The following is a 144,179-nucleotide window of genomic DNA, read 5'->3' as shown; positions in this document are numbered from 1 at the left end:
CAATGAATTAAATTCCAGTGAGCTCCAGTGCTGGCTTAGGGGTTTGTTTAGAAGCAGCCATTGCTTACCGAGCATGCACATGGGGTGTCTGAACAGCCCTGTGTCCACAGTGTTCGTCAAGCCAGCTGAACACATCTCCTTCATTGAAAATAGCAAGGAGTGGGGCAGGGGTTAAGAAGCATTTTCTAGAGGGCACCATGCAGCTATCCTGTGAATTAAAGTGCCTACGATGGCTGGGGTTTTATAAGAATTCAGCTCATTGTGTATTATAAAACAAAATAAAACATTGGGTGCAAGAATATTAACGGTGAATCAGCATTTTTGAATTATACCAATGTAGTGGATTACTTCTCTGAAATCATGTGTGTTGAGGATAATGAGAAAAAATAGAACTTTTAGTTTTTGAATATTTTTTCAGTGCTGCTTTGGATTTCTAAGTGAAAAAATAAGCTGTATTCATTAAACACGTTATTATTCTGTTTAGATACAGCATTTATTTTTGCTGTACAGTTTGTAAGACACCTGAAATGTATATGTACATGTGTACCTGTAACTGCTGTATTTAGTTCTTCAAAATGGTTTTACCAACAAAACAATTTGGTTTCAAAGTCATTTCAGTAAGAGTTACATGAAAGCTGTTTATCAAATGCTACCTACTGGAGAACACTTTCATGAGCATCCAAAAGACTTCGAGTTCCTGTGGATAACCTAATTTACATGTGAAATGCTTTTCATCATCTTTCCTGTGAAGCATCAAATGAAATTTTGATTTAAAGACAATCACGTTCATTATAATTTAAGTAACAGAAGGGTTTTTTAACCTAATATGTATACCAGGAAGAAAAATATCAACTAATGTGAGCATAGTTGAACTACATGCAACCTGGCAGCTTGAAGTGATCTAATTATTCCATTCTATAGGTCAGACGTAAAGACATGTATACAATGTCTCAAAACCAATCTTCAAACCAAGAGTGATTTTTTAACCGTACAGTTAAGGCTTAACTGGTCACTTTACACTATGGTACATGATAACACTTCTTTCTCTAACCTGCCATGATTTCAACAGCATACCTCACACTACACAGACCAGAAATATATGACATACCGAAGCACTACCCTACTGCCAATTAAATACTGCTAATAGTTTCATCTTTTGAAGAGTTTCCATCTTTCTGGAGGGCTTTTCCATATGTTCTTTTGCAGATTCTAGGTTGGCTAGTTCAATGCAACCCCTGACCTAACCAGTATTTAATTAGCCAGCAGCCAGTTGCCCAACATTAATGCTACCCTTATTGCTGTTAATGTCTGTAAGAAGTTGTATATATAACATACTGTATGATGGATGTGGTCTAAGTGCTGTAAAACATTTTCTCCCTGTATATTATGTGTCTCAGTCATAACTGATTGCTTGTCAGGATCAATAACCACACTGTGTACATAATATGTGAATATGTTACATTGGGAATTTCAACCACTATTTCGTTAATGAAGAATTAATTTGTAAAATGCACTGACATAGCCATTAAATGCAACTCATGATTAATGCACAAGTTAATGTTGCCTCAGGGCGACAGTCTTAGGCTCAAGACATTGCCTCTCTAGTATTCATACTCATTGTCTTTGCTTGCTACAAAGCTGCAAAAAAGACAACAAGCCTAAGAGTAGTGTGCCCTCAATCCCAAAGAAAATGCACATTTCTTTGAACTTGTGACATAACGGACCATCATGATATAAATGATATGTAAGAAAACACGATGGCACTATGGTTATTAAGTAATACAGCTCTGTGTTATCTGTTCACTGGACAACTGAGCCAAATTGACTCTTCTCAGAAGTAAGACTACACATGCAACTACTTCAACTTGGACTCCTTTCCTAGCACTAGAATCCACTAACCAGCAAAATCTATAATATAGACACTGAACATTAAAGAATCAACCGACTGAGAAGATAGCTACTCATTACCTTTAACATACAGGTTAAACATTTACACAAATGCCTATTTCATTTATGCCAACTAAAGGATATGAGGTACCATCACAACATTTTGAACCAAAGCAGTAGTGAGATCACTATCACTTTCAGTATCAGTACAATTTTACAGTCAACTACTCTTGTTAATTCTTACGTGACTTCTAAACACAAACAAACCTGAAGGAAACTCAAAGTTAGACGCAGAGTTAGTAAGGGAAGGTCACTGTTTTTCCTGTCCCAATGTACAATTCACAATAATCTCCTTTGTGTTGGAAAAGATTATGCGTATTTTAATGAGGCATTTTAAATATGGTAATTTATTCTGGTGACATGACTTCACAGAGATCTCTATTTTATCTCTGCCTGATTAGTACAGATGTATCTATTTAGAGGTGACAACAGATCTGAAACGCTTTCTTTTTAATCAGCTCCTCGTGCTGTGAAACTACAAGCATGCAAAAAAACCTCAAATATGTACGCAACCAATTATGAAACAAACTGGAATTATGTCCCATAGTATACATGCTGTGGGAAAGTATTTAAGGAGCTACCCACAAATGAAGCTTAATATCTTTTAACTTTCAGCTGGGTTACTTTCATTTTTAAACACAGTTACGAATTAGTATTTGAAAAGAATTCTACCAGTAGTACCAATGGCACGATGTTGATAGATAGACTGATGGTGAAAAAATGCAAAGGGGTTTTATTCACTAAAGGGAGGTTTTTCGGTTGTAGTTTCAATTCCCTCACTTCACTATTCATTATAAAAGATCAACACTGGCAGGCTTCTCCAGAAAGAATGTCTCAACTAGAATAATGTATAGTTCAAGGGATGAGGAGACTTTTTGATTTACAGTCAAAGAGTGATGATGCTTTTTGACGATTTGCATACAACACACTAGATACCTTATGCCAAGATATTCTATCTCAGATGCTTTGTGGAAAGTTAAGTGCAGTCCCCCTGAACTCACAGCCTTTGAGAGACGTGAAAATGAGACACCATGAAAATTAGGCAGCTACGCATGATCTCCCAACTTTACATGCATGTTCTATCACACCAAGGTATACGAACCTCCAGCTCCAAATCTACGTGGGTGGCAGACCTACAGACAGAGATATCAGATGAAGATTGGTCTATAATACTTCAGAATGTTCATACCTTCACTGCATGTACAATTGTCAAAGGAAGGATCTATAAAATAATTTAATGCTGGTACCTAGAACTGCTAAAGCTGCAAAAGATGTTTTCAGGGACAACTGACCAGTGCTTACATGGCTGTGGAGATAGAAGGGATTGTTTACACTCCTAGTGGACATGTATAAAAATTGCTTCACTGTGGAAACATATCTATAATTTGTTATCCAAGGCTCTACAGGTCAGAGTAGATCCATCCCCAATAGTTGCACTACTGATATTCAATTATACCTAGTATACAGAGTATGTGCTTTTACAACACCGGCCATTGCGTGTCATTGAAAAGGGGAGCCTCCACTTGTCTAAATTTGAAGTAACATTTGGCTCCTATTTGTGATGGAAAAATATTACTGCTACACTGAGGGACAGGCTGCCTAAATTCCAGGTCATATGTTCACCGCGGCTCACCCTCACTTATCACCAGAGCAACTTCCCAGCCTTTGCCCATCTAGAGGATGTAATGTTTTCTTCTCCTTTCCTTCCTTGTACCTGCTTTTCTTCTTTTTCTTCTCTTTATTTATTTATTATATATGAGTTTTGCATTTACTATAGTTTAACCTATCCACACCTAGAAGTTAAGACGTTATTTTACAACTATTATTCTAGGATCGAGCCATGGGATTCCATTCATGTTCACAATTTATATTGGAATTGTACCCCTAGGTCACTGGTAGGCTTTTCTACCCACTGTATGTAACATTTACCAAGGGGGCCATGTAGATGTTGTTTCCTTTTTGTTACTTTATATTTGTGAGTAAGCTTTAGTTGCTGCATACATAATGGAAAACTCAATAAAATCTTTAAACAAAAAAATCTAATAAAAAGTGTAAAGAACTGTTTAAAATATATGGCCAGTAACCATTGGTCAGCAGAACTTGAATTGAAATACTTACAATGCTTGTGCACCAGCAAGCAAAAACACAAATAAAAAGACAAAGGTAATTTGGAATGTCTGTTGAGAATTAAATCTCACTCCCTTATTAATGCATTATGAATGGCAAACTCATAGTTCATCATTTATGCTGCAAGACTAAATTTCCCTTCTCCCTATCATGTACTTTTTAACAAAAAGAAATCTATATGTTACTGGTTTGAGACAGAGTATAGCACATAACTCTTGTGAGTATAAAAATAATCATTAAGAGCGATGCAAAGGAATGTACAATCTCTTTCAATTGAATCTCCTCCTTTGTGAGTTTCACACAGCAAACACATCCTTTCTCTGCTCTTGTAGCTTTCAAAAAAAAGATGTGCTGTATAGACCTATTCATCTTCTTACTGCGTCTTCTTCTTCTTTAATCATAACTGTTGAGTTGAGTGAATGGCATTGCAGGATCTAGAAAAGTCATAGCTAAATTGGCAAGGCAGAAATACAAATTTACCAAAGACAGATGATGATTGTACAATTTCACTGTTGTACAAATGAATTTCACTAACATGTATTTAAGGGCTGAATTGTGGATGAATCCAGGAAAGGTCTTGTAATCTCTGTTCCTTACAAGTGCTTCTAAAGTATGCCACCTAAGACCTTAGATATGCTGCATTTTTAAAAGCAGGAAAGTATCATTAGTACATTCTCTAATGATTAGTTTAGTTTTCATATATTATATGAAACCATATAAATAGCTTACATTTCCTAAGGGCTTTTAACCAATATGTGGCATGACAGTTTTTGTAGTTTTGGTAAAATTAAATTTAGGTGACAACCTTTTAAACAGCATTTATATAAAACACATCTAATCCAGTACTGTGTAGGTATGAAAAAATGCTGTAACATAAGAATGCATTCAAAAATAGATATGCTAATAGTTTATCATTATCATTTGACAAAATGCAAATTTAGTGAACAGAAGAAAAATCTAAATCAAATCAATATTTGGTTTAACCATGCTTTGCCTTCAAAACAGCATCAATTCTTTAAAGTACACTTGGACACAGTGTTTTTTAAGGAGGTAGGTTGTTCCAGACATCTTGGGGAAGCAACCACGGTTCTTCTGTGGATTAAGGCAGCCTCAGTTGCTTTTCTCTCTTTCACATTATTTTAGACAGACTCAGTGATGATAAGATTAGGGCTCTAAGGGGCTATACCATCACTTCCAAGGCTCCTTGTTCTTCTGTATGCTGAAGGTAGTTCTAAATTAATTTGGCTGTACGTTTGGGGTCATTGCCATGCTGCAGAATATGTATATGCCTGTAATTTTCAGCATCGAGGAGACCATTAATTCTAACAAAATTCCCAACTACAGTTGCAGAAATTCAGCCCCAAACTTTCAATGAACCTATACTATGCTTTACTGTTGCCTCCAAAGGCTCATTCTTATACTGCTCTCCAGTCGTTCAGTGAACAAACTGCTTTCTGCTACAGCCAAATATTTCAAATTTTGACTCATCAATCCAGAGCACCTGCTGCCATTTTTCTGCACCCCAGTTCTTGTGTTTTTGTGAATAGTTGAGTGGCTTGGCTTTGTTACCCTGTCAGAGGTAAAACTTTTTGGCTGCAAGTTTTTCAAGAAGACCGCTTTTCTGACAGTAGGTGGGTGTACCAGGGTCCCACTGTTTTCTGCCAATGCTAAGCTGATGGTACTGCTTGACATCTTTGATTTGCACAGGGAAGTAAGCATGATGTGCCTTTCATCTGCTGCAAATTTCTGCTCCAGGTTTCCTTGGCCAAAACAGTGGCTATGTAAGGGAGTGTAACTCATTTGATGTTGGAGCCCAGTAGCAATGGAACCACTCTTGCTGAGGCAGACACAGGAGGGGGACTGGAAGTGAGACAGAACCCCTACCATTCACAGGCACAGGTCGCACACCCCTAAGGCCGGCCCTGACTCCAGAGAATGGGTTTCCACTGCTTTTGAATCCAAGGTGATGTGCTTTACACAACTTCAGCAGATGCAACTGAACAACTGAATTAATGAATATGGCACTATTAATTAACCTAGGACCATGCCCACAGTATTATATTTATTCAAAAATATAATTTATTGTTAAGAGAAAAATCTGTAAGATTTCAATATGATCCATGCACAATACAAAATGTAAAATAGAAAATTATCTTTATTACATGTCAAATTATAGCATGATATGGAATACAGTGTAATACTGATTAGTTATCAAGTATTAGTTACTGGGTTTTGGATTTAACACCAACAATGATGTAACAAGTAAAACAAAGCACGTTGCATTAAAATCCCAGATTCCTCAAAATGATACCACATACAGTGTGTGTAACTACAACTATATCAGCTCCAAATAACAAAACTAACTGGTTGTGTTATAACAGAACAGTAGATGCTGTGATTTAAAGGGATATCACAGCATATAATAGCTTACTAGTTACAACATTACTTATCTGAGAAAAAAGTCTACTTCTGTGCATCAACAAAAAGCATGTGGTTATGAGGGATACAAAGAGCATAACACACATTAAAAGGTTTAAAAAATAATTGGATATAAACAGGCACGGATTTAGTCTTCAAAGTATCAATAACACAAACCACTCCCATGTTATCACAATTTAACAGTAAACTTTTGTTAGCCCACAACTGACCCCATAGCTTAAGGTAATTAATACTGCACACAATTCCAATACCACCATATGTGTATTCCAACCAGCTACATACCATGAAAGAAACCAACTATCTACTGCCCACCTACCCTGCCAGAATACACCACATGCAGTGTTCTCTCTAAGCTATGCGCTTATGCGCGCGCACGTAGCTTTTTTTTAGAGAGCGCACACGTCCATAAATTGTGTGCACAACAGTTTTTCCCCAAAAAAGAAAAAAATTATAATTTTTTGGAAACTTTATGCGGCGCGGATATTGTGCGCACAAAATTTTTGCTCTGTAAAAATTTTTGCACAAGAGAAATTTTCTGCGCACGCCAACTAAGAAAAATTAGATGGAACATTGATCACATGCCTAAAAATGTACTATCTATAATCTTCTCCTGGCAAACTGCAGCACCATTAAATGTTTTAAGATACAAATCTCAAACCTTCAGATCCTCCTTACCCTGATTAGACATCCTAACATTGTGATTTGGTTCCTTTTGTCCTGCTATTACTTTAGCCATGTGCCTTGAAAAAACTTTGCCCATAGGCATCCCCCTTGTTGGAAAATGTGATAAAACCAAATAGTGGCTGAAAACCTTTAACTATTTTCTTTGACCTCAATACGAACTGATGCATAAATCTTAACTTCATGATCTTATCTGTAGATACAAGCCGGATTATTTTCAATACTCAAAAACTGTAAAGATGTAAGCGTATATACTGTGCTAGCGGAATTCCAAAATATTCTACTAATTCAAAAATGTATTCAACAATGTTAAGCACTCACTGCTACCAGCTTTACAAATGAATAATAAAATAAAAAAGTCTAATTAATGAATAACTGAATCCAAACCAGCTACTTGATTAATTAAACATTCTAAAATAGATGCAAAAGCTTCAAATTAAAAACAAAAAATAGCACAACCCACTGGTAAACATTTGTCAAAATAAAATGACCCCTCGAATTGAAAACCTAATGATGAAAAACAATCCAGGTTAATGGGAAAAAGCCTTACCTTTGCTATTAAAGCATTTTCCCCCACAATGTCTAACCCATGTTAAAGCATCTTCAAAAGAAACATGATGCACCAGGAAATCCAACTTATTCATCTCATCGTTAAGTTAATTTAGGGAAAGATTGATGATGAATCAACCTAAAGGCACATATTTCCTTCTTTGGCACTTAGCCCAAAGGAGTCAAGCAGAAGTTAGGAAAATGAGGATGTTGTAAAGGGCCTTTAATTCTTCCCAAATGCAATTCATTTTCGATTTTACTTTTAACTATTTCTCTATTACCCTCAACTGATTTAGGATTATTCCCACATATAACATCCTTACCTTTAAAAAGCTATGAGCAATAATTCACACATCTGCTTGTTTGAGTATTATAAAGGGGAGTAGTTTTAACCATTCCACAGGAGTCACCTCCTTTCTATACCTGTTACGTAACCCGTCCTTTACAAAAACATTTCAAAGCAGGATGATTTCCAGTGCAAAGTGTACATTCATTTTTAAATGTAAAAAAATTGCTTATTGATACATTTGTTGGACATTAACCCCTTGGGGCTTGTAATTCGAAGAGACTGTGGCACCATTATGCTCTCCCATGTACCAACACCCTTCACACACCACTAAAATTTATTATGCGCTGATAGCTTTATATGCTTCCAAAACTGCTTCTAGATCTTAATAAAGACCCAAACTCTCACTATGCTTCTCACAAAAAACTACTACTACGACTGTAGCAAAACTACGAAAAGCCTGCAACTACTTGTTAAAAGACCTAGCTACTGGCCTACGTCTATCTCATCTGGATGCAAAGACAACATATCAACATATTCATCATTCAAAGTTACTTCCAAACAGCACAAGATAACTATTTTTTCATACATGACTCATTCACTATACTATGCCTATTACTAGGAACACTCATTTGACACATTTTATCATTATTACCATACCTGGGAACTTCTGGACTCCGGCTACCCGGAGCCTTCCCTTGCGGGATATGGCCAGGACTGCCCACTAACATCAGCGGACCTCCCACTGACGCCAGTGGAGACTCCCACCAATGTCATGGGACATCAGTGGGCAGTCCTGGCCATGTCCTGCAAGGGAAGGCTCCGGGTAGTCTTGACCCGGAGAAACGGCGCTTCACGTGGCATTCTCTGGGCAAACCCAGGGAGTTCCCATGTATGATTATGACCCTCAACAGACTTAGATTCAGCGCTGTCATGCTCCTGTAGATCAGCATCCTAGGTTGTATCCTGCAGCTACTGAGAATCATGCATTACCAACAGATGCTTGTATAAATGATCTTGTTGTGTGCTGCAGAATTTCTCTTCATGCCACTCACACTGATGCTGCCTTTTCCCAGTATTCACCCCTTTCTTGCATAGAGAATGGGATATTTTATGACAAGAAACCGACCTTCTAACATCCTTGTTGGCCCACTGATCTGGTCATACAGCACCCATGTTCTATTTGTGACATATTTGAAGCCAGTCGGGTTGTTTGGGGGCTAAAAGGCCACATTTGGGAAGTGCTTATTTTTTAAATTGGAATTTTGACATGTGGTCATCCTGCCCCCATGTGTTATTTGGGAGATCTTTAAAGCCAGTCAATTAAATTCACCCCATCAAATTATATATATTTTTTAAACTAGACACCCCAGGGTAGTCCAAATGCTGCACACATTTTACCACCAGCCTTTGTCAGTTTTCAGTAGTATTTTATGGTGTGGTTATTCCCCACACACCTCGCATAGGAACACCATTTGAGAGAAGAAAGAGATCTACACCTGTTTAAACTCATGACGTGCCTGGCACGTCATTTGTCGTCAAGGGGTTAAAATGGTATCTAAATCGATAAACAATAATAATAAATAGAATAATATTGTGACAAAGCAGGAGGATTCGCCATAGTAATTAATTACATGTTCCTTGTATTGCCTCACTTTAACCACTTTGCACAAGAATTGCTCTGCATACATATCTCCTTGGCCTGCTAAAAGACAAGAAATGGAAATGTTTTATGTATCCTGCAGGCAATTTACATCAACGCTTTGTTTTTTTGGAGGACTGTTCCAAAAGAAACACCTTCAGCCAATCAGAGCTAAGTAACCCTAAGCTGGAACAGACTAGTTCAAAGTAGCTAGATTCTAGACGTAACTAAGGAAACGACCCAAGTTGTTTGTGAACCCTGGGCCTGTTGAGATGTTGATCCTGCATACAGCTCCCTATTCAAGGCTTGTGCACCTTAGACTGGCAGTAGCTGCATCGTCAGTATCTGTGGAAGACTTATGCAACAGCCTTGCCCCAGATTCTCATCTGAACAGAAGTGCAGGTTCCCAGTACAAGGTATCTCTGCCTTCACCTCAGGTAGCGTTACCTGAAATAAAATAAGGGGCTCACCAAGGGCTCACCATTTGTGACTGGATAAAACAATCTGTGAAGGGACTGGAGTGTTTAGAAGACATCTTCAGTGGCATACCCACCAATTGTTCCACTCTATGTGGGACAGTCTCGATTTTACCACTTCATCTAGTTGTCTAGCTCTGCCTTTGTCCTGCTTTTCGCAAACCCTTCAAATATTTTCCAAATCAATAACAGCTTCCACTTTTCTGGGGAGGCTTTCCAACATATTAAAGTGTTTCTGTTGGGATTTTTATCCATTCATCCAGTAGAGCATTTCTGAGGTCCAGCACTGATGTTGAATGAAAAAGCCTGGCTTGCAATCTCCATCACAGTTCATCCCAAAGGTGTTTGATGGGATTGAGGTCAGGGCTCTATGAGGGCCAGGTAAGTTTTTCCACACCAATCTCATGCAACCATGTCTGAGAACTTGCTTTGTCCACTGGGGCGCAGTTATGCCGGAATCAAAACGGCCTTCACCAAACTGCTCCCACAGGAAGTATAGTACTGTCCAAAATGTCTTGGTATGCTGAAGTATTAAGTTCTCTCTTCACTGGAAGTGGGGGGCCTAGCTCAACCTGAAAAAAACCCATATCCCTCCTTCACCAAACTTTACAGTTGGCACAATGCAGTCAGGCAGGTAACATTCTCCTGGCATCCGACAAACCCAGACTCGCCCATCATACTGCTAAACAGAGAAGTGTGATTTGCCACTCCAAAGGACACGTTTCTATTGCTCCAGAGTCCAGGGGTGGCATGCTTTACACCACTCCATTAGACACTTGGCATTTTACTTGTTAATGTGAGGCTTACATACAGCTATAATATTGATTAGGTTACACATAACTGGATAACTGAGATCTCACAAGCCCATTTTTCTGTCTAAAAATGTTTATAAATGCCTTTGATCAATCTAATACAAATAACCACCTGAACCTCTTTCATCATCATCATCATCATCATCATCATCATCATCATCACCTGCCTAGCTGAAATGCTGATTTAGAATATATAATTATTATTATTATTATATTAAATAATAATTTTTTATGTATAAAAAGAGCTACATTGATACTTAAATAAATATATGCAAAAAGTATATAATAAGGTACAGGAACATAATGTTTTCTGATTTTAGATGACATAATCTGTGAACACAATATTACCATGTAATATAGTTTCTTCACTGTAAGTACATTTAATGATATGTAAGCAATCTTCAGGGGATTATCTGGGTACAGTATGCTTGTTTTTCCTAGTATAGCTGCAGAGCTTTAAATATGATGGCAACAGTCATTATCTATGCATTACTGTTCAAACAGATAACATATGCTTCTTACATGCCTCATGGGAAGTATTAACTGAAATATAAGTTTTAAAAAAAGTCCTACTTCGGGTAGACCATTGGAAAGTTAATTGCAAGCCTGGGAAACGTGACTTCTCTAAAAAGTCAAGTTGTCAATGGAGTCAAAGGGTTAACTTAACTGAGGTGACATAACTTAATATGCAATTTCCGACACCGAATTTTGTTTTCTGACTGCTCAATTGAAATTCTGAGGGGCTTCTTTGATTTGGCAATTAAATTCAAGGGGCAGTTCCAAAGGAAAAGGCACCTGCCGCTTTCTGAGCTCATGTTTCATTTACAGCAGCAGCATCTTAAGGTTTAGGAAGAGATTTAGACTTAATTTTGCACTGCAGGACCACCAACAACAACAACTCTACACCAATAGTTACACACATTCAGCAACATGCTATGGGACTGAATTTCCAAAAATTGGACCATTTTGATTAATTGACTCCTCAGAGGAAGGTGATAATGCAGCAGCAGTAGTAGGGCAGATAGACACATCCGACCCCATGGTATAGGACACTGAATTTTACCCCAAATTAGAAAAATTTGAAGACGAATTGGAATAATTAAACACCCAGAGTAAGAAAGGATAATTAGCCATAATGAGCCACTAGAGCAGAGGCAGGGACAGATCCATTCAAATTGTAGAGGATTGTATAGGATCAAATTTCCCAACTTCCCCTTAACCCTTGGGTCACATAGGGTGTCCAGTGTGGGTCACATAGGGTAACCAGTGTGTAATCTAGGGCAGCTGTGAGGGCCTGCATTGCAAGCTCCTCTATCGGCCTTCTGATCATCTCCATGTGTAATGTGCTGCTCCACGGTCCACTCCACCATGTCCAGGGTTCAACAATTGACTACCTCCTGATGTAATTGGTGCTGGGGTAGACGCACCTCCTTCTGTTCCCTTTTCAGCTGCTGGCTTGCATTCACACAGCGGTGAAAGTGCCTGTCAATCTTACAGAACGTTTTCGATCAGTTTCGACAGCCTACACTTCCTGTTAAAATAGCTGCCCTCCTGTCATCCTGTGTGCCTACATCAGTTACTTTTTTTACACTCACCAGTGTGCTGTCAGTGAAAGAAAGGCATGCTGTGCACTAGTGGCCCTCCATATCTTGAAGGCGAAGTGGATGGTCTGTCCCACTGCTTTGGAAAGCTGGAGATGCTTGCAGTAGTTGTGGCACCAGTGGCAATCTATGCCCTGGATCCCACAAAGTCGACAGCACATAGACCCCTCTGAATCCTTGGTTGTAACTCAAATTTTCCCTTCGGTAGGAGAAGTAGACAACATTTTAGCACTTCTAGAGCGAGAATGTTTGGTACTGCTGCTGCATTCGGCTTATGGTAGTTCTGAATCCAAGCAACTGACTTAATGCTTATTTTTTGCATCAATATTTACTAATTATTTTTTTGTTTTGTGTTCTCCACAACCTAGAAGTTTTGCCTAAAATTAATTTTTAATTGAAAAAATCAGTCTTAAAATAAATAAATTATTACACGAAAAGGAAAAAATACTTCTGCTACAGTACCTGTATAAGTGCATAGCAATTATGAACTAATACTATATACGCTACAGATTATCCAATCCACCCCACCCCATTACATTTTCTGCCCTACACTATTTCAGTATGGTAGATGAACAACGATTCAGCCTCTACTAACCAACTTTCACACTCCAACTCTTATCAGTCTCTAACTGCTACTAATAAATTAAAATGACATCAGGTCTTTTATATATAATGCTTGTCCCTTCCCCTTGTGAATGCTAATTAGTAAGTATAAAACAAAGTAAGGAAAAAAAACCCACAGGCTGTTGGACCCATCAATCAGGGCCGTCTTTAATGCAGGTCAAAGTCCTATGTGAGCAATCTGGGTGCCAGGACTGGCCTTTGGGGTGTGCGACATTGTGATCAATGTCTGCAACTTAGGGTTTCCATGCATTATTTATTTGATCTATACCTTGAACGCTGAGTCTGCTTGTGCATTTTTAAATTCTATGGCTGCAAGGCTGGGTTTGTGTGTTATTTAGTTGCTCTATAAGTGCAATGCTAAGTTTCATGTGATATTTATTACATGGTTATTACAAGGTTTTTTTATGTCTTATCCAGTTAAGCTGTACCTGCAATGCTGTTTCCATGTGTTATTTATTTGATTTATACCTGAATGGGGAAGGGGGCACCACGGAGGTGGCCCACGCAGGGCACCTGAACACCTAAAGCTGGCCCTGATCACGACTCACACGTTTTAGGTTACTAGCCGGACCCGCATCATTCATTTGCTATGCGAGAGACTTAAGAGTGCGCTCCACCCCTGCCCTGGGCGTGTGGCGTGAGGACATCTCATGTGGAGTCACATTATTTATCAATTAATTATATGTACCCTCCTACACACAATCCCTTCCCACTTTACCTCAAGAAAGACCACCAAAAGATTTTCCATTTGTATTAATTTTGTTTTGTTAAGAACCCTCCTTGTGAATGCATTTTGTCTAGTTCATAATATGAGTTTAAGAGTGACCATACAAGTGCTTGTGAGCTGTTTTATAGACCAGCCTGAAACCAATTCAAAAGATGACACATATAAATCTACCTAGCAAGTAGTGATGTCGAAATTTTCAGGCAGAGAATTACGTTCCCTTTCCATTCGGTTCGGATATAAATCGGGTTGCATTTTTAATTCAGGAACAAAATTTGTTGCCTTGTGTCCACATTCACTCTTATTCACTGTTACAGTCTCTAAATATTTTCGTACCTTCTCTGCTGACCACTTCTGCATCTTCTTGCTCGTCATCTTCTCTCTTTCATCTTCTTTCTTTTATCCTCTATCTTTGTACGCGTCTCAGCGGACATAACCTGGTATGAACTTACACCAAAATGGCGGAGCTTCCAAAGACACCTTCATCACCTCTGCCCAGATTGGAGCATCAGGGAAGTGGACGCCACCAGAGGCGTCATTTTGGGGGCAGGACGCATCAGGTTATGTCTGATCCTATCTGTGACTTGTTTATTGCCTCTGTAACAAAGGTTAATAATCCAGTGCACAACTGATAAATGGAAAGGATGATTAAATCATTGGTGAGGTGAATACTGTTGGATGAGGACAGAGGGGTTTGAAAAACAATTTAAGGCTGTTCGGTAAAACTTTTAATAAATAAGCACTGCATAATAAATGCAGTGCTTAAAAACCATGGAAATCTTTTCTTCAATGTTCTTAATTTCAATGTACAAACCATAGGGTAATGACACGGGGTCAGCATTTACAGAAGCTGTAAACTATTTAATGTACCTTAATGGAATGTTAATTGAGAGAAAATCTTGTTTTTATTATTTTGATTATATGCTGTTGTTGATTACAGTGGTTAGGCTATAATAATATGTTTGCTTGCTTGTTTACTTGAGGCAAATAGGAATATTTTGATGACTGGTCCTTTTTACTGACCTCTAGTGTATCCTTTTGTTTTGTAGCTGAATTTTCCTGTGTTCTTTTAGAAAATCAAGCTTTTGAAAAACATTTTTGTACTTTTACTATATTCCATCTCTAGGTATTGAATAAAAGTAATAATTTGTCAATTTGTTTTACTAATTTTACTGATTGCTAGTTCTATTATACAAAGGAAATTTGGGTCGATTTATGGGGTTGGGCTCTGTTTATAGATAGCTTCAGTATAGTGTGCTCATACAGATGACTCTATAACGCTACAAGGATTGTTAAAACATTTTTGGCCATCCTGAATGGTGACTTAACATAGGACATTGGACATAGAAATGGCATGTCCTCATTTGAGCTGGTTTCAGAGACATTTGCATAAACTGTTGTCTCATTTCCAGTATATAAAAGACTACATTTCTTCTTTTTGTAGGAAATCTTATACTAAATATTTTCCTCAACATCAAAGCTAGACAGCTCAGTGTACTGTGAAAAGCCATTCATATTACACATTAGTGAATAATAAATATAAGTTAGAAATATGTATATACAGGTCTTGTAATTGTGTATGTTTTTAATTCTTTACATTCTCTAAGTATACTATAACAATGAAAAACTGTAGGCGTTATACATAAAGGTATATCATGTATTAATATAGCTTTAAGGTTTTATCAGATGCATTAGGGGGGTTGCAAAGGATATCTGGTTTTAGCACATAAGTTGAATTTAAAATGCCAAGATTTCTTTCAGAAGAACTAAAGCTTGTTTGTTTCATTTTCAGAAAATTTAGTCCATATATGATTGTAATTACCTGAAATTTTAAAATATGTGTCATTTAATATATTATCATTGTGGAGAAGTAATGTGCATACTGTCTTTAATAGAATGGCAATGACTAATTTTGTTAATAGGTGATTTCAAACCGAAGACAGAATTAAAGTAATTAAAGTAAACAATAATCAGGCAAAACATTGTAACCATTAAGCCTTCAACAGAGGTAAATTAAGTAGTTTACATTTGAGCAAATCCATCAATTTGGCAGAATTCCATTAAAGAACTTTTAAACATATTTTTATGGTCATGATACTCCAGAGCTGAGTCTGACTATTTAGTGACTATAATACTTATTTATAGTAAGTTGTCAGGATGCTAGGTATTAAAGTAGTAAATCAGCGCCTCCACTTTTTTAATGGGGTGCAACTTCTCTAAAAATTATCTTTCAATAAGCCATCTAAAAATTAGACTTTTTTTGGGAAAAAAACACTTACTTTGCAAACTAAATGTGTACTTACTACTAAGTGATTCAACTCCCTGGAAACATTGTAAAGTATTAAGCACTGAGTATTACTGCTCCTCACAACAAAGGATGTTTACAGTTTTAAATCATCGCTTGTCTAAGCAGATCAACCCAACCCTCTGGGCTGCTTATTGAGGTCAAAGTAGTTAAAACAATTACCGTATTTGCTCGATTATAAGACGAGGTTTTTTCCAGAGCAAATGCTCTGAAAAATACCCCTCGTCTTATAATCGGGGTCGTCTTCTCAGACCCCCCAAAAAATGTCTGCTGGGGCCATGCTGCTTACCGGTCGCGAGCAGCGTCTCTTCTGTTAGAAGCAGGAGGACAGGAAGCTTGCAGCGTCCTCACAGAGCTCTATCTCCCCCTCCCTCCTCTGGGGGCGGGGCCAGAGAAGTTGCTCTACAGCCGGTCCCCTGCAGAAGTCTTCGAGTGAGAGATCTGCAGTTCAGGTAAGGGGGTGGGGGAGGGTTTTTGGGTAAGTATGTGTGATTAATGTGTGTTTAATGAGTATTTAAATGTGTTTGTGTGTGATAGCATGGATGTGTAAGGGGGGTGGGGGTTGTAGCATGGCATAGGGAGGCTGTAATCCCACTACTATCATCCCCAGGTTCCAGCATGTACTGGCTGCCTTGGCTTGATAGGAGTGTGATTGCTGTTAGCAGTTTGATATATATATATCAAACTGCTAACAGCAATCACACTCCTATCAAGCCAAGGCAGCCAGTACATGCTGGGTTAAAAGGCATATCATGGGGCTGAGTGGCATATAGGGGGTTAAAATGCATTTCTGGACCTCCAGAAATGCATTTTAACCCCCTATATGCCACTCAGCCCCATGATATGCCTATATACCTCCAGAAATGCATTTTAACCCCCTATATGCCACTCAGCCCCATGATATGCCTTTTAACCCCCTATATGCCAGAGTGGCATATAGGGGTATAAGGCATATCATGGGGCAGAGTGGCAAATAGGGGGGTATAAAGCATTTCTGGGGGCAGAGTGGCATAACTGGGGGGGGGCAGGTTGGCAAATAAAAGGAAATTTAAAAAATATATTTTTCTCAATCATAGCTTTTATTAAACATGAAAAAATAATTTACATGAATTAATATTTACTGGTAAAACTTTTTTCCTATAGGGTCGTCTTATATTCAGGCTTTTTGTTTTTTTCCTAAATTAATATTTTGATTTTGGGGGGTCGTCTTATAATCGGGGTCGTCTTATAATCGAGCAAATACGGTATGTTCATTTAAACAAAACTCACCATACAAATGTGTCCAGATCCTCTTGATACAAATTGCAACACACCCTTTACATGTATATATTTAAAAATGTACAGATTATTGTGCCATCGATATTTGCTAGCAACTTCCTACAATGTATCCAGGTAAAGCACCACAGTATCAGTGTTCATTGGTGAAACCATCTTGTAGTTGCATAGAAACAATAAGTGTAGCAATGAAATGGTTTTTATATGGTTAATTCACCATTGTAGTAAATTACTGACAAACTTCCCAGATAGCAATTATGGGGTAAAGTAAAAAACAAAATAAAACAAACACAAAAGTGCTGATGCTCTTTTGAGGGCAAAGGGTGTCACACCAAATATTGATTTGATTTAGATTTTTCTTCTGTTCACTCACTTTCCATTTTGTTAAATGATAAAAATATACTCACATCTATTTTTGAAAGCGTTCTTACTTTACAGCATTTTTTTCACACATCTCTAAAGCTTTTGCACACATTTTTGCAATATTTATTTAACAAATTGTGTCCCTTTATCTCCATGCCTCTGTCTGTGTATTCATTTTAATATAGTTTAATGACCACATTGAAATTGTCTTGCGCACCATTTTATCCACAATGCTTCTCCTTCGCCCATTTTCAATAAACTGTGCCTATTTCTGCTCATGTCCTTCTCTTTTTGTACTCATATCCTGTCTACATGGCCTATTATGCACTTAGTTAACTTTGAAAGCTATGGGGGCTTAGTAAGTGTTTTGATGACTCAATAGACACCTCTGCACTGTTTATCATGGATATAGGGGATACCTTTGTTAAAGAAAGTTGCAACCTTTGTATTGTCCAAATGAAACATAGATCTAATGTATTCTAATCAGACAAAAATGTACTCACAGTATGACTGTACCAGAACTGCAATAAATAAACTCCATATAAAGTGATACCCTTGTTCTAAAAAAAAAAATGGGCTGGTCTCTTAAATGTTTACAAGTTTAACATGGGTGCTTCTACCTCTTTATAATAATATAATGAATCCAAGACCAGAATATTAAAATGTAAGATGTATATAAAGTGAGAAGGTGGCTTCAGTGCTCATATACTTTTTGGTTCCAATGGTCCTATGTGAGAATACTACATTTTGCTGATTCCCTTATTAATGACAAATAATCCTAAAACTAAGATTTATGGATTTCATGTGTATCATCATTACAATGCAACACTGACCTTAGACTGTTTATTTGTTATACAAAGATAATGGCTGGTGTGCAACTAGGCAGCTACCTCAGTGAATCATTTCATACATATTCATGTATTCATAAGGCAAAAGTGGAAATGTCCAGGTTGATTTTTTGGACCCAGTCTAGCCCTGATTAATATTAAACATTGTTGAATGGTAAATTATAAAATAAGACCATTAACACTTCAAATCTGATATTATTCTTTTGTATATTTCACGTCCTTTTACAAGAAGATGTACATCTAGAAAAATGGTGATCACAAAATGTTAATAAACACTAAAACCTTGTGAACTTTTTAAGAAAAAATATCCTGAAAAAGAGACCCATAACTTTTGGTATGCTTATGAACTGCTACATGTAGCACGTTATGAAATGCAATATGTTTTTTTATGTTGAAAACGGGATTTTAGAGCTGACAAAGTGAATGGTAAATGATGCATTCAAGAGAACTTTAAACTACACATTTATCTCAATGTGAATAACCTTTTTAATGTGCTCAAATAAGAAAGTAGAGGTTTAGTTCCAGAACCACTTCTCCAGATTGCTGACAGATTTGTATTCCTGATGTCTTTTAATGTGGTCACATGCTAGACACGCATGGGATTCCCAGAAATGAGACAAATTCACCGTGAAGTGTCGTCTCCAGCTAAAGTATCCAAGATAACGCTCTGTGTCTTTATTCAGCATTAAAAGGTAATCTGCCAGCTCCCTTGGAGAAAGGAAATCTTCCACATGAATAAAGGAGTCCGCAGGTATGTAGTTCTCGTAGTTTTCTCTTGGGGGGCCTAAAACAACTGGTACTGATCCAGCCAGTAAAGCATTGTACAGCTTTTCTGTTATGTAATCTTTGTGGATTGAATTTTCAAAGGAAAGGTAAAATTTACAAGTTGAGATTGTAGGAATCAGGCTTTTATCACTTAAGTATTCTCCAAAAGCTTGACCAAAAGTTAGAATTTCAATGTACTTGTTGAGTTCATTATAATATTTTACTCGAGCGTGTTCTGGGTTCCAGTTGCTAACAATCCAACATACCAGCTTGTCTTTGCTTGGCACTTCAAACTCAAAAGGTTTTGTGCTTACGACCATGAAGCCATAAGGCACTTGAATGTCTGAATCACGCCTGTAAGTCAAAGTCAGATTAAATAAGTGCTCAATACCAGTTTTTTGTGGTGTGTGAGTTGGTGATTCCAAGTTCATCCAAATCCATTTCTGGAATGGTGGTCTGAGCTGCTGGGGAAGGTTTGTTAGGTCCCAGGTTATATCTCTATGGTGTATTAGGACTGCATGGGACTTGTTGTACAGTGTGCGGTCAGTCGTTAAATGGCACCCATGTATATTAAATAAAGTCTTGCAAGATGTGAGTTCAAAAGTTTGTCCAAAAGGCCACACCCAAATAAGAATGATGGTATCGTTGTAATAATCCCTTTTAGATGAGAAAAAATTCTTCATTTTAAGAACCGAATTAGCTGATTCAATAGGACTGGAGATCCAGTTATTTGTAGGTTTCACATATATCAGTAAACATACCATGAAACAGATCAACACAATGCTGATAACTAAAAATGGTCGGATTATGCCTTTAGATGGTGATGTCATAATTTGCCCTGAAAAAAAGCAAAATAAAAAAATGATAGTTAATATCACTGATATTTTGGGCACTAGACATCTGCAGTATACAATGGCAACACATCATTTTGTTCCATACAATGTAGTGCCTGGAAACAAGCAGGAGTATCTAAACTGGGAGTCATTGTCCATTTTTTGGAATGCAGTGTAGTATCTGTCAATATCAGCACTTCATTCTAAGTAAAATTCATCAGACAAGTCCAACTGAACTTAAAAATAAGCTTTTCTTTAGGAACCAGGGTTCAACCTATAACATCCTTTTAACCTGTACAACGAATGGGACCAAACCCCAAATATATATGTGAACAAATTATTAACATTAGATGTCACATATGGGAACATCTGATATGTCTCCTGATCGCTCATGAAGTGACAGTTGACTGACCTCAGATTGTTAATCTTTAGGTCGGGGGAGTGGTGTTCATGTTACGCTCACTTTCCTTGCAGCACCACACACCATTAACTATAAAAGTATATCTGTTGATTTGCCCTGATTTGAAAATGATCCTGTTTTATTTCAAATGGTTTTTTTTTAACTCTTACCTAACTTTAAACCTAACCCTAACTCTTTCTGATACCTCACTAAATAATCCCTACCGCACTAATTATAAAACATATTTGAACCAGTAATGATTAAAAAAAACCTTACCAGTCTGATTACATCAAGCAGAGCATTATTCTTCAGAAGTATAATTTTTAGGGAGCTACTGGTCAATTCAACGGAAATTAAATATTCCTGTAAGAGAGCAAGCAAAAATCAGTCAATCGAATAAAGTTTTTTTTATATATTGTGTAACAAATTCTGAATTTTCCATGTTAATAAACCATTTTTCGTCATCTTCCACTAGCAGTGACCAATAATATAGGAACTAATCTAATTTCTTATATTATTGGTTGTTTATTATCAGATGTTAATATGTTTCAAGCATTAGGTTATGTGATATTACATTGGACATACTTTTTGAGACACATTTAAATAGATCTACGGATTAAACCCTGTGGGATTCATGAAGTACATTGGTGGTGATGGTTGGGGTATGTGGCTGCCTCCGGATCAATAATATCTTACAAAAGGTTGAACTTGATGGACTTCCTGTAATGAGTTCTCCCACTAGGCATCATACCACTCTTGATTACATCTGAATGACTGGATATTGCTCCTGTCAAGTGTCACACTATGATGGGTGTTTTCATCTAGTCTGACACAATTCCAGGTGCTTTCAGCTACACTCACACACACATCCACGGCAAGCTTCCCGCCATTGATGCGATGCAGGTTTGTACAATGTTAAGTGGCATGATTAATTCTCATCTCCTAAAACTCTGCATATGTCACACAATATCTGTTATTCATACTGTATCCTCCTTACTTAATGGATGATTACAAGCAGGTTTGGCCTTAAAGGAAAAAGGTAAGCTCCACACAAGAAATAAGAAGCTTAGTAACATAAAATAATACTATTTTTTTTTTTTTTTTTTTTATTAAATTTTATAACAGAAAATAAAAAGACAATAACATACAAACATTCATCCTTATAATATACAAAACAGTACTAAAAAAGTAAAATTAAAACATTCAAATACAAAACAGTATCGAGACCAAGTTGTTTACCATATCGGCTAGGGGGGAGAGAAGAGGGGGAGGTATTAATAGTATATGTATATTAGCATAGTAAATTAATTATAATAAAAATTAAAAATAATACTATTGTAATGTTTCTTACTACATGTTGTGGCCCTTTGTATCCTCCCTGCTTGCTAGAAAAGTCATTCATTTGTTTAATCGAGTAAACTAGTGTAAAGTATAACCAAGACAACAAATACAATGCTACTATCTCTCGCTATGATATGACTTTTCAAACAAATATGACTGTTGTATATGACAATAAATGTAAAGTATGGTTGTTATAAAATACTTCAGGACCATGGACAGGGACTTCAATTGGTAAATTATGTTGTGCTTATTTTTGTTTAAAATGTTTTAATTATTTAAAGTGGACTCTCATTTTAACTAATAATTAGATAAGTAATCAGCACTACGCATTCCAATAAATGCAGTATACTCACAATACTATTAGAAACTTGAAGAAAACTTCTCTTCTTATTACTAATCTCATTTAAATCACTGTATTCAAAGAAATTTAGAATACATAAAAATACAGAATTTGATAACAGCAATCGGGCTATTCAGTCTGCTTATATTCGTCCATGTTGTTGAAACCACAAATACTTCACCTCTACCGTTTGCCACTTACCATTTCTCTTCTGTAAGGTATATATGTTAAGACACTTTAGTCATTTCTAATAAGTGTTATCCTGCAAGCAATTTCCCAGTGCAAAGTACTTGAAATGAAATCTTCAAGCCTTACTGAAAACTGGAAAACTCTGACAATAAACTGGCACAAAAGTACAAATGGGGGCTGCTTCATTCTTCTATTATGTACATTTTATGTAAACACACATCTCAAGTAAAGTGTGAAGATTGTATCCTTCATTGTTGTCATATCCCTTTTTTTGTTTTTTTATAGAGAATGCCTTCCGTGTAGGGCCTGTTTTCTGCTGGCAAAATTGGAAACAGCAAAAATGCACCGCTCCATTTCTACCTTTGGAAAGTTAATGTAATTTGTTTTGTTTACACTTTGTTGGATAAGTCCAAGTGATTTACTTTACATCACTATCATGGTAGGGTAAGAGCTAAAATGTGGCTCAGTAATTGACCTCCTGGGTGCCTTTCCACATCATGAGTTATATAAACACTATTGCCTTGTGTCTGCACATGTCTATGCGTACATGCTTATACTTAATTCACTATTTCTTTTTTTTCCTTTTAAATGTTTTTATTGCATTATTCACAAACATCGACAATAACGTTCATTCATGTTTCAAAGATAAGTACATTGTAAATTGTTCTTATTTTACTTTAAATAAGTAATTATTATTTTAGATATGAATCTCCATAGATTGTGTGGGGATTACAATTCTTCGTAATCTACTTTACTTGTACACTTAATCTATTGTACACATTTATAGAAATTACCATTATTAGTAAGCCTGTGAGACACCAGCTGCTACTTTAATAAAGCTCATCTTATCCACAGCAAGTATAGTAATGGGACTTATACTGTATTATAAATGGAATCCTATAGACATTAGTTTCCTAATCCAGATGTTCTCATCAACCCTGTAAAGAAAGCTTCTCTTTTTCTGGCTGCATACCAAATAAACAAGTGATACTGAAGCTTTGTGCTAGTTCATTTTTCACTTGTCATTAGAATGAAGTGTTTTCTGAAAAGCTGTATGAGAATTTTAGAGTAACCTTGCACTTTTTTAAAAAGTTGATCGATTTATGCTGAACTGCGCTAAACTAGCTCTGGGCAATGGTGTTACAAAAAAAAATGCTAACATATTATCTCAAATAGGGAAAAGAAAAAAATGTCGGTGCGCTAAGCTAGTCACAGGCTCAAATAATACAAATGTGTAATACGAGGCCTACCAAACAGGTGTAAGCATGCTGCAAGAAACAGTGTATTGGCTGTACAATGTATACAAGAAACAAAAACTGTCTGCGCTTCTTACCCTAATAAAGTTGGCAACAGATATATAAACATAATATAAATGAGAGGTTTTGGTTATATGAATTGGCCAAAGCATAATTAAGCTCACCCGCCACGTCAAGGCACACTCTCAATAGGGTGAGAACCTACTCTCACCTCCTACATAGTGGGCACACAAAGCAGTTTATACTGCTACCAAAACCTTATTAATGTGTTGGGGGAGGTGCAATTAAACCTCCTCCCTATTAACCCCTGGACAGCAAGCTGCAACCAGACTGAGGAGGAGCCAACCTCAAATATGTGCAAACAGGGAAAAGAAAAAAATTTCGGTGCGCTAAGCTAGTCACAGGCTCAAATACACTGTTTCTTGCAGCATGCTTACACCTGTTTGGTAGGCCTCGTATTACACATTTGTATTATTTGAGCCTGTGACTAGCTTAGCGCACCGACATTTTTTCTTTTCCCTGTTTGCACATATTTGAGGTTGTTGGCTCCTCATCAGTCTGGTTGCAGCTTGCTGTCCAGGGGTTAATTGGGAGGAGGTTTAATTGCACCTCCCCCAACACATTAATAAGGCTTTGGTAGCAGTATAAACTGCTTTGTGTGCCCACTATGTAGGAGGTGAGAGTAGGTTCTCACCCTATTGAGAGTGTGCCTTGACGTGGCGGGTGAGCTTAATTATGCTTTGGCCAATTCATATAACCAAAACCTCTCATTTATATTATGTTTATATATTTGTTGCCAACTTTATTAGGGTAAGAAGCGCAGACAGTTTTTGTTTCTTATATTATCTCAAATATAAATTTTTATTATAATATATAAATATATGCATATACACCGATTATTCTGATTATTCATATTAATGTGGATCTGACACTTTTCTCAGATGCTACGATTTTACATTCCAACAGAAATCATGTTGTGTTTGTTAAAATAATCAATGTATATGTAACAGGAATATACCATGTAAGTATAATACTGGGAGCAGCAATCATATCTTCCTTTGTTCCCAAGTTCCAAGTGATCCCTATTATTTTATAAGGTTTTTTTTTCACATAGAGAGGAAAATAATTAATATGCTAATTCTGTCACATTTTGCCAATGATTTCAGTTCCTCTAATATTAGATCCCCTTACCTTTTAAAAGTGCAAGATGGTTTTGATAAATGGATTTATTGATTCTAAAAGCTGGGATAGTGACAGTTCATCTTTAAACAAAGGGGCTGATGACGCGACCTGATTTACTTTGCATTCAGTGGCTACATTAGGCTCACCGAATATTCTCTTTTCCCTGTGGTCCTTTTAAAAATGCTGTACAAGGACAAGGATGTCAGGAATACAAGGCATTTGTGCCTCATTTAGCTCCTCAAAGTCACAGTTTATTTTACACAGCAGAAAAATGTCTTATTTAGCTTCCTATGCAATTTACATGAGCATATAAAAGGTTCCCTTTTCTTCCATGCACTATACATGCCCCCCCCATGTGTTTTCCCATAACGCTTAGCATCCACATGGTTCTACGTTTGCCTTTACTTAATTATACTCATTTAATCAAGAAACTGTTCTTTCTAACTCAAGACATTTCAACTGGTGTTATTTAGTGATGTTCCTTATTGAAGCATTTATTGTAAAAACCAAAACCAGAGGCTCACATATAAATGCTATTGAATATGCATTTAGCATCCTTGGTATATGTAGACATTTAGCATATGGCTGAAACTCTATTTTTCAACCTTTGTCCCAAAGGTTGAACGTTGGATTTTCAAACTTTGTCTCAAATAGGGTCTTCTATGAAGGTTTTACCCTATTTTTCCAGTCTCAAATATTTTATTCCATTATTTCATGCATTTTTGTTGACAAAGGCAGTTCATACAACATGTATGTAATGTATATTCTAGTACAACAACCCCAAACATTTACAAACGGGAAACAAATCTGGCTACAATTTACTATGTTGATCACCACAAACATAAAATAATGTATTATTGCTCAATTTAAATATGTGCTTGTGTTGTTTTTGTCCATTCATAGTTCTATCTTTTTAACATTTCTAGTAAAATGATGTGACTCGCTTTGATGTGGTTTCAGCTTGTCTCTCTCTCTCTCTCTCTCTCAAGGGAGAAAGAAAATTCTATGGTACATTTGACTGTCTTTTCAAGTTACTTACAGTTAGTGAACCAGCTCTGGAAGAAAATCACACATCGACTGATGTCAAAATCAGATTACCCTGTAGCAGGCTGGTTATTTTCATGACCGTCTTACCAGTCTATCCATGAATTAGTCATTGAGGCAAACAGCAACCAGAAAAAATAAGAAATTATTCTTCATCGGAAGGCCCAGGCCTAAAGACCAACCACTCAACATATCTAGCAACACAGTAATGCACCAAGCACACTTCAGGTATAAGTGACACTATACAGTATATTTCATACTGGGCTGAATTCCATTATCTTGTTAAATGTTATCATTAGAAACAAATAGCACATATGTGATACGAGTAACTGTAAAGCAGTGCTGGTTATTTGAAGATCAATAAACAGACATCAAGAGTGTGTGATGACAATTTCTGTGCAAATACAACATTTTATGGGATACAATTAACATACTTTTCAATCATAAAAAGGTAGTAGATATTCTGCTAATTCAATTCATTCTCCCACATTCATAAAGGCACATGTAACAGATGGATAGACAGCTGCAAAGAATAAGACTGTCAAAATCTTAAGGGTATGATCATCACGATTGGTGCTTTTACTTTTGTTTCCATTTGGAGCATAGTGATTCATTGCTGTTATTCATTGCTGTGGATAATCGTGATACATTAAATATTAATGATTACAGCTGCAAAGAATCATGACTTTAAGGTCATACTAATATATGGGGAAGAAGGAGACAAGATGAAAAAAGACCAGGCTAAGGAATGGATTCATGTTTTAGATTTGTAAGAAGATGGCAGTGCTGTTTCACCTTGCAAATAAGATAAGTCCTCCTTAGAGATCAATTTCACTTGTAGCGATACACACCAGCATCAGCTCCATTGTTTGCCCTCTCATTTATTCTATGGTAGTTCCATAGTGTGCATTTAATGTTTCAGGTTGACATATTACAAAGAAATACCTTAAATCTATGCGTCATAAGCCTATGTAATAAACAGACTGAAACGGTAACATAGGAACATATAATCTGACAGCATATTAAAAACCATCCAAACTTTATTATGCTACATTTAAGACTCTGACACTCTAGTTTTAGATTATGATAACTTTAGATTCTATTATTTCTTCTCCTTTGAAAAAACTTCCCTGTTGTTATATCCCTTTCTATATTTAAATACTGGCCTTATAGCAGCTTTTCCCCTTTCCCAGACATTCGTTATGGCAACGCTTGTCAAAATAATAATTATTTTTGAGGAGTTCCAAAATAAACATATATTTATAGCAATTTCTACAGTATCGTTGGGTAACGTTAAGTCCCTGTTGAGAGCGAGTACATTCAAGAGAACATATCTCAGCACACTTCAGAAATAATTAAAAGAATTGCCTGGCTGTACTTCTAGTGCCACTGAATGGAGATTTATCACAATCCCCAGAGGAAAAGCATCAGACATGTGGTAGCTGTTCATACCAAAACTGGTATATTTTCGGAGTAGTAATTTTCTCCATGTAATTGTTCTAAATGTGGAAGCTTTTACTCCACATCTGGTTTCCGACTAAATGGAAAAAAATATAAATACAAAGCACCAAAAATAATACTCCTTTAACTACCTCGGTACTAGAAACATTTATGACACTAGAATTGCTAGGACATTTTACCAGGGTACAGTATGTAGATTAACCCCCTAAATGATGTGTTACAGTTTATACTTAATGAAGCATGGCAGCAGTTTTGTCAAGCATTATTCCTGATTTTTGGAAACTCATGATATGACCCATGATGTGTTTATTTTTTGCAAATATGAAAATATGCATCACTCTTTCCAAAGAAGAAGGTTTTCAAATTTAATATTGTGGGACTGTAGCTTTCATAGTGTCCATGAATCCCAAAACCATGCCACAAAGGCATATGTCTATGAAAAGGGTTCAATATATTACAATTTATGCAGCCATTCCCCCACCAACCTTTTCTAAAATTTGCAATTTGCAATTTTGTTGAGGAATTTCCTAAAACAAGCCCATACCATCAATGCATAGCATACATAGGTATTTATGTTCCCTTACACATTAAATATTAATATTATTTATTATTTTTGGTTGTCGGTCAACTGAGTGGTTTTCTATTTTTTCATGCTTATTAGGAAACATTTTATTTAACCGTTTTTAAGATTTGAGTTACTAAACACTCTTCCACCCATATCAGTGAAATTGGAGGGTGAGGCATCAGATGGACTCTTATGTTTCTACAAAAGTTTCATTTTACTTTAAACCCTCTATCCCATTGGTTACAGGATAGGCTCTGTGCCACAAATATTGTTATTTTAACACTTACATTCCACTGGGAAAAGGTACCAGAGGTATGCCCTATATCCCAAAGAAAGTTGATATTGTAAAGAAACATGATATTGTATTCAAGATATATTGATATCTTAAGCAAGAGATAGCATGTGACTTTTGCGAAGTCTGGTCAGTCCTGCCAATGCTTAACTTGACTAACCAATTGAGTGTATACTGTTCTGTACCCATCCCACTGGCTCTTATCTGTTCACATTTAAGGTCTATTATTATTCAGTGATTTTTGTATTCTGCATGTGTATACTGATGTATATGTAAATAATGACAACGTTTTTACGGTATTAAACTCATTTGGTAAACACATTTTCTTCATTGCTTATGTACAATTAAAAGGTTAATATTTATGTTTCCGGGAATGCAAATGACACAGATTCATTATTATTTCATATTCACTGTTTTCCTAATTATGTCATAATTGCAAATGTAAAAATGTACAGTAAAATGCCTCATAGTGCAATGTGGTTTCTTTGATTTTATGTTAACAGTAAATATGTTGGAATAAAAGCTTTAGATTCTTCTGATAAATGTAGGCTAGCAGAATGGTTCCAACTTTTTCAGTCAAAATTATTTGTTTGTTGATAATCAGGGAGATAACCAGAGATAATCAGGGAGATAAAAAAAATACACAGAGCTGCTGTTATAAAAATTAGAAATGAAATGAACGTTGTTGACTTAATTAATTTGAGTCCTTTTTTACATGCTGTTATGATAACGGTTATATTTAAATGCACAATGTAAAAAGGTAAAATGCGAAGCAGTACGCTTGTCAAGTAATTTAATATGTGACTAACTGTGAGCACGCCAAAATGTTCTTGAATCAAACAAAAGATGACAAGCAACATTCAGTCACCTGGGCTAAGTCAAATTGAATAATATTATTCCTAAGATTCACTTTTGGCACATAGATTGTACACACTGGCTGGTCCTTCCTGGCATTCATTAGGTATCCAATACAATGGGAAGGGTCGTGGAATGGTGGAAATCCAGATTAAAGACCTCGACTGAATGAATGTATTTAACCTATCTACTGCATGTGATTTTCAGCAGTTAAGGTAGGTGTTTTGGATGTAATTGTTTTAAATGTCTACCTCAAGAAAGCTGAGGTATGTGTCTCAATGGAGTCCGTTCACTAAACTGGGAGTCCACAGGAAATGGCTACAAAATGCAGGTTGGTGGCAGCAGACTTGCACAAGTTGGAGTAAATTCACTAAACCTAACTTGCATTTGTAAAGAAGCATTTTGAACTCTGAAGTTGAGAGATGGTGTACTCACAAGTTGCCTTGTATCCTGCATTTGCAACTCTCAGGTTAATGCAAGTTGCTATTTAAACTCACTTCAACTAGACTCTCCAACCGTCTAGTGTATGCTAAAGTGATTTTTTTGATTGATTTGTCTTTAGTGAATTTGAGAGTTTTGTTCCACTCATGCATTTTCGCAGGTGCAAGCTCACATTTTTAGCCAACTTGCACACCCTTTCAGTTTAGAGAACAACCCTGTACCATGATGACAAGCTAAAAAAAAATCAGACTGTCTGTTATTGTTATTTACAAAGGCTTTAGCACATAATGCCAAAAATCAACAGTGGCCTGGTGACCGGTCTCTACAATCCATTTTTATCAGTTTTACATAGATTTAATTAGCTGCATTGTTCAATGCATCAATGCTTATCCCAATGTCTGTTCTGCACAGGGTTTCCTCAAAGCCTGGGCACTATCCGTTTGGTGAAGAAGGGGTGACTTATATGGTAGGGAAACTAAAACAAAGTTAGAAAGGTTTTAACACGTGTTTGATTTATACGGCTATATATAGGTCAAAATTATGCTCTGTTACATTTTTTTAAAATTAAGCTTTTGTTTTTTTGTAATGACTCCCATTGGGGTTGATACATGGAGAATTCAAACACGAGCTATATCTGCAACAGAGTTAAATGTAGAACACTTAATAGAACACTTAATAAATCATCTTGAGTGTTATAACCTTGGTTTGATCTTATTGCCTGATTCAATACAGATTATGCTGTTGGCATTCCAGTGTTACTAGGGCATACTTCCACACTTACAGTAAGAAAGCTGGACCTCTAACATTTGGACTGGGACTTTAAAGAAGTACTGACCCAGCATTGCCTGTCAGTCTATAGTTGTTAGTACAACTTTAATGCAAATTGTAGCAAACTGATCCTTTTACATTTTCATGATACCCCCAAACACATGGGGAGATTCTGCAGAATTTGAACAGAATTATAAACTGTGATAATGTGTTTTTAATAATGTGTTGCCAATAAAAAGTTTAGTTACTTATGTATATAGTAGAAGATGTGAGGATGTTTAATATTATAGAGACATTCTGGCCATTATACAAATTACTTTAATGCACTTTAAATTAACATTTCAAACACTTGCACTTACATAAGATATCCATGGTTATTTAAGTAATAATAATAATAAAAAAGAAACAAGGGACTCAGAACCCTCTATTAACCAAAATGACTGACACTCCTTTTCCCTACCCCGTGGGTAGTGTGGGTAGTAAAATCAACCTTAGGGGAGTACAGTCCCCGATAATACTTGAAAGAACCCTTTGAAGAGGCATGGACTTCATCTGACCCCTCTCCCCTCCTACCCATCCTGCATGATAGAGGGAGCAGTGACTGTAAAATAAATACATAAATAATACTAATATTTTAAAAAAAACCTAAAAAAGTCTTACCCACCTTTCACTACCTCCAAGACTACCTCCCTCCACTACCACACTTTGGGTACCAGGAGAGTGGATAGTGAAAATCACTGTTCATCGTCATGATTTTTAAAGGGTGCAAAACTTGTTGGGGAAAAAAAGACTTTAAGTAATCTTTTCAGCAGCAATCCAGTAATGATCAGCAAAACCATTGATCATTTTTGCCAAGGAAAGGATCATAAAAAAAAACATTTTAAAAACCCAAAGGCAGTGTATTAACTAATGGCCTCTGGTTGTGCGGAAACATTTTATATAGACCCGCGCACCAGCAACACTAAGTGGTTTGAAGATGCATTGCACCTTCCGTTGAACCAAATGGATCTCATGGACTTGAATGGGCCCATGTGACTCAATGGAGGATGCAAGATGCAATGCATCCTTAGAGCTGCTAGTACATGACCATGGGCACATGAACAAGTTCCGTTTTCACTTTGGTTTTTGCTGTCAGAAACTGTTGGCAGATCATTTGGATAAAATGCTGAAGTACATTTTAAAAAATAAACCATTGTTAAAACTGGCATTAATGCATCACTCGTAATTACAGGACTCTTGCTTACCAGGGGTGGAATGGTTAATTACTCATGCACTGCTGGATGGTAAAATTGCACAGTAGATGGTATACGCTAAGCTGTCAAAACAGCTTTAGAATATATCTAAAAAAAAAAAAAAAAAGCTAACACAGTGTTTTTAAAATGGCCTTTCGTGTACTAAATATGAACCATACCAAAAATATGAATCAGTTTGGTAAGGTCAGAAAAAGTCTAGATCTATAATAAAAACAATCTCTGCTGTACACTTCTTAATGATTTTCCATGTCTTAAAAAAAGAGAAAAGAAAACAGGGGACGGGGTTCTGACGAAACTCACAAATATACCTTTCATCAATGCAGGCAGTCCTAGATTCACTTGATACTGTCAGAAGCTGGGATTAAATCAGCCCAGTTGCAATTAATCTCCCTGAACCTCTCTGCTGAAATCTCACTCTGCTGGAAAGCGCTTCTGCCTACAGTGTTATTAATCACAGGCTAGATATTAATCAAATTTCTTCAGCACTTTGGCTCTTAAGAACTTTTCTACAGAGTTCTCCTGATTTGAAACTGATGAGATCATTCTGACCTCAGCCCTTCCTAAATCCGTACACTCTTATCAAGAAAAAAACATGTTATTTTTGTATGCTCAGTAAAACTATTATCCAAGTGTAAAGGACTGTCGATAAAAGAGACTGAGACAAATTTTTGTATTTGGAAGTGATATGCCATCTATTGACGCAATTTTTTTTTATCAGACAGTACCATGGAATACACAGTTTATCTAAGTAATTCAATTTAATCAACAGTAATTCATCTCGATATGGTCATAAAGGACTTTTCAATGGTTAAAAACTCAGATAATACATTTCTCTGACTCTGCTAGCCTGCTAGCTGTGTCTTGTCAGGTGTCTGCTCTCTGCCTATAAAAGTCACTTCATATCACTGTATCTTTGCCAGATTTTTGTGGTTCTTGTCTGAACTTCGATCGGGATCAATTTTTGGGAAGATACAGCACTAATTTTAGCACTTGCTCATAAACTTTATTTTATTCTTTTTGGACTTTTTTTTACATTTTGCTGGAACTGGATGGTTCCTCTGATGCATAATTCTTTTTAAATGTTACCACTTTTTTGTTTTTTAAGCTTTTTTTTTCCCATATTTTTTTTTTATTATTTTTTAAATATTTTTATCACATTGTAATTAGAAAGCTGGGCTCCATTGACTTGCATGATTGAATGCAGTGCCTATATTCAACCTGCAAAGGGAGCCAGAGTTCTTTAGAGGGCGAACTTTTCCACCGTTGTTATTTTTTTTAACGGACACGTCGCCATCTTGCGAGTGGCAAAATCACTCGCAGTGGCGGTTGTGACCGCTCTCCGGTGCTGTCTGATGCTTGGGGTGGGCTGCGCTTGGTGGCCTCTGAATACACTAAGCTATGGATAGCCACGGTGCCAAAGCAGCTCTGGTGCAGCGTCATCCCCCTGAAGGGATTAACCACTGGTGTCTCTGCAGAAGAAAGTGCATCTTGGTGGGAGTACCCAGTAAGGGTATAGGGTGCCCTGTGACAGGTTGGGGCAAAACAGAAGTTAGAAGGAGGATGTAGTTGTTTGGTTGTAAGCAATTGCCCAGACTTTGCAAAACCAATGCAGTGTTTCCAGACAGTATGTTACAACTTCTTGACTGGGCAGATAGCTGGATTTCATGTCAAATTTTGCTGTGGGATCATTTTAAATAATGAAACATTTGCATAAATGTCCTGCCTCAATACTTCTGACAGAAACAGATGCGACATAAGAGGGGGGCCACATAAATCAGCAACATACTCCTTCTTTGCAGTATAGTTTGACTCAGGTGTGTCCTCTCAACTGATCCGCACAATGCTTTCTTGTTTTCTAATCTCTCTCAGTAACATGTTATCCAAGCATAACAAATGTAAATGGTATCCATCAAAGTATGGATATATGACAATAATTAATTATGTGTTATCTGCCAACATGATGTGTAAAATTCTACTGTATATATGCTGCCCTTGCCTTTTAGGTTATGGAGCTCTTGTTTCAGAGGGGAATGATTAGAATACTCCAGTCAGTGTGGTGGAAGGATCACCAGGGAACTCCAGAGGATTCTCCATATACTGTCATTTGCACCTCTGTTAATTCCTTTTATAAAGATGAAAGATTCTTCTCAGAAAAAGCTCTAGTTGGCTTGATTGACTTCTGGCTGACACAGTTTATTCTTATGTTGGGTAGTGTGGGTTTATTTGTGAGGCTGCTTTCTAACAGACTGATACCACAACAAATATCTGGAATTCAGTAGGAGAATGCAGATCTCTGCTGATGTTTGTGTTGAGGGTCAGGCAGATATATAGACAGACAGATACATAGATACAATTGTTCAGTGCTTTATGCATCAACTCTGTCTTTAGTACATTTGTATTATATTTCATTATATTTTGCAATCATCCTTTAAAAAAAATGAAAGCAAGACCACCTGCAGCTTGATTGAATGAATCTTTTCATTTCTATTTTTTTTATTGTGCCCTTCTGACAGTCAAGGGGGGTTGGGGGTGGAATCAGACATCAAATTATATACTTGTATTTTAAAGCAAATGATGCAGCATAATACAGCATTTATGACAATGCTGCCAGATGTTGCCAACAAGCTCTGAGCAGATGTAACACCCTGAAATCGAATGAGGAAAATTGTGAGTAAGAAAGAATCGGAATATATTTGCTCTAGACACAAGTGCCAGCTTTCCATGTTCATCAAAAGAGCCATGATAACAGTATTGATTTTTAGACTCGCAGAGAGAACAGAGAACAGGAACCCAGATGAGATTTTATAAGCTTTCACACAACATGTTACGGACCAACATAGCGTCTATGCTCACTGTAACTCTTGGAGAGTACAAAGCAAATGGAAAGTTTCTCTGAACTTACTGATATTCTGAGATAGAATTAACTTGATTTATTTATACAGCCCAGGGGTCTCTTCTGGCGTACGGATCATTTCTTATTCTGTAGTCAAGCTAAGGAGCTGATCAGAGCTGACCAAAAAGAGCGTCTCAGCCACAAGCAGATGTGTTATTTATGAGTTAGCTAAGAAATAAACTGTATGCTAATTCTTCAGAGGTCGGCAGGAGAAATGCATTTCAGCACATCACCAAGTTAAGATAAATTGAAGACAAGACCTAGCACCCTTTTGAATATGTATTCATTGGGTTCACTGCTCATTTCTGCTGCAAGATTATGTAAATACCACTGGAGCCCTGAACACCAATGGCAGGAACAAATTAGATAACGCAGTCTTTACATTCTACTTATTCAGCTGAAACGACACAAAATGAAGCCGAAGGTAGGAAACATTTGCAGATCATATGTGGTATGCCTATTCCTATGTCTATTTTCAAATGAAAAATACTTAATACTTAAAATGAAAAACAAAACTCAATGATAATTGAATGGTTATGTGCGGTGCTATATAAATAATACTGAGCTCTGTCGCCAAAGGTAAAAGAATCAGCAGGTTTAGGTACAGTCCATGGGCTGCATATGAACACCCAGAAAAACTATAATGAGAAATAACAACTTCCATACAAATAGAAAATTGGCATGCTCAGATGACTACTATTTAATGTACCTCTTCAGAAATGCCCTGACAGTATGGCAACTAACCAAGGGGTCTCTCTCAAGATGGCGAGAGTGGTGCTTAGTTTGTAGTCCACCTCCTACTTCTCCACTTTTGACCTTGCCTGCTGGTTGCTGGCACTGTTCCTAATGACCCACATAATCTTAAAGAGTGACTTGCAGTAGAGAGAAAGCACCTAGTAATGGTATTTCACTTTTTAGATAAAGTGTTTTTTTCAATGCTATGTTGTATCATCTGTAGTGGGGTAATAAGGACATCATACTTTCTCCCTCCTTTCTTAAGAACATCTTGATAACTGATGTGGGGACACAGATGGAAAACTAGATAGATCCTTGATGCATAGATTTTAAATGTACATTCACAGTAATGACTTGGCTGAATACCAATAGAAGAAAATGATTAAACTGAAATATGTCAGCGACAGTTAAATTGCACAGAAACTGTAACTACCGTATTTGCTCGATTATAAGACGACCCCGATTATAAGACGACCCCCCAAAATCAAAATATTAATTTAGGAAAAAAACAAAAAGCCTGAATATAAGACGACCCTATAGGAAAAAAGTTTTACCAGTAAATATTAATTCATGTAAATTATTTTTTCATATTTAATACAAGCTATGATTGAGAAAAATATATTTTTTAAATTTCCTTTTATTTGCCAACCTGCCCCCCCCCAGTTATGCCACTCTGCCCCCAGAAATGCTTTATACCCCCCTATTTGCCACTCTGCCCCATGATATGCCTTATACCCCTATATGCCACTCTGGCATATAGGGGGTTAAAAGGCATATCATGGGGCTGAGTGGCATATAGGGGGTTAAAATGCATTTCTGGAGGTATATAGGCATATCATGGGGCTGAGTGGCATATAGGGGGTTAAAATGCATTTCTGGAGGTCCAGAAATGCATTTTAACCCCCTATATGCCACTCAGCCCCATGATATGCCTTTTAACCCAGCATGTACTGGCTGCCTTGGCTTGATAGGAGTGTGATTGCTGTTAGCAGTTTGATATATATATATCAAACTGCTAACAGCAATCACACTCCTATCAAGCCAAGGCAGCCAGTACATGCTGGAACCTGGGGATGATAGTAGTGGGATTACAGCCTCCCTATGCCATGCTACAACCCCCACCCCCCTTACACATCCATGCTATCACACACAAACACATTTAAATACTCATTCATTCCATTAATCACACATACTTCACACATTAAACACACATTAATCACACATACTTACCCAAAAACCCTCCCCCACCCCCTTACCTGAACTGCAGATCTCTCACTCGAAGACTTCTGCAGGGGACCGGCTGTAGAGCAACTTCTCTGGCCCCGCCCCCAGAGGAGGGAGGGGGAGATAGAGCTCTGTGAGGACGCTGCAAGCTTCCTGTCCTCCTGCTTCTAACAGAAGAGACGCTGCTCGCGACCGGTAAGCAGCATGGCCCCAGCAGACATTTTTTGGGGGGTCTGAGAAGACGACCCCGATTATAAGACGAGGGGTATTTTTCAGAACATTTGCTCTGGAAAAAACCTCGTCTTATAATCGAGCAAATACGGTATTTCACTTACCCCTCCGAAAGAAATAGGCATGTTGTAGTTTTCCTACTGTGTTGTCATAAAAAAATGTTGAGGCATTCCTATACCTCCCCAAATACCCTATCTCCTTCCTTATTACTGCAAACCTGTGACATTTCAATATTCTAAACATCACTAGCCATGCTGTTTAAGGAAAGACAAATAATGAATAAACAAATACTGTATCAATATTTATACGATTTGCATATGTTGGTGGTATTTTTTATCGAGCTGATGCATTACCTTTATTCTTCTTCCTTATTATAAACAAATTGCTTGTTTCTGAATGGAACAGGGTTGGCCATTGTTATTTCAGGTTCAGGATTTAGAGCGAAACTCCATATTATGCACAGACCAGTTCTAAAAAAAAAAAAAAAAAAAAAGACAACTCGTAAGGCTCCGCTATTATAAAAAGGAAATGTAGAGACTGTACTCACTCTTCATATCAATATCAATAATGGATTTATATAAAACGTATCATACTAAAACAATTAGGAAAGAAACACTACAGTAGTTCCAACCTTTTGGTCTTGTGAATATTATGAAACACTTCATACTTCATTATAGAATTATTGTTTGCAAAATTATACTGTATTACCTCCCACAATGCAACCAATGTTAGCCCTAGCCTTCTTTGACTGTAAGAAGTTGACAGGTACTAAAACACAGATTATGGTAGATATTGGGACAGCTACAAGTTATTAGCTCTAAATTTAAAGGGAACTCCCACCAAGTTTTTATTATTACTTGACTCATTATCATACTACCTGTGGCAAACAATACAATGACTCATTCTTAATCAGTCAGCATGACGCTCTCACTAATAAAAGTCTATAGAGGTAGGGACTTTATTAGCACTGCCATGAATAATCAGCTCAGTGTGGCATCTGAGCTGGGAAAGTCATCCAAAATGCCACATGATTGACAACAATGGCATCCCCCAGGTCTGCAGATGAAGGAAGTATTTTGGAACAAAATGTGGCGAAACCTTCTGGCACCGGTGGGAGGGTAAGAGGTTGATGGTTCCACTTGATTTTACCTGCCCAATGGGCCAGCCCACCCCTGAACAGGCTACAGTAGTGGACAGTGGGATGTCTGCAAGATGTCTGGGCTCTTGTATTATTGGGCTATTTACTTGGCTTGAAAGTTGCCAACCTTGTTGTTAGTGCATATCGCTTTTACTTATTTTTGTTGTTTACATTAAACAAATGGAAGTAAAGTATTATTTATTAATGAGTAATGTCATCCAGAACATTAGCCGTAACAGAAGTGTTGATGAAGGGTGATCAATGTCAATGCTATCATAAATAAAACAAAAGAGTAATTATCTAACCAACATTTTCACAACTATAAGCTAGTTCACCAATAAGAGTTTCTTACAACTTCTCATATTTTGACCCATAAAATTACTCATCGTTTGGAATTATTTTTTCTTCCACTTTTTCATCAAGTGTACTTTATCCACAATAAAGTCACCTTGTCACTTAAGCCGACCCACAGTATCACCCACTGATACTATCAGTCCCACCCACATCCGCCATTAATCCCACCTACCAATGACACTGACCCCACCCACATATGTCAACCACCTAGCTGAAGGGGGAGGGCTCCGGGTGCTAGAGCCAGAGCCCATTCTTGATTATTGGCAACAAAAACACCAAACGAGACTTGATACAATGCAGGCCATAAGTTTTTATGTCACACATTTTTTAACATTTGGTTCTGTCAATGACAATGAGGATAATGTGCAAATCACTTCATTTTGGGGTATAACCACAAACCACTATAAATGCTGTAAGGAGTATAGCCCTTTTCATACTTGGATGATACATCCTGATGATGTTCCTTGTGGCTCAACAATATGCATGGGACAGATTTTTTAGGTTTTCATAACTCCATTTTCTCTCTTTGCTGATTTTAAGCGGCATGATTACTCATCAAGAGGACCATGATGGTGTCACCCACAGTGCAAGGCCTTTTGTACCCTCAGAGAAAACATTAAAATGCCATTGACTCAGGCATTAACATCATATTGCAAAATCATTGAGCTATTGATTCATTGCAGATGCTGTCAGCACTTATGCACAATTAATTCTAGCTATGCATTTTATGTTTGAAAGATATACCGTAGACAGATGCAGTCTGAAAATCCCTAAATATTTAATCTACCTGTAATCACATCTTGGTGCCCATGAAACCTTCACAATCTCACCGGCCAGTGCTGTCGATATCTGTTTAGATATTGGAGGATCTCAGGTTAGAACACGTGTTTATTTAACACTATATAAGTCAGAGGGCCTTAAATGTAAATTTAGTAAAGTGCTTCTACATGGGGCTTATCATCCAAGCATCTATCACTTAATGCAAGACCAAGTACATAGCAGAAGGTTATGCTGAAAATTATTTTGCAATTTTCATACTGTGGGATATGGATTTTTAGTGAAGTGAGTGATTGTCTAGATCAGTCAGACATTCTCGGATGTACACTGAAAGCCTGACTGCACTTCCTCCAAAGCAAAACTAATACTCTGTTTTTCCAGCAATGCCTGCTGTTGAATGCTAAAACCAAGATGCTTACAGCACTGTCTTCTCCTAATTGGATAAATCTTCTAATGCTGCAAAAGAAATCTCTTGATTTGGACAGAGCTCTTAAGCTTGTCTTAAAGTGTGCCCAACAGCCATACAGTCTGGCTGGGACTTTTTAAACAACTTAACTCTTACTGTCAAAACTGCTTTGAAGCAATGATAGATCCTGTACATCAAAGTTTTATACAAGGACATTACTGTTCTTGTTATTTTTTTTCTGAAGAATAAACTGTAACTGTGTTATAGTGTTCCACTGGTAGTGCTCAATATATGTGTTCTACCTATCTTTTTTTTTACTTTTGTCTGCTTCTGTATAATTTTGTATAGTAGAACTACCACAATTTACAGAACTGTAGATATTTCTTATTAAATAAGTTGTTAAATAACGGGTAAGGATTGTCCATGACAATGAGTTAGTTTATGATGTGGTCTTAGAAGTACCATAAAATCTATGGTATTATACGCACAATTTACCCCTTTTTCAAGAGTCTTGAGATGCGTATTATACCGAGCAGAAATGTGTGATTGTGCAGCGCTAACCCCTTCAGTGCTGCATCTGCCACATCGAAGGGGTAAACACTTGTGTCTTCAGTCCTCACAGGCTTGTGAGGACCAAGTCACAATCAATGCTGCGCTCCAATGGAAATGCTGGTTTAAAAAATAACAACATCTTCAACAACACTGACCTGGAAGTCGAAGGTATTCAGAAATGAATGACTCTTTAGGTATTGATATTTGATCAGTCTCACTGATCATGAGCCAGTGACCTAATCTGGTGGATGCATATTTTACATAGGTGCTTCATATTTCATACAAAATTTAGTGTAAAGTTATTCCTTTGTATTATATATGCAGATGTGTATTATACTGAAGATTTTACAGCGTTAGACAGCAGCTTACAACCTGACAAAATAACCTAACGAGAAAAAAAGTTTTCCAACTTCCTAACCAGTGAAACAGCACCTTCAAGACACTACGCCAAATAAACTTGTACTGGCATACACTATCAATGAGAAAATGTGAAAAAAGTGAACTGGTTAGATGAGTAATTATTAGTGATTGGTTTGATAACAGAACTATTATATTGTAATTAACATTTTGCTCAATACTACACATTTTTTTTAAATAGTATATAGAAATATGTTCACCAAGTTCAATTTTGTCCATATGAGAAATAATTGATAAGCATCCATAAGCCTTTATTTTCTTCATTTTGTAAGAGCTCACTAGCACCAAAGGATTTACTTGGATTGGACTTGGATTTAGCAAAGAGAGGGTAACGCGACTTAAAGAATATATCTCAGTCTCAGCGGATTCTAAAATGACCCCAAAAGTATGAAGAATGCATTGACTTGAATGAGTTCCAATCCACATTTTCTACTCCCAAGCGATTCATGAATGAATTAATTCGCAAGGTTTTCTTGTTTCAACTCAATTATCTCAATTATGCTCCAAAAGTTCCTTTTTGCAATCTCAAATGGAAGTTGAGAATAATGAATTTGCTAGTTGGACTATAACTCAGCTTGTGTGAGTTTTCCATTGCAAACTTACATATTTTGCCAACTTGTTTTCACTTGCCATTTAGTGAAAAGACCTGCTTATATATAATGTACTAAACACATTTAGGGGTAACGGGTAAAAAGAGATTTTTATGCAAACTTAGAAAACTGGTCTGTAGCCTTTTCCACTGGCTGCTATGGTGATAAGACCACTTTTTAAACATTTGCACCAGAATAATTTTTTATATATAATCTTTGTTAAGATTTCAACAAGCATCCTCAGCCATTTCATCCATAAAACCTTGTTTTCTACCACATATTAAAGAAAGTCATAGTTTTTTGACTCTTAAATAGCAAGTTATTTCCTCACAGCCTCGCTGTGTCCAAAGTAAGAACAATGTGAAACGCAGCTCTCACCAACATACTAATACAAAAAGCTGACCGAGCTGGCCTTGGCTCAAGTCCAATGCCAGACTCTGCGAGACGTGTAAAAATGGAAAGAGTTAAAGGTGGATTTGAGACGGCTGAAAGGCATTTACCCGTTCTACGTTGCTTCCTTTCTGTAATTCATGAATGAGTCTGAGTTAATCTCAGATTTAGTTGCACGGCACCACACAAATTAGCTCTAGTCACCAGGAGCTTTTTAAAAAATACTCAAGTAATTTCACATAGATTTACCAAATATTTATCAAATTGGAAAGGTCTAGGTCAGATATACTGGAACTCATCAGTTGATGATATACTGTACATTTTAACCTATCCAGAGAATAACCACATGTAACACTGCAAATGTTTAAACATAAATCTATTATTCCTTGCTGAATTAGAATGTGCCAAACCGAACTGCCTTCTGTAATAGAAGAAAAAAATCATTAATTAATTATGTACCAGAAGCACAAGAATAATAGTAGAGTAATAGAGTAGAATAACATTGATTCATATTATTCTGCAAACATTATAATGTTGCTGTTCCACTACCATAAAATTAGCAAAATCCCATAATTTTGTGTACTGTGGAATGGGGATTTACAAAATGAAAAGCAAGTTATCCTGAACCTTGTACCTTCCACCAATGCTGTGTACCGTGGGATGGAGTTATCATTTTAACACTGGTAAGCAGATTGAACAATCACCTAAATGGTTAAATTACTGAGAATGCCCACTCTGCAGAGTGAATATTTCTCTCCCCCTACACATTTAATAAAGAAACAAAACAACTATTAGACTTGTGCATGGCAATCAAAATCAATTTGGGCAAAATATTTCTTTCATTGTTGACACATTTGTTTTCAGGCAATACATTTTGTTTCCGGTTGTTCGGTGAGGGCGAATTTCAGCGACCTTTTATAATTGGCTAGGATGCTATGGGACTAAATTTCTCTCAAAATTGGACCCATTTGATGTGTTGATTCCTTAGAGTAAGGAAGTTGGTGAAGGACTACATTTCCACAATATTGAAAAAAAGTAAAAGAATTGATCCCTCAGAGTAAAAAAGGAGATTTAGCAGAAGCACTAGAACCTTACTAACTTTGAATATTGAGTACTGGTTATCCTAATTTGTGCAGATTGACTTTCAAGAAAGCTCTCTGCTCCACCAGGTATGGGGCGAGAGCTGTGTTATCTGGGGGGTTGAGTATGTTGCCTGTCACAGAGAAAACTCTCTTGCTTTGGACCCTGGTGGTGGGCATGAAAGCAACTGCTGGATCAGTAAGGAGAGGCCTGGCCAGATAACAGGTTTCCGGTCCCAGTAATTTAGGTCAGAAGTAGGAGGTGATGACATTTCCTCAAGGTAGTCTTTGACCATTTCAGAGGTGCTAGTCAGACTTTGGAGAGCTTGGGTGGTACCCACCAAAGTATTAAGGGCCTCTGTCCAAATGGCTGATGTTCCTGTGGATCTAGTGCTCTGCATGGGTGCAAGGGATGGGGAATTGGACATGTGGGTGATGCTACTGCCACTGCTGCTGGGAATTTCCATTTCTAACTCCTGCATCCTTTGCTTACCATACCCATTTTCTGCTGCATGTCATCCACCTTATGAAAGCATGTGCCTTCAATTTTTAAAATTATTTTTCCAACTTGCCCTTAACCCTTGGGTCACAGAGGGTTACAGGATGTACTCTGGGGTGTCCGAGATGGCTCACATGCGACCTGTCAGCTCCTTTATTAGTGTTCTAATAAGTGTTAAAACCTCTATGTGTAATCTGTCGTCTGAAAGGCCTCATTTTGTTCTAGGAAGTCATGCATTTTTTGTTTACGGTAGATAAGTAGGGGCATAACCTGGCTTAAATTCTCCCGTCACATCCTTGAATGGCTTGAGGGAACCCCACTGCCTGCCACATTAATGCCTAATCCCCTCTGCCCAATAGGCTACTTCTACCTATAAATTGTTTCTATGTACCCTCCTACACACAGCCCCTTTCCACTTTACCTTATGAAAGAGCACCTAATCAGCTTGTAAGTGCGGCAAAATGTGGCAGGCGAATGGAAACATTTTTCATTTGTTTCCCCGGGGATATTTCTCATTATTGGAGATTCGTACAAAAGCAAGAAACCAGCATATGTTGTTAAAAATAGAGTTCGTATGAATTAGCATGCACAAGTCTAATAAATATATAGTATATTCTACTTATCACAGGCCCAAGTGGGCCAACCTATGAATTCTTTGATACCAGGTTAGAAGGAGATGTAAATTAAAGGAGAAAAACTAATAACTAGAAGAAGTATTTAGTTAACGCTCATCACCAGGGGAGATAGGTTTTTCCCATTAAAATTACAATGTTCTCAGATTCACTCAGGGGTCATGTCTTGTCATCTCAGCTGCTGATCCATAGAATGGCTCTAAATTAATTGACTAATAAATCATTTGTAGCTGGTTGAAACCCTTTGTTATTTTAGTTGAACATAGTCACAACAACCAGGTCATTAACACCTAACTTCAAATATATTTAGTCACCATGTTACATGAGTAAACAGAAAAAACTGAGGAGCTACTCCACTGGCCAGTGTTACCGTAATGTGTTTTAAATCACCTTCAAACCATCTAAAAACTCGTCATCGGCTGTTGATTGCTTCACCAATCCTATCCTTCAGAGTAATTTAGACATAAATGACAAACCGTTTTTTTGGGGGCTTGGAGGTTTTACGATGTTAGGACAGTTCTGAAGGTAATAAACTTAAATCAAATACATAATGAATAAAATACAAGTACCATATACTACCACAAAACACAATATAGACATAACGAAAAAGGTACCGTAGCAAAAGAGACATGTATGAGATCAACCTAAATGTTTGGCATCCATGATCAAAACCAATGATACATGGCAAGTAGATAATGTCTTGATAAGTTGTTATTTCTGTACCGTGTTGGATGGCATGCGTGTTTTAATTTAATTTATTTGGATTGCCACTATAAATGTTTTGTCCATTTGATTTATTAATCAGTATGCAGCATTAACATAGCATTCTGCAGTAATGTAAGCAAGGCTTTGCAGTTAAACAGTGGCTACATAAATGGCGCATGGGACTCAGAAAGCTACATTTTTTACGAGAGTACGAGTTGACTGCCAGGTGTGGTGAAAAGAGAACTTTTTACATAACATTTATTCACTTCTGAAAAGTGAAAAACATATGTATGAGTCAGATATTAACAATTCTTCCCCATTAAATCGGTAACATTTCATTAATCTAAAAAGCACAGTGACAAGAGGCCGGTAGATTTAACAGGACAGGTAGATTTAAAAAAAGGAACAAACATAAATGACTGTTTCTTTTAATGTAGTGTTAGTGTTAGTTATAGAATTACCGCTGTTTGATGGTATTCACACTAAGAATGGATTTCCAGCATATAAATAGAAGGTGAAATTGGGAGGCTATAGGCAGTAATCCAATATGGCCCAGAATAAACTGCTCAGTGGATACTGAATTACTTACACCCTATTAAAAGTTGGTTGAACATCACAGCCTTCAGTCATATAAAGGAGATCTTTGTTCTCAAGCTGGATAGAACTGAAATATTTGATACTGTAACTGAAATGTCTTACAATATACTGCTTTTTTTAAAAAGTCCTTTTACAATTCTCACAGTCAGGTAATTGACGTTGCCATTTCTGGATTGAAAATGTTCTCTCGTGGAAGATCTAACCCTGATCTTTGGTACAAGACTCAGGTGCTTTTCAGAAATGTAAATATTTCTCTTTTGATCTTTTAATCTTTACTGGGTGAATTTTGTGGTATAAATTTGTAAAGTACATAGAGCTTTTAATGTACTTAGTGGCAATTCATTAGGTAGGGTAAATAAACTAAATACAATTTAAATTTAATAAAATAACTAACGTGTTCCATTGAAATATATTGTTTATTGTTTTACATTTTGCCATACTCAATTTTGACTCATGCCATGATATATGAATTTTAATATGAGTGTGTCTTATGAATACACAACTTATGATCATTAAAAAATGAAATAAAGGATTAGTAGCATCCGCGAATCAGGATATGTTACTGATTCTTAGTGGTTTCATAGCGTTTCTGCTTTGATTCATTTTAATGGCATTTGTGGCTTAACCTCCCCCCCACCTGTACAGTCTTAAAGCCAACATGATGTAAACTGGTGTATCTAATTAAGCCGGTGTGACCCAGATTTTAAATGTTCTCTTACGGAAAAATATGAGTTCAAAGCATCATGTTTTGTGTATAATATAAGCCTATCCTAAATCAGGGAAACTGTTAATACTAGAAGTGAGATTATAAAGGGATGAATTTCTAAAAAAAATGTATTAGGTATGATAAAAGTCTAATAATAAGTGTTCCTGGGCGAAACAACAATGTTTTACTGGCCAGGGCAAGTGTTTAGGGTTCCAGCCCTTCGTCTTTGTGTCAAAGGCGGATGGAGATGGAATCAGGAAAAATACTTTTTATTGCTAAATACAAATGTACCTCAAGATCCTAAGGATGTTGCTTTCCCTAATTGCACAGTTATACTGTCATACTATGAATGAGGGACAAGTATGTTTTAGCTATATGGCACTAACATGTATACCTAGGACTTTATAACAGGCATTACAAGGTATAGGTTAAATAAGCAGCTACAAATGCATTGATTAGAATTGACAAATAATATGTCACATACCACATACGGATCTTTAAGTCTGGTACTAGGCCCAAGAAAAGACTGTTTCTATGGAGATGACATCAGACAAATGGCTATTAGGGATTACAGTTATTCAAGTTCTTTAACACTAATTACTCCTCTTTACTCAAATATTGGAATTTTACACAAAACTGCAATTCTCTTCTACATTTTCTTACCAAATTGGACCTTTCACCTAAACAATGTAGCATTACGCAATACTGCATATTATATTACACTATAACATACAGCAGCGTTTCTAAAATGTACATAATAACAGATTACTACGTACTTGTTACTGTACTAAGTCATGTTTTGGGCGATTCTTGTATTTTCTAGAACCAGCGCTACCATTAGGCCAGGTAGGCATCGGCCTATGGCACAGATCTCCCAAGGGCGGTATACAAGGGGCAGAGATAAGGGGACAACAAAATGAGTTTTTGCCTAGGGTGACAAAAATCCTTGAACTAGCCTTGCTCATTTATGTTCCTGGTATACAACGTGTTTCAAAGCTTTAAAGATTTGAAACATAAGCTGTCAATCGTTAGCCAGTCATCTATGTAATAAAGTACTCCTTGTTTTTTCTTCTTCCTTTTTTTGCATGTATTTCCTGGATGGTGGACTGTGGAATTCTGAGCTATTAATTTTTCTTTTTTAAACTTAGAGGCCCGCAATGAAAACCTATTTTGGTAATTTTCCCCAAGGGCACTGTTAGTTTCTAAATATAATGATGTATTTCTAAGGGTAATGACCTAGCCAGAACGCGCTGAATTCAGACACAGTACTCTGCGGTAGCGAAGAGGTAGATAGAAAAATGTGTTAGTAGCAAATCTATCTTGCCTCAGGGACCCATCTGCGGAGTTGAAGGTCATTGGAGGGACGAACAAGTCATAATGTTTTCATAATCCTTGTGATAATAACAATGAAAGATAAGGTCATGGCTTTGGATAGACAGTCACTTATGATGCGGTTGTGTGGCGAGTTCAATGTATATTGCACTGCGAGTGAATTGAGAACTCTCCAGATATCTAATAAGATATACTGGCTCATTTATCAAGAAAGGACAGCGCTTGGAAAAGCACATTATTTTGTGTAATTACCATGAAGTGATTTACTTGCATTTTGTGGATATGGTTATGTCGTCCTCAGCAATGTTGCTTTTTATAAATTATGGATGCAAAGTTGGACATCTGCATTCCGGAATAAAAATAGTTGTTACATCTGAATCTGAGTCACCGAACCGCAACTGGTAATTTCCTTTCATTAGGTGCTGTACATGCAGATTTTGTTGATGCTGTAGCCGAATGTAAATCCAAATGCAAACTGAAGCACACAAAACAAATAGCACAGCATTGTGCAAACCCCGCAGAAAGGTGTGCCAGCCCGGAGCTTGGTACTAAGCACATCTGTAATCCAATTTAGCTCAAACAATATCCAAATACATTGTGCCATCTGTTACACAACTTCAAAGAGTTCTGAACATATTCTACCTCTGCTACTGAAATCAAGCTCATAGGCAATGAAAGCTACAGGGAAAAAAACATATTCCTTCTAATAGGAACTGCAAAATTGAATTAATGCATGAAAAATATAGATGAGTTCTCTTCAATTAAAAGAACCATCCATTTTAACATATATATCAGTAACCTAAGATCCCTTATGTTAAAGTCTCTGCAGGGCACCAGGACCCTTATTATGCATCCTAAACAATGGGGCTATGGGAACGAATAATTTTCCAACACTATTCCGGGTAGCTGCACCACTGTCCTGCTTTAGCGGGATAATGGGCTGGTTGGTGAGACTCCCAGATCTCCCCTGAACAGCCCACAAATCTGTAAATAGAGGTCGGTGCTGTTGGAACTCCCATGTGACCACCTTGGAATGCTCTGTTGCAGAGTGTCGCAAAGTACCTCTTTGGGTAAGGCGGGAGGATGGCTCATTTCTGGCACCAACAACACATTCTCTCTTCCCTCTTGCCACATCCCCAACATAGGTGTTCTGATTTGAAAGACACTCTGTCAAGTACAAACCACCCATTGTACAGTGCTGTGGAATATGATGGTGCTATATAAAAATAATTATTATTATTATTTCTGGTGGTGCTGCCTACATGTGACTGCCTGCTAGTTTTATGATCCCTTCAAAAAACAGGTATAATCGCTCCTTAAAAGGGTCAGTAGTGCCTTAGACTTGGTCTTATGAAAAAGATGGAACAGATGGAAGTTTAAATGGGTTTTTGTGTGTGTTTCTGTGATTGGCTTCTTGGTATATTCAGTCAATCAATACACAGCCTTAATTTAGATCATGGTTACTGACCAAAATGTGAATAGAGTAAAATGAGCCTCCCTTTACTATGAATGGGATAATATAACTAAAATGTTAAAATCTACCCATGAATAGTTGATTAAATGTAATGTCCCATAGTGGTTTTGGATGGTCTGTATAATTAAGGAAAGATAATAAAATATAACACAAGATGAATAAAGATTGTTAGTTTCAATATAACCCATTGTCCACCGTAAGTACAGTTAAAGAGTTAGAAAGATTTTAGCACTCAGCAAATTATAAACATATTGCAAATGTAGACAAGAGCACAATAGGAGATATTGTGCATCTACATGGACTTGTGCTCTTTACATCCTTTATCATTTGCCAGTTCCCATAACTCCATTAGAATGATTGGTCATTCAAAAGGCAAGTTATGTAAGATAGAAAACATCATCTACCGTTCAGCCCGGTAACATGTCATATTAGGTTTCTCACAGTGCCACATGTATAGAACACAACTTGTAATATGTGAGATAAAGTACTTGCTGCTGCAAGTTATAAGGTTATTAAAGTCACTGTAGCAACTTCCAGCTACAGATTGAGGTAATTTAAACTGTAGGAGATATGTCATACTATTTATTACATCAGGCTGAATTACTATACCTGAATTTTAATCACTCACCTTGAGAATCACAAGGCAGTGGTGTAAAACACATAAAAAAATCTCCAGATAGAATCAAAAGAGAACATTTTTAACTTAACAGAACTTTTACTTACCACCAAAATGATTTGGGATGTCAGCTAAACTCTATTGTACCTAGCAGCAAAGTCTGTAGCTTCGAGGTCCTCACTGGTAAAGCTGAACCTTGCTGATCTCGAAGTAGCTGCCCATGAACACAATGATCTGGGCTGTTGGTGCTCACCAGCTGAGTTCACTTTCTGAATCCAGGGTTAGTTAAAACAATCTAATAATTGTAGGTCTTTAGTACAAGAATTCAAAATGGAATTTTGGGGCTACATCAGTTGACATTATTACAGATTTTAGTGAGGTAGAATGAATCAGAATTAAGGTTTTCTTAACCTTTCCTTTCTAGTTGCAGCCCTTTTTCGTAGTTAGTGTTAGTAGTTAGCACACTAGAGTTCCTTGTTCCTGCTGAGTTGCAAAACTCCAGTCCAAGTACTACTGGCCAACCATGATTTTCATAATTTTTTAAGGAGGATCAATCAAGCTCAAAACATTGGCCATTTTGTGGTAGAATAAACATATATGCAGTGGCAACGTTTCTTGGTATAACTGTTCCTTTCAAAGTTCTTTCTTAGGTCTTCCCTGCAGTGTTTTTCTATGATTTTTTTTCACAGACTGCTTGGCTCTGCCTATTTTGAGTTTATAGTCTTGCTTTCTTACTAACGTTTGGTTCATTTTTCGGTGTCCAAATTACAGCCGCTGCATGAATATATTTAACTTTAACTCAGTATTTAATATGTTAACAAACAAAAGCCTGTTTTAATAGCACAAAATAACACTATAAATATATTTCTAACTCTTGGTTTGCTATTAGCACGCTCTGTAACTCTATAAACCAGTATCTGCAAATGCATGGAAGTAAGGAGAACAGTCATCTATTTTTTAACACATCACATCTAATTAAAATCAATCAGTACATTTAAACAGCTCTGGGTCAAAAACTAATGGATTAGGTACTTACAGTCCTGAAATCTGCATGGAGTTTAAACTTGATGACATATATATATAAAAAAAAATGTATATATTTTTGAGTCCTATAATTGCATAGATCATAATATTCATTGAGTTTCCCCCATTCTTAAACATGCCAGATCTTTAACCCAGATGTCCTCTTCTTGTGTTTCATAGTATGTATTTGGTATTTGTCAGCATGCAGTAAATGTTTTATATGCATATTGCCATTATGTACTAATTTGTCTTTACTTCCCCAATATAATTTTAATTAAATGAACCATTAAGGGATGAGAACAGATGCAGCCAGGAGGCAGAGTGAAATGCATCCTCATAAAGTTATGTTGTTCGGATTTTATATGCTAACGACACCAGTTGCATGATTGCGATATCATGTCTTGTCTATTCCGTGTTGTCACTTGGCAAATGAAACTTCATTAATAGTGTCCACATGCAAAACCATTTAATGTAATCCCTGTTAGCTTCCTTGAGCAGACCTTTGCATCATATGTCATCACAAAATGTTGCTTATGACTGCATCTTAAAAAAAGTGTTGCCAACAACACCTTCTGCCTGATTAGAGGCACACTCCAGTTGACCCAAAGGAGACCATTTTATAATGACTCATTGAAAATCTTCCCATACACAAGTTTTCTGCACTGTCCGTACTGACTGCAGAATGAAATATACTTTATATGCTGCCTGAACAAGTGCGCTCAGCCTGCTACCTAAGAAGTAGTAGTTATTTAGAGAGTTTCGAATTTCTTTACTCTTATTTACTATTATATTTTATTCTAAATATTATTGGAGACTCGAGTTTCTTTTTGAAGATTTGCTGGTTATCTACAAATACAAAGCACCTTGTGGTTTGTTAGTAACAATTCATACTAATACCCTTAAACATATATGTAAATCCAAGTTGTTGGTTTACAAACAAATGTGCACCCTGTTCCCTGTTTTAGTTTAATGCTAAGAAAGGACTCAAGGAGCCATCATAGTACAACTGACAAAATGATCTCTTAAAAATTAGTCATCTTAGTCATTCCTGGCTCACAACTCATTTCTTTATAGAAACTACCTGAAGGACTATTCACTGTGATTTGGTAAAAAACACAACTTTGCAGTGTTGTTGTGGGCTGTATGGAAAATACCTGAAATATTGAAATACTTTTAATTACTTTAATATGCGTTCTTTAGCTGTAAGGAAAAAAATACACAACCTTTAAAAGCATGCTCCTCCATGATCCGTTAATGCACATGGACTCAGTGGATCTCGTTAGACAATCTTGTAACTCTCGTGCACGAGTGGGACTTGGTAAGCAAGGGATGCATTTAACCAACGGCATGTACTGCGAGCCAATGAAATGCTATGAGGAGAAACAATTGGGGAAAAAAACTCAATTTAAAGGTGATACTCAATCCTTTTATGGACTTGTTTGTACGAAAAAAATGGAATTTATTACATGATGCTGTTCCATAAGATTACAATTTCTAGTATGCTAAACTTATAAACATTATACAGCCTATCATATTATTTATCCCTTTGAAGGTTTAATCAGATAAACCCAACATAAGAAAAAAAAAATGCTTGGTTTTATGTTTTTCTTATTTCAGCAAAGTAAGGTGGAACAATACCTTCAAAGGAAACATAATAAACATGATAAAACTAAAATTAACAATAAAACATAGAAACAGAATTTCATGGCAGGTGAGAACCATTCGGCCCATCTAGTCTGTCCACTTATCTTGATGTAGATATTTAGTCAATTCTGGTCTTGTCTTAGACTCATGATAGCTTTTTGCCTATCATATGCATGTTTATATTCCCTCACTGAATTAGCCTATACCAATTCTGATAGCAGTTCCTTACATTACATCAAAACCACCGATCCTCCAGATTTACACTATGGTCCCTTGTTCTAACATTTCTCCTCTGAAATAAACGCCCCAAAAGTATTAATGCTACAAACTGGGACCATTTACAATGAAATAATGGTAATTACAGTTATTTATCATTCTGGAATAGGTATTTTTGTTGAAGCAAAATACTGATTCTGAGACCTGAAATGTAGCAGCAATTATACAATTTGAATAGAGGATGTTCAAGTGGACTATTGATTAGACAAGATAAAAGCAACCTACCTAGGTTGTTGATTAAATTACACAGAAGCATATAATTATTAAGTGAGGAAAAAGGCAATCTTAGGAGAAGTGCACTTTAAAGAAACAACATAGAGCACTTCATATTGTGTGAATAAATGCATCTCAGTAGGATGGTTTTGAGAATAAGGAAGGATGGATTCATACACACAATGTCATTAGCACTCATGTGTAACATGTACATGAAGGTCTAAGTAAAGAGACTCGGATAAAGAAATAGACCTACAAAGTAATGAAACGCTGCATGAATACTGTAGGTACAAGCATTTGATCTGTTCCATTGGCATGATATCATGCTAGCCTTTAATCTGAAATAGGCAGGGTTTTGGCTCCCTGCAAAGTATTCAACATAGAGATCCTTTGATATGCTGCTTCATAGTGTAAAACATAGTTACTATGTGTAAATACACTGTATATGGCCATTATTATTGCTGCATACATCATCAAACGTGTATCCTCATACAACAAGTGTTTTAACAACCATTTTACATAGATTTTCCGCTTGGTTTAGTACAGCATACTTCTAAGCATGTATTCAGGAGAAGGTCGTCCATTTGGCATGTTCCCCATCCTCATAACACACACATACTAACACCTTAAAATAACATCACACATAAGCGCATACAAACACTGCACTCCTAAGACACACTTACTTACTGGTCTGTCCCTTCATGCATGAGAACTTCACAAGAATGCTGCCTTATAGATATATATGCCATAGCTGGCTATGAAGGATTGAAGCTGGCTACCTGTGTGCACAGGGATTGGAACAAGGTGCAAGTCTGACAGAAGTGCTATACTCAGAATCAGACAAGCTCCCATGAGTCAATTTGTCAGTTGAGTTAAGAGTTAAGACTTTAGTCTCAAATCCTTACACATGAACACTTGACGACTCACATATTCACTAATATTTGACTTTAAATTGAAGGGATTGGTATGAGGGCATGCACGTTGAGTGACAATCCAGTTGCTTGTTTTCTCTTGCAACTTGCACAATTTTGTATAGACAAATTTACCTTACCCAATCCAAAAGGCACATGATGCAAGGATGAGGGGGTATATTTAGACAAGGTTTTTTTCAGAGCAAATGCTCCAAAAAATATCCCTCATGTTATATTCGAGGTCTTCTAATCAGACCTCAAGTAGAGGTCTGATTACAAGACTAAGATCCAGATCCCCCGCAGCGCTGCAGGGGACCCGAATGCTTCTCTCTAGCAGCCTCTGCTGCTGACGGCACTTCCTCTGGGAGCTTCTGGTGCAGGTCTGTGCGATGCAGTCCTCTGCTGGTGGTGGCCAGTGCTCCACCATAGAAGCTCCAGCGGAAGTGCCAGCAGCAGCAGAGGTTGTCTGTACGCATCCCACAGCCGGTGAACGTTTGTGGGATGGGGACTACCTCCACTGCCGGCACTTCCTCTGGGGGTTTCTATGGTAGAGGTCTGCATCGCACAGAACTCCACTGGCTGCCCCACTAGACACCAGGGAGTCTGAAGCACAGGTCTGAAGTAAAGGGATGCACTGGTTAAGAGTGGCATGGGGCGGGGTTCAATGATTTTCTGGAGGCAGAGTGGCATATTGGGGGTTAAAAGGCATACCAGGGAGGCAGAGGGAGTATAACGCATACCTGGGGGTATGAGAGTGGCAAATAGGAGGTTAAAATGCATATCTGGGGGCAGAGTGGCATATATGGGTGTATAAGGCATATCTAGGAGGCAGAGTGGTAAATAGGGGGTTGAAAGGTATGTCTGGGGGCAATGTGGCATATAGGGGTATAAAGCATTTTGGGGGGGCAGAGTGGCATATCAGAGGGTATAAGGAATATCTGGGGGCAGATATGCATAACTGGGGGTTGAAAGGTATATCTGGGGGCAGTGTGGCATATAGGGGTATAAAGCATTTTGGGGGGGGCAGAGTGGCATATCAGAGGGTATAAGGAATATCTGGGGGCAGATATGCATAACTGGGACAGAGTGGCAAATAAAAGGAAATAAAAACAAAAAAATATTGTTTTCAATCATAGTTTTTATTAAATATGAAAAAATAGTTTACATGTGAATGCATATTTACTAGTAAAACTTTTTTCCCCATAGGGTTGTCTTATATTCAGGCTTCTTCTTTTTCTTTTTCCTAAATTAATATTCAAATTTTGGAGGGCCGTCTTATAATCAGGGTCATCTTATAATTAGGCAAATCACCGCCCCACTACACACAGGAGTGGGTGGAAAGGTAGGCTAGCAGCCATGTTAATATGTTACATCTGTTACTTTGCCATTTTACATTTTCTGTTATGATCTGTGACGAACCCTGTCTGGTCTTCACTGTTATTATTATTATAATTATAGTTATTTGTACCCGGTTTGAATGTGGCTGCAGCTCCAACCTTTAAAGAGACGATCCTATAATCTGGCTGGGGCTCTTAATCAGCCAGCACAGCCCTATCTGCCCAGACGGCACCCGCACTACAGGGGGGGATAACACAGGTGGGGGAACCCATTGTATCCCTTAATCCCCTCACCTGATACATCCCCTGTATACTAATGGGATTTGTGAGGGGATGTGGCTGATGGGATTTGTGAGGGGATGTGACTGATAGGATTGGGGGTTGGGTTTGGTGCACAGTGAATGGAGATTGTATATAAGTTCTGTGTGTTTGTAATAAAGGGAGTTCTGTTTCTAACCTCAAAGCATGAAGTTCTGTCTCATGATTGAGGGAAGTGCTGGTCTGTGACTGCTTTCTTCGGACAGCCACAGCGCGTCCGCTTACTGGGAGAGGGAAGGAGCTGACGGGCGGATGTGTCCAGTCTGGGGCACAGGACGATCCGTCACATTGGTGGCAAGCGGTGGGATCTACTCCTTCCAGGCCAGAGCGGACCAAAGCAACTAGCCGCAGAACAACGTTATACCCTGGCGAGGAAGAGCCAAACGGATCCACAGATGGAGTGGATTGAACAGTCACCGGGATGCGGGGTGACTTGGAGGGGAGTCGAGACCCTCGAATCGGAGACTCCAGTATGGGAGTTTGAGAGACGGACCCGAGCCCGGCTCGTGAGATGGAGAGCGGCCCTAGAAAAGTGGAGCGCCCGCCAACGTACACATCTGCCCACCCTAGAACAACGAATCAGGGACCAGGTGAATGGGAGGCTCTACTTGTTCGGGGGACCTGCATCTCCAGGTGAGGTTGCAGAGCTAGAGAGGCTGGTCCGACAGGAGATTGGGCTCGAAGAGGAGTACCGAGCCATATACTGGGAAGCCCGAGGCCCGCAGCGAAAATCCAGAAAGCCCCATTCTCCGGAAGGGATGGATGTTGGCGGGCCTGGCCTGTTGTGGGAGGCATTCGAGGAAAGGGGTGTCTTTGGCAATGGCAACATGGACCGATGGTGGGACATTAGTGACAAGCGCCGGAGAGCACTGCCGCCCATTGCAACAAGTGAACTCAGCCAAGACCTTGAGAGACTAGTAGACAGAGAATGGTGCCTCGAGGCAGAATACTTGGCGCTGTTCGAGGGGAGCTACGCCCTGCAGTGTGAGCCGACAGATGTCACAGAGCGAGCTCCGGATGCCGCTCACTGTAATTGGCAAGCCTCCGGACTTGAAGGTTCAGCCACTCTGCCCCTGGTATTGCAGCCAGAGCCCGAAGAGGTGAAAGTGGGCAATCACTTTTGGGAGGAAGTCTTCCGGGCGATTATGGACCGCATGCAGTCGCCGGAATTTGAGGCAGCGGTCTATGGGTTTCCACTAGAGGCGGCAGAAGCGCCGACAACAGGGCAGAGGGACGCTGTTCTCTGCCCAGCACCATGCGCCCCTCCTCCCCCGGCTGAAGCGCCGGCACCGGGGCAGAGTGCCGCTGGCCTCTGCCCGCCCCACAGTGAAAGGTCCCTGCCTGCTAGCAGGGACCCACCAGGGCAGTGCGACGCGATCCTCTGCCCAGCACTGCAAAATGCCAGACTGGCCGAAGAGCCGGCCACGGGGCAGAGTGCTGCTGGCCTCTGCTCATCCCCCAGCACAGTGTTCCCGCCGGCTAACGAGGACCAACCAGAAGTGCTGGCACCCGGAGAGAGAGTCGCTGACCTCTGTCCTGCACCAGCAATCCTCGCGCTGGCTGAAACGCCGGCAACAGGGCAGAGGGACGCTGTTCTCTGCCCAGCACCATGCGCCCCTCCTACTCCGGCTGAAGCGCCGGCACCGGGGCAGAGTGCCGCTGGCCTCTGCCCTCACGAAAATGAAAGGTCCCTGCCTGCTAGCAGGGACCCACCAGGGCAGTGCGACGCGATCCTCTACCCAGCACCGCAAAATGCCAGACCGGCAGAAGAGCCGGCCACGGGGCAGAGTGCTGCTGGCCTCTGCTCATCCCCCAGCACAGTGTTCCTGCCGGCTAACGAGGACCAACCAGCAGTGCTGACACCCGGAGAGAGAGTCGCTGACATCTGTCCTGCACCAGCAATCCTCGCGCTGACTGAAACGCCGGCAACAGGGCAGAGTGCTGCTGGTCTCTGCCCGCCCCACAGCGAAGGGTCCCTACCTGCTAGCAGGGAACCACCAGCGGAAGAGCTAGCCACAGGGCAGAGTGACGCTGTTCTCTGCCCAGCACCGTTCCCTGCACAAGCAGAAGCACTGGCAACCGGGCAGAGAGTCGCTGACCTCTGCCCTGCACTGCTTACACCCCCATTATCTGGCTCTCCCCAGCACGAGCATCCGGGAGGGGGCGCAGGCGGCGACCCTCCCCAGCGGCCGTCACCAATTATGGGAGGAAGGGCAACCGGCACTCCTCCCCAGCGGCATGGTCCAGTGGGCAAAACGAGCCCCAGCTCAGAGAGCCAGGTAGGGGTAAGTGAAACTGCTGCTGCTTTGGAGTGGGCTCTTGTTGTTTGGGTGGGGGAATGTGGAGTGGACTCGGGACAAGCCCGTAGTCAGGGTAACCATGGGAGGGTTCCATCAGGTTGGGAGGGAGCCGAGTCTGGGCTGAGGGCCCAGAGGGGAAAGGAAGCCCTGGAGAAAGGTCTCCCATGCCTGCAGAGGAGACTAAAGAGGGCTGCCCATTGGAGAGGCTTCTGGGCTGGCCTCTTACCCTTTGACTACGGGCCAGGCCTAGGAGCCTGGGTGACTGACATGGGGCTGCCAGGGTGCCCCAGAGGCCGCACGCCCGCTCTCCCTACCCCGCAGGACTAGAGACAGTAGAGGCCCGGTCATCCCCAAGCCGATCCGTTAGGGATCTGGCTGTGTCTGCCGGACGTTTGCACAAGAGGGGAGTAATGTGACGAACCCTGTCTGGTCTTCACTGTTATTATTATTATAATTATAGTTATTTGTACCCGGTTTGAATGTGGCTGCAGCTCCAACCTTTAAAGAGACGATCCTATAATCTGGCTGGGGCTCTTAATCAGCCAGCACAGCCCTATCTGCCCAGACGGCACCCGCACTACAGGGGGGGATAACACAGGTGGGGGAACCCATTGTATCCCTTAATCCCCTCACCTGATACATCCCCTGTATACTAATGGGATTTGTGAGGGGATGTGGCTGATGGGATTTGTGAGGGGATGTGACTGATAGGATTGGGGGTTGGGTTTGGTGCACAGTGAATGGAGATTGTATATAAGTTCTGTGTGTTTGTAATAAAGGGAGTTCTGTTTCTAACCTCAAAGCATGAAGTTCTGTCTCATGATTGAGGGAAGTGCTGGTCTGTGACTGCTTTCTTCGGACAGCCACAGCGCGTCCGCTTACTGGGAGAGGGAAGGAGCTGACGGGCGGATGTGTCCAGTCTGGGGCACAGGACGATCCGTCACATGATCATTATACATTCCTGTTGAAGACCTTACATTACATTAGGTTCCTTGGCAAAATCTCTGCTTTTTTAAGGTGTGGGTTATCAGTTTCATTAGCAAGTTTTAGCCTCACCCACTTATAGTCTGACTATATTCTTGCTATGCTATACAAGTTCTAAGAACTGCTTCAATTACCATGCTTTTTGCTTTTTAAAGCTACTAACATTAACAAAATTAACAACATGGTCCAATGAATCATGGGTGCGCTATGGCAGGTGCAGCGTGCCCAGGCTCCATGGTAACTGAGGCCCCCAGCAGGGGTCACGTAATGCGTGTTATGTGACACTGTAGCATCAGCCTACAAGGAGAATGTAAGCTGCACTGTAAATGCTCTGCGTGCAACGTAAGAAGCACGTGGAAGGGGGAGAGCTGTACTATACTAGGAGAGAGAAAAGGAGAAAAGAGGCATGAGCCTGAGTGTATGTGTAAGTGTATGGTGTTAGAGTGATTGTATGCATTTGTGTGGATTTATAATGTTAGTATGTGAGTTAGTGTATGGTATTAGTATGAGAGTCTGTTAGTATTTGGTGTCAGCATGCATGAATGTATGCTGTCTGAGTGTGTGCATGTTACTGTTGTTAGATGTGTATGTGTGTTAATGTTAGTGTGTGTTTGCTAGGGTGTGGTGTTAGCATACATTTCTGTTAGTATTTCATGTTAGCATGTGTGTGAGTGGGTAATTGTATTTGGTGTTAGTGTGTGTCAGTGAAAGGGGAAGAGTGAGGGAGGGGGTATGTTTATGTATGTAGTATGCATATGTTGTGCATGTTGGTATTTGTGTGTGTTAGTAGGGGGTTGCTAAATAAATACTGCATTCAATTTCAATAACCCTATGGTTATCCCTACAATTCATTTTCTATTCTTTCTACAAATAATTTAGTTTTTAGTCAGCAGTATACTTGTGAAGTGAAAAGGTACTCTTGTGTCGAGCTGTTATCATAGAGGCTATCTGTGCCCAATTTGTTACAACAAATTAATTTAATTAAACGTAGTTAGGTATCAATGGCACTTGAATCTGTGTGACAAGGAAACTAATGGAAATGAATAATTTATCACAGTACTCATCCATTGCAATCCAACTTTAAGCTTGAAAGGAATGGGAAAATCACATGAAGAGTTGCGTCCCTAGTGTCTTGCTCACACACACCCGAAACGTAATGCAATCAGAAGCATAAAATATATATGTAAGTACCCAGTGCCTGGATAATATATATATACACTCACTGGCCACTTTATTAGGTACACCTGTTCAATTGCTGTTAACACTAATAGCTAATCAGCAAATCACATGGCAGCAACTCAATGCATTTAGACAACTTGCTGGAGTTCAAACCGAGCATCAGAATGGGGAAGAAAGGGGGTTTAAGTGTTTTTGAATGTGGCATGGATGTTGGTGCCAGACGGGCTAATCTGAGTATTTCAGAAACTGCTGATCTACTGGGATTTTCACATCGCTAGGGTTTACAAAGAAGTGTCTGAAAAAGAGTACATATCCAGTGGGTGGCAGTTGTGTGGACGAAAAAGCCTTGATGTCAGAGGTCTGAGGAGAATGGGCAGACTGGTTTGAGATGGCAGAAAGGCAACAGTAACTCAAATAACCACTTGTTACAACCAAGGTATGCAGAATACCATCTCTGAACACACAACATGTCGAACCTTGAAGCAACAGCAGCAGAAGACCTCACCGGGTGAAACTCCTGTCAGCTAAGAACAGGAAAATAAGGCTATAATTTACACATGCTCACCAAAATTGGACAATGGAAGACTGGAAGAATGTTGTCTTGTCTGATGAGTTTCGACTCCAGCTGCGACATTCAGATGGCAGGGTCATACTTTGTCGTAAACATGAGAGTATGGATCCATTCTTCCTTGTATTAACCGTTCAGGCTGGTGGTGGTAGTATAATGGTGTAGGGGACATTTTCTTGGCACACTTCGTTTAAATGCGACAGCCTACCTCAGTATTGTTGCTGACCATGTCCATCCCTTTATGACCACAGTGTACCCATCTTCTGATGGTATACTCCCAGAAGGATAATGCACCATATCACAAAGCTCACATCATCTCTAACTGGTTTCTTGAATGTGACAATGAGTTCACTGTACTCCAATGGCCTCCACAGTCAACAGATCTCAATCCAATAGAGCACCTTTGGGATGTGATAGAACAGGAGATTCACTTCCTGAACATGCAGCCAAAAAAATCTCTGAGGAATGTTTCCAGCACCTTGTTGAAAGTATGCTATGATGAATGAAGACAGTTCTGAAGGCAAAAGGGGGTCCAACGCAGCAAGGTGTATCTAATAAAGTGGCCAGTGAGTGTATACTGTATATATATAATATTAATGGTACAGTGGAGTATCTGTCAGTGTGTCTCATTAAGCACATCATTGATCTTCTCATATCCTCAACACTTTGAGTTTCTATGTCCTGCAAATTTAGATTTTGTCCTTTTTTTCTGTATGTTCTCTTGTACCTTTGCAACATTTTGAATCCTTCTTAACATTCTCTACATGTTCTCATTACTACAGCATTTGCTTGCATTACTGTGCGCATAATAATTAAATGGTTACTAGAGAGCCATCATCATGACATCACATGTGGCTACAATACAAAGGTGTTGCCATGTCATCACACATCCCACAGAACATCCTGGTCGCCCTTGTGCATGTGCAGTGCCTGATATAGGCATTGTATGTGCACAGTTGTCAGTGACCGCAAGAAACTGATAAGGACCAAAGATCCATTTATGATACAGCTAAAGCCAAATCTGTACTACTGGTAACTAGGTTCATGCTAAAAACTTCAGAGTGCATCCAGATAAATGCTTGCATGTCTATCAACATAATGCGGCAAGCAAGAATAACTACTTTTGAGTGGTAAAAGACGTCTCACCCCTATTTTGTCCGTGTGTAATAAAGCCTAACCTTTAGTAGAGAAATGAATGTGTGTACCAATAAGAACACAATGTGGAATAACATTTACGTTACACTATATTAATATCGGTAAAATCAACATAGTATGCACATGATACTTATTATCATAAAATGTAATAATATAGATTTTGCACCACAAACACTAGAAGAACTGCATAACTAGGCTAGAAGAACTGCAGATTTGGCAGTGATTTATAGAGAAAAAAATGTTCTGTGGGTTTTTAGCTTTCTACCATCTCTATAAAAGTCTATAATATGCCTCTGGTAATGTATGCAGTTTGAGCGTGTTTTTAGCCAGACTCGTTTTGCTGTCAGGCACAATAGGAGACCTGCTGCTCTACAGCCGGTTAGATTTGATATTTTCTATGTATAAGGAACTTATAACAATGTAGGTTTTGCATAAACCAAACTCTTCCTGGATTAAAAGCACATAATTATCACCGTATGACACCATTTCCTAGGTATGGGTTGGCGTTATGCACATGGAGAAAATGATTCCTTGCTAATTAACATAATATGTACATAAGGATCTTATACTGCCTGATATCAGTCCTTTTTTGTTCATAGTATTTAACCTCATAAACACCAGGACTATAGTACACCTACCAGATGAGAGCAATTACTTGTACCTTAATTTCCTCCCTTTTCATATAATATACCCACACTTTTTAGATAAGTAGGGCTTTAGTTTGAATATATATACATATTCAGTATTCAACAGGATTAAAATACTAAAAAACAGAGCTAAAATGGAAACAAAAACAAATATTGTTGTTAAAAAAACACGCATGAAGGAAAGAAAGAGGGGCACAGGGATGTTGGTCCAAATTGAATGATCTATGGCTAGTATGGCAACCCATAGGGTGTCACTGCTTTGGACCAGTTTCCCTACGATAAATACCCCACTGTCCGATCCCCCGCTGATTCAGGCTGCCTAAGACACTGCCATTTAGTGTCTAATTTAATTAGTGGAGGGGAATAGCTAAACACTAATACAATGGTTAAAAGCCCTGTTTATTATTATTTATTGTTTTATATAGCACCATCAAATTCCATAGCACTGTACAATGGGTGGACAGGACATAACCAGTAGTATGTAACATAACAATTTGACTTACGGGTGAGGAGGGCTTACATCCTAGAGGGATTTAGAGTGTATTACACAATAGGTAAAAGGTAAAAGTGCCATTGTTGGGGATGGAGCAGCCGCACTAGTAAAAGCATTGCAGGAGAGGGACTAGGAAAAGTAAGCTAAAGGAATATGGGAGGGCGTTAATGTGAAATGTTGTAAGCGTTCTTTTTTAAAGGAATAAAGGCAGGGGGAAAGACGAATAGGCCGGGGAAGAACATTCCAGAGGATGGGGCAGCCCTTGAGAAATCTTGCAAGCGTGCATGAGAAATAGAAATCAAAGGAGAGGATAGAAGGATGAGCGGAGAGACCGGTGAGCAGTGTATTTAGAGATGAGTGAGGAAATGTAGGTAGGGGAATTGCTGTGAAGGGCTTTGAAAGAGTCAAGAGTCAGCATACAGGTGGTATTGAAAGCCAAAGGATGAGATTAGTTTGCCAAGTGTGGAAGTGTAAAGAGAGAACAGAAGGGGTCCTAGGACTGAGCATTGGGGTACCCCGACTGATACTGGAGACAGAGACGCAGAACGTACGATCAGAGAGCTAGGAAGTGAACCAGGAGAGAACAGTGTCACGGAGACCAAAAGCATGAAGAGTTTGAAGGAGAAGAGGGTGGTCCACAGTGTCAAAAGCAGCAGAAAGGTCCAGCAGGATTAGCATGGAGTAAGAGTGGTCTCGGTAGAGTGTCGAGGGCGAAAACCAGATTGAGGACGGTCAAGTAGGGAGTTGGAATCAAGGAATTTGGGCATAAACAATTCTTTCAAGAGGCTTAGAGGTGAGAGGAAGTAGAGAGATGGGACGGTTATTGGATAGATTAATCGAGTCAAGGGAAGGCTTTTTCAAGATGCTTGAAGGAGGATGGGACAAATCCAGTAGTCAGGGACATGTCGAAGATGTGAGCTAGAATAGGGACAAGGCTGGATGAAAGAGACTGGGTGATATGGGAAGGGATCAGGTCAAGGGGGCATGTGGTTGGACAAGAGAAAAGAAGAAGAGCACGTACCTCCTCTTCAGTGACAGCGGAGAATTGATGTAATGTATTGAAGGGAGAAGAGGTCGGTGGGTAGGAGGACGCATAGTCAGTTGGGACTGCGCAGATATGTCATATGTCATAGTTTCGATTTTATTATTGCAAAATCAGAGGCATTAAGGTTAGTGGAAGGGGTAGTAGGGATAAATCGAAGAAGGGAAAGTCCTAAAGAGTTGTTTAGGGTTATGAGACAGTGAGGAGATGAGGGAGGTGAAGTAGGTTTCTTTAGCAAGGTTGGATTATATCAGGGCTCGACAAATCCCAGGCGCCAGGTCGCCATGGCGACTCAGAATTTTGTCCTGGCGCCTAGGAGTTTGTCAGCCTCTTACATCCACAAAAAAATGCCCCCGTGTCACCACGCGGGGGCGCTGCTGTTGAGTCTGGGCAAACAGCACAGCCACTCCGAGCCCGCCCCCGAGTCTGTGATCACTCCCACGGAGTGATCCTGTAGGCTGAAACCGCGATTGCAGAGAAACCTGCAACAGCGTTTTCAGCTGCCACAGGCAGCTTCGGGAAAGGGGGTTCAGTGTTGATTGGGTCCCCACACAAGTGTGGGCACCTGACACAACATCCCCCTGCTGGCTGATCGCTCCATGAGAGCGACAGGGCAGCGTTAACCCCTTCAATGCCGCGATCGCGGCATTTAGGGGTTAATTCCCGTTTTTCAAGGGGCTCTGCTGCTGGTGGTCTGCCTGGAAGTCCAGGCAGACCAGCAACAGCAAAAACGAGCCCCCACAAGCCCTTTGATGACTCCTGTAGGCATGGAAGCCTACAGCAGTCATCAGAGACTCCCCCTGCAATGGCTGCTCTATAGACCAGCAATTGCTTCCCAGCTGCCAGAGGCAGCTTCAGTGACAGGGGGAGAGGGTTCTTTGGTCTCCACATGAGTGTGGAGACCAGCCCCAACACCCCCCTGCTGCCTGATCGCTCCATGAGAGCGACAGGGCAGCGTTAACCCCTTCAATGCCGCGATCGCGGCATTTAGGGGTTAATTCCCGTTTTTCAAGGGGCTCTGCTGTTGGTGGTCTGCCTGGAAGTCCAGGCAGACCAGCAACAGCAAAAACGAGCCCCCACAAGCCCTTTGATGACTCCTGTAGGCATGGAAGCCTACAGCAGTCACCAGAGACTCCCCCCTGCAATGGCTGGTCTATAGACCAGCAATTGCTTCCCAGCTGCCAGAGGCAGCTTCAGTGACAGGGGGAGAGGGTTCTTTGGTCTCCACATGAGTGGGGAGACCAGCCCCAACACCCCCCTGCTGCCTGATCGCTCCATGAGAGCGACAGTGCAGCGTTAACCCCTTCAATTCCACAATTGTTTATAACACATTCGTGGCATTGCAGGGGTTAACATTTGTCCCCACAAGCTTGTGGGGACTAAATATCAATCAATGCTGTGCTCCAATGGAACATCAGCATTGAAAGTGTTAAAATATATATATATATATCAAAAAAAATTATTTAAAAAAAAACCCCCCAAAAAAACAGCACTGACCTGAAAGTCCCAGGGTGCTTCCAGGTCAAATGCTGTGAGTTTAGTAAGTGGGCTGATGATGATCAGATCATTCCTAACCAACTGTTAGTTTAAAAAAAAATCCTGGCTCCTAACTTTTTTAGCTGGCGCCTAGATTCACAACAAATTTGTCAAGCCCTGGATTATATCAGTCCAATTAAGATATCTTAATGTATTGCATTCAGATTCAGAATATTACTAGATTATCTTTAAGATACATACTATACTGTATAACTAATGCTACCAACTCAATGACATTAGCAAGCAAGTCATCTGTGACAAAAGTGCTCTTGCCTTGGTTAGCAGAATGTAGATTGAAAAGGTTCCTTAAAAATTGCAATGTAACAGAGAATTAAAATATACCTCAGTTGATTTGAAGATTTAATTGATTTTATAATTATATTGCTTATATATTTTTGGGCAAACTTTCGAAAGTATCAACACTCCTTTATCAAGTCTAAGGCAATGCGAAACAGAAAGCATCCTACGTCAGATATGTGTGGCAGTGTATATATCTAGTGAAAATAGTGTAAATCAAAAGTGTTTGGAATTGCTTAGGTTACTGTGGGAAGGCTATGAAGGAATAAGTGCCATCTTAAAGACAGACATTGCACATGAGCATGGGAAAAGAAAACAAGCACAAAGAAAAACTACGTCCAGTATGGACAGTGAACTAGAATTAACTGTAAGATCGTTTTGGTAAAGAGAAGGTTCTGGTAAAGAGAAAGCAATACTATGTTAACATTTAGTTCAGTGTCTTTGGTACAGAAATAGTTAATCATTTTAAACTCAAAATTCTTTCTCTCTAGGGTTCCCTTTGAGTACATTGATTTTGACGTTTAACTGCTTTAGACTGCTGTGGCCAATGCCTTATCAGTTCTGACTTGGGATTAGTACTATCCCTTAATAAACCTTATTCAGTTACTTAAGTGTCTGTACATGTGTGTTCATGTCTAAAATATGACATGGTTGTCTTTGCATAATGCTGTTCAGTGCCCACATTTGATGAGCCCAGCTATGATACTTGTGACAGATTGTGTTTCACTGTGATCTCTCTCTCTCTCTCATGTTGCTCTCTCAAGCAAAAAACAGTAACAATATTAGTAATTGTGCAAAACCACCCAACTCACGGGAAAACTTTTCGTATGGAATAATAAATATTGTTATTGATTTATATAGTGCAATCACATTCCTCAATACTGTACTATGGATAAACAAGACTAAACAAGTTTGCTGTAAGGAGGGACCTGCTCAAACCAGCTTAGAATCCAGAAGACATGTCACTGTAAACGTATTAATGTGCCACACCTTCTGGAAGACCCTACCATACACTGCAAGTACTTACTGCAGAGGATCAACAGTACTGGAGAAAGCTTCTTTTCACGGTTGTTTCAAGTACATAGCAAATACATATCTGTTACTTAATTACATGATATAAGGAAATTGGACATGGGGGTTTCAGACTATTCAAACAATGTGTGAACCTCTTTTTCTGTAGTTTCCCGTGAATTGCCTCAGCAAGACATCTTATGCTGTGAACTTGGAACACAATACATTTAGAAATGTGATGAATGAAATACAGAAACGTGAAGGTTTATTCCTTCACAAAATGTCAGGCTGAAATCCTTTTCCTTGTGCGTGTTATTAGCAGTATAAGTCTCATTAACTCAGTTACTACTATTTTAAGTAAATACTCTGTACAAATTAAAATTAAATAATAAAAAATGGTGCACTAGGTGGAGAGGGTATGAAAATAGACAATATGGGGGTACAGACCACAAGTATACCCTTTACCCCTACACCCTGCTGGGGGTACTGGGGGTTAAAGTTAGTAAAAATACCTTATGGGAACCACGTGCCTCCTCTCACCCACATCAGGTGCCTGGTAGGATGGGAAATGTTGACAATAAATAAAGGACCCCAGTGCATCCTATATTGGCTTAAATGGGCCCCAATGACTTGAATGGGGTCAACAGACCTTCTATGCAACCCAAGGACATTTTGCAATCCTCTGTGAGATATGAGATACACATGAGATACCTTCAATAGGAATTGGTATTAACTGTAAACCCCATTCACCTGACCAGAGAGTAGAGTGGTGTCTTACTTGGGGTCTACATCCACAAGGGCTTATTTTATAACCCCTTGCCCACCACACAGGGGTGGGAGTAGAGTGGGGTGATAATCATCGGATGTCAGGTGAAACTTAATTGGAACCTCGGGTTAAAAAATCTGTGGGCTGCTTGCTTTTTACAACTTACATTAACCTGACTCTCCTGGAGTCAAGTTCATGCTAGTCAAGAGTGACTTTTTGTGCAAAAAAACCTTTAGCAAAGTTGGAAGCTCAACTTTTGTTCCAAGGAACGTGCACTGAAAAGACCTTATTATCTGCCAGTAAAAACATTGGTCCAATTTGCTTCGAAACCCATTTTTTCCCCTTTTTTACTGAGATTCTTTATTTCAAAGAGAAGTTCACCTTATAGCCTTGTGCTAACAGATTTATTTGAATAGTATCTTTGTAATGCTTTTTTCAGTAATGCAAGTTACTAATATTTTATTACATTTGGAAAACAAGAAATAATAATATAAAATACATTTTTAATAAAGCACAAACAACAATAGTATTAATAAATAATACCAGATATTTCAAACTCAAATATCATTAGAGATGTTTTCAACCTCTTCCCTGCCAACAAATAATATATATTTAACTACAATCTTTTTTTCCTATTAGTTTATTGTAAATGTTATGCCTATTGCTAGATTTTTCAGTCATTTTATATGCTTAAAGTATTATCATATGTAAAACGTTGCCAATCAAACTCATATTCAGCAAGAATGAATTCAAGCTGCTCATTCTTAATGCTTACAAGTTTCTCTCCTGTTTACCCAGTTTAGGCTAGGTTTCCACTTGGTTTTTTTTTTTTGCCAAAAACGCCCATAAAAACGCCAATTCAGCCACACGGCGTTTTTTTAGTGAAAAAACGCTGCAGCCAAATGTTCTTCAATAGGAAATCGCACAATGCCATATCCATTTGGCGTTTTTCTGTTTGGTGTTTTTTCAGTCCTCTTTGGCGTTTTGCTGCTTTTTTGGGCTCTGTGGCAGTTTTTCAAAATCGCAGCATGTTGACACTGGCGTTTTTTGCAAGGAAATCTTGGCGTTTTTCTCCAATAGAAGTCAATGGGAGAGAAAAAACACCATGAAAAAGCCATGTGGGTTTTTTGCCTTGGCGTTTTTTATGGCGTTTTTTTCCACAGTTACAATGCAGAGGATGGACCCAGTATCTGTGTGTCCTACGAGAAATAGGCTGGAAACAAACAGTTTCACACAAAACAAAGTTCATATTGAATTTTACACTATTGGGACCAAACATGCCATTACAAACAAACATACCCAACCGGATCCTGCGTGCCAAAAGCAACAGCAAACAATTTGCACCATCATTTGGGGCCAATCTTCCTAGAGGAGCAGATATCGGAATAAAGCATGCCTTACAAACCACAGAAAAGAGACAGAAGGGTCCGCCGGGGCGTTTAAGTAGAACTCTACCAAGTAAATGACATCAGGAGGGGGCAGATACTTGCCATTTATCCTAATCTCTTTTAGCTGGGTGAAACTTCTAACTTGTAAAGGCTGGAAAAACTGCCTAAGGTCAAAAAAAGCAATTTCCACAGAAAGGCTAAAACTCCAGAAAAAACGCCAAAATGCAGGTAAATGCAGTGGCAGTTTTCTTGGCGTTTTTCATCAAGAAAAAAACGCAGGACAAAAACCCAAGTGGAAACCTAGCCTTATGGAGATAAACACAAAGACATTTTCACACAATATGCATGAAAATGTGATATACTAATGAATAGTTAAAATTAAGGTGTCATAAATAACTGTAATAAAATAATTCTTTAGAAATATGTGTGTCATTTTTTGTGTAGCCTAAACCTGACATAAAACTCGAAGGAATTAGCCCTTATATACATATTTATTCAATACATTTTACCACCTCTTGGATTTTATTTCATCTGCTTTCTCTTTTATGTAACAGAATTGCTAGTTTGGCTGCACCAATGTACTCTGCATTTCACACAAAAAATACTAAGGGCGCCACCATGATACTGCTTTTTGACTAGCGTAAATAAACACAGAATGTTTCGGTATGAAATAGTCAGATTACAAATCAGTGGGCTTGTTTAAGGTCAAAATGAATGGCCAACAGCATATTTACCAACTACATGCATGTTCGCATGTATGGCAGCTGTGGACAGTCATGACTGCTCCCTGACATGACCAGATCTTCAGTAGGCAACACCCTGATCGTTAACGAAAAGATTACACACTTTAAACAGTATACCTTGCCTTTAATGGCTACATGTTCCAGGAAGTTTTAAACACATTTTAATAGATGTGTAACAGCAAAACATTCAGTAAAATAGAATCATAAATTGTAGACTTAGTCACACATTTGCAGGCCAAAATTTTGCATATGTTTATTTTTCATAAGCATTCTTAAACAGATGATTCTAATACATCTGGTTTTCATACTGGAAGAAATCTTTTTTAAAAATTCAGGTTTAGGGTTTTTACACTATTATGCAGATTTATGTTACTATTCTGGGAAGCATTTCTTATCCTGGGAAACGAAGCGCTTACATAACTACAGAGTGCATCACAGATGTGTAGTGGCAAAATATTGGGTTAAATCAATGAAACCTAATAATTCTGTATTCAACTTTTATACATTCTTGCTTTTTTTGTCATATGCACATGTATTTTCATAAATATGGAAACATAGTCCCATCATTAACTTCCTCGGTCCCTTCATTAACCTCCTTCCACACTTCAGTCTGCAAATCAAATAAACATCCTTCCACCAGTTATCCGGTCCCCAGTTCCCATGATTAAATTCCTCAGTCCCCTCATTAAATTATTTTAAATAAATGAAAAAATTGCATTTTTAAAATCCGATTCATTGGAAAAATAATCGGCCAACTAATCGATTAGAAAATAATCGTTAGTTGCAGCTAGGGCTGAAACAACGAATCGATAAAATCGATAATAATCGATAACGGAAATCGTTGTCGACGATTTCCGTTATCGATTAATCGAGTGATCGATTCGTTGTTGGAGCACTCGGCTCCTTTTACTTACCTCCGCGAGCGTTCCCCGCTTCTGCTACACGCTCTGCAGTCTCCGCCTTCTAGCTACGTGACGGATGTGACGCGTTCCGGAGGTAAGTATTCTTCATGTCTATGTGCACAGATCGCACAGAGCCACTCGCACAGAGCGAATCGCTCTGTGCGAATGGAGCCACTCGCACAGAGCGAATCGCTCTGTGCGAGTGGCTCCATTCGCACAGAGCGGTTCGCTCTGTGCGAGTGGCTCCATTCGCACAGAGCGGTTCGCTCTGTGCGAGTGGCTCCATTCGCACAGAGCGGTTCGCTCTGTGCGAGTGGCTCCATTCGCACAGAGCGGTTCGCTCTGTGCGAGTGGCTCCATTCGCACAGAGCGGTTCGCTCTGTGCGAGTGGCTCCATTCGCACAGAGCGATTCGCGGGGGTGGGGGTCCACGGTGGGGTGGGGGTGGGGTTTCAGGGGATGCAGGGTGTGAGTGTGGGTGCAGGGCAGAGTGGGGGTGGGGGTGCAGGGCAGAGTGGGGGTGGGGGGTGCAGGGCAGAGTGGGGGTGGGGGGTGCAGGGCAGAGTGGGGGTGGGGGGTGCAGGGCAGGAGACTGGGTGCAGGGCAGAGTGGGGGTGGGGATGCAGGGTGTGAGTGTGGGTGCAGGGCAGAGTGGGGGTGGGGATGCAGGGCAGGGTGTGAGTGTGGGTGCAGGGCAGAGTGGGTGCAGGGCAGAGTGTGAGTGTGGGGGCAGGGCAGAATGTGGGGGCAGGGCTGGGTGCAGGGCAGAGTTGGAGACTGGGTGCAGGGGCACAGTGCAAAGTGCTGGGTGCAAAGTGCCAGTGCTGGGTACAAAGTTCCAGGGCTGGCTGCAAAGTGCCAGGGCTGGGTGCAAAGTGCAAAGTGCTGGTGCAAAGTGCTGGGTGCAAAGTGCTTGCTGGGTGCAAAGTGCCAGGGCTGGGGCAAAGTGCTGGGTGCAAAGTGCCAGGGCTGGGGCAAAGTGCTGGGTGCAAAGTGCCAGGGCTGGGGCAAAGTGCTGGGTGCAAAGTGCTGAGTGCTGGGTACAAAGTGCTGGGTGCAAAGTGCCAGGGCTGGGTGCAAAGTGCTGAGTGCTGGGTGCAAAGTGCTTGCTGGGTGCAAAGTGCAAGGGCTGGGGCAAAGTGCTGGGTGCAAAGTGCTGGGTGCAAAGTTCTGGGGCAAAGTGCTGGGTGCAAAGTGCCAGGGCTGGGGCAAAGTTTCTTGAACAGTAATAGTCCACCTCTTTTCAGAATGTTTGGGGTTATTTTGTTTCATAAATATTGTGTTTGGGTTCTTGTACTTTGAAAATATTGTTTTTTATTACATCATAACAAAATAAGAATGTTAATGTAAATTTTAAGTTGTTTTTTAACATCCAGTTCATTAAATTATTTTAAATAAACAAAAAATTTGCATATTGTTTTTTTTATCCGATTAATCGATTAATCGAAAAAATAATCGGCCAACTAATCGATTATTAAAATAATCGTTAGTTGCAGCTAGGGCTGCAACTAACGATTATTTTAATAATCGATTAATCGGCCGATTATTTTTTCGATTAATCGATTAATCGGATAAAAAAAACAATATGCAAATTTTTCGTTTATTTAAAAGAATTTAATGAACTGGATGTTAAAAAACAACTTAAAATTTACATTAACATTCTTATTTTGTTATGATGTAATAAAAAACAATATTTTCAAAGTACAAGAACCCAAACACAATATTTATGAAACAAAATAACCCCAAACATTCTGAAAAGAGGTGGACTATTACTGTTCAAGAAACTTTGCCCCAGCACTTTGCACCCAGCACTTTGCACCCAGCACTTTGCACCCAGCACTTTGCACCCAGCCCTGGCACTTTGCACCCAGCACTTTGCACCCAGCACTTTGCCCCAGCCCTGGCACTTTGCATCCAGCACTTTGCACCCAGCATTCAGCACTTTGCACCAGCACTTTGCACTTTGCACCCAGCCCTGGCACTTTGCACCCAGCACTTTGCACCCAGCCCTGGCACTTTGCACCCAGCACTGGCACTTTGCACCCAGCACTTTGCACTGTGCCCCTGCACCCAGTCTCTAACTCTGCCCTGCACCCAGCCCTGCCCCCACATTCTGCCCTGCCCCCACACTCACACTCTGCCCTGCACCCACTCTGCCCTGCACCCACACTCACACCCTGCCCTGCATCCCCACCCCCACTCTGCCCTGCACCCAGTCTCCCACTCTGCTCTGCACCCACACTCACACCCTGCATCCCCACCCCCACTCTGCCCTGCACCCAGTCTCCTGCCCTGCACCCCCCACCCCCACTCTGCCCTGCACCCCCACTCTGCCCTGCACCCCCACCCCCACTCTGCCCTGCACCCACACTCACGAACCGCTCTGTGCGAATGGAGCCACTCGCACAGAGCGAACCGCTCTGTGCGAATGGAGCCACTCGCACAGAGCGAACCGCTCTGTGCGAATGGAGCCACTCGCACAGAGCGAACCGCTCTGTGCGAATGGAGCCACTCGCACAGAGCGAACCGCTCTGTGCGAATGGAGCCACTCGCACAGAGCGAACCGCTCTGTGCGAATGGAGCCACTCGCACAGAGCGAACCGCTCTGTGCGAATGGAGCCACTCGCACAGAGCGGTTCGCTCTGTGCGAGTGGCTCCATTCGCACAGAGCGATTCGCTCTGTGCGAGTGGCTCTGTGCGATCCGTGCACATAGACATGAAGAATACTTACCTCCGGAACGCGTCACATCCGTCACGTAGCTAGAAGGCGGAGACTGCAGAGCGTGTAGCAGAAGCGGGGAACGCTCGCGGAGGTAAGTAAAAGGAGCCGAGTGCTCCAACAACGAATTGATCACTCGATTAATCGATAACGGAAATCGTTATCGATGATTTCCGTTATCGATTATTATCGATTTTATCGATTCGTTGTTTCAGCTCTAGTTGCAGCCCTAGTTGCAGCCCTAAGCATAATGACCACTGACAGGTGAAGTGAATAACGCCGATAATCTTATTTTCATTGCACCTGTCAGTGGCTGGGATATATTAGGCAGCAAGTGAACATTTCATGCTCGAAGTTGATGTGTTAGAAGCAGGAAAAATGGGCAAGCTGAAGGATCTGAGCAACATTCACAAGGGCCAAATTGTGATGGCTGGGCGACAAGGTCAGAGCATCTGCAAAACTGCAGCTCCTGTGGGGTGTTCCCGGTCTACCGTGATCAGTAACTATTATGAAAATAATCGTTAGTTGCAGCCCTATTTTCATTATCTTAATGTATAACTGCATTAAGGGGATTTGAACATTATAATCACTGCACACTTATGGAGTTTGAGGAACTGATATCATTAACACACTTCTTCAGATCTGCTTCTTTTTCCATACTTAGTTTTGACAATAAATCTGAATTACCAGACCTGATGTCAGAATAAAGGGCATCAGATGAAAAAGCCTTGATGTTAACGAGATATGATAATCAACCTTTCATTTAAAACTTCCATATACAATACTCAGATCCCATTATATAAATAAGCTATATGTAGATACATATAAGACAACTGTTTTTAGGAGTCATTTTACAAGTACTGGCATTGCGCAAGACCTTGTAGGTGTTATGCCTGCATATGCCATGAAAAACTACACATTTCTAAATAATGATGTTTCATTTCACTAATTTCACATGAGAACTCCTGAACCTTGACTAGTTTCAAGAATGGTGGGTCATGCACATAGTATTAAATGACTTGCTGACTGGCATTCCTATCTGGCCTGCTAAAATTATAACAAAATTAGAACAATGACTCTTTGTGTGTATTAGGTATGTCTGCCGATCAATCTGTGTAATGCAGATGTTGCATATGAAAAATACATACTTATTTAATTTATTTCGATGTTGATTAAATATGAGTTACCTAATACAGTAAGTTTCAGCTACAATGAAAACTCAGTATGCAAGCGCAAAATAGTGTTATTGTGGCAGCAGGTATCCCACTGACAGCATCTCCCATTTCAATTTACCACCAAAGCACCTGCTGTTAGGTTTCATAAAAAAGTCGCTTATCAGGAGACTGCGGTGCTGAACCTACAGAATGAAACATGCAATTCAGCATTGCTTATTTTTGTGAAGCTTTATTTTGTGTTTACTGTGAGGTTTGCTGCATTTTAATTTAGGTCTTCTTTTTTCGTCTATTAATGCTTTCTTTTGAATTTTTTTTTAACTACAAAAAGGAAAGTCCCATGGAAAAATATTTTTTCCCCTTAAGCATAAAATACAGAGCTGTATACAGTAATATACATTAGCACAGACAAAACCGGTATTATCTAAGGTTGTTCCCATAAACTTCACCTGCAGACCTGGAGGCTGCCAATTATCAGTCATGTACTATTTTGCATGACTAGCACAAACACCACACAGAGCTGATTCTTTGTAGCAGTGCTAATGAAGTCCATCCTTCTAAAGACTTTCATTAGTTAAAGTGTCCCATTGGGTGAGTACGACCAAGCTATTCAATTGTATTTCACAAAGTTGTATAATAGATGCAATGCTCAATGGAGGTAACTGAACCCAGGTTGGGCAGCAGACAAACTCTGGAACAGGGCGGCCCAGGACCTCTAAGGCTGAGTTAGGTACCAAGGACGAGCAGACTAGAACAACAACTGTAGGCGACAGTGAAGCTGTGGGTCGCAGCCAAGTCATCAACAGAAGCAGACTGGGAAGCTATCAAGCCAAATCAGAAAAGAAATGGCGATGTTGTGGGACGTAACCAGGACAGCAATCAAAAGCACACTGGACAGGAACCAAGACACACTGGCAGGCAGGAGTCATGGTCACAAGAACAGGCCGAGTCAGGAACCAAGAAATGCTCACTAAAACTGCAAGAAGAATCCAGTAGCTACACTAAGGGGAAAGAGGAAGTGTAGACCCGAAGTTTAAAAAGAGGAATTCGCCAGAAAACAGAATCAACCTATGGTCAAGGAGTCCCCTTTAAGAATTGGTCATATAATTCATGTGCACATGTCTGCATGAGTGTTGCGCATGTAACCTGTTGCACAAGGAAGGCCTAGAATCGAGCCTACTTGCTTCACGGAGGGATATGGGAGATAGAGGAAGAAGTGGAGCATCGCAGTCAAGCACTGCAACTTTGGCTAAGATAGCAGAGCTAGAACACGAACTAAAGGCACATAAGCAGGTGCCTAACAAAATTATGTTTAACTAAAACTAGATCAATATATGTGAAAATCTATTTTTAATCTAATATTAGTAAAAAAAAAAAAAAAACATACATGATGGGCATTAACCTTTAAGAAATTCTCATCACATCTTTCCTTCGTTACAGTATTCACAAACTTGAAGTAATGGGAGTGTTCTTTTTTCTAAGGCTCATTGGCTGCTGTTCTGCTTGCTGTTCTTTCTTTTCTTTCTCCTTGCTTTACAGCACTTGCTTGTTCTTAGAGCACTGTCTATTCAGATAAGGATACACAGTCACCACCCCTGCTGGGACATGGGACTATGCTGGGTCCAGCTGTTGTGTAGCGTACTCTCCATCGCAGGAGTCAGATGATGCAGACAGACGCATCCCCTGTGTTGCTCCAGTAACCCAAGCTAAGTTTATGAACTTTTGTTGTCTTTGATGCAATAAACTATTTCTGTTTTTAAGAGCATGTTTTGGTGTTAATTTATTTTGGGACCTGAACTAGTTTACTGATGTAAGGTATTTTCCATCAGCTTACACTTGACTGCTCCTATTCTTCACTATGCCCTCAGATCTCCCATTGAAGTGCAGGTAGTTTCTGTGGTGTTTAACCCAATATAAAAATATAACACAAAGTTCGTCTACTTTAACAGATATTTAATAAGAGACAAAAACACAGTAACATACAATAAATGAGTGACAGCCCAACATACAACGCAACACTTTCCAAGACTAACCTGCAACCTAAAGGTCCAACATAACCCAGCACACCACCGGTAGCCCCATCCATGCAGGATGATGGGCAGAGAGAGACTGAACTAAGATTTTGCTTTCAACAGGCATATTGAATCACTGGAGTTGTGCCCTTGTTAACATACCAAAAGACATGTGATACAGGAAGAGTTCAACTGGCAAAAACATTGACAACAATACTTGTGTCACCACAGTTTCTCCTACCCCATCGGCTACATCAACAGGAGCTCTGCGCCTTAAGTAGAGCTTACTTTCCAACATGTGTAATTAATTAATCTCTACAGAAATGTGTAACTTTTTTTTTTTACCATGCCCGTTATGTTTTCTATTACTCTTAAATATAAAGTAAAACAATAATAATAATAATAATAATAATAATATCAAATGTTATTAAACACACACACAAAAGAAGAACGCAACTGATTATACACAAAATAAGTCTTACCATTTTAACATGGTTTCTTGCAGAATTCTCATTTACCGGATTTATGGATACCAAAAATGGTTAATTACCAACACACGCGAATACCACACAGACATTATTCAACATGTTTTTGCAAGGTGTTCAGGTTTTCTTGTAGAATCCCACATTTAAAAAAAAGGTAACTTATTTCTGCCTGGCTGCTTCCATGATGAATACATTCCTACAGCTTTAGTATCTATATCTAACAAGAAGCTGCAATATATATCACTAATAAAAATATCTGCTTTGTCCATAATTTCATAGCTAACTATGGATTTTTATTGTGTTTAAAATTCAAGAGGAAAAATATGAAGCCTATGTTCAACACAAATGAAAACTCACTTTTGCTAACAGGATGTATACTATATTTCACAACAGACCCTGTGAATGAAATGGGCTAAGGATCATGCAACACGTCTGAAGATACTTGCTATCTTTAGCCATCAACTTTGTCACTGTGTATTATCCTGCTTCTCTCTACATGTTTTACTGCTTGTCTGTCTTCCTGACATAGTTGAAACAAATGCAATCCCGCACTGCCTCTTTAGACCTGGTTTGATATTGAAGTCATGAGGCAGCAGTAAAGAAAACTACACTATTATATTGACTGCATCCTTCTTTTAGCACTAATAACTACTGGATATATAGTAGTCAATTCTACTAGCGCATATTTAATTCTAGGAAATGCATCCACCTTCAGGAAAACATGCTTTATATTTACCATCATAACTATGTTTTTCATATTCTTCTCTTTTGCAACCCATTATGTTGAAATAGTACAGTATTTTTTATTTGGGATTTAAAAAATATGGCATTGGGGGAAGTGTTGCGACAGTTTTGTGCAACGGTTGTATTGCTAGAGGTAGTAGTAGCAAGAAGAAGGAGGTGAATCTGCCACTTTACAGAACATACCTAACTTAAAGTATTGTGTACAGTTCTGGAGACCCTATCTGAAGAAAGGTATTGACATTTTGGAGAACGTTCATAGGACGGCTTCTAAAATGGTGAATGGTTTGCAGGAAAAAAAAATATTAGGAATGACTAAAGGATCTTAATATACGGTATATAGAATGGAGGACAGATGAGAGGGGGATGTGATATAAACTTTCAAATATATAAAGGGCTTTAACAAAGTACTATGGCAATACAGAATCCGACTGTGTTCCTGATGTGAAGTTGGATCTTCACTTAACTCTGAGAGAACAGGTCAGAACTTAACAAAGGAAAAAAGCATTAAAATATACAAAAAATTGACAGGGACATGGACAGAGTTGGTCGTTTCAGGGTTCATAACCTAAAGAATGAATGACCAATTCAAGCAGCCAAAGCTGGTGCCAAAGCTGGTGCCAAATGTCAATTGCAGAAGAAGTGATGCACTGCAGCACTGCTATTTACAAATTATATGTATATATCTAATGTGTATATATCTGTGTATACATATGCTATAGATATATATACACATACACATTACATATATACATATATGTAAATCACATAAAATATATACGAGACTAGAGTAAGGCTTTGCATTGTTCTTTCAAGATGCAACAAGAGGCTATTCAGGAACAACTGCTACCCAAACTTGGTTAAAACTTTTCTTTCTGTATTATTGGTAAAATGAAGTTCTTTTCTGCAGTAGGTTCATGCGACATCTCCGTTCATTTATAAACATTAAATCTCACTATTCAGTCAGAAATCGCTGCTGTAAATTTGTAGCTGCACAACCAAGCCATAAATCTCAGGTTCTCCTGTTCTCTTCTATTACTTTATCATCCATGGTTTATTATTACCACTATAGATTATATTACAGTTTCTCGTTTTACTATCAGAAGCTATAAAATGTTACTGTTACTTGTTGTTTCACACAGCATTCATAATCAACTTTGAAAACACAAACTATCCGAGAGAAACCATGTCATTGGCTTTTTTACTTTTTATCTCTTCAGCATTTTGCCTGCCCGAATAATCTCTCCTTGATTAGTTGGAAGCTTGATTAGTTGGAAGCTGTTGTACCAAGCTTTTGTTGCTTTTTATTATCGTATTATTTTTGTCCAAGTGTTTTTAACATAAGGTAGACAAGGGTTGTTGGTGCTCATAGTTGGCAATAAATTATAGTAATAGTGTTAAATTTCAACCATTTTATATTAAGTCAGAAAACTACTAAAGATTTGCAAATACAACCCAAGCAAATAAATTACTATTATCCTCATCGCTATGAATACATGTCGTTATGGCTGAAAACATTGGTTTTCATACCAACATAATATAACCCAAAAACAAATAAATCCGCAGCATTTCCAAATGAAACACAGCTTCCTAATGCGGCTAAGGGTCATTAATGACGGAAAATGGCATTCGCTCATTTCGCTTTTACAAAACCAATCGTGTTCCTTTGCTTATTGTAAAAGCTAAACAAAATGACACGTGTTTAGTAGTTTCAATGTCAAAGAAAAGATGAGCAATGTAGAATTACTTTGATAAATATACTTTAGCCCAATAGGTCAAAAACTAAAACTCTTTTTCTCTTGAATTACATTTGTGCCAAATGTGAGTCCCTGTGATATACTGGTTGGATCTAGTTGATGAATGGTTGCTGAACTTAAGCAACCTATTAATTCATGCAGCACAGCAGTCGATCCTTAACAAGCTATACCACACTAAACTCCTCTTTGCCAAAAATGCATCCAGGCCTTTTATTAATAGTGCCATCAAAGCTGCCAACATGACCTTTTTTGGCAATGAACTTCATATATTTACTTTTACTACCAACCAGTTCCTGTGCAGAATGTGAGTTTGCCTTAATTTCCTTAATCTCTGGTTAAAACTGTATCATCCATGCAATGATATGGATACATAGTTATTGACAGGGATATGTAGGCGCATATTGAAATTATATATTATTTTTAATACAGATTACCTATTAAAAAAAGGGACAGGGAAGCACAATGAGCTGAATACCTAACCAAAGGGTTGACCTATATTTTAATCCCCGACCCACCAGAGGGAGAACGGGGGAGGCATGCCAATTTTCAACTGTCACACAACTCTATAACACTATAATAGAACAACCACCAAAGAAAGGCAGCAGAGACTGTCAAACATTTTTGTTTTCTTGTTGTGCTTTTGTTGCCATTGTGGTAACTAAGATTGACTTTTGCTATATATGCTTATGTATTACTATTTGTACATTAAAGGTGTTTTGGGTGTGTAGCTTCTTACATTAGTATAAGTACGTGCTTTTATTAACCCGTGTCACTCACTTTTTGGTTTATGTTTAAATGTCATTATATATTCCTTTTTGGACTATATTTTAACCACAGTTATGGATAGGCTCTAATTTCCAATTTCCAAACAACTCAGGGGTTAACGAATTCCAAAGCTGCTGTTTCTTGGTACCTGTGTGCATAATGAAAACAGTGCTTCAATTGCATGTTTAGTTCTTGAATTTGAACACATTTATTGTAAAAGTTGTATTGTGTTTAGATTAACTACATATTAACGAGTGTACGTATGAAAAGACAGAAACACTAACTTCTGTTTTTATCGTATTATGGTATATAAGCAATGACAATGTGCTTTCCAAGATTATTGGTTCAGAATCTTGTTATCTAATTGTGTTTTTGTCTAAATCATCTTTGCCTGTGGGAATCATTTAATTTATAATTATAATTCATTTATGTTTTTATTTGGCATTAACATTCAACATCCATTCCTTTATCTGGATTGCTGTCTACAGCTTCCAGGTTGTCAATTCATATAAACAGTTGCAGATCTGGGTTAGCAAGATGTTGTATTAATACATTTGGGGATGTTTTAGTCTCTGTTTACTTGCCTATTTTTTTGTTTTTGTTTTAGATGAAGACAAGTTTTATTGGATAGGGCACTTTGTTGTTGTAAATCAGCGACAATCTCCCTTGGTTTCTCGTCATATGGAACCTTCAAGTTATAAGTTATGTCATTACGTATAAGGTTAGGGAGCTATTTATATGAAATACCAGACATTTGCTGGACGAGGCTAAAGCCTTGATTCCCTTGCATTGGGAAGGGTTACCCCACCCTCGTTTAGAGAATGGGTTCTGAGGGTAGAGAATGTGCGGGCTTTAGAAGAGTTGGTGGCCTGCTCTGATTGGCTGGGTGAGTGGCATAGACGGACCTGGTTCTACTGGTCCCAATACTTGCTGGACCCCTCTACTCAATTGCTACTGACCTAATTGGTCCTGGGGAACTGGGTAATGGAAATATGCCTCTTTTATGGTGCCGTTTTACTGCTTGCTAATGTGACACTGTGATTTACCCTGCTGCGTCAGGGACTCAATATATTCCTGTAACCATTGGCTGTCCTTCTTTTGTCTTCCTCTTCCCCATTTTCCCCATCATATTTGGTTTTTTTTTCCCTTTCAATTGGCATGTTGTGACACAAAACAATAAAACTTTGATTTACAAAAAAAAAAAAATACATTTAGTTTATTTGATTTAGATTTCTCTTTCCCTATATGTAGACAGTATTTTCAGGGTATATCTGTGGATTTTGTTCATTTATAGTGTCATTTTAGTAATTTTGATTAAAAGTTTTGTTTTATAGAGGTCACACATAGTTAGTCTTTAAGCATCTATATTTTTGGGTTATGTCCTGGTGTACCTCTTTTGACATAAGTTGATATTGTTTTGCCACTGGCGTATCTTGGTTGTTTATTATTATGCTCAAAAACACTGCCACAGCTGTTCCAACATACAATCAATTATACCAGCCACAATACTCTACAGTTCCATGCTGTATAAATGACTTCCAGTTAACACTAGGTTCATCTCGAGCTGGTACTTAGTGTCTTCCCACCAAAGATAGTCAAATGTTTAATTCTTGAAGGCTTATTTTATTTCAAAGTAACTTTTGATACGGAAAATATTTTTTTTCCCTTAATGTCAACAACTTAATTTTGGCTGAGGTTCCAATTTGGCATTTTTTTCTTCAGGTATAACACACATCTGTGTATAATACGCAGGTATAACTTTACATTCAATTTTATAGGTAAAAATTAAGTAATTGAGTATAGTACCCACCCATAACAACACAGGTTATTTCTACAATCTTAAATATGCAATTACTGAGACTCACATACACTGACACTTATACATGTACACACTCACATATGAATTCACTCCATGCCTCTCACACACACATCTATGTTTAGGCCTCATTCCCATCTTACCTAGCTTTGTAGGCTAAACAGGATGCTCATCCCTTGTGGTCCAGTGGCTGATGAAGGGTCTGTTCTTCTGCTCCCTCACAGTCCTCACACGCTGCCTTTATCTGAACGGCTCTAGGAAAAGCACTGAGCGGCTCTGGTAGAAGAACTAATACCTTTTATTTTTGCACTATTTTTGGAGTTCTGTGTTTATCATATATTATATTTATATAAGAAGGGAAATTTATATTTTATTAATTTATAGGGTCATTTAAGTAATGTTGAATAAAAGTTAAGTTTTAAAGAGATCCCACATATTCAGTCTTTAAGGATCTATCTTTTTGGTTAAGCCCTGGTGTACCTCTTTGACATAAGTTGATATTAATGTTTTGCCACTGGCATATCTTTGTTATTTATTATTATGCTCCAAAACACTGCCACAGCTATTCCAGCATATAATAAGTTATACTAGCCCCCATGCTCTACAGTTTCATACTGTGTAAATGATTTTGCTAATCTTTTATTCTTTGCTATTTATGTTTAACAAATGAAAGAATATAATTCCAATGTAAATGTCCACTTATCCATAAAGGAAGTCTAACTAAAGAACAGGTGGTCCTGATTAAAGGTTAGTGGTTGTCGGTATTACTGCACCAAGCACTTGCCAGTCTATATGAATCAATAAAAAAAGGCCCCCAGGAAAAAAATAAAATAGAAATACAGGTATTGGGACTCACTATTCTTGAACTGTCTGTGTGTCTACCAGTGGCCCTTGTACACATGGTATTCCAGGAATAAATCCCGGGGCAGCTGGCAAAATCAGGATGAAGAACAGGCAGACAGTGCAATAGTTAGGTATCCAATAAAATGGCTTTCGCAGAGGTCAATGTTGTAACCTAGGTTCTGTTCTATATGTTTATTCTTGTTGGTATCTGACAAGTTCTGGAGTCTCCACTACATTAAGATGCTATTCATGTATTGCTCTCAACAGAACTTTAACTAGAAAAGCCATCATGACCCTTCATAATGTGGCAAGAAAACATTTTACATCTCTTCACAAATCACAGTTTAGTAAATTCAATCCAGCATAAATGCATGGACACTAATTAGTGATTCCATTTAATAACAAGTGTTACTTGACATTTATATAAATAGCAGTGTGTTCTTTAAACATTACATACAAAAACACATAGACTTTGTATTATACCATTTTAAGAGATGCAGTGTAAATCAATATCAACATTTGTGCTCTATTGAAGGAATTTTCCACATGCTTGCTGTCATCAAACCTCATCTTCTAACTCAGACGTGGACAATAAGCAACTCTATATGCCTTTCAGCTATAACTCGCATACTGCTCAACTAGCCATTGGCACACTCAATTTTACATTATGCTGTAATTAAAAACAAGCTGCAAACACATCTATTTTATTTGGACCTTCTATGTTATAATAGAGATTCTGACGAAATAATTGGTGGATGCAGAGTAAAAAAACTTGGACACTGTAGCTTCATGAGCAATTCAGGAAATGACCATACATACATTAATCAGTGTTCTTCAAAATGAATATGCCATTTTATAGCCACAATCTGTGCCTATTGTAAAGATCATTAAATGACAATATCACATCAGGCAATATAACTGCATTCACACTGAAGCGTGATTTTTGTTGCCAAGCAATCTCAATTGACCCCAAACACATTCAGTAATCCTGACAGTCCAAGAGGACTTCCCCCAAAAAAGGTGGGTTTCAGAGAGCTTTTGAAGTTTGCACATATGGGAGAAAGTCTGAGAATACCAGAGAAGGAGTACAGGACATGTGAAATCCTGAATAGGAGAGTGGGGAGAGGAAATGAGAGTAGAAAAGAGACAAAAGTCATGAAAGGAACAAAGAGGGAGGTTAGGGGTATATTTGGATAAGAGGAGAGAAATGTAAGGGAGGGGATGCAGAGTTATAAACGGATCTGTAGGTCAGAAGTTTGAATTTGATTCTGGAGGGTAGTGGGAGCCATTCAAGCAGTTTGGCACAGTGAAGCGGCAGATGAAAAATGGTTGGAAAGGAAGATTAGTCTAGCCATAGTGTTGAGGATGGACGGAGATGTGAAAGGCAGGAGAGGGGAAGACCAGTTCATAGGGAGTTGCAATAATCCAGATAGGATATTCACAAGAGAGTGGGTTAATATTTTGGTTGTTTTTTTGTGTGAGCAATCAAATGTTTCTTTAGGATGGGAGAGATGACGGCAAGTTTAAATGAGGATGGGAATACAGCCAAGGAAAGAGAGAGATTTAAAGAGATTGGTTAGGGTTGGGGTGTGGATGCTGGATAGAGACCTCAGTAGGGGTGTCTGGGCTAAAGCAGTTAAGGCTGGTTTATGGCGAGGAAGCGGGTCAAGGTACCAAATGATTTACACCATGAGGATATTATCCCTGATAGTGTCTAATTTGTTTTAAAAGTAAGGGGCAAAGTATTCGGCATAGAAGTAAGAAGGTGAGGGAGGTTAAAGCAGGTGATAAGGAGTTCAGAGGTGGATCAGTTGCAATGATAATATTATACTAGGCATTGTTCAAACCTACCAGCCTTAAGTATGCAAAGGTATTTTCTAAAATACCTATAAATATATTTAGCCATGTAGCTGTGGTGATAATTATTAATATACCCAAGGTTGAATTACAACCTTTGTATTAAAAGGATGCATTAATTTTGATGTAAAAAAAAAGTATACACACAAAACATAACTTCAAAGCCAGCTGCAAAATGAATCCTTTAATAATGTCATAATGTTAGAAGCATTTGACAAATGAAAAATGATTTAATGATTTTCTGTTGCAAAAAAAAAGATTGCTGTGTTTGTTCAGAATCAAATTAAAAATGAATTGATTTACATTAAAAATATGAGCCAAAACATTGAAATATATTTTGAAGAATTATCTGTTAGTATATTCACATCACACAGAATGTTGTCTTCCATGAGCTGAGTGCATATAGTAAAGCCCTACAAAGACATAAGAATGTTTAAATGATTCAGATTGAACTCTTATTAAACAGTAACCTCTCGCTTTTATAGTATGGAAAACATGATTATTTCTTGCATACAATCTAATTTGTATTCTGTAAATATAAGGAGGTGCAACAAGTCCACAATCTCTAGCTATGGGTGATGTAGGCTACAGTGCAACATCAGTTGGAAACGAAAGTCTTGAGTAAAGGCTCATCTAAAATCTTTTTATGTTTAGTGTAGATGTTTCCACACATAAAGAAAGCACTTAATAGGGGCTATGGTGATGCTGCATAAGTATATGTTCAGTGTTATCTGATGAATAAATCACCTTGTAAATGAGGTTCCTCAGACAAACAAAGTTGGTGTCTTTACTAGAAATGGTAAATGTCTCCAGCTATAAATTTGAAATAATATGAATAGTAAATTGATTTGAAAAAATAATATTGTTAGATACTAGACTTGTGCATTTGGATATATACAAATTTTAATTTTAAGAAAATCTGCCAATTTCGTCAATTTATATAAAAGTCCAAATATGAGTAGGGACCCCTAACAAAACTCTCAAGAGTGCTCCGAATTTTAATTTGCATTTAGTTTTTTCACTCTCACTAACACTTACTACACCCTCTTATGCTTTCTCATACCCTTTCTTAATGTCTCACTACCTTCTCCGGTGACCGCTTCCTTGTCCTTGTCTACTTTACCGCATCTCTGCTTCTTCTCTTGCCTCTTCTTGTTCTTCTGTATTTTTTTTCATCTGCTTCTCCCCATGTCTTAATTCTTTGTCCGCTTCACTGTGAACCAGGCCTCCCAAAGCACTTCTGCAAAAGGGTAAAAGTACTCAGAGAGGGCAGAATAATGTAGAAAGATTTGCCTAGAAAGAAAGATGCAGAAACACTTTTCTTTCTCCATGAATCCATCCTAGTTATTCTGGCCTCTCAGAGTACTTCTGCAGAAGGGCAGAGCCACAGGGACCCAAATTAAATTTGTTGTCCGAAAACAAATGATTTAAAAACGCAACGAAAAATGTGCTATTAGATACTGGTTTTGACTAAATATCTAAATATCTCTGTGACCAATGTTGAGTCTAAATAACAGCTTCTATGTCTTCTTAAATAGCATTATTTCTTATACAAAGTATGCATCCATACAACACTAATTGATGACAGATGATCGTAAGAGCACGATGGGTGCTTCAAAGACAGAAGAAAGAAAGTAGAGGATAGGCAGGATGGAGGATAAAGGTAGAGGTGACCTTGCCCTCCAAACCATGAGTATTTATAGCCTTTTATAATATAACGTAGGGTGAAGAAAGCACCCGATGTGGCAAGGATATATCTCATGCTCTCATGTAGCTACTACATCATTCCAGATAGACCCTCTAGTAGTTCTGTCACGTCATTAAAACACATGTCCCTGACACTCAAGTTACACTCATGCCTAAGGCGAATATATATTTAAAAGAAAGAAAACTTATTATACTATTAAAATATCATAAAATAAACTTAAGGAGTGCTATACAAATTATAGAGCCCTTTCTAATGCTATGCACAATTTATCTGACTTATTTTAGCATTAGCGGCTATGAGGTGTTTACAGACTTATGTCTTTGCAACTTTTACCTTCAGGCTATCTACTGACTTCTAGGCAATAGACATAACTCTAGGACTCGAGCTGTTGGTACTCTAAGTGTTATATTGTGATATAAAAAATAATGTGCTTTATACTACAACAGAAATTGTATGTGTGATTTATTTTTAATTATTCAGTGTGGAACTTGACTACAATGTGTAATATTCTAAGAACATAGTGCCAAAATCAAGACGGTTTAACATGTGCTTTTCTGTTTTTACAGCTTGTATTCAAAACGTTCCACAACGCCCCACATCAACAAATGCAAAACCACTGTCTTCTAATAAATACATACTTTGCACAAGCCTAGAAGAATACAGAGACAGTGCGAATATTTTTAAAAATCCATATTATGAGGAATATGACTTACCTTTGGATACAGCAACGATTAAGCATTCATTGACATTTAAAAGGTTAACGTGCAAAAAACCCCCCAAAAAACGATTTTATGCTTGATATCTCTCGTTGAATGAATTTATATTAGATGAAATAACTTTACCCTTTTAGAGCCACAATAATGTACAACACAAGGTGTTGATCTTTCCCCTGGCCATCAGAGGTTAAACGAGGTAGGACGGAATGTAAGTGGGATTTGTCAGTTTATCAATTTAAATACAAAATACAAAAGGGGCAACTCATTTCAGAAAAAAATGAAAAAAAAAAATAAGAGAAAAACACAATAAGCACTTAGAACTATACCTAAATGGATATTTTTCGAACTGTGATACATCAACATCAGTGACATTTAAAATGATTCCAACCATTCATTGTTTGTACCAACAAATATCGCAGAAAATTCACAGCAGTTTGGATAAGTAACATGATTGAATGCATCCTTGAAAGTAATAAGTGAGCTCTATATTGTGTGCAGATCTGGATGGATGCATAATACACAATGCAAGTATGTAAATATATATATATATATATATATATATATATATATATATATATATATTTATATATATATACTAGCAAGCAAAACAAGAATCATGTCCTGTAGAGGTCATGTCTCCATTCACCAAATCAGAATCATTCTATTGTCAGGATAAAACAGAAAAAAAAAATAAAACGCTATAAATCAGAAACTTGCCTATGGACACTGTTTCCAAAATCATCAAAAACTGCAAAGCGCGTGGATATTTTAAGCCATAGAAAATGGTATTTGTAGCAAATCAAGCAGCCAGCCAACCCTTAAAACTGTGTGCATCACTACCTTCCAGGACACACAGGTCTTCCAGAACTGCAGCACAATGCAAGACTTTACAAACACAGAGGTCCATTCAGATGCAGCGGATGAATGTGTCCTCTTCTATGTATTTAACACATGAAGAATAAAAATAGGTTCAATCCGTACCCTTAATAGCACAACATGGAAAGATGGTCAACCCTCAGTAGCTACAAGGAACCTATAGATATCATAGGACATTTATGCAGATTTCATCATATGGCAGACAGAACTTTATGTAAGCCCCAAACCCAATCAAACAACACATAATAGCCAGATCTATTCAACTATGTGGATCTTCTCCATAACAGCATCTAGAAATGGTTCCAGGACTTCCAGCAGCCTGGATCTCAATGGGAAGTAAGATATCAGCCTACAGACATGTAGTCTTTCTCCTTGAAAACTCAGGGCAATGAAGCTTTGTAGCGATGGTTTGGGCACTAGACATGGCACTGACTTGGATGCATTGTCGACCAGCAGCTGCACTAATCCACCCCCCAAAACAGGTGGTGGGAGATCATTCATTTCAATGGCACCCAATGGATAGTAATACAGGATCGGTAAAGATCAGTGGTAACCCAGTCCCAAAGAAAATATAAATTATTGCCCTGGCACACACACCCTGCATGCAAAGCATATAAAGCACTGCAGATCTCAGATCTATTTGGGAAAGGATGTATCGGGGCTTGCATACCCCGATCAGACACAGATCTGGTTTAGCTCGTGCACTTGGCACAGAAAGCAGAAACACAAGATGAGGGGACTATATAAGAGGCATTGCTTACCCCTGGGGATGGTGATGTGCTTTTGGGATGATTGCAGAGAGATCCCTCTACGCGCACGGAGAGGTGCAGCTGGGCTGAGCGCTCCAGGAGCTCTGCGCTGCCTCCATCTCTCCCTCAGCCAGCAATGACAGGATGTAACCCGGTAAGAGCCGAGAGGATGGAACGCGGGACCGGGAGGAGGGCTGATGGGCGCGTCCACAGCGCCGATTCAGTCGCTTCGCGTGCACGCGGCTCGTCGCACGGCTCACCGTGGCATGCGCGCACCTGAGGGGTTTGCTTCGTAGCTGCTGTCCATTACCAGGCTTTTTACCCCCCCCCGCCCCCCCAAAAAGCAATACATGGCGCTAGAATAGGGGGTTGTCATGCCTACGTATTTATTCGAGCAGCTAACGTTGTTTTAGGAACGGCTGCTATTTGCAAATCAAATAAATAGGATACGTGCGTGTCATTAAAATATCATCGAGCGTCAGCTTCTGGCAGCTATCGCCGGTCTTGTGGCTTTCCCTGCATTTTGTGGCGTGGAAGGGGTTAATGGCTGTCAGGAATAGATGTGCTGTTTGTTTTGTCAGAAGAATTTGGCTCACTGCGGAAAGGGATAAGGATGCTGAAGTGGGTCATCATTTTCCTTGAGTGGACTTGTACAAATGCAAAGTGTAGCATAATACATTAGCCACGGCCATGCCAGCCAAATCCTCTTTTGGATATCCTGGTTAGCTAAATAAATTGTATATATTATATTCAACAACCCGAATTCTGCTGGGAAGTGGGGGGTGATTTAATTTGCGAAGCGGGAGCTTTAATGTTATGAAATGAAGAAAAGGTGACGGTGCTGTGTGCTGTGTAATGCTCACAGAGGACAAGAGGTTCCAATATTCTGGGGCTACACTCCCCTAAGAGATATATGAAGCCCCTATCTGGCAAAACCAAGGGAGGGAAGGGGGGTCTTCTAGGCTCCTCCGGGCTAGGGCCGACTTTACGTGTTCAGGCGCTCTGTGCGGACTACGTCTCTGGCGGCCCCCTTGACAAAAAAGAAAGGGAAAAAATCTTGTAACAAACAAATGGTTTTAATTAGAGATTATTTATGTGCAAGTGCACAGTGCAAGTGCAAGTACAATAATATACAAGTGCAAGTGCAAACAAGTACAATAATATATTAAAGTTTGTCTTCGTGGAAAAACTGGTAACAATAAAGGCCTCGGTCTCGTTGTCCTCCTGCGGGCCGGGTAGCTTCACAGCTGAGCATCGGGATATGATGTCATATTCCAGAGCTCATCATGAAGCGCCGCACCGCGACCAGGGCCTCGAGCTCCCACCACCGCAGTCCGGGCAGCAGTAGGGAGCAGAGGAGACAATGGGGGCCGAGCGGTTGCTAAAACTTTTTCATGTGTGACCACTCGGCCCCCTTTCTCTCCTCCTCTCCCTGCCGCCTCGGCGCGGCCCTGGCCTTGGTGATGGGACATTCGCATGGTGCCCCTCCTTCCATTGCGCCCTGTGCGGCCGCAAAGCCCACACGCCCCCAAGGCCGGCCCTGCCTCCGGCCACTGAAGTCTTCACAGGGAGCCAAACGGTCAGCCCACCTAAAACAATAGAGTCTTCCGGGTTCACAGTGCAGCGGGTGAGGTGGGTGAATACCTTCGCCCGTATTCCAAAACTTCTGGGAAATGTTAGGTTCTTCACCTTGTGGTCAAGAGTGTGGTGGAGCTCATTATGAAAAAAATCCTGCCTTTACAGCTGGGCACAATGGGCAGGCTAGATAAAACACATTTTTCTTATCAAATACAATATTTTTGTGTAAAAACTAAATCATGAGATGAGAGAGGCAGAGATAATCAAAAAAATATATATTCAGATTTGGCCTACTGTCCAGCAGGCAGCAGTTTTATAGCAATTTAACTAAGGATTAACGGGGCCATTTGAATATGTTACCTGACAAAGGATTAGTGGGGCCAATTGAACATGTTACCTGACAAAGTATTAGCGGGGTCACTTTAAAATGTTACCCGGCAAAGGATTAGTGGGGCCAATGCAACATGTTACCCGTTAAAGGATTAGTGGGGCCAATTTAACATGCTGTTTTATGACCAACATAAAGTAATGTGCTCACATAATCCCCATTACTACTATGTTAATTTCTCAGTCCTTCTACCAAATTGCTCCACTTTTTACCGCATGATTATTATAATGGTAGATCAGAGAGAGACGTGTGAATGAACAGCTTACAAACTGTTTTAAAGGTTGAATGAATGCTCCAGTATTCAGTTGCCATGGATATGTGAAAAAAGTTAAACTTAGCTAAAAGTGTTATCTTGTTTACGAAAAGAATGCATACTTGTTCTAGAGATTATAGGGTGGTTTGGAGGGGTACAGTCTCGGACAGTATCACCATTTACAAATATTTGTGTATTCACAAAAAGATCTATCCCTTTAAGCACTGATTTTTCCTACAACATGGCGAAAAGGAAAGAAGATAGATATCTGTAAATGTAATAACTATTACTACAATAACTGAACAGTATTAAAGGGACGCTCCAGCCATCATATGCACTTGAACCTCTTCACTACCGTGTTTTTTAGAACCCCAACAACCATACATTTTTGGCCATTTTTAACATATGTGGGTTTAATCAAGATTCCCCTTTTCTGTGTGTGATGTATCCACACAAATTATACATCCCTTTTCAGAGAAAATAGGGCTTTCATTTGAAACCATAGAAACATGCAAAAAATCATAGTCGTGAGTGCTAGGGCTGTGGAAAAAAACTATACTACCCACAAGCTCACCCATCTTTATCAGAAGATGAATGACCCTTTTTTTCCTTTCATTTGCATCTGTTCCATAATGCTTCCTTTCCTGAATGCCAACTCTAGAGATGATGTTAAATCTCTTTCTGTATAAATAATCAATATTATGGCTGTTTACATTGTAATCAGGGCCGGCCGAAGACTTAACGCCGCCTGGGGCGAAGTTTAAAACACCGCCCCCCCCGCCGGGGGGGGGCGGCATTTTAAACTTCGCCGACGCCATTATCTACCCCCGCCCCCCCCCGGTACTTACCTTTAAACAGTCCTGCGGCGAGTCTCCCTGCTCTGCCACGGTGCCGGCTTGTAATGCTGAGCGCCGGAAATTGACGTCACTCGCCGCAGAGGAGAGAGAGAGAGGGGCGCCGAGCGGGTAAGCGAAAACCACTCGGTGCCCCTCTCTCTCCTCCGCTTCAAAAAAAAAACCAAAAAAAAGCGCTTGGGGCGGCAAAGTGCCGCCTGGGGCAATTGCCCCAGTCTGCCCCATTATAGGGCCGGCCCTGATTGTAATATCTTTACAATTGCGTCTATTGTGTACCTTGCATGGCATTTTTAGATTTTTTTTTCTTTGTTTTAAGGTTTTTTTTCCTTTGTTTTGCATAGTACCTTATAGGGTAGTATCTTCAATACTTCTGACTTATGGCATTTGGGGGTAGTGAACGGGGCAGGGGTTATAATTTTTACATGTACTGCTAGGGTAATGAGACGTACAGGCTTTTTCTAGTATAATTATTGGCTGCATATTTCACAGAGGTTGGCAGGAAGCCAGCAGTCCAGGGAGTCCATGCTGTTAATAGATCTTCCTTATAATGGCAAGGAGATGTCCCTGCAGCTGCAAAAAAAAAGTAAGGACGTACGGGCACAGCTTTTTAGGACATAAAGATATCTCTGCCGTCAATGCACACACACATATTTGCAAAACATTTATTCTGATTTCTTTATATCCAACAACTTCTATGAAATATGCAACCAAGTCTATCTGATTTAGACATAACATTTTAACTATATAATATATTTTAAGTAATGACAGCGACTGAAATATGATATGGCCTGATTGAATGGTTGTTCATTTTTCAGGTTAACTAAAAAAAACATGCATGTTGTGATTCGCACCATGGTGCTCTGCACAGGCTAACTGCGTATCCTTCACTAAGGTTAAAAAATCATGCTGCATCTCCATACCAGCCACAATAGTTGCTGGGTGAAGTTAAGAGACATAGTGAGTTAGCGTTTGTTAGATTCAATCCATGGTCAGCCTTAGTTGTTCAGGTGCCCTTTGCAGGCCACCCCCTGTCATCACTACCACAGTCACACCTCTGTGTGCCACATGTGGTAACTTGTCTTGTCTTCGTGATCTCCATAAACAAAGCAAATAGGTTTAGGTGGCCGGTCTTAGAATCCTTCTGTCCCTCCAACAGTTCAAGACTCAAGCGCTTAAAGGAAGTGATGCATGAATACACTGCAAACAGGATGTGATGTCAAATAAAGGGTATATAATGAGAGAGAAGGAGGAGAGGAGAGAGAGAGAGTGAGTGAGTTACCGGCATAGAGCAAATGAATAATAGATAAACCCAGCCTTATAGATATATATATATATATACTACATGTCCTACATATTTTACATATGCTAGCAGACATCATTACGACTGGGTTAGAGCATCTCCAAGCTCTTGTGGGGGTGCTTCCGGTCTGCAGTGGTCAAAAGTGTTCCAAGGAAGGAAAAGCGGTGAACCGGTGATGGGATCATGGGCAGCCAAGACTCATTGATGCATGTAGGGGGCAGGCCTTTGTTATCAAATCCAACAGATGAGCTAATGTAGCTCAAATTGCTGGAAAAAGTTAATGCTGGTTCTGATAGAAAGGTTTGAGAACACACAATGCATCGCAGTCTGTTGCGTATGGAGCTGCATAGCTGCAGACCAGTCACGGTGCCCATGCTGACCCCTGTCCACTGCCGAAAGTGCCTACAATGGACACATGTGCATAAGAACTGGACCGGAAGTTCCTATAACAGAATCTATATGGCTCTTCCCCCCCCCCTCCATTCTGGGCAACACCGTGTTCTATTTTAATACTTTCTAGTTCTATATGGCTTATTTCCTATATATAAATACATATATTAGATGAGATATATATATATATATATATATATTACAGTCAAACATATACTGTAAGATAAGTATGACATAAGCCATGGTTTATGTCTTTCTTTTTCTTTCGTTTATGTATTTAAAAATATTTTCTCAATAAAGAGCTATTTAAAAAAAAGGACTGGACCACGGAGCAATGGAAGAAGGTGGCCTGGTCTGATGAATCATGTTTACTTTTACATCATGTGGATGGCCAGGTGGGTGGGCATCGCTTACCTGCAGAACCTGCACCAGGATGCACTATGGGAAGAAGGCAAGCTGGCGGAGGCAGTGTCATGGATTGGGCAATGTTCTGCTGGGAAACCTTGGGTCCTGTCATTCATGTTGATGTTACTTTGATACGCAACACCTACCTAAGCATTGTTGCAGACTATGTACATCCTTTCATGGACAAATATTTATGGAGTTGATACCACAATCTCTTGCAAACTCGGTCAACTCTTCCTCTAGTGAATAGACGTACATTCCCCATGCATTTGGATCTTTTTGAAGATCCATAACAAAATTATCGTTTGGTATGTATAATAAAAAAGCATGTATTTTTAACCATAGTCCTGCCCTGAGCTTTTGATAACCCTGCTATTATATGCAGTATACATGTTCACACATACATACAGACATACATACAGTATGAACTAGACAAATACTGTAAATGCTGCCAGGGCTACTAATAACAAGAACCTGTGGCTTTTATGAGTCTTGGGAGGTGTGGTCACAACAGCGAGTGCATGAGCAGTTTTTGCTAGAGAATGCTAACTATAATATATCACTAATAGTGATATGGTAATATATGTCCATACATGGGCTACTTTACTTAGTCATAACTATGAACATATTCAAATTAATGCACAATACAATAAGCAGGTCTTAAGGTTTATACTTCAGCACAATGTCATACTTCACACACACACACATAAGTACACATGCATTCTCACACAAGTACACATCCATGCTCACATACATTGGTTTCAACAACGTCACATGACCCCAATACACTCCTGTCTCCCCGTGCCAGCTTAAAATAGACAGAATTCGTAAACGCAATCTAAACTGTCATAGTTGGGATTAGCATCTGCCATCTGTATTAATAACATTGTCAATGTTCTTTTGTATATAAACAACTAAACCAACAAAGCAAGGGAATGGTATTGTTAAGTCATTGAATATTACTTACCAAATTGTTCCGGTCTGTAGTGGTTCAAGTGATATATTGCTAATATAGAAAATGTGACACTAAATTTAATAAACCAATAAAATTATATTTGAAAAAAAAGACAATGAATGTAAATGTTTTAATGGACACATATGTGCATGCATGAGTAAGTGGCCGAGCAGCAAAATCAAATCTCCCAGAAAGATCTTACACCAAAAAGTTAAACATAAAACTTATTGATATAAAACATAATTATATACCTCGGTTTTCACATTTGACTGCTGAAATATAAAAGGGATACTACAGCCAGCATATGCCCTTTAAAGTATATGATAGGTGTGTGGTCTGTTTATATTTTCATGTGGTCCATTTTCCAAATGTATAGGGAGATTCCACATAATCCCTAAATGTGTTTGCCTCTTTCCCCACTCACCAGGTAAATGCCCTGCAGGAGATGCATCTGGCCCGATGCATTTCCCTGTATGTTATGTACTTGCATTCATTCAGCTCTGTCGCTGACTCTGCTGAACACTGCTTACAGGGGTCTGTTTAGACCACAGTGCGCATGTGTAAAGTCTTCCCACTGATTTCCAAGGGAGCACTTTTCTGCCACTGATAGAAACATACTCCATGGATTTTATTAAATGTACTTTACTGCCACCAATTGGTAGCTTAAGCAGCCAATAAGTGTCAAGAAATTTTAAATCATGAAGGAGAAAAGAAGATTTTGCAGCATGGCTTTGACTGGTTGTTTCATTTTTTTTTGTTTTGGAAGAATGCATATTAAAGTACTCACACTTAATTTGCATTCTTCTTTTGTAGGGTTGTCATGGGCATTAGACTGTCCCTTTATGAGAAAGAATATGTTTAATTAAATAGGGGAATTGGAATACAGTTAGTTAAGATCCCAAATTTGATAAATAAAATAAAACTCACAACTTCCTTAATATTGAGGTTTCATTTTACCAAAGATTATATTTCTTGCTGTGTGCAGGCGATAAGTATCTTTTCCCAAGTCATTTCACATAGTTTCATAATTTATTATACATTTTGTTATAAAAGAACATCTCATAGTTTCACTGCTATGATCTTACAATATTAATAGCTCAAGGCACAGAAAATATTTGAACAATATTTTTTTTATCTTTGTAGTACCAATTACCGTATTTTCCGGATTATAAGGCGCACCGGATTATAAGGCGCACTTTCTATGAGCGCCTTATAAGCAATCTTGTTTCATATATAAGGCGCACTGGATTATAAGGCGCAGCACATTACCGTTAAATAAACCATTGCTCAGACTGCAAGTCAAAATTTATTACACTTTTTAACAATAACTTGCAACTGGTTCAGCTGTAATTGCAAATCAAAACGTTTACTGTACTTTTTCAGTTCATTCCTCCACCAGAAATCCATCAAATCCGTCATCTTCAGTGTCGGAGTTGAACAGTTGGGCGAGTTCGGCATCAAGCATGGGGTCCTCCTCTTTATTATCCGAGTCGGTCTCGTTGCTGCTGCTAGGCTCTTCAGTGGTGATTCCAGCCTTCCTGAAAGCTCGGATGACACTGGAGACTGATACATTCTTCCAGGCATCCACGATCCACTGGCACATAGTGGCATAACTCGCACGGCGTTGCCTCCCTGTGTTGGTGAATGTGTGGTCACCTTCTGTCATCCAATGCTCCCATGCAGCTCGCAATTTAACTTTAAATGACCTGTTGATGCTGATATCTAGCGGCTGGAGCTCTTTGGTTAATCCACCAGGGATGACAGCAAGCTCCGAATTAGTTTTCTTCACTTGGGCTTTGACAGTATCGGTCACGTGGGCGCGCATCGAGTCACAGACCAATAGGGATGGGGATTTGTGAAAAAAGCCACCCGGTCTCTTGACGTAGACCTCCTTCAGCCACTCACTCATCTTCTCCTCATCCATCCAGCCCTTTGGGTTAGCCTTAATGATGACACCAGCAGGAAAATTTTCTTTAGGCAAAGTCTTCCTCTTGAAAATTACCATGGGTGGTAGTTTCTGGCCATTAGCCTGACAAGCGAGAACTACAGTGAAAGATGACTTCTCATTTCCTGTGGTACGTATAGATATCGTACTGGTCCCTGTTTTCTCAACAGTACGGTTTACGGGGATATCGAAAGTGAGGGGAACCTCATCCATGTTAATAATGTGTTCTGGCTGGATATTCTTTTCATTTATCTTGGTTATGCAGTAGGTGCGGAAAATGGCCAGCTTCTCTTCATAATCCTTTGGTAATTGCTGGCACACAGTAGTTCTGGTGCGAATGGAGAGATGACGCCTTTTCATGAAACGAAAGCACCATGAAGGACCTCCTCGAAAGTCCTTGATCTCCATGTCACGTGCTAAAGCAGTGGCTTTGAGTCGAATAGAGACAGTGGAGACGCTTCTACCTGCGTTTCTCTGTTCCATAACCCACTGTTCTATTTTGTCCTCCAACTGTGGCCACCTTGCTTTGTTTCCTCGGAAACTCAGTTTGGTCTTCTTTGCTTGGCGGAGGGCATCTTCTTGTTTTCTCCACTTACGCACCATGGATTCATTAATGTTGAATTCTTTTGCAGCTGCCCTATTTCCATGCTCTACTGCATAACTTATAGCTTTAAGCTTTAAACCTGCATCATAAGCATGTCTCTTAACAGGAGGCATTTTTTGGGGTAGTGGGTATAGTTAACGCTAAAGCACAGATATATTGCAAGGATCCTGCGCACAGAGCTGTAAGTATCACTCAGTGTGGCTCCTGACTACGGTGGCCGTAATGCTCAATCCATTTATGGATACTGTAAAAACCCAAGTGAAGAATAAATTCATAGGCGCACGGGGGGGAGGAGCATGGTGTGTGCTGTGGTATGCCGCCGCCGACCCCTGCCGCCCACGATAGAGGTAAAGGATCCTGTATGAACCCCTCTCTTTACTGTCGGGTTCATATATAAGGCGCACCGGATTATAAGGCGCACTTTCTATTTCTGAGAAATTCTCAGCATTTTATGTGCGCCTTATAGTCCGGAAAATACGGTATATATATTTTTAATATAGCCACTTCTCATATTTTTATGTCTTTATCTGTTCTATTGGTGCACCACTTTTAGGTTTAGGTTATTTTAGCAAGTCCTATGTAATATTCAACATCGCTGTATTGCTCAATATATATGTACAGTATCTCACAAAAGTGAGGACACCCCTCACATTTTTGTAAACATTTTATTATATCTTTTCATGTGACAGCTCTGAAGAAATGACACTCTGCTACAATGTAAAGTAGTGAGTGTACAGCCTGTATAACAGTGTACATTTGCTGTCCCCTCAAAATAACTCAACACACAGCCATTAATGTCTAAACCTTGGCAACAAAAGTGAGTACACCCCTAAGTGGAAATGTCCAAATTGGGCCCAAAGTGTCAATACTTTGAGTGGCCACCATTATTTTCCAGCACTGCCTTAATCCTCTTGGGCATGGGGCTCACCAGAGCTTCACAGGTTGCCACTGGAGTTCTCTTCCACTCCTCCATGATGACATCACGGAGCTGGTGAATGTTAGAGATCTTGCGCTCCCCCACCTTCCGTTTGAGGGTGCCCCACAGATGCTCAATAGGGTTTAGGTATGGAGACATGCTTGGCCAGTCCATCAACTTTACCCTCAGCTTCTTTAGCAAGGCAGTGGTCGTCTTGGAGGTGTGTTTGGGTCGTTATCATGTTGGAATACTGCCCTGCGGCCCAATCTCCGAAGAGAGGGGATCCTGCTCTGCTTCAGTATGTCACAGTACATGTTGGCATTCATGGTTCCCTCAATGAACTGTAGCTTCCCAGTACCGGCAGCACTAACGCAAGCACAGACCATGACACTCCCACCACCATGCTTGACTGTAGACAAGACAAACTTGCCTTTGTACTCACCTGGTTGCCGCCACACATGCTTGACACCATCTGAAACAAATACGTTTATCTTGGTCTCATCGGACCACAGGACATGGTTCCAGTAATCCATGTCCTTAGTCTGCTTGTCTTCAGCAAACTGTTTACGGGCTTTCTTGTGCATCATCATTAGAATAGGCTTCCTTCTGGGATGACAGCCATGCAGACCAATTTGATGCAGTGTGAGGCATATGGTTTGAGCACTGACATGTTGACCCCCCACCCCTTCAACCTCTGCAGCAATGCTGGCAGCACTCATACATCTATTTCCCAAAGACAACCTCTGGATATGACACTGAGCACGTGCACTCAACTTCCTTGGTCGACCATGGCGAGGCCTGTTCTGAGCGGAACCTGTCCTGTGAAACTGCTGTATGGTCTTGCCCACCGTGCTGCAGCTCAGTTTCAGGGTCTTGGCAATCTTCTTATAGTCTAGGCCATCTTTATGTAGAGCAACAATTCTTTTTTTCAGATCCTCAGAGAGTTCTTTGCCATGAGGTGCCATGTTGAACTTCCAGTGACCAGGAGGAGAGCGATAACACCACATTTAACACACCTGCTCCTCATTCATACCTGAGACCTTGTAACACTAATGAGTCACGTGACACCGCGGAGGGAAAATGGCTAATTGGGCCCAATTTGGACATTTCCACTTAGGGGTGTGCACACTTTTGTTGCCACCAGGCTGTACACTCACTACTTTACATTGTAGCAGAGTGTCATATCGTCAGTGTTGTCACTTGAAAAGATATAATAAAATATTTTCAAAAATGTGAGGGGTGTGCTGACTTTTGTGAGATACTGTATGTATGTATATATATATATATATATATATATATATATATATATATATATATATATATATATATATATATGTCTTTGTAATAAAATAACTTTTTAATAAGAGGTATACACACAAAAAACACAAATATATATCCAAAAGTGCCTGCAGGAGTTCCACAATCAATGATTGGATGTGTGGTTTAGAGCTACATTGACATAAAAAACACTCAGTCACTTTAAGTTTGCTATTCTCAAGAAGCATCTGATAACGTGAACTATTTCAAACAAGAAATCTCAGAAAACCTACAATCAAGAATTGTTGATTTGCATAAAGCTGTACAAATAGTTTACATATTCATCACTGCACTGTTAGACAAATTGTTTATGAACAGAGACAATTTGATACTGTGGCTACTCTCCCTAGAAGTGGGCCATGATGACTCTAAGGTCACAAGGCAGAATACTCAATGAAGTAAAAAATAAACCCTAGAGCAACAGCTACAGGCTTGAAGGAATCATTTAAACTGGTTAACATCTATGTTCATGAATCTACTATATGCAAAACATTTAACAGGCATGGAGTGCATTGCAGGACACCAAAAAGGAAGATTCTGCCCACCAATTTAACATCACTGTTCACTAAGTTTGCTAAAGGGCACCTTGACACCCCACAAGGCTACAGAGAAAATGTGTTGTGGACTGATGACACTAAGGTGCTGCTCATCAGGGGGGTGCCAACTTGCCGGCACCGGGCACCCCTCCAGAGACGGACAGTAATGTCCGCCGCTGGAGGAGCAGGCTCGCAAGGGAGCGGTATCGGAGGTCTTTAACAGACCTCCGGCTCCCTTGAGTGATTTTAAGCCGGTTAAAGGGAGATCCTTTAACCGGCTTAAAATCACTCAAGGGAGCCGGAGGTTTGTTAAAGACCTCCGATACCACCCCCTTGCGATGCGCGCGGCAACTGCCGCTGTGCGCCGGGGTTTGTTGTCAGATCCCGGTGCACAACACCGAAGCCGCGCCCACCGCCGTCCGTGACCTCTGAACCGGAAGAAGACAGAAGAAGAAGAGCGAAGAGGAGGAAAAGGAGCTGACTGCTGTAAGAAGAAAAGTGACAGAGTAAAGGTAGGAAAGTATTCAGTGAGAGTGGATTGGTATGTGTGGAGTGGTATGTGTGTGGATTGGTATGTGTGGATTGGTATGTGTGTGAGAGTGATGGGTGTTATGCTGTACCATTTCCAATGTCTTTTTCATTCTATAATTATGCTCTGAAGTACATCATAACTCCCATCACTCTATGCTGTTCCAGGTAAGTGAACTTCAAAGGGGGGAGAGGGTAGATAGTTAGGAGGGGGTAGATAGGGAGAAGGGAGTGAGAAGGGGTAAATAGGGCAGAAGGGAGTGAGATGGGGGATAGGGGTAGATAGGGAGAAGGGAGTGAGACAGGGTAGATAGGGCAGAAGGGGGTAGACAGGACAGAAGGGAGTGATAAGGGGTAGATAGGGCAGTAGGGAGTGATAAGGGGTAGATAGGGCATAACGGGGTACATAGGGCAGAAGGGGGTAGACAGGACAGAAGGGGGTAGACAGGACAGAAGGGGATAGATAGGGCAGAAGGGAATGATAAGGGGTAGATAGGGCAGAAGGGAGTGAGAAGGGGGTAGATAGGGCAGAAGGGAGTGAGAAGGGGGTAGAAAAGGGGGAAAGGTGGGTAGTAAGTATATTGGAATAAATAAACAGTGAGAATGAGTGAGAGAATAAATGAATGTGTGGATGCATTGTGAGAATGGGTGAGAGAATGAATGAATGTGTGGAAAATTTGTGTGAATGAGTGAGAGAATGATTGTGTGAATTAATTATGTGAATGAAAGTGTGAATTAGTGAGTGACTGTAAAAGTGTTTGTGTGTATGATAGATGTATAATTGATTTGTGGAAAGGCAAAGATGGCACAAGCAGGATGTTTGAGCCTTGGGGACCAAGATGACACAGGCAGGGTGGTTATGGGGCAAAGATGGCACAGGCCGGGCTGTTTGGGGACAAAGTTGACTCATGCTAGGCTGTTTGGGGACAAATATGGCAGGTCCTTTGTGTGTAATCTGGGTGCTGGTCAGGTTCTATGTGGGCAGTGTGGACGCCAGGGCTGCAATGCTATGTTTCCATACATTATTATATTATTGGATACTTGCAAATACGGGATTTGTAAGTCTGATTCTATGCCTCCAGTGCTGAGTTCACATGTGAACAATAATAATAACAATATTAATATATATATATATGATTGCTGACAGCAATCACACTCCTATCATGCCCAGGCAACCAGTACATGCTAGAACCTGGACATGATAGGAGTGTGATTGCTGTTAGCAATCATACTCCTATCATGCCAAGTCAGCTAGTACATGCTGGAATCTGGGTATGCCTGGGCATGATAGGAGTGTGATTGCTGTTAACAATCATATATATATATATATATATATATATATATTAATATTGTTATTTATTTATTTTTTGTCCTATTTCGGTGTGTGACTTACTTTAAATAAAAGTGTTAGTTTTTTTTATGGTGGGGGGGGTCATATTCAGTTTCAGCCAGGTAAATGCTGCATTTTCGGTTTCAGTCCAGAATTCGTTTCAGTGCATCCCTACTACTAAGCCAGACATTGAAGTGGTAGGCCCACACTACATCAATGTTTGGCTTAGTATATAGTGATAGGAGTTATGCTGCACTACTGTCAATGTCTGCCTCAGTATATAGTGATAGGTGTTGTGCTGTACCACCTTCAGTGTCTGCCCCAGTATATATAACGATAGAAGCTATGCAGTTTTAAAGTGTGTGTGGGGAGGGTGCCACATACAGGATCCGCCCCAGGTGCCAAATACTTTAGGTACGCCCCTGTCACTACCCATCAAAACTGGTCCAAGGAAGGAAAATTGGTGACATGATCATGGACGGCCAAGGCTGATCGATGCACGTGGGGGCGTGTGATCAAATACAACAAACGAGCTACTGTAGCTCAGATTGATGATAACGTTAAAGCTGATTTAATAATGCCTGTACTAATAATAATGTTTAGGTCTTCTTTTGCCACTAAAACAGCCCTGACCCATTAAGGCATAGACTCCACTAGAGCCCTGAAGGTGTTCTGTGGTATCTGGCACCAAGACAATAGCAGCAGATCCTTTAAGTACTATGTGTTGTAAGGTGGGCCCCCCAAGGATGCATCCTGGTGCCATGTGTTCTCCGGGTAAGCGATGCACAGGCACCTGGTCATCCACATGATGGAAAAGAAAACATGATTCATCAGACCAATTCGATCCACAGTAGCGTGTCTGTTGGATTTGACTACATGGGCCAGCCTTCGTCCCCTACGTGCATCAATGAGCCTTGGCCTTCGATGACCATATCGCGCATTCATTGCTTTTCCTTCCTTGAACCACTTTTGACAGGTACTGACCACTGCAAACCGGGAATACCCCACGAGAGCTTCAGTTTTGTAGATGCTCTTACCTAGGTGTCTAGTCATCACAATTTGGCCCTTGTTAAAGTTGCTGAGATCCTTACACTTGCCTGATTTTCCTGCACATCAACTTTGAGGACAACATTTTCTTTTGCTGCCTAATATATCCTAAAAACTGACAGGTGCCCTGATTATCAGTGTTATTCACTTCACCTATTAGTGGTTATAATGTTATGGCTGTTTGGTGTAGCATATGCATTAAAGTGCCTGTGGACACCTGACATGTTGGAAGTTAACCAACATGCAAAATTGGCCTTTAATAAATAGACCATTTAGAAAATATGTGTGTGTACGTCTCAGGGAAAAAAAGTCAGATTTCCAGCTACATTTTACCATGACCTTGCTGGCTCCCCTCTGATATATAACTAGGAGTTTGGTTCATTAATCAAGTGTTGCTGAAGCTTGTAGACATGATAATTTAGTTCTGTACCTCCGGGTAAGATGGAAACCTGCCTGACAGAGTTGGTCGTTCAACGTCAAACCAGATAAATTAGACTGACACAGACAGGCACATTTGGCTTATAAGGAATGGATTAGACCTTAGCATTCTTATTTATTACAATTCATATTGTTTTCCATATTTAATCTGTTCTTTCATAGCTTTTGGCTATAAAATCACAGATTCTGGCGCATGGAAATAATTTGCACATATATGAGAAAAAGTAACATATTCTGAATTAAATGCAAATGTGTTAGAAAACTCTAAACAAAAATTAGAAACATTGCCAAATTCTAGTGCAGGAGGCACTTTGATTTTATATATTTATTATTATATTGAAAAGGAAATAACCTCTTTTAATACCCTGGTATACAAGAAGACCTATACAGATACTTTTGGCCAGAGTAATTATTTGTGGAAAAGAAAGCCTTCCAATAAAATTGCTCAAGACCTGTACCCAACCCTACTGAACATATTTGGGATGAACTGGAACAGAGATTGCGAGCCCGGTCTTCTTGTCCAACATCAGTGCCTGACCTCACAAATGTTCTACTAGATTAATGGGCAAAATTTCCCACATAAAGCTGTTATAGCTGCAAAGGAGGGACCAACTACATATAAATGTTTATGTATTGTGAATGCAATGTCATAAAAGTCCCTGTTGGTGTAATGGTCAGGTGTCCCAATAATTTTGTCCATTATGGTTAGTGTCTGTTGACAATAAAACTTTATAAATTATTGTTTAGCTATATAAGCAGAATAAATATCATCCTGAATGTATTCTAACCTTATGACTCTCAACAAAGAGTAACACATTACATTGGTTAATATTGCATATATGACTGAATCTACATAACAAACTGCAGTGAATGAATAAATGAATGATTACAACTGAATACATTCAAATAAACAAAGTAATTGAATTTTTCATGGTTCTTAAACTTTATGATACACAGATGTCCATTTTTTAAATGTAAATTGCTTCATAATGTTAAAAAAAAAGAACAACAGAAGACAACACAATCATTGCAAAGTACATCAAGTGCGTCAGCCGACACATTCCCTTAGTGTTGAAACCATATTCTTGTGTGGGATACCAAAATTATGAACATTTCTTTGAACAAAGCATGGTAAGAATTAAGCATATATTCAATATAGAAACCGGCTGTAGAACTTGATGTGCTTTGGTATGCAATGAAAAACAATTTATATAATAAGCTAGACTACAGTCAGATATTGACAATTACAGAACATTTTGTCAAGGCTTACATACTATTGGTTAAAACCCCTGCTTGTGTCCTGCTTATTATCTCAGTGTGATAATCATCTCAGTTAACTCAGTTACAAGGTGAATTCACTAAACAATCTGCAACTATTTAAATGTTGCTAAAAAAGAGATGACCTGGAAAACAGGAGCCACCACAATAACATGAGACTGCTGAACTTTCCAGAACATATAAAGCTACACACTAAACTATACAAGAGAAAACCCCTTGTTAAGCGATATAGGTCCAAAGAAACATGTTTACACAGTGACGCCCACAAACATACCCAAAGAAACATGTTCATTAAAATACCCACATACAATAACATACCCAGACAGACACCCCAAGACAAAAGACACATGTTCACACACATACACTTATACACCCACTCACATACTAATATACCCAAGCACATCCAAATAGTCAGACACACAAACATACTCACAAAGACACACTAACATACCCAGACACTAACATACCAACTCAGACACTAACATACCCAGACAGGTAGGAAAATACACGCCTAGCGCTGGCCCTGTGTCCAAATACTTTTGTCCATATAGAGTACCTCTGCAATCTGTCACAGTAGAATTGGCAATACTGGCTGTCATAGATGACCAATATTCCGCTAGTAAATGCACATTTACAGCTATTCATGGCTGCAGCTCATAAAGGGGTATTGTAGCAATGAGTTCAGAGTGTGCCACCTAATCTGGATCTTCTGAAATCCAAATTATATTATTTAATGGAAATTATTTGGATACCAGCCTAGATACCTACATTATCATACCCAGACAAGACTGAGATGAAGTGGATATTTTTTTTAAATAACAATAAATTCCACAGTGATTTTAAACCACCATTGACAACAATTAATGTAAATGTGAAATGCACCTGTCCTGTGAACACCTCTCTATACTGTTGTAACGGACAAGTAGCATTCTACTATGGTCTTTAATGTGAAGGCATGTCTCATTTCACTAGTAAACAGCCAGATTGTAATTAAATATAAAGTAGTCTTATTTAGTTTTATTTTAGCAAATAATACTTTTCCACTTACTATAGTTCCATTTATCATCATTTTATGTTTACTCTCATAATTACTAAACAGCATCAAGTTTATCTTACATTTATTTAAATAAATTCATATTTATTTTAGTGCTGCTTATTTTCAGAACATGTAGCAGGGAGCTTGTGAATCCTTAATCTTCATGGGATCAGCCATTAGCGGTAATGCTGAGAAAATGTGTTTGCATCTCAAATATTTTAATGATTCGTTTGTTTCTTGCAAAGATTGAAGCAATTTATTTTTCTCACTAGGGGCTGCAAGGATCCAGCTGAACCTAGGATTTTATTCTTTTAAAATAATGGAAGCATGTTTGTATTAGGGATGCACTGAATACTACGATACGAAGATGCTGCCCTGGTAAGCAATATAGCCGTGAAAAATTAGATACAATGCGCCCAACTTGGGGTTCTTTGATGGGCTAAGCAATATATGGCCTTAAAATGTGAGAGAATACCCAATATTAATGCCTTAGATGAAAGGTTTAGAGCTTTACTTTAAGGGATGGGGAATGGTTAATCATAAAGGCTCTGGTTATCATGCATACGGTGGTGCATACGGTGGTACTTGCAAATGGTTAACAATTCCATATTAATATCAAGCAGGTTTCTGGGATAGAACTAGGCCAGTCTTCCAGGGCAGTGCATTATTAGTATGTTATTCTGGTTTAACTTGTAGAGATTGGTTCACTAAAGTGAGAGCGTTGGCAGGATAGATGTCCTGTCAACACCCCAAATTCACTATGTATGGTAAAGAAATGATTGTAAATTCTCTACAAGAAGAGCTCAACTGACACCATATAATGCATAGTCCAGGCAGTGAGACAATTTCCAAAACATTGTTTCTATCATTACATACAGTGCTCTATACAGGATTGTAGTTAGGACCTTACAAAAACATACTTCATTTTGTTAAAATAAGGTTATTTTATCTGCTGATCTGGAGCTGCTAGTTCAGCTATTTGGTATTTAGGGTGACTTTTCCTGCTCATACACCCCACTGATGTGAGTATTTATGGCACTGCTGATGATGTCTGGTCCTCCATAGACTTTTATTAGTCAAAGTGTCCAGTGATTAAGAATGATCCATTCTATTTTACCACAGGCAGTATGCTTAGAGTGTTTGTCTATTAGATTGGGCTGAGATAACAAACCTAGAACATATATGAATGGCTAATTTTCAGCTGAAAATATTATCTTATGCAAAAGCTAGAATTGTTAAAAACACAGCTCAATATATGGATAGTTATCTATTGGCAATATTCATTTGGTAGCAGTTCCCTTTTAACAAAATACATTCCATTGTGTTATATTCTTCTGGTTAGATGGTTATCCATTCATTATCAATGCTGGTTAGAAATCCTATCACCGTAACCATACCAAGGAACTTCCCAGGACAGGCTGCTTGTGCTTGTGTAGCGCTTGCTCTATTGGGGGAGTGGCTTTGAGAGGGGGTGAGGCTAGCCATGCAATGGGTGTGGTTAGTTGTGCAAGGGGCAGGGCTAGAGCTAGATAACATTACATGAAGTTGGTAGTGCAAAGGAAATTGGGTAGGGATTAGGTGTATCTGAATCACTCTTGGTGAAATCAAGGGACTTCCCATTCACCTGGAGACTCTGGGTCAAATCTGTTCCCCTGGTATGAACCTATCCTAACAATATGCACATGTGAATTATTCTAGTCCTGGAGCAATATAAACCTAGTTTAATGAACTTTAAATAATTATAATAAATAATTATATAAAATAATTTTATAACAAAGCTTGAACTTCACAAATAATCAACCTGTAATTTAACGTTCCTGACCAAAGAAACGCTCTCATTTGGTCAACTTCTTTATGCGTGGAGTATACTTACATCTCAGTTATGACTACTACTTTTCCTTCTTCCCATCACGTATAAAACCTGGCTTTCATTGTGGTTAATTACATCATATTTTTCACTATGTTTAGTGTTGGAAAAGTAGAGCTAGACTTTCTCAGCATAACCTAGTAAAATTCTACATATTATCATATACCTGTGCCACTTCTATAAATTGAAATGTGCATCAGGGAGTTATTATCCTAACATTATTCCATGGATTTGAAAAGACGTGCTGTTAGACTCAGATCCATAATTTAAATAATACCCTTATTATGCCCATCAAAGGCTTGAAGATTATCTCCATATCTGTTAGCTAAAACAAAACTATTATCTCTCACTCCTATGCAATGATGTCTTAAATGTTCAAATTATATTTATTTTGCATTTTTTTATATACGTTGCTACTTATAATGCCCTGCACCAGAGGCAGACACATTCCATTATTAATAATCTATTCTCACCCCCACCCAGTCCCTTTGCACATCCACAGAATATCTTCACATCCCCACCTTCATCTATCTGGGGTTACTTTCTGTTGATATATGTTAAAGTCATGTTTGAGACCCTCATTAGAAATAATGTCCGTAAAACACCTGGCAAGCGCTCATCTAAATAGAAGTATTTTGTTTAATATATGGTAGAATAAAATTGTAAATTCCTTCACAAGGTTTTGTAAAACTTCTGTAGTGAAATGTCTGTGTACATCCAATAGACATGCTTTAATAGATAATCCAGCCATAGGCACCTTCACTGGCTGCATAGTGGTAGCTGTGTGTGAAAGAAGGAGATGAGCCATGTGCCTAAGAGGTAATAAGATTTGTTTTGTGCTTGTAAATGTATGTACGCATGTGTGCACAAGCAAGATCTTAGGGGGTCCTAATGCGGCGCGGGCTAATGTAATCTGTTTGATTCTATATCGAATAACGCTGTGTGTATTTTACTGAGGATTATACAGCAATCTGCTTGAGCTTTATCCGTGTTTATACATGAGTATGAATATAAAATTAGTATACAGCTGAGTGATTTTATTTTTGTCGTAATTGGGGAGTTTGTTTTATGAACATATTGGAAAGCATTGTGCTACTCCCTGGCCTTGCATGATGGTGTGTTCATTCCAGAGTATTCTAGGCAATGGATTAAAGTAATAAACATTTATAATACATTATGATTCTATATTATTGTTTAAACATTTGTAACTTTGTATGCACAGATCCACTGGAAATAAACAGAAAGTTAAAAAGTATTTTTTAATCAATTATCATTTTTGTTAATCATAACATTATCATGCCGTTGGAATAATGATTTGTGCCAAATCGTCCTTAAACCCCAGATCAATATCAGACCACATGCCCCAACCTTTTGAATGTGTAGCTGGCAGCGTCTCAATAGGTAAAGGATTTGAGTACTGTTAATATACAGACCCCCAGGATTTCTTAAATAACTCTAAGACCTTTTGACTAGTTTAATCCTTGAACACCCCTAATGGCTTATATTGGGAGACTTCAACACTTGGATTGACGACATTTAGGCAAGACCTACATAACTTGATGAGTGCATTCTGTTTCATACAAATCGTCACTACTTCTACGCGCAGAAGAAGTCATAGATTTGATCTAATATTCTAGTCTGGACTAGAATTGTCACCAGTAACTGTAAATCCTGTTGGTGGATCAGACCACTCCATACACTTTTCCATTGTATCATGCTGGGCCAGACCCCAGCCTCAGAACCTGATCAAACGCCAATCATTAAAAAGGGTACCGCCATTATACATAACATCAAATGTGCACTGATGGGCACTTATGAAGAACCCAGCTATTTATTCCAACTCTACAACAAAATCATGAGAGACACCCTAGAGAGTATAGCACCAAAACTCACAATTGGTTTGTTTGATAGCACAATCGGAGATGTGAAGAAAATAGGCTGTAAACTCGACAGAAGGTGGTGCGGGACACATGATCCAGAGAATAAAGCCACACATTTCAATAAATATCCGTTGTAGATAACTCAGAAATAAAATTATACCACCAACAATAGACTCAGGCAACTTTTTCACACAGTAGAAAGGCTCTGTAAACCAGCATGCATATCCCCACTAACTTTTCACAGGCTAAATGTAAATAATTTGTGATCTACTTCACTGACAAGATTTTCTCCATCCAAGCCTCTATCACAACAGACCAACCAGTTACACACCAGAACCTTTAGATTGCCAGATTGGCACAGTCTATGGACTACCTTTACAAATTTGGATACAGAAGAACTGAACATTTCCAGGATCCTCTAAAAGAAACCTTCATTAGACCCAGACTGCGTGGCAAATTACAGGCCAATACGCAACCTTTCCTTTTTTGGGAAAATCATTGAAAAAGTAGGTGCAACACAACTAGAGGTCCATCTATCAAGCTATAAAATCTTTGATTCTTTCCAGTCAGGTATTAGGTGTTGCCACAGCACGGAAACTGTGCTAATCTGACTGCTAAATGATCTCTTATGGCAAAAGACAAAAGTCATTACCCCATCCTTATCCTTCTGGATCTCTCATTTGCATTTGACACCATTGACCATGGGACTCTTTAACAGAGCACTTACAACACATCTGTGAACTAGAAGGCATGTTCAAACATGTTCATGTCACATAACATGTTCTCCACTCCTTGCATTGGCTTCCAATTCAATGGCAAACATATGTTAAAATTGTCCTGCTGACATTCAAAGCTTATACAACCAAGGCCTACAGTACCTGAAAGAGCTCCTCACAACCTATATTCCATCTTACTCTCTTCGGTCAGCCAACGGATCCCTCCTGTCAGTACCCTGAATAAAGGCATTTAGCCCCACTGCCCCCAGACTCTGGAACTCTTTACCATGCTCAATCAGAAAGACACAATCATAACAAACCTTTAAAGAATCACAGAGAGTCTATATATTAGAGTGTGAGTGAGAAAAGCACTATAAAATTGCAAAATATTATTACTATTATTATTATTATTATTATTACTGGATCAACAGCAGGGATGTACTTGATAGAATTGTGTATTGTTTCAACTATATTTTTAATAGTCTCCAGTAAGCTCTGATGCAAACCTACATTTCTCCTTTCATCAGTTTCATTGAAAATACAGCAATGTTCTATATTTTGGTGTAAATTAATTCAAGGAGATGAATTGATGTTTGTATCCCCCTGCTAGCTTTACAACTATACATGCTGATAATGCAATAAACACATTTCCATATTATCTCAAGATCAATGTAGTTGCATTGCATGTATCTACTTTAAAATGGGTAATAGAGGTCAAAATGAAGATGTTTCTATAACTATTTTGAGGTCCTTGATGACTCAGAAGCTTGTCAAGTAGATCTCGCAAGAGGGGGGGGACAAGAGCAAGGTTAAATTGAAAGGCTATTAGCAACTGCTAATGTATGCGGTATATTTTCTCCATATTCTTTGCCCCATCTCTTTAGTTTTAAAGGATAAGCCATTATTCCAGCTAACACCCTTTTCCATATATATCTGATATTTTATGTTATGTTAACAAAACCGAGGTGGGATCTCTTTTTTATGTCTATATTTATAATCCATTTTATCGCGGGTGGACTTTATTTAACTAATTATGTGACTTCTGAAGGTAATAGGTTTCATTTTTTAGAATGTTTTTCTTCTTTTCACTTCACAAATTTGAACTATTTTGTCCATTACATTAAGTCCAAATAAAAATCAATTTTAATTCAAAGTTGTAATACAGCCAAATAGGAAAAATGCCAAGGGGGGTGAATACTTTTGCAAGGCATTGTATATATCTACAAAATCTCTCTGTAAAAGTTTAATGCTTGCAGAGAAGACTGCACTGACTCTCACAGTCTTTCCCTAATCTGCAGTCAGTGTGGCAAATATTTTTTTTTTGGTGTGGTAGCCAAGGGAGTGATTGCATACTAGGGAGAGTGGTGAAAGAAAATGCTTTCATAGGGTCCAATTTTTTTAATATAAAATGTATTGGCAACAGGGTCTAATACAGGGCTCGACAAATCCCAGGCGCCTAGGTGTTTGTGAGCCAAACCTATAATTGGGTCCAGATCCAGATCCCCCGTGGTGTTACAGGGGACTTGGATCCTCCTTTCCTCACTTTGCCCTAACACTTTGCCCTGTCCACGAAGGTCACTGAGTCGCGCTGGCCAGCTGACTCAATTCTATTCCGGATCAACGGGGACTGCTTCTTAAAATGCCACCCCTGTCAATTCAAAATAGAAGTGATTCAGTCGGCGCCACTCAATAACTTTTGTGGGCGGCACCAGCGCTGCTGAATGACCTGTGTGGGCGGTGCCAGCCCCGTTCAGTGAGGAGGGTGGGTGGAGCCGCCGGCAGCAGCAGCGGGGTTGCCTGCATCGCACAGATGTTTGACAGCGGGAATCCAACAGAGTGCACACCGGGGTCTTCAGTCAGGTAAGTTGAAGTAACTGGGGGCATGCTTGGCAGTGGGAGGATGGGACAAAGATGGCTATGGGAGACTGAGGTAAACTCAATTTCCTATAGGCATCTTTGTCACTAAAAAGCTTCCCATAGTCTCATGTTTAGTGACAAAGTGTAAGGAACTGGGTCCATGCTGATGACTGAAATGACCCAGCGCGCCCAAAGATGGAGTTCAGGTCATTGCGCGCTAGCGGAGATGGACAGGGCCTGCTGCTGGGTGACCGCACATAGAACTTTACCAGCACCCAGATTACACACAAATTACAGCCCAGCCTGAGCCATCTTTATCCCCAAACAGCCCGCCCTGGGCCATCTTTGTCCCATAAACACCCTGCCGATGCCATCTTTGTCCCATAAACACCCTGCCCATGCCATCTTGGTCCTCAAAGCTCAAACACCCTGCTTGTGCCATTTTTGCCTTTGCCCAAATCAGTTATGCATCTATGATACACACAAAATACCTATACACTCACTCAGTCATTCACTCTGTCATTTACACAATTCCTTCACATAATTACTAATTCTCTCACTTATTCACACATATCATTTTCACATATTCATTAAAGCATTCTCACAATTAATTCTCACAATTCATCCACACATTAATTAATTCATTCTCTAATTCATTCACACAATTCATCCATACATGAATTCATTAATTCTCTCACCAATTCACTCAATTCAGCCACACATATATTAATTTATTATCTCACTCATTCACACAATTCATCCACAAACCAATTCATTCATTATCTTACTCATGAAGAAAGGTTAATTAATTTAAATCTGTTTAGTTTAGAAAAACGGCACCTCAGAGGGGATATGATAGCATTATTTAAATATATTCTGGGACAATACAAACCATTGTGTGGAAATCTATTCATAAACAGGACTATGCATAGGACACGTGGTCACGCATTTAGACTGGAAGAAAGGAGATTTAGTCTAAGGCAAAGGAAAGAGTCTTTTACAGTTAGGACAATAAGGATGTGGAATTATCTGCCTGCAGAGGTAGTTTTATCAGAGTCTGTACAGACATTTAAACAATAATTGGATGAATACTTGCAAAAACATAATATTCAGGGATATAATTCTTAAATTATGGGGAAACAGCTTATTGATCCAAGGAGAGATCTGACTGCCATTCTGGGGTCAAGAAGGAAAACTTTTTCCTGAGTTTGTGCAAAATTGGATAGAGCCACAACTGGGTGTTTTTGCCTTCTTTTAGATCAACAGCAACAAATAAACAGATATGGGAAAGGCTGAACTTGATGGACACATGTCTTTTTTCAGCCTGTCCAACTACCCCCTCTACTACCCTTCTCACTATGTACTCCCTCTCCTTCCCTTCTCACTCCTTTCTCTCCTCCCCCTACTCACTCCTTTCTCTCCTCCCCTACTCACTATCTACCCCTCTAATTCCCCTACTCACTATCTACCCCCTTCTCACTATCTACCCTCTGTCCCCCCCCTTCTTACTATCTACCTTAACTTTGCAGTTCACTTACCCTGGTGAAGTCCTGTTGTGGGAGCGCAACGCCTCAGGCTTGTTGCCCTGCCGTAGCATGCGCAGCTTTACTGCTGAGGGTTGAGGTATGATGTCATATTCCGGCGCTCATCATGAAGCGCCACACCGCAACCAAGGCCTCTCGCTCCCACCACTGCAGTCAGGGCAGTTTGCACAGCGCTCTGCTTCGTTTTTATAGATTCGTACGAACAGACCAAATTGGCAAATTTCATTAAAATGTATCCGAATGCGCAAGTATGATAGTAACTTACTGGACATACATATTCATGTAAATCCTTTACTGGTAATAGTGCTTGGGCAAGTGACAATGAGTTAAATCAACAGATATTTACATAATATTGTAGCCTACTTAATACTTAAAATGTCTATCATGTAATCATGTATTCTTTTTAACAAATACCAAGCCAATGTGTTCAGATTTTCTTCTGAATGCTTGTGATAAATACGTATCTAATGGACTGGAAACACACGAATATGCATTGAAATCAGTGACATGAGATGTTTTCTGACTAATAGATTAATGATGCAACACATCAGCTTACTGATCCGTTAACAAAGATACTGCAGCTTTGTTATTAAATCCATTATGCTGAAATGACTTCACTGTACTATTTTATTTGGGTCAATTTGTTTAACATTGCTTTCTCATTTAACATACCATTAACTAATGTCCGTAATGTTTATTAATACACTTAGAATTACTGTGTTGATTTCTTTTGTAACTCACAATTCAAATATTGTACATTAGATCCATTGTACATGTAAACTATGCTATCCTTCATAATGAATGATGAGTCTTCACAGCAGGAATGGGTCAAATGGTTCTCATCTGCTGTCAAATTCTATGTTTCCGTGATGCCATCTGATTCCCTTTTTAATAATGTTACTTGTTGCCTACTCTTTGTAATGCTTAGACTAGGGCTGCACAGCTCCAGTCCTCATAGAAACACAGAATCTGATGGCAGAGAAGAACCATTCTAGTCTACCCTATTTTCCTTAAACAGTCCATGCATGTTTAAATGTATCCAGTGTAATAACCTTTAGTACTTTAGCTGGGAAGCCGTTCCACTTATCTGCCACCTGCTCAGTAAAGTATAACTTTCTTACATCACATCTGCATTCTCTACATCTGCAAAGTCTGCAACCTGGTCAGCAGTTCTTATCTAAACAAGAGTTTAATTCATTTTTATTTGAGATGCATGTAATTAAGATGGAATATCGAACACTCTTTGTGACTAGAGTTGTGCAGCCCTGACCTAGACCAGTTAAACAATTTCTCTTCTAAATTGTGGAATTTACCTTTTCAGATTATCATGTTAAATCAAATAGTTGTACAACCAAATATTATGAATCCATGTTGTTAGTTTTGCAATGTCTTCATGGAATGTAAAAACACCTGTGTGAAATGAAAATGTTCATTAAACTGGCCATTATTCCAACATAGTTGAAATAGTTTGAGAGAGAAAACCCATGGGGGGTGTAGAATAAAAATACTTAAAACATGTGATACTCCAATGAGGTGAGAAATGGAACGCGGTGCAGGTAAAAGATGCTGCTTTTGGATTAAGAATAGGAAGGTTAAGTAGAACGGTTGAACTTGATGGACTTAAGTCTTTTTTTTAACCTTATTTACTATGTAACTATGAGGGAGGAACAATCAAGACAGAGATGGGACATAGCATAGTTAAATAATTACCTGAAAAGATCATGGTATGGTACAAGAGGTCACTTCTAAATTGTAGCACACTTTTGCTCTTCAATGCAGACCCAACATTTTAGCTTACACTAAGTCTTCATTTCCTAAGAACATACTAGCTTGGATTAAACACATTTCCATTAACGAGTAGGTCAAAATGATTAATGTAGTACAAAAGATGTTATCCCATACTTTAACAGTGTGACCTTTAGATATTTTTTTCTTTTTTGTTGAAATAAAAAAAGATCATTAAATGCAAACCATTAGCATTAGTGGTATTTCAGGCTTATTAGGTTAGTATTTTATTTAATGTCTACATTACCTGATTGCTAATAGAGATTCATATAGAATTCTACATTAAATCTGACATTAAATTCTCCATGTGTCCGTTGTTATCTAGTGCATAGGCTGCAGGCCATATCTGACCCTCAAACATTCATTTAAGCACCCAGCCTGCCTAAAAACATCCACACTATTAAACAATGAAATGAATACCCCCCGCCCATGCTATGTTTCTGAATGGTATGTAGCCTTTCTCTCTCTGAAATTAGACTGTACCGCTTGAGATTAAATAGCAATAAATGTAGTACTTAGTTTTAAGGGAATGCTGATTACAACCAAGAATTGACAAGACATATCACATAATGAAATGGTAAATGCACTCATTTAATAATAACAGCAATTGTTTTAGCAATGGTATCAGTAGTGATGTCCCTGTTCACTATTTTTTCCATTCTCCAAGGAGATCATGTATCAGTAAGTGCTCTCTCTTTAGCACAATTGATTAAATGCTGCTTTCCCTTGTTTATATGGGTGTTAAGCAATAGGAAAATGGTGGCTATCACATTTCCTCTTTCTTTTCATGTTTCACAGTTTTCTGACAACAGAACACATAAAATAGTAAAAAGTAATTTCTAGGAGTAATGCAAGGAGAATAACAAAAAGAGTATTAGTAAATTGTTAGTAAAGATACCAGTTATGCATCTAACAGAAATGTCAGGGCATGATGTAATGTGTTATAAGCTATGTATGTAATGAGCATATCAGCTTGGGAAAAGCACCAGCATGTATTTAAATAGAAATAAAGATAATAATAATAATAATAATAATAATAATCTTCTTACACATCTTTAATACAAAACTCACTTGTGCATTTAGGATAAAGGCAAGACACTTTCAATCGTATAGTATGTTTTAACAAAATGTACTGTATTTACTAATAGAAAGATCAAATTCTGTTTTCTGTTTCACAGAGATATAACACTTATGCTTCATTTCCTCTCTCAGGTTAATGCAGTGGCCTAATGGGTTTCATCTGTCAGAGCAGGGGTTGTCAAAGCTTAAAATAAGGACTTTATAACGTATACCGCTACACATTTAATAATTAAAATATATTTAAGCCTGTTGAGCATCTCTACACTCTGACCTTATTGAATGGAAAGATGTGTACATCCTATGGGACACATGTTCGTTTAGACTTCAAATGATCAAACCTTGTGTCATGATAATGAGATACAAAGTAAATCACTAGAGCACTCTAAAAACACTAGGGGGTGCAAGCCAACTACATGTCTCAAATGACAAGAAAAAAACAACGTCTCTGTTGTAGACTTGGAAAATGTTGCCTTTTCCTTCTTTATTGTTTTGAGGGGATATCAGCCTTTTTGACAATTAGGCATCATACTTTGTAGCACCAGGGGCCTGCTAAAATGACTAGAAGTATGTGAACACCTGGCCATCACACCTATATGAGCTTATTGGACATCCCATTTGAAAACCATGGGCATTAATCTGGAGTTGACACCCCCCTTTGCAGCCATAACAACCTCTACTCTCCTGGGAAGGCTTTGCACAAGATATTGGAGTGTGGCTGTAGGAATTTCTGAGCTTTCCGCCAAAAGAGCATTTATGATGTCAGGCATTGATGTTGGGCGAGGAGGTAATTGGAATACATCATTGTTCCAATTAATTCCAAAGGTGTTCAATTGGGCTAAGATCAGGGCTCAGTGCAGACCACTCAAGTTCCTCCTCACTAAATTTGCCAAACCACATGTTTATGGGCCTTATTTTGTACATAGGGGACTATGGGTACAAAAATACATAGGGGTATTGTATGTAAATTACCCCCTTGTACTGTTTAAATACTGGTGTGTTTTTGATAAAATCGAGTTCCTGTTTCACTCTAAATTGCTGTTGCCTGATGACTGAGTGAATTGCCAACACTCCCCGCTCTGTGTGTTGTTCTTCTTGTTCTTCACTCTACACTAAGCTTTGGCTAGTGGTTTAAGTGACTGGTGGTGTCGTATATTATGTTCCTCAGCTCTTTTGAGAGCTGGTAAGCGAGGAAGCAAGGTTCTGACGAAGGTACCCAGCCTGGGTACAAAGTCGTTCCGTCACACGGACTGTCATGGTAGACTAGGAAATGGCCTTACACCCAAATTGGTGCTACAAAGATGGCAGCATACACTTCTCTAAAATGTCTTTGAATGCTGTAGAATTATCATTACTTCACTGGAACAAAGGGGCCTAGCCTAAATCCTTAAAGCCATTCCTAGACTATTATCCCTCCTCTATAAAACTTTACAGTAGGTATTAAGCATTTCAGTAGGTTGCGTTCTAGTGGCATCCGCCAAACCCAGATTTGTCCATCAGACATCAGTGACAATGTGCTTGACACAACTCTACCCAATGTTTGGCATTGCACATAGTGATCTTTGGCTTGTGTGCAGTTGGTCAGCTACAGAAACCAATTTAATGAGCCTTCGTACCCATAGTGCTCATGCAGATGTTGCTTACAGAGACAGTTTGGAACTGTGCAGTGAGTAACGCTACAGAGGACAGGTGGTTTTTAAGTGCTTCTGAACTTAGCAGCCCTGCTTTGTGAGTGTATGCGGTCTACTGCTCTGTGGCTGAGCTGTTGCTACTCCTAGATGCTTCCACTTCACAATAATAGCACTTTGAGTTGGACAGGGGCAGATCTATCAAGGCAGACATTTTATAAACTGACCTGTGGCAAAGGTGGCATCCTATGAGTATGCCCTGTTTGAAGTCACTGAGCACTGCCATTATTTGTCTGTGGAGCTGGCATGCATATGTGCTTGATTTTATACACTTGTTAGAAATGGTGTGGCTGAAACACCTAAACTCAATAATTAGGAGGGATGACCACATACTTTTGGTCATATAGTGTACTTCATACATTTTCATGATGCGTTATTTGGTAGGGCTTATTAAACTTCTACGAAATGTTGCTGGCCGAGGTGATGCTAGTTTTTTAGCCTATGATTATATTGTTTCCAGAACAATTGGGTCTGTAACCTAGAGATCCATTCACTTATGATTTATGTGCAAGTGGTTAGTGATCATGGGTTTTTTTTATTTGTGCTGCTAGAGTTGAATTGCTATCTAGTTAGTATACATTTAACATGGGATCTACCCTTTAATCAATATGGGACAGCGCGGTAAGCAATTTAATTTTGGTATTTTTGTAGTTTAGAATCATTTTTACTTTGTAAGATTTTGAAACAAAGAATTTCAAATTAGGTTAGTACATATATTTTTTTTAAAAAAAATGGCAAATAATGAACCACACAAAAAAAGATCCATACTAGGGGTTGAACTAATGGAAGCACAATTTCCTTAAGCCTTTTGTTTTCAAGGCAAATCCAGGTAAATTGGTAAATGCTTAGTTAATATTTGTTTTATAAATATTTGTCAAAGCGTCCTTTGTGCTAACATTTACATGCAATTATATAAACATGCAAATTATCAACTTCAAAAATGCCTAGAGAATTGCATCTGAGACGCTTGCTAATTTTTCTGTAAACAAATTGGACGCTAATTAAAAAAATTGTTATATTAAGCTTAGTTGACATTCTAGGCACAGTACACCATTCCACAGTGCTGAACAATTCAGAATATTTGAATTTAATAGATTTATTGTCAAATAAAAACAGCTTGCTTGCTGTTATACCTATAATCAGTTGTTCTCAGCAGTAACTTATAGAACTGCCTAAACAACTACTGTGATAAGTTAACATTTCATATTTGCAAATTTAAATTCAAATTGACTGCAGACATACTGTGTCTACTGTGTCTGTGTTTTTAACTTTGTAAGACTACTTACCTTACACCAGCATTGCTTGTGAGCACGGATCTTGAAGAAAAACACATTTTGTATTAACCGTTAAGAATTAGTCATTTTCATACAAAGTCCCCTCATTGCAAGGGACGGAAAAGTAACTGGATAAACTAACATAATCATGAACAAATTAGTATTATTAATACTTAGTTGAAAATAATTTGCAGTGGATGACTGCTTGAAGACTGGAACCCATTAACATCATCAAATTCTGGGTTTCCTCCCTAGGGGTTCCCCAGGCCATTAATGCAGCTGTTTTATGTTGCTGCTTGTCTGTGGATCTTTCTGCCTGCAGTTTTGCCTTCAGCAAATGAAATGCATGTTCAATTGGGTTGAGGTCATGTGACTGACTTGGCCATTTAAGAATATTCCACTTGTTTTCGTGAAAAGCTCTTTCGTTGCTTTCACAGTATGTTCTGGATCATTGTCCATCTCTACTGTGAAGCACAATCCTATCAGTTCTCCCAGCCACATTTTCTGGGGTATTTTCCAAGAGTTAGCAGCTGTTACATTTATCGGCCTCATAAAAATGTAATAGCTATAATTGGCTTTTGGAAGGACTCCTAAAAGTAACCTGGGGGAGGTTCCTATGAGCAAATCCTAAAATTAGGCTATTTCTTCACAAAAATCCTGGCATGAAAAGACTTAAAATACTGGGATTTGAAATACCCATGAGGTATCTAGTTTTTAAGAATGTATGCTGTGAAAGGGTAAACTGAATTAGCCAAGCTCAAAGATGTCTCAAATAGGACATAGGCATAGACTGAACAGATGTCAAAATTCACAAAAAAGTGCAGCTCCCAAATGTGGCACTTCAGCTTCCAAACAACCCAACAAACCTATGCATGGGTGATATCACAGGTACTCACGAGATGTTGCTGAACACATTATGGGGTGTTGTTTTAAAGTGACAAACACCAGGAACAGTAAATTCATATTGAAATATATTGTGTGTGAGAAAAAAAATAATACTACAAACTTTGACAATGGCTGGTAGTAGAATCAGTGCATCGAAAGATTTAGAATACTACCATTTAATATAACTGGGGGTGTCTATTTTTTAAACATATAACTTGATGGCGTAAAATTTTAATTGACCAGCTTCAAAGATGTCTCAAAAGGGCATGGGGCAGAATGACCAGTTTTGAAAAAAATGGTTTTGAAATAGCAATATGCTGCTTGTGCTTATCGCCCTTTATAAATGTTTCCCTACCTTCTCTGCCGACTACTTCTGCTTCTGTATTTTCTTCTGCATCTTCTCTTTTCTTCAATTTCCAATCCTTAATGCTCTTCTCTGCGCACATAACTCGGCAACTTCTGCCAAAATGGTGACACTGTGGTGACGTTCTCCCAGATCATCCAAGAAGAGAACATCAGCACAGCACCAACTGAGGGCAATATGGCAGTGCTTGCGGTGACATCCTCTCTTCCGATTCAAGGATTTGAGTAACGGCAGCGCTACCATATTGCCCTTGCCCTCTCCTGATCCTCTAATCGGGGCAGAGGATGTCACTGCAAGTGCCGCCATATTGCCCTCAGTTGACTTGAGGACAAAATTATGACACTTGCAGTGACGTCCTCTCCTCCGATTGGGGGATTGGAGCCATCACTGTAGCACCGCCATTTTGGCGGAAGTTGCTCTGTTATGTCCGTGGAGATGCAGACGAACAAAGAAGATTAAGGACTAAAGATTGAAGATTAATTACAGAAGAGAAGAGAGAAGATGAAGAATATGTGGAAGTGGGAGTGAAAGGAGTCGGTAGAGAAGGTAGGGAAACATTTAGATAATGTGAGAGAGAACGAACGAGAATCAGAGTGTGAAAGAGTGAGTGAAAGTGAATGTTCATTTTCATTGGCAGGGAATGAAAATGAATGGGCCAAAAACAAACCAAAAAATGTGTCCAAATAGTTTCCATTTGCACATCTAATAGTTATTTTAAGGTAGAGGTATTGTAAAAAAAGAGTCTTTCTTGGCCCGAGCCTGCTACTTTATGGCATATTAGTCTTCTGAGCAATCCCAGGAAACATGGAAACCTAAAACCTGTCAGCAGATAAAAACCACTCAGCCTATCTAATCTACCCATGTTTCCAGCTGTAAAGATATCTTAATCAGTCATTGGTCTTGTCTTAGATTCATGAGCCATAACCCTATCCCATGCATGTTTACATTCCCTCACTGTAATAGTCCACTTCTCACGGAAAGCCGTTCCACTTATCTATCAACCCCCCATCAGGGAATAAGGCATGGATGCTGGAAAAAGAAATCTTGCCATTACCACCTCTTTACATTTTTCCAAGTAGGCCTCAGAAATATTCAATAGAATAACCATATTTTAGCCTTTATTTTATGTTTTAATCTTTTGATTAGATTTGTTTTATTTAAATGGTAAGCAAATGCCATATCAAGTGGGCTTTGTCTCGATACTTTATTAATTAATTGGTTAATTATATATATTGAGCACATACAGCTAGTATAGTATCGAAGGGGAAAGAGTATTAACAGGAAGGAACAGGATTGGAAGGGATGGGCCACCACATAAGAGAGGGATAATTTTTTTAGACCAATATGGCACCCATACAATCCTGCACCCAGACGGCATTGAAATCCTGCACCTAGATGCAAGTGACCCTAGTCTAAGCCCTACACCTAAACTTGCCCTACTGTGGTGAGTTTTTTTCCCACATGCACAGAGCTCATTTTTTCCTTCCTTCCTTCTTTCCTTCCTTCCTTCCTTCCTTCCTTCCAGGACACTGTGAGAGAAAGACATCAGTGAGACCAATCAGAGCTGACAGAGCTCAAGCCTTGAAACTGAGCACAAACAAACAAAATAAGGATTCTGCATGGTCTGGAACGAAAGAATGTCCATGATGAGACCATGAGTTAATGCATGTTAATGAGTGACACCAACCCTAGTGACCCAACTGTTCTTTGATCATGTCAGATGATTGTGCTCATGGGACATCAGAACACAAACATGGAATCTAAGCCTACATGTACAGTAGCTGGGTGGTGGCCCAGATCTGTTGGTGTCTTTGTACTTCAGAAAAACAGCCATAAAGAGGATAACATGTAAAACATAGTTCAGTTTTAAATTTCTTTAAAGGAATAATCATGTGAAAGCATATTTTGCTAATCTGTTTCCTTTCATAGGGACATTTTTTTCTTGTAGCTTATTTTCTTTTTGTCAATGATCTTAAATTTCCCTAGTTGCATGTATTGCAACACAATTGCACGTTTAGCTTTCTGATGCGTAATTAGGATTTTGCTTGCCAATTTGCCTTAAAAGCCAAAATGCAAAACATATTTTCTTTATGATTATTATTGTGAGTAATAAAAACGGTACAACAAAATAATGTAGAAAACAGAACAATTTACAGGTTTGCCGTAAGACATTCCAAATTAGTGCAATATGATTTAAGGACATTATAATTATAAGAAGTCATTTGCAATAGGATATTAATTTCAGGCAAAGCAAAATGTTGAGGACTAGGACTTGCAAATCATTTACGTCAGGAAATATAAGTGCAATAATTGAACAGAAGTAGATATTTTATTTTTAATCAATTTTAATTAACTGGGGACATTTCCACTTCAGTACCTAATCAATACATGGATTATTTTTTTTAATTACTACACTTTTGTATTGTAAATGCAGTTTCTAATGTAAGCCATGAAGCTGTGTTCTGAAAAAAAATGTAACAAAGCTTTTTGAAAATTAGGCATTTTAAATGTCAATAATACTTGGACATTATTGCATATATTTCTCTAGTATTTGCAATTGGATTCATCGAAATAAATCCTGCCAAATGCATGCTTTTGGCAAATGATTCAAGGATATATATCAGTTTAAGGAGCAGCTTATGACGGTGTTTCCATCACACAATAAAAATATACACATCCAATCTTGAGCAGTGAATTATATATATATATATAATTATTTATATATATATATTATATTATTGGGTAGAGTTCTGGAGACCTTAACTCAGAAGCATATCGATATTTTGGAGAGAGTTCAGGAGAGGGCTATTAAAACAGTAAATGTCTCACAAGCTAAAAATTATCAAGGAAGACTAAGCGATCTAAATATTTATAGCTTGAAGGGTATAACGAAGGGAAACGGGAAACATGAGATAGTAACATTTAAATACTTTAAGGGATTTAAAAAAGTACAGGAGAAAAGATGGAAAAATATTAGAAAAAGGTAATATTCTAAAACTAGAAGGCCAGATGCTAGATATAATGTAAGAATGTTTTTCTTTACTGAGAGAGTGGTAGATAAATTGAACAGCCCCAGAGCAGAAGTGGTAGTGGCTAAAACAATGAATGAATTCAAAAATGCATGAGATAGACATAAAGCTATTCTGAATCTAAGACACGAACACAGACTGTTTAAGATTTAAATGGACAGACTGGATGAGCCAAAAGATTATCTGCTGTCAAATTGTATGTTTTTATGAAAGAGAGAGGATAGGCCTACATGTGCCCAAGACTGAACACAGAACAAGGGACACAAGTTAATGTGTTACTGAAGGGGTCCTCTTGTCCGATGTCACGTGCCTGACAGAAAGTCTAAAAAGTATTATTTGATAAAATAGTGCACCTCCTCCATATTCTGCGCAAGAGAATCCGACTTCCAAAAGTTCCAAAGTATGTACCAGGGATGTAGCAGTGTTTATAACTGCTACAGTGTTTATAACCTTTATATCACATTATTGTTCAGGTGACATGGTGCAGCAGAACTATAGATGGGGAGTTGGTCATGCCTTTGACTGTGTGGACTGTGTAAGCAAAAGGGTTGATGGCTTTCAAGTTGGTATGGAGTTCATTACATAGACTGAGATGGATGTATGCGGCATTTTGAGTCTTGAACCATATGGTACAGTTGAAAACCTTGTCCCATTGTGAAATGAGTCAATGGAAAGGCGATGTAGGCTTGTCTGGTGCAACATTGCAGAAGTGTCTATCTAGGCTGAGCAGAATCTATTTTAAGATGCCTGTTAAGGTAGGGGACATGGAAGGGTGGAGTTTGCCAAGCTCTTTAACTGGACTCAATTGACAAATACCTGTGTCTGGGAGTTATGGAAAGTCGCATATGTACAACCACAAGCCATATCATTATGAAAGAATGTAAATATCAAGAACCACAGGACATAAACTAGTGACCTTGTGCTTGTAAAATGTTGTACTTACCTATGTCTCAACCACGTGGTTGCTTGTTGTTAAGGTGAAGCTGATAATTATTTACCAGTCTCAGGTACTCTTCAAAATAATATAGATGGTTATTGGACAATATCACACCGTTGACTCTTACATTTTACTTACATTTTATTTTTTAGTAATATCATTACGTAAGGAAATAGTTAACAGGCTAAGATTAGATAAATTATCAGAATCGAACATTCAATGTTAAAAAAGGAAGCAACTACCAAAAAAAAATAGTTCACATGGTTATGACCTTTTAGAACCAAAAAACTAAAGCACAACTCATATAAGCTATGTCTACATGTTCACCCCCCTTTCAGAAGTGCAATGTGTCTGGAAAAGTTCAACCATTTGACCAAAGAAAATTGTATATTGTGTTTGCTACTTCTCTATTGTATTACACAAGATCCTGTATGAAAAGTCTTTGACATTTCTGTTCAAAGACTTTTCATACAGGATCTTGTGTAATACAATAGAGAAGTAGCAAACAGATCCTGTATGAAAAGTCTTTGACATTTCTGTTCAAAGACTTTTCATACAGGATCTTGTGTAATACAATAGAGAAGTAGCAAACACAATATACAATTTTCTTTGGTCAAATGGTTGAACTTTTCCAGACACATTGCACTTCTGAAAGGGGGGTGAACATGTAGACATAGCTTATATGAGTTGTGCTTTAGTTTTTTGGTTCTAAAAGGTCATAACCATGTGAACTATTTTTTTTTGGTAGTTGCTTCCTTTTTTAACATTGAATGTTCGATTCTGATAATTTATCTAATCTTAGCCTGTTAACTATTTCCTTACGTAATGATATTACTAAAAAATAAAATGTAAGTATACCTTATAAATCTAAATGCTCTTGCATGTATAATGCTTTTACATTCCTAAGACGGGAAGGTCCCTAAAATAAAAGGATTGCTTTTCTACTTTAGCAACAATATGAGGATAAGCTTTTCCTGAAACAAATCTACAAAAATATACAGCAAAGATTAAGATAATCTAATAGTTTCGATTCCGGATACTGCCGGCTTGTTCCCACACCAGTAATGTCGGGCGTATTTTGTCCATTTTTGTACTTCCACTTTTATCTATTGTCACACTGTACTATTCTTCATGCCCGCTTTGCTGTGAAAATGTGTTCTCCTACTGTTATACAATGTATTGGAAGCCTCTAAAATGTTGAAAATACAATAAAAAACTTTCATTTAAAAAAAAAAAGATAATCTAATAGTTAAAAAAATGTGTCGTATTTTTATCATTGGTTTTTCGACATTGATCACTCTGGCTTTGTTCCAATCAAGCAATCAGAGGTTTGCCAGTACTGTGCTGGTGGGTTTTTGTTTGTTCCTGCTCTCAGTCCCTGATACATGATTTACCTCCATTTTTTTTTACTCTTTTATCCCCCACTGGATTGTTTGGGGCTTGTCACGCGCTCTGCCGCGGCTCCCTCTCCGGCTGCTACCGCCGGCTCGCCGGGCGTCGGCAACCCCACCTCCGTCCCGCACGCGGGTTGCCGACGGGTTACACGCGCCGCCGCCGCTGCACTCACCTTGGCCGCTGGGTCCCCCGACGGCGGTTCCGCCTCCGCTGCTACCGCGGTCACTCGAGGGGCTGGTGGTCCTTCTTCGTTGGGCGCGCGCACCCGCTCACGCTCCAGGCACGTCGCCGCGCGCACACGCCGGGAAACCGGCGGAAGTGCGCCATCTGGTGGTGGTTCCAGATATCGCACCTAATATCAATTTAGGGCGCGACACGCTCTACGGCGCGGCTGATGCCGTGAGTGTTACCTTTCCTATTTAAACCCCATTCGTTTGCCTTGTCTTTGCCCGTTCTAAACGTTCTCTAGCGTTGGGTGTGCTATAGTTCTTCTTCTAGTTTGATCTCTGCCTTGTGTACCGACCTCTTGCCTGTTTAAACGACCACGATTCTTCTCTGCCTGCCTACGAATCCGGACCTGTTTACCGTTTTGCACCTGATCTACCTGCCCTGACTCGGATTGTTTTTGACCTTGCTGCCTGCTGTTGCCCTCGACCTCGGACTGTGTTCTGGACTTTCTTTAGCTGTGCTTACCTGCATTGTTGGATCCCTCGTCTACCTGACCGTAACAGTAGAACGGGCCAACACATGGATCCCGCGGATATGGCACGGCTGCAAGCCCGACAGGATCTCCAAGACCAGCGTCTTGCCGCGCAGTCTACACAGCTCCAAACGCTGGAACAAAAGGTCGACGCCATGACCCACGAGGGCATGGGGGCTGTTGCTAGGTTCCCGCTACCCGAGAAGTATTCCGGGGAATGTCGCGGTTTCCTCAACCAGTGTATGCTCCACTTCCGCAACCATCCCCAGGCGTTCCAAACATCATCCAAGAGGGTATCATTTATCATATCCCTACTTAAGGGTGATGCATTGCTATGGGCCTCGCCTCTGGTGGAGCAAGAATCCTATCTGCTTGAGGACTGTCCCGCTTTTATGGAAGCCATACGAACTGTTTTTGATAGTCCGGGTCGTAAGGAGACAGCCGAGTCCTCTCTGCTTGACCTCCAGCAAGGCCGTAAAACCTTGGCCCAATACACTGTGGAGTTTCGCACCCTAGCCCATGAGACCAACTGGGAAGAAGGCGCCCTCAAGGCCGCCTACAGAAAAGGACTCAACGAAAAGATCAAAGACGCCCTAGTGTACCACGACACACCTATGGATCTCGAAGAGTACATCGCTCTCTGTCTCAGGGTGGACAAACGAATCCAGGAAAGGACATCAGAACACAACAGAGGAAAAAGACCTGGGTCCTACACTCCAGGCCCCACAAGACCTTCTTCGTCTCCTCTTCCGTCCGTTTCCGCTTCGGATGAGCCCATGGAAATAGGAACCGTCCGCAAACTCTCCGAGGCCGAGAAAAGATACAGAAGAATACAAGGACTCTGTCTCTATTGTGGTCAAGCCGATCACCTGTTGCCTACCTGTCCTCTCAGACCGGTAAAAGAGAACGCTTAGGGATCACAGGAGGAAGCTCCCTAAGCGCATGCCGTTTCCCTATTCCTCCCAATACACGCATGACAGTACCCATAACGCTCCGTTGGGAGAACCACTCCGTGGCCACACGGGCCATTTCTTGACTCCGGAGCGGCTGGTGTTTTTATGGACCAGCAATGGGCACTGACACATCGCATACCACTCCGCACCAAGGAAGCACCCTCTCTGGTGGCTTCTGTCGACGGCTCTCTTTTGGGAACAGGGATCGTCACTCAAGAGACCGAACCATTGACCCTGCAAGTAGGGGTCACACACCAGGAACGACTCACGTTTGAGTTAATCAAATCACCTCACGCCCCTCTTATCCTGGGATATCCGTGGTTCCGTCACCACAACCCGATCATAGACTGGCAAAGAGGCGAGATCCTACCATGGAGCCACCAGTGTCACAAGCACTGCATCATACCCTGTCGACGCCTCAATCTCATACTCGAGATCGCTCCTACTGACCCCAGGTCTCTCGTCCCAAGACACTACTGGGACTATTTGGATGTGTTCTCCAAAAAAGACGCGGAGAGACTACCTCCACATCGGGCCTACGATTGCGCCATCAACCTGTTGCCAGGCTCCGATCCACCACGGGGCCGCACCTATCCGCTGTCTGAACCGGAGAACAAGGCTTTAGAACAGTACATCAAAGAAAGCCTGGAAAAAGGCTTCATTCGTCCGTCCTCATCCCCTGCTGGTGCCGGTTTTTTCTTCGTGGCCAAAAAGGAAGGCTCATTGCGGCCATGCATCGACTACCGGGGATTAAATCGCATCACTATAAAGAATCGTTACCTGCTTCCCCTCATCACAGAGATCTATGACCTCCTAAAAGGAGCAAAGATCTTCACCAAGTTGGATCTCAGGGGTGCGTACAATTTAATCCGTGTCAAGTCTGGGGACGAATGGAAGACGCCGTTCAACACCAGATTCGGGCATTACGAATACACCGTTATGCCCTTCGGGTTATGTAACGCTCCTGCTATATTTCAGACCTTCGTCAATGACGTTTTCAGGGATATGCTCCTGTCCCACGTCATCGTGTACTTAGACGATATCCTCGTGTATTCTCCTACGCTTGAAACCCATCGACATCATCTGAGGGCCGTGTTACAGAGACTACGGGAGAACGGTCTGTACGCCAAGGCCGAGAAATGCGCCTTTGAGAAAACCAGTCTGCCCTTCCTTGGATATATCGTCTCTTCCGACGGTCTCCGTATGGATCCGGCTAAACTCGAGGCCATCACAGCATGGCCTCTCCCTCGTACTCTCAAAGCCATCCAACTGTTTCTTGGCTTTGCCAATTACTACCGGCGCTTCATCCGGAACTACTCCGCCATAGCGGCTCCCATCACCGCCATGACAAAAAAGGGGGTTGATCCTACCCTATGGACTCAAGAAGCCAGAAAGGCGTTTGAGAACCTGAAACAAGCCTTCATCTCGGCTCCTGTCCTTCTACGTCCGGACCCAACAAAACAGTATCTTCTGGAAGTCGATGCCTCTGAAACCGGTGCCGGGGCTATATTGTCACAACGCAAAGAACAAACCACGAAATACCATCCCTGTGCCTTCTTCTCCAAGCGTTTTTCCGCAGCCGAACAAAACTATGACGTCGGCAACCGTGAGCTCCTGGCCATCAAAATGGCATTTGAGGAGTGGCGTCACTTACTAGAAGGTACCGAACAACCTGTGGTCGTTGTGACAGACCACAAGAACCTTGCGTACATTGAAGGTGCTAAACGGTTATGTCCTCGCCAGGCACGGTGGTCGCTCTTTTTCACACGTTTTAACTACTACATCACCTACAGGCCAGGAACCAAGAACATCAAGGCTGACGCTCTATCCCGTCAATTCGATTATCAACACGATCGGCGCTGCGACAACCCCATCATACCCTCCACGCGGCTCATCGCCAGCTTGTCTACCCACACGATGAGCCGAATCCGTATGTCCCAAAGGACCATCCTGGCCAATGAACGTCCTCCTCCAGGTCGTCTCCATGTGCCTCCCAAATATCGCACGGACGTCCTTCGCTGGGGTCACGATTCCCTGCTGGTGGGTCACTCTGGCTTTCGGAAAACGATGTTCCTCATCCATCGTTCCTTCTGGTGGCCGTCCCTGGCCAGGGATATCCGGTCCCATCTCGCTGCCTGTCATACATGTGCACGACAGTAGTCCCCCCGGACGCGTCCACAGGGTCTCCTGCATCCACTTCCCGTTCCTACGGCTCCCTGGACACACGTCTCTCTGGACTTTGTTGTGGATCTCCCTAGGTCCCAAGGAAACACCACCATCCTGGTGGTTGTTGACCGCTTCTCCAAGCAGGCTCACTTTATCCCTTTGCCGCGCCTGCCTACCTCTATGCAACTGGCCGACATCTTCATCAAAGACATTGTCCGCATACACGGTCTTCCTCTACACATGGTGTCCGATCGAGGCACGCAGTTCGTATCCAGCTATTGGAAACACCTTTGCCGTAAGCTCGGCATACAACACCACTTGTCGTCTGCCTACCACCCAGAGACCAATGGGCAAACGGAAAGAACGAACCAAACCCTCAAGCAATACCTGAGGATGTACAGCAATGTACGGCAAGACAACTGGGCATCTCTCCTCCCGCTCGCTGAGATGACGTACAACGGGTCCCTGCACGAATCCATCGGCAGTACCCCGTTCTTTGCTGCATTGGGTTACCACCCGGTGATCCTGCCTCCTCCGTCTTCTCGTTCCTCCTCTGCTGTGCCGGCGGTCGACCGTCGAGTGACTGACATGCGGAAACATTGGAGTTCCCTTCGCAACGTTCTCTCCAGTGCCCAGCATCACTGTAAGCGAGCGGCTGACGCCAAACGATCATCTCCCCCGGATTACAAAGTGGGTGACAGGGTGTGGTTGTCGACTCGCAACATCCGCTTGCCCCAACCATCCAGGTCCTTGGGTCCCCGTTACATCGGGCCATTTCGCGTCAGTAAACGTCTTAACGACGTGTCCGTGTCCCTTGACCTCCCCCCTACCATGCGGATTCCTCGGTCCTTTCACGTCTCCCTGCTCAAGCCTTACGTCTCCAACCGTCACTCCGTTCCTTTCCAGCCTCCTGCTCCGCTTGTCGTCCGGGGCCATGACGAGTACGTCGTCGAGCGGATCCTCGATTCCCGTCGCGTGCGGAATGGTATCCAGTACCTTGTTGCCTGGAAAGGGTACGGTCCTGAGGAGCGGACGTGGGTGCCTGCTCGCTTTGTTCACGCTCCCCGCTGCGTCGCTCGCTTTCATGCACTTTGCCCCCTTCGTCCCGCTCCGTCGCGCTCGGTGCGCGCTCCTGGAGGGGGGGGGTACTGTCACGCGCGCTGCCGCGGCTCCCTCTCCGGCTGCTACCGCCGGCTCGCCGGGCGTCGGCAACCCCACCTCCGTCCCGCACGCGGGTTGCCGACGGGTTACACGCGCCGCCGCTGCACTCACCTTGGCCGCTGGGTCCCCCGACGTCGGCGGTTCCGCCTCCGGTGCTACCGCGGTCACTCAAGGGGCTGGTGGTCCTTCTTCGTCGGGCGCGCGCACCCGCTCACGCTCCAGGCATGTCGCCGCGCGCCGGCGGAAGTGCACCATCTGGTGGTGGTTCCAGATATCGCACCTAATATCAATTTAGGGCGCGACACGCTCTACGGCGCGGCTGATGACGTGAGTGTTACCTTTCCTATTTAAACCCCATTCGTTTGCCTTGTCTTTGCCCGTTCTAAACGTTCTCTAGCGTTGGGTGTGCTATAGTTCTTCTTCTAGTTTGATCTCTGCCTTGTGTACCGACCTCTTGCCTGTTTAAACGACCACGATTCTTCTCTGCCTGCCTACGAACCCGGACCTGTTTACCGTTTTGCACCTGATCTACCTGCCCTGACCTCGGATTGTTTTTGACCTTGCTGCCTGCTGTTGCCCTCGACCTCGGACTGTGTTCTGGACTTTCTTTAGCTGTGCTTACCTGCATTGTTGGATCCCTCGTCTACCTGACCGTAACAGGGCTTTGTTGATGTTAAGCAGTGACTCTTGGCATTGTTTATGCTTCTGGATTATCCCTTGTTTTAAATTGGACTGACTCATAGCTGACCCGTTTCAGTCTCAAATATTATCGTTGGGGCAAGGACTACTTAAAGTTAAAGGACGAAGACAAGGATCTTACATCTTTAGTTGGTAGGGTGCTTTTCAATATTTCTGATTTTATAAGATTTATTTTAAGATATATTAGTATTTGTATTGATGTTGAGTAGGATATTGGCTAGTGAAGTGAAGTGCCAAGTGCTCCAGGGCCAAATTGACTAATAATGGGAAAAATGGACCCCTCTGGTACATTTTACTGGATATATAAAGGTAGTGTGAACCTGCTTCTAACACCATACACTTACACATACATACACATACCTCTTTTACCTTACTAACCGTATGCTCACTCCTGACCCTCTAGCACTATACTCATGCTAAAACCATATACTAAAACACAGAAGCTGACACCAAATACTAACACATACTTGTGCTGACACCATATACTTATACCATATGCTGGCACACACTCACACTAGCACCATACACTAACACACATACTCAAACACCACACATACCTCAAATAATGTATACTAACTCCATACGCTCACACACATATGCTATCAACATACACTTACACACTCACTCTATTACCTTCCACTTATATACACACACTCTCCAACACCATATGATCCTGTCTTTACTGTAGCATGTTGCCACTCTATTACTGTGGGATCATACAAAAACCTGTGTAAGCCACATTAATGACCAGTTTACTCAACTGAGCTGCCTAATAGTCAGAAATCTGTTTGTTTTTGAAATCAATGAAATATACCATCTTTTTAAAGGTGGGTGCCTACTTAAAACTGATTTGTAGGCTTTCTAAAGTATGGTGGATGTACAAGATATAACTGCAGTTGTCATGGACTTCCAGAAGTGACTTCTTGGGTCACCAGGTCCTCATAATCCTCTGGGGCCCCTCTTTGTAATTCAACAGAGATAGGACTGTGGTCAGGTCATTCCTGTGTAAATACAAAAAGAGGCCAACACGTGAGTGCCTTCTATGTGAGTGTATGGGGGGACATGTGAAGTCCCTAATATTTGTGTATAAAATACAGGAACAATTTGAGAGTTGGTAAGTCTACAGTAGTGAGTGAAGCTTATTGGCAAGACAAAATTGTGACAGCATCTGTAAATGATGCCTAATAGAGATCTGATGCATCAGGTTACCAGCTTTGGCTGCAGGGCCATGACCCCATAATATTTTTAGATGTATTTATTAAACTGGAATTTTGCAGAAGACTTGTATGTTTCACGATATCACTATGCATTCTGAAAGTCAAAGCATAGTCTTCCTGCAAGAAGAGCTAGCCCTGCATAACGCATAGTTAAATCAGTAAGATTGGTTTTAAGATATCTCTTACATTATAATGCAGTATTATGCAGGGCAAACTGACCCCTTTTTGCAGGAAACATAACTCTTTTAAAGGTTATATGCAGAAATGAAAACTAAAATAAGAGTGATTTATGGTTAGAAAACCAACACTGATTATTTTATGACTGATTTTCATAATATGGGAAAAGCAAGCTACCAATAATTATATGGAATAACTTGTATTTCTTTTATTAACAATTTGTTTTCAAAATCTGTTGCAATTTCTTTTTATGGTGCTTGACCTTAATGCCTGAGAAAAGTTACAAGTGCAATCACCTTTAGGCATGAAGAAGCAATTTTACAGTGGTGGAATGTTTTGGTATAATAAATCTTTTATTTTCTGTGCAGAGATGGGTAAGCTAAAGTTCAGTAGAAGAGCAAGTACATTCACTACTACATTCCAATTCTGCCCCAGGGCTCCAATCCTTTCAGAAGAAAATTGTTTTTCCTCTATCCATAAACACCAATTTAGAACACATATGGCTTTTTCTAGTAGCCTCCATTCCAACATAAGAGACATGAGGACACAAAAATTAAATGATATTTTTTCACAATCTGATGATGAAAATCAGTTTTCACCTGAACTGTTTGAAAAACTAGAAAAATTAGCAGAAAAAGAATTGAAAAAATGGTGGGAAGTCACATTTCTTGAACATTACATCTCACATAAATTGATACCCAGAGGCCTCAGAATACAGAAATACCCAGCGTTTGGGGAAGAGAATGGACCATTTATGAATAAATGGAATAACATCTTAGATCATTGTTCATTCGAACTAATGAAACTATTAATAGACTTTCAACGAGATAGTCTTAAAGATATAGAAGCCAATATTCAACAAACAGAAAAATTGATTGATCAAAAGTTTGAGGGAGTGGAGATTAAGCGAAGAAAAGATAATATAAATGAGAGAATACAAAAACAAGAATCCTCCATAATAGAGGCAAAAAGCAAAAAATTGCAGAGAGATAAAAGAGATCACCAGGGAGATATCCATAAAAGATATAAGCCCAGAGAGTATAATACACAATATAAATCGGGATATAACCAATATGATAACAGACATAATACTAACAGATATAACAGTTACAAACGAAAACCGATAGATAAATATAGTAATTTTTCATCCACAGAGACTAGACGACCTTTAGAGAGACATAGGGAGAATACCAGGAATTCATCTAATGATAGATATAGAAGAAGAGAAGATAACCCCACAACAAGAGACAATTTTAAACAATACTCACCCAGACCTACAACGTCAGTATGGCAAGATAGCAATAAACCACATACTTCTAACGACTTTAAGAAGTCTTTTTTAGACAGGGAGCAATCCCGAAACACAAGACACACACAGATAGATCATTCCCATTATCCAACATTCCAGGACAGAGAGAGGAACTTCCCAGCTTACACGGGTTCCCCAGTCAAGAAAAGAAAAGCCACAAGATACTCAGAGGAACAAGAGGAAAGGGAAATAAATTAATATCTAAAAAAGAACACAAAAAGAATGAAATAGTTAATTTATCAAAACACGAGCTAAGTCAGAATGAATTATCTCTTTTAAATAAGGGCCTTAAATTTGCACCGAACAAAGGACCCAATAGTTTCCATTTGTTTATAGATGCCCAAAAATTCTTGAGGAAACTTACGGTAAAAAGATTTTTCTTAAAAAATGAAAACACTAACACTACAAAACCCCATGAGGGAGATGTTTTTATACATACATCTTTAAAACCTAGGTCAAAATTTTTCCCTCAGCAAGATAAAAGTGTCCACATTGAAGTTTTTACCAATATGTTACTCAAAGAGTTTAATGAAATAGAACAAAAAAACAAGAGACAACATAATCTAACTAAAGTAGAACAGGAAAGTCTTAGGTCCTTGAAGAATAACAAACAAATAGTCATCAAAGCCGCTGACAAAGGAGGGGCCACGGTTATTATGGATAGGACGTATTACCTCAAAGAGGCTCTACTTATTCTTAACGACGAAAACACATATAAAAGACTTTCAGTGAACCCAACAAGAATTTTTCAAGAAGATTTGAGAGCACTATTACAGGGAGGGTATGACAATAAGGTTCTAAACAAAAATGAGTTTAATTTCCTTGACATAAAATATCCAAAAATACCTATTTTTTATTTTCTACCGAAAATACATAAAAGTATGACAAACCCCCCTGGACGTCCAATTATAAGCGGCATCGACTCATTAACCAATAACGTATCACAATATGTTGATTTCTTTCTCCAGCAATACGTTATTAAAAGTCCCTCATATTTAAAAGATACAATGGACATACTTAAGACTTTAGCCGATATTACATGGTCTACAGACTACATATGGGCAACAATGGACGTCACTTCACTTTATACTGTCATCCCCCACAAGTTAGGTATAGAGACTATCAAGAAAGCCCTTGTTTCAGATACTAATATGGACAAATTACAGAGTAAATTTATTACTGACTGTATACATTTTATTCTCACACATAACTATTTTTCTTTTAATGAGACTTTTTATCTACAGACATGTGGTACCGCAATGGGAACCAGATTCGCGCCGAGCTATGCTAACCTTTATGTGGCTGATTGGGAGGCCAATCATATTTGGAACAACAATCCGTTCGGCGCGAATCTGGTTCTCTGGAAGAGGTACATTGATGATGTACTTATAATATGGCAAGGTGATGTTCAAAGCTTACATAATTTTATAGCATATATTAACCGTAATGAATATAATTTACATTTTACATCAAGTACTGACAAACAACAAATAGACTTTTTAGATCTTACCCTTTTTATTAGAGACAACAAAATAAACACCAAAACTTTTTTCAAGCCCACAGATGGTAACGGTTTTATTGATTTTTCCAGTCGCCACCACCCCAGCTGGCTTAGAAACATACCCAAGGGACAAATCACTAGAGTACGTAGAAACTGTACCAATGACGAAGACTTTATGACACAAAGCCACCTTCTATTAGATAAATTTGAAGAAAGAAATTATCCAAAAGATCTCCTAACAGATAGTTTTGATACGATACAGAAAAAAAGAAGGGAAGAATTTATAAATCATAACAAAAAACAGAGAAACAAAGATGGGTATGATTTCTCCTTCCTAACTCAGTATAATGATAGAGCACCTCAAATCAAGAAAGCATTAAGCAGATGCTGGCCTATTTTAAAGGAAGACGAGATACTACAGGGTCATCTCCCAGATAAACCGAAAATTATATATAAAAAACTAGCTAATTTAAAAACTATTTTGGCACCTAGCTTACTACCTAATGAAGATGAAAAGAAAGAACATCAGAACTTTCTAACGGACAAATCCCCGGGTTTCCATAAATGTGGGAGGTGTAAAGTGTGTAGAACGTGCAATACCCAACAAAAGAAAATCACAGTCTTTAAATGTAATAATACAGGGAAAGAATACCCAATAAAACATTTCATCCATTGCAACACTAAAAATGTGATATATTTATTGGAGTGTAAGTGCGGCCAACAGTACATTGGACGCACTACAAGAGAACTTAAAGTCAGAATACTGGAACATCTAGGGGGAATACGGAATGTAAATACAAAACACAGTGTACCTAGACACTGTAATGATTGCACAATGTTTTCATTATCAGACTTTAAAATTCTAGGAATTGATCTGATAAAAACACACTGGAGAGGAGGCGACATAAATACAGTATTGTCTAAAAAGGAGACTGAATGGATTTTTAAATTTCAGACATACAAAAAGGGTGGCCTAAATACTGATCTGGATATACTTGCTTTTATTGACTGATTAAAAAAGTATTTTAATATATTTTTATTATATTTATTATATATTTTAATATATTTATTCTAACATATTGGTCTTATATAAACAGTTTTAAAACCAGTAAGGAAACCAGATAGATAGATATAGGGCATAATGAATTCATTTAAATCCATTCATCTATATTAATTTTTTTTTTTTTTTTTTTTTTTTTTTTTTGTATTTTATGGTAATTAAAATCTAATGTACCTATTTAAATCCATTCTTTTACGTATTTAATGATAACTAAAATCCTAGCCATATTTTATTATTCATTAATCTTGCCTCATTTTTATCCATTTCCATTTTTATTTCCACATATTTTTACTAATTAATAACCAAGTCATTCATTAATACATTTAAATACCATACAAAATAAAAGATCAATGTCTCTCTATATTTATATAAACTAATGATTATCTTTATTTATTTATTTATTTATTTCAATAGTCTCTCTGTGGATAAACTGTGATATTACATCTTCCTATATATACACAGTTACACAAGCCATTTATCAATTTAAAGATCACACAAAATAAAATATTAATGTCTCTCTAGATTTACATAAGCTAAAGATTATCCCTATTTACCTCATGAGTCTCTCTATGGACAATCTGTCAGATCACATCTCTATATATGCACATACCATACACTATCTCTTTATACCATTCTCTCATTTACACTGTTCCGTCCTCCATCCACATTTTATGTCATAAAACCCCTAATATATTTCCTCTCTCCTCCACCAAAACATCCTGCATACGAGCGACATCAAAGATCTTTCAGACATCTCGCTTGAGAATTAATACTGTTATCCGACGAGCCTGCAAACAGAAAGGGGAGAGGACTTGCGTCTGAAATGAAAGGAGGTTCGCAGCGTCCCAGTTGCTAGGAGACGCACGGAGACCATGTGACACGCCGTAGACACAGGAGGGATGGACTACCGAAGCATCACGGTTGCCGAGCAACGACGGGAACAGCGCGCTGACGTCAAACCAGGAAGTTAAGACGGAATACGGAACAAGGACAATAAACATATAAATAGACTCTCTACACCCACGAACACCATGAATTTTTCGGAAAGAAACTGTTCTCCTGAGGAAGCCGACAGGCGAAACGCGTTGAGGACTACCTACGAGGACTATTTGATGCTGTTGATTCCATTGCTTTTAACTTTGGACTTTTATTTGAAGTGCCTGAAAATCGACCATCTTGTAAGTGCATTTTTAATTTCCTATAACAACTACAGGAATTTACTGCACCATTGGCCGTTCTCTTTTTATCAATTTTTTAGCTACAAGAAGAAATAAAGAAAGAATTTTATTCTGAAGAGCCTTGACCATCCGTACTTTTGTGAGTGCATACATTACACGTACACATAGTACTTGAATCCCACAGTATTGCACTATTATTGTTTATTTTTTTTTCTCCCACATATGTACATGCGCGCCTAATTTTGGGTTGCTCCAATCCTTTCAGCAGTTATTTTCTGTTAAATCACTTTGTCATAAAACAATAACATTTTGAGCACATTTCTAATATAATATATATGATGACTTGGGCCTGTCTCTTCAACATTGCTGCATTGTGATGTCATGCTTGTTCATAAGTAGCATTACAAATGGAGAGAGACCACTCATAGGAAGCTTTTACAACATGACAGCTGTAATGAAGACTGAGTTTTGTCCTTTGTTCTTTTGACAATGACAATGAACATGGAAGCAATGAGCTACGGTGATGGAATGAGAAGCTGGAAAACAGTCTAGCTTTCATATTGCCTGTGATCCTCTGGAAAAAAACATTGAGCTTCGGTTATTTCTTATTACTTGTTAGCAAGATTTAGCCATTACTTTATGGGGATGTTAAACGTAGTATCTTTATTGGAGCTTTAACACAACAATCAATATTACTTTACTATATTAATTTTATTATTCAAAATGTTTCTACAGTACATGAGGTCATACACATCATACAACATAAATATTAGTGTATATTGTAGGCCATAATATGATAACAGAGAAGTGTCATAAAAATAAAAGTTTTTACTAATTGACCTCCATTTGTGTGAGATATGTCATCAATGTCCAGTTATTCAATTTTAATTGCAAGATCTAAGACATGGAAATTAGAATAAAGAAAATGCCAGATGCCTAAAGTGTAGTGGGTAAAATAGGGAAGGTGATTACCCTAATTTTCTTATTATGCTAAAGAAAGAATGTGCCCATAAAATATCTTTGAGGAATTCATAGAGTACAGGAAAGTTTTTTCCAGAATACATATTTCAGCCGTTAATTTAAGGGTGTCGCAGCAAAATTAGATTAGACTCCTTTACTTTCCAGTAAGTGTAGTGGGGAGCATATTTAGTACAGTAGGCAGATATCTGGGAGAGAAGGAATATTCAGACTAAGACACTTATTAATAAGTCCAAGAATATTGTATTAAAAGAGAAGTATTTTTGGACAACTCCACCAATTATGTAACATTGATCCTTGGCCTCCACATTTCCTCCAAGTACTGCTGGAACCACATCATACATTTTTTTTCAGTGATGGAACTAGGTACTAGACTTGTGCATTCAGATTCTTACACATTGCAGCTTTAACGAATATTAGCAAATTTGGCAAATTGTAAGAAGCCCCAAAAACAAGGCCAGACCCCCAACGAAGCAAAAAAATTCCATCCAAAATTTGAGTCCACATTCACTCACACTCTCTCACACTTTGACTCACTATCTCTCACTCTCTAAATGTTTCCCTACATTCAGTGTCGACCACTTCTGCATCTTCGTCATCCTCTATCTTTCTTTGTCCACATCTCCGCGGATATAACCTGGCAGAAACTTACACCAATATGGCGTGGCTTCGTGTTCTGTTGCTCTTGAGATATAGCACTGAGGTTGATTGCCATAATATGTTGCAAATTAATTGGCAATAGCTTGTGGATTGGCGATTCTTATCTTCTGTTGCATTCTTGATGAAGGGTACTCTGGTTAGTGCATTTCATTGTTTCAGTTGCTCGGCTAAGAGGAAACCTGCTTTGTTTCCTTGTGTGTAGTGTTTAGATTTTAATTTTCTCAACATTAGTTCAATTTATTTTACTTGGATAGCCGGAAGATCAGTTTTTTTAAGACTGGGATTTCCTTTTGATAATAGGGGTTAGAAATAACAGTTGTTGTAATTGGCTGGTTGCAAAACAATGTCCTTTTTATTCTTGTCTCTCTGCTTCTTTTTTAATGATGTTGCTTTGATGAGGAAACCCCTAATAACAGCGTTATGAGCCAGCCATATTGTGGATGCTGATACGTCTGAAGAGTTGCACAGATTACCCCATCTATTCCAAATTTCCTTTGCAGGGTGATGTTAATTGTTGTAGTTGGCAGTAGTTCTGTAAAACAATAAGCGCCTAACAGAATAGCTAGTGGTTAATGATTTTGGATAGTGTATAAACCACCTGTGATCTATAAAAAAATCTAACTATAAGAGATTAATAATCAAACAGGTAATGGAAAAACCTGCCGCAGTGGTATAAAAACCTGGAATTCCATATGGAAGGGACACAATCAAACTCTTGATGTGGCTGGAATAACTTCAGACGACTTGGATCGTTTGGAAACAGGAGACCATTCTCGAGGTACCTTATGTGGAACCTTGTTGGCTGATGGCGATTGTGATGGTATGTCTTTTAGACCCGACAGCTTGAGGAGCTTGAATCCTTCTGAAGTTTAGTTGATGGTTTTTTGATGGCTGTTTTTCATGATCACTAACTTTAAAGGGACGGGCCAGTGATACTGTATTCCATGCCCTCTGAAAGTTGCAGGGATTTCGTGTTGCAGGGTGAGGACAGATCCAAAAATATTTGAAAATCACCCAGGCTGTCCCAAGTATGTCTCCTGGATCTTGCTACTTTCATAATCTTTTCTTTGTATTTGTAAAAGTGAATTCTGACCACTATGACCCAGGGTGCGTTGTCCAGTGCCTTCCTGAGTTCGGGGGTGAAGCGATTTGTTATGTTTATTCGGCAGTGCCAATTTGGTGAATAGTTTGGAGAGATAATATTCCGTGTCAGCTGTATTGACCAACTCTGGAATACCTCAGATCCACGAGTTATTACACCTTGAGTGGTCCTCAGCATCGGCCAGATGCATTCTTAGGGTTTCCACTTCTTTTTCAAGGGCTCTCTGCAAGCATGTTGTGTGAGTCAGATAATTTGTTTTCCAGAGGGTCTTTCCTCGAACCTAGCTCCATCAATTCTTTTTTTAAAAATGTTTTGTAAAAGCTTGTGATCGGCTTTTGCTTCAGCTCTGCGAGTAGTGATTTAATATCGGCCACTGAAGCTGGCACTGTAGGAGCTGACTCGAGGTGTACTGTGTTCCTCCTCATCCTTGAGGTAAGATGATACCTTGAGTGATTCCTCAGGCGACTGAGGAGCTGTTTAGATTTTTATGGTAAGGGTGGAAGTATCCTGCTAATGTATCATTAGCCTTATCTTGCTGTTGGCTGGCCATGCTGTTCAGGTAAGATGTGTATTCGCTCTCCGGGAAGCTACATTTTCCTCTAAAGTTACTTTAATGGGAACAACCTGTACCCTGAGGTAAAGGCATATCTGGGGGCAGAGTGGCAAATAGGGATCTAAGGCATTTCTGGGGGACAGAGTGGCATAAAAGGGGGAATAAGGCATATCTGGGGGCAGATGTGCATAACTGGGGCAGAGTGGCAAATAAATGGAAATAAAAACAAAACATGCATTTTTCTCAATCATAGTTTTTATTAAATATTAAAAATAGTTTACATGTGAATTAATATTTACTAGTAAAAAAAAATTCTATTGGGTATTCAGGCTTTTTCTTTTTTTTCCTAAATTAATATTTACATTTTGGGGGGTCGAGTTATAATCAGGGTCGTCTAATACGGTATATACTATATGATTAAAAGTATGTGCACATCCCTCCTAATTCACACTTCACTATGGAAGTCTGATGGATGAATCTGGGTTTGAAGAATGCCAGAACACTACCAACTGGAATGCATAGTACCTACTTTAAAGTTTGGTGGAGGGGGATAATGGTATATGGGTGTTCTTCTGGATTTGGCCAAGATCTCTGAATTCCGATGAAGGGTAATTTTAATGCTACAGCATAAAAAGACATTTTAGAAAATTGTATACTTCCAACTTTTTGCCACCAGCTTGGACAGGCTCTTGCCTGTTCCAGCATGACTGTGCACAAAGCAAGGTCCATAAAGACATGGTTTGACCAGCTTAGTGTGGAGGAAATCCAGTGGCCTACACAGAGCTCTGACCTTTACCCACTAAACATCTTTGGGATCAAGCCTTTCCGTTCAACATCAGTGCCTGACCTCACAAATTTGGGTTAATGGGCACAAATTCCCACAGACACACTCTAAAATCTTGTGGAGGTTGTTATAGCCACTCAATATTAATGACCATGCTGTTAGAATTGGATGTCCAACAAGCTCATATAGGTGTGATGGCCAGGTGTCCACATACTTTTGGTCATATAATGTATCTATAACCATTGGGAAAGCTTGCCAATAGGCTTAGCAGCTATTCTACACTACATTTCACTACATAAATATATATATTTAGTAATTGCTTATAGCAGCGTCCCTCAAAGATCCATTACCCAATGTCATACATAGTTGGCATTCTAAGCCTGATTCACCAGTTATGCATTTGTATATGTAGCTTACACTGTAAGGGTTAAGCTGTGTTTAAATGCTTTTCATGTCCTTTATAGAGTTCAAGTTCAACTGTACAAGCAAACATCTGCATATATAGGAGTGGACATTTCTAGGTCACAATATATTTCTTCTGGCAACAAGAATGTGGAAAAATCTCTGGAGGATCAGCGTTAATTTAGAATATCATTACTTTAGCTCGAATTTATATAATTTGCTTAATGTACTTGACATCTTGTTGTTGCCTTTAATTTTTAGTTGTACACTTTAAAGAAACCTGCAATAGATTTACAAAAGTATTAGATTTTTCATATTTCCTATTATGTTGTATTAGTAAAACACTTATGCTACCAGCAAAACTTTTTACCTTTGGACAATACAAAATAGCAAATTACTAAACATATGAGACAAAATTAGGCGTTGGACATTGCACATTTCCACTACCAGCAAAACCTCTTAATTTTGGACAATGCAAATTATAAAATACTGCATTGGTATATATACTTGCAAAATATACTTGCAATGTAATTATTTATTGTTTAGTTAGGTAGGCCAAAATATGGGGTTGTGCATGTGCACAAATTAAAACATCAGGGATGTTAAATAAAGTTAAAACAAAAAAAACCCCGATGCTTTAATTTAAGTCCCAGGCAGGGGCGCCGAGCGGTCGCTCGTGAAGTTTTCAGCAACCGCTCGGCGCCCCTCACTCTCTGTGACTCCGTCGTGAGCCGGCGTTTCACGCTCAGCTGTGAAGCGCGCACCGCGGCAGAACGGGTCAGACGGACGCCTCCCGCTCCCACTGCAGGACTCAACAAGGTAAGTAAGGATAATGGGGAGGGGAAGGCAGTGAGAAGGGGCAGAGGGGGGGCAGTGAAAAGGGGCAGAGGGGGGCAGTGAGAAGGGGCAGATGGGGGGCAGTGAGAAGGGGCAGATGGGGGGGCAGTGAGAAGGGGCAGAGGGGGGGCAGTGAGAAGGGGCAAAGGGGGGGCAGTGAGAAGGGGCAGAGGGGGGGAGGCAGTGAGAAGGGGCAGAGGTGGTAGATAGTGAGAAGGGACAGAGGGGGGAAGGCAGTGAGAAGGGGCAGAGGTGGTAGATAGTGAGAAGGGGCAGAGGTGGTAGATAGTGAGAAGGAGCAGAGGGGGAAAGGCAGTGAGAAGGGGCAGAGGGTGGTAGATAGTGACAAGATTTTTTTCCTTTCCTTTTTTTGGGATGGGGGGCGCGCCAGAGGAGTAGTCCGCACAGGGTGCCAGAACACCTAAGGCCGGCTCTGCATGTGCTGCATGTACAAGTGGTGCTTCAGCTAGTTTTGTACACAAACTTTTATTTTATTTTTTTCATGTTTCCTGTTGACTACAATTTATTTGGAAATGTCTGGAAGAGGAAGTGATTCCAGTATTTGTAGGTTGAGCAGAGGTGGCAGCAGGTGTGCATGAAAAGGTTGTTAGTATACCTGTCCAAGTAGACTGATGCCTTCTTGTCCAGAGCCAAAAGTTTAACTAGCTGCATGCAGCAGCAGCACTAGAGAACATCCTGACTGTAGTAGTGGCAAAATTCTTCTGGTGCCTTGGTGGGATCAATTGCAAAGAATGCTTGAAAGCTATTCTATGCTCTATTCTGTCTGGAGCTGCAACTAACCATTATTTTCATAATCGATTTTCATAATCGATTAGTTGACCAATTGTTGTTTCGATTACCGTATTTGCTCGATTATAGGACGACCCTGATTATAAGACGACCCCCCAAAATCTGAATATTAACTTAGGAAAAAAAGAAAAAGCCTGAATATAAGACGACCCCAAAGGAAAAAAGTTTTACCAGTAAATGTTAATTCATGTAAACTATTTTTTTTAATAAAAGCTATGATTGAGAAAAATATTTTTTTTGTTTTTATTTCTTTTATTTTCCAACCTGTCCCCCAGTTACGCACATCTGCCCCCAGGCTTGCCACTCCAATATGGCACTGTGGCCCATGATATGCCTTTTAACCCTCTATATGCCACTGTGCCCCATGGTATGCCTTTTGACCCCCTATGTGCCACTCTGCCTCCAGAAATGCCTTATACCCCTATATCCCATTCTGGCATTTAGGGGGTTAAAATACATATAATGGGGCAGAGTGGCATATAGGGAGGTATAAGGCATTTCAGGAGGCAGAGTGGCATTAAGGGAGTTAAAAGGCATTGTATAGAGCACTGCCTCCA

At 39.5% G+C, this 144,179-nt stretch overlaps 1 protein-coding gene and 1 long non-coding RNA gene across 2 annotated transcripts; both read right to left on the bottom strand.

Moving 5' to 3' along the window:
• Positions 1-19,024: 19,024 nt before the first annotated feature.
• On the bottom strand, positions 19,025-21,674 carry FUT9 (fucosyltransferase 9). Its single transcript, XM_053459399.1, has 2 exons — positions 20,974-21,674; positions 19,025-20,302 (listed from the first exon to the last, which is right to left on the bottom strand). The coding sequence occupies exon 2, from the start codon at positions 20,292-20,294 to the stop codon at positions 19,215-19,217; it is 1,080 nt and encodes a 359-aa protein (XP_053315374.1). The 5' UTR covers positions 20,295-20,302; positions 20,974-21,674; the 3' UTR covers positions 19,025-19,214.
• A 4,247-nt stretch (positions 21,675-25,921) lies between these two features.
• LOC128483311 (uncharacterized) lies at positions 25,922-88,152 on the bottom strand. Its single transcript, XR_008351057.1, has 3 exons — positions 87,992-88,152; positions 37,121-37,237; positions 25,922-26,143 (listed from the first exon to the last, which is right to left on the bottom strand). It is a non-coding gene; the product is annotated as an uncharacterized LOC128483311 (long non-coding RNA).
• Positions 88,153-144,179: the final 56,027 nt, after the last annotated feature.

This window comes from Spea bombifrons, chromosome 3 (genome assembly GCF_027358695.1).
Source record: "Spea bombifrons isolate aSpeBom1 chromosome 3, aSpeBom1.2.pri, whole genome shotgun sequence".
Taxonomy (NCBI): domain Eukaryota; kingdom Metazoa; phylum Chordata; class Amphibia; order Anura; family Pelobatidae; genus Spea; species Spea bombifrons.
The sequence above is the reverse complement of the archived record's forward strand: the minus strand, read 5'-3'. Positions and strand labels throughout refer to the sequence as shown.

What these genes read in the sequence shown, in the direction of transcription:
- FUT9 (XM_053459399.1), bottom strand. Translation starts at nt 20,294, where the DNA reads ATGACATCACCATCTAAAGGCATAATCCGACCATTTTTAGTTATCAGC.